This window comes from Triticum aestivum, chromosome 2A (genome assembly GCF_018294505.1).
Source record: "Triticum aestivum cultivar Chinese Spring chromosome 2A, IWGSC CS RefSeq v2.1, whole genome shotgun sequence".
In the NCBI taxonomy this organism is placed as follows: Eukaryota; Viridiplantae; Streptophyta; class Magnoliopsida; order Poales; family Poaceae; genus Triticum; species Triticum aestivum.
The window spans coordinates 5,874,136-6,017,990 of record NC_057797.1 but is presented as its reverse complement, the minus strand read 5'-3'; the positions used below and the strand labels follow the sequence as shown (position 1 = coordinate 6,017,990).

Here is a 143,855-nt window from a genome sequence, read left to right as displayed (position 1 = left end):
CGAGGAGCTCCGCTACCTGCCGGTCTATGAGGAGACATACAAGGTACCTGAAGAATTGTTGTATCACATTCTAGTTGCCTGATTCTGTCTCATAGCAGTGAGAGTCTATATTTTCATTTCTTGGTCGAGAGTCTATATTTTCATTTCTTGGTCAACGAAAAGTTGGCCCAAATAGCGTGATGTGCTTTGCAATGTAAGTACAGAAAACAATAATTTAGGACCAAAAGGTTGAAGTAACTGAAGATACCTGCATGAATGGGTAGCCAGCATGTGATTTTTGGTAGAATATCGACAGGTTATGGTTGAGACGTAGGGTGAAAAGTAGATCAATATATGTAAGAGTCTTAGCTCAAGATGATGAACAGAACAGATACAAATTACCCAGTTAGAAGAAATACTGTAGATTTGTAGAATGGGGATTACATAGTACATCTCTGAAATCTGGCTGCTAGTCAAATAAAAATGTTCAGTACTTTCCTTCAGAACTCAACATAATGCTAGAAATACACACAATTTGAGCAGTTTTATGGGTATATTGACCTACTAAATTAACCTTTATATTCACATATAGATGAAGCAGTAGTTGAGGGAATGCATGGTTAATTTGATGCATTATATTCACATATAGATGAAGCAGTAGTTGTCACCTGAAAAATAGATGTCGTGACTATTTCAGAAAAAAGACGCAAACCATATAGAGAATAACTAAATTATATTCTACCAAAACATCAACATGTTATGGAAGTAATTTAAGTCCATAACTACTGTTATAAAGGAAGGGGCCGTTTGACATTTGGAGTCAGTTTTGGCAAAGAAACATTACTGAATGTATAGGTGACTAGGTGTGTAACCTAGGGGGTACTGAAGTAGTCATTTCTGAAACTGGCATGCTGTAGTCAGCAGGAACAAATAGGAGGCACTAAATTCAGAAAAAACTGAACTTAATCTTAAATATTGATGGGAGTAATAATGTGGAAGCAACAGTTAAGTAGAAGCACATGCCATCAATTGGTTGGTGCTTTTCAAAGATCGAAGATAGAGGGAAGCACCCGGTTTTATCTCGAGTTATCATGAGATGAAACAACTTCAGAATGAAATTGTTGTTTGAATTACAGAAGATAGAACCGGGTGCATCACAGTGAATATTTAAAATTGCACATTTAGCTCCAGTAACATACTATTTGTTTAGCTTCCGTCATTCTCCACCATAAAAAAAGAAGCTTTCGTCAGTCTGAAGGAAGAGTGATGATCTTGGCACCATGAATCATTGTACTATTATCATTTGGTCATTCCCTATACTATACCACCCCCTTAATACCTGTAAGTAAGAAAATACAGTAGTATGCAATAAGCTTAGTGCTTTATTAGTTTACGCTTCTCACTTTCGTGCTTTAATATGTTTCATACTTTTGTGTTTAGAAGTGAAGAGTGATAATTTGTGGTGGTCATATTTTTTATGCCGTCAGCGCTTAAATTCATGGCTTCATGGTTGAAGAAATTGTAGTGAACAAATTTTGGCAGCAGCATTGACATCTACTCAAGAAATTTTTGAGTCAAATAATTTGTTGTTTCAGTGGCCAGTTTGATGTAAATCCATATGATTTATCTTGCAGTGAAAAATATATCATGCTTTAGTAACCAAGGCAGTGCCTATAAATGACAAACTAGCTAATATATTTTCTGTAGAGCCTGAAATCAAGAGGAGTGCGGTTTCCTGGACGCGACAATGAGAGCTTGGCCCCCATATTTACTCCACCACGCTCAGTTGCTGAAGCTGAAGCTGGTGCAAACTTTACCCAACAGACCTTTGAAGATGTGCATATGCATATATATACTGCCGAAGAAACAAAGGAAGCTTTTGATGTTGCGCGTAACAGCATAGAGCTTCTTTCAACTGTTCTTTCTTCTTCCCCTCAGCAGGATGCTTTGCAGGTAACTGGACTTTGTGTAGCAACCTCCAAGTTCGCATAAATACCTTTTGACTGATGTACACTAATTCACTTCACACAATAGCTGGACTAGTTCTCTGTGGATTTTTTCCGGTTAACATTTTTTTAAATACCTGTTATTATTATTATTATTATTATTATTATGCCAGTGCCCTGGTTATTTTATTCTATTGCATGAGCGTAGCACTCTGTTTATGAGATACTATGAAGTTCCCCTCTATTCCTGAACATGTGTTATTCTAGCATTCAAATTTTGTTTCTAAATCAATATCATTTACAATTCCATGACAACTTTACTCCAATTCTCTGAGCTATCACAAGTCCTAGTTTCACATACATTACATAAACTTGTTTTGCCAGTCATTTAGCTATAAGTCAGAAATGAGAAGGCACTAAATGCTTAATTGAGCATAATATGATAGTTCCCTGTTACCGATTGCATTCACTGCAAGGTATATATTTTTTTTGAAAGCAAGGTGTGCGTTTAAAAATATCAGTGCAACATAGACTACTTACTTCAGTAATCAGACTATCATTTACATGTTATTTTACTGGTTTGAGGTAGATTTTTGTTGGTCATACATTGACATTGGCTAAGAGCTAGTATTATGTTTTGACTAGTTCTGTTACTTGCACAGGATGACTTGACGAACACCCTTGTGCAACAATGCTACCAATCCCAACACACCATCCAGAGATTCGTCGAGACGGCCGGGGACAACGAGGCCATGCTCTTCGAGGCCCTGACCGTGAACGACGAGATCCAGAAGGTGCTATCCAGATACGAAGAGATGAAGAAACCCGTGGCACCAGCGCACGCGGAGCAAGAGCCGTTGGCCATACCGATCGCCGCAGAAGCGGAACACGAGGATGCCACCGCCGTCGGCAGCGAAGAGGCCCTGGTCAGAAAACCGGCCGGTGCTCGAGCAAAGCCGGATGGAGACGACGGTATGCTCGATGACCTCGACGAGATGATATTCGGCAAGAAGGGAGGGGACAGCAGCTCCTCCCAGGAGGATGCGGATGGGGCCCAAAAGCAGGACACGAAGAAAGATGACCTGATTAACCTCTGAACACCAGTTCCTGGGATGAGAAGTCACTGCGAGTTTTAAGACTGCCGCAGAATGGCGCCTGACTGTATTTCATCTGGTAGAGGATTGGACATTCATTAGGGTTCAGGTCGTTCGTCTACTTATATGCACCCGATCGATCATCGGTAGCTCAGTAGTTGTGCTCCGTGGTTTGTCGCGTTGATCAGTCACTTATCATCTTCTGGTTTCGTGGATGCATCTCAATCAATCTATGTACTATGTACCACGAATACATGCATCTTTTTAGACAGTTGTGAAGAACACTCATCCTTGTCAAATTCTGCATCAATATAGTCTTACACCAAATGTTTTTTCCACAGTTATCGGAAAACAGTTATTTCTGCCACTTCTCCAGTTACACTTGCACATATTATGTTTGGCTAGAATATATCACATGGATAAGTTTTATCTCAAGGCCTCACATCATAAGCCTGAGGTATAGATATGCCATAACTAAGCCAATTTCTCGCTCATGGCGAGTTTGAGTTAGCGCTCGCCTACAGCAGCCAGTTCGTGGGCCACGACTATCAAGCGGTTTTCCTTCCATTTTTAGCGTGTGCGCTTGGTTCGAGTTCAGTAGGTTGGGTTCCGTTTTGTCAGAGACTCGCGACCGGCCTGCTATGCTGCTTTTCAAAACCATTTTTTAATTTTCGATTTATTTACTTATGTTCGTTTCTTTTCCGTATTTCCTTTTTACTCTTTATGTTCTCATCCTTTTTCCTTTATTTTAGCTCCCATTTTGTGTTCTCGTGCAAAAATGTTCATGGCATTTTTCAAAATTGTCCGTCGTGTATTTAAAAAATGTTCAGCATGTGTTTCAAAAATACATTTTTATATAATTTTAAAATGTGTTCATATATCAAATAAAAATATACATGTATCTTTTATCTAAATGATTATGTAATTAAAAAATTCATGTATATTACTCTAAAAATGTTCACATGATTAAAAATGTTAACGTATTTAAAAAATGTCCTTTAATTTAAAAATGGTCATGTGGTACTTAGAAGATATTCATCCTATATTAAAAATTGTTCATCACTGTTTAGTTTTTTTGCTATGTATTACAAACTGGTTCATCATATATTTAGAAAATGTTAAGCATAAAACAAAAAAATTGTTTACTGGGCATTACAAAGATGATGATAGTGTATTTAAAATATTTATTTATTTAATTTCAAATTTATTTCCCCCTATTTATTTTCTTTTCTAGTTTTTGCCTTTTTCTTGTGTTTTTCACTCTTTCCTATGTTTTTTTGGAGTTCTCGCTTTTCCTGGCAGACACTCTTTTTGAAAACACGACAAACATTTTAAGAAAGGTGATTAACATTTTCGAAATGCACCATGAACATTTTTTAAGAAGTTGAAGTATTTCTCGATTCAGAATGATTTTTATTCAAATTTACTAAGAAAACTCTTCAATACATAATTACCATTTTCAGCACAATGTATATTTTTAAAATATGCGATGAATATTTTAAAATACATGATAAAACTATTTTTTAACATGTTGAATATCGTATAATACATGCTAAACATTCATAATATGCACAATGAAGATTTTTTAAAATTTCATGAATATTTTTTTATAAATATGTGGGAAGCTAGAAAAAAATGAAAAAAATCAAAAAATAAAATAAACTGACACATTTTTTGTATATAATTCTTTAAAAAAAGTACTCATCTATCTCTAATATGAATTCATGTATTTTAGACTCAAAGAATGGATAAAAAGAAATGAAAAAATTAAAAGAAAGTAAAACAGAAAAAAAATGAGAAGTGAATGCCTATCGGCCTGGCCCATGTGCCGCTGCTTTCTAGGCGAGCAACATGAGTTATAGATGCACCCATCATCACCTATGACCTTGTGTTTTCTCATAACCATAAGTAATTTTGTAGTAGGCACAAAAGCCCACTCGATCGCCATAACCGGCGCATTAATAATTCTACTAAAATCCCTCCACTTGCTCTTCTTTCCCTTTCTATTTCCACCCGCACCGAGCCGCTCGTCCTTCCATCTTGAGACATGCCGCCCCTCTCAACCCACTTGCAAGTTTCCATGCTCTCAACACACATTTTATCGCTTCCATCACTTTCCGCATCGACTCTCTGCTAGTTTCATGTGCTGTTGCTTGTCGACGCAGGCTCTCCTCGGTCCACTATCTCCATCCCGTGGAGGTGCTAATACCTAGTCATGGCTTCAACCCAGCAGATGATGTGGATTTATGCTAGGAATTTAGTGATCTGGTCACTATAGAAAAGTAGACAATGAGACCTGGTTTGATTATAGAATTCCACGAGTGCTGCATTTCCTGGAACCCTTACTTGCTTCTCCCCATGTACTAGTCAATACAATACATCCGGTGACAAAGACGGCTGAGGCTAGCTTTGAAAACATCCCTGGCCAACCACCACACCAGATCTAGACACCCCTCCCTTGACCCCGTGTATTTGACTACCAACTTCGTATAGTCTATTTCCGCTACCACACTATATTAAGCCTCTGTTACAGGTGTTCAACATCAATATCAAACCTTCCGATAATACTAAGCCCAACTTTGCTCTATACTCACATTATACACCAAGTAAAATTAATGCAGTTTTGTATGTTTTGGTCACAAAAAGGGGTCCTCATGTGGTCATATGTGCACAGACTAATTCTGATAGAGATTGTTTCACATATGTACTCCATCATTTTTGATTGGAATATATGGATCAATGCTAAATAGGAATACAAGAAAACAAGTACAACTTAAACAAGTCATACTAATGTGAAAAATTGAAAACAAACACATGCATATATGCATCGTGGATATGATATGGATGATTTTTTTACTAGATCTGAAATGGATGACAAGGAGCTGTACAACACTAGTGCACACATACCCCTGAGGTGCTAATAGTTTATGTGTTTGTATTGATCGATTAGTCCATAATAGTCCATCTACAATTGAAAGAAAACATCAACAAAGGAATGCAAAAAAACTCGCATGAGTAACCCGCATCTATCTAGCTATGGCATCATGCTTTATTACTCTTTTACGTTTTCACATGTCTAGGGTTAATGTACAAATCAAAATAATCTCTGCGAGTGCGCATAGGCATTGTTTAGCCATGCATGTGATGTTCATTGAAACATGTGTTGGTTGCCAAAGGTTTGGGAGACGTTGTTGATGCCTGAGTAGACCTGCATCTGGGTGAGTATGTGCTCAAAGTTGTCATTAGACTTCTCAATTGGGTGCGTGTGGGTGCCTTCATATGTCGTTACCACCACACCTTCGTCCCGCGATAGCCGCTGCACCTGCTTCTTCACGTTGCATCCTTGGTGCGTGCATCGGTAGTAGCTCCTGCATGTAACAAACAAGTTAGTACTTATTTAAAGGCTATTGTGCTACAGGGATCATAAGAACAACAACAAAGCCTTTTAGCAATAAGTGAGGGGGGGGGGGGGCTAGACTTGGAGTAGGGAGCACAAGAATGGCAGTAGAAAATTTCTATGGAAAGCTCTATGTACACCATTCATGCAGGAATCCAACCAATTTCTTATATGTATCTATGTAGGATCTTGTTCTCTTTTTCTTCCAATGTTACCCATTTTTAAAATCCAAGGAGGCTCACGGAAGTTATCCAAGCATTATCAATTGGTATATGTTCTTAGATATATGACTAGTAAATGATTTAAACTAGTAATAACAAAATGATTTCATCATTTGTTGCTTTAGTCTCTTGCAATTCAATTGACATTAATATACTTTCTATGTTAGGATGGTTCATAATTGTTCATGAGATTGGCGTGATGTGCCATCACTATTTTTTAAGATCTGATTGTTCTGGAAAAAGCCTATATCGCAATGGTAAATCATTGTTCTTAAGGATTGAAGTCTAATAAATATTTGGTATCTGTCATTTTATCTCATTTTTGGCCTGCCATAAATATTTGCTACTTTAAGTATTATATTATTTTTGCAAGTGTATAAAATTAATTAAGACATGCATCAACATACACATAAGTCGGCTATTTCTTGCGCCGATGTTAGAGGAGACTATCTATCTATCTATCTATCTATCTATCTATCTATCTATCTATCTATCTATCTATCTATCTATCTATCTATTATGTTATAATTAAAGCAATACACAAATAAGTCAGCATGTTCATCCAAATAGGCTAAATTAGTCCTTCCATCATATGTGGTAATGGCTTTGATTTAAAGTCAATTAATAATGGAACATACATATCCATATCTTATATAAAGGTTGTTATATCAAAACAATCACAAATCAGCACATTGTGTATGACAACGGTAGAACATGGATAGTGTCACCTCTAACATCTGCAAGAATTTGAATTGACAATGACTTAGGCATTAATTGGACAATGGCTTACATACGAATCCTATGACCTTTTCTACCATACTACAATTTATTTTAGCAAGTATACAGGTTAATCATTGATAGATATTTATTGTGCTATTCTCCCAGTTCATGCAAAGCAATAGGTAAAGATATAGGACTATTAGTATTAGGGTTACAAATATCTAAATTTAAGAATGAACTTCTTGATAGAAGAGTAGTATATATAAAACAGTAGGTAAAGATATAGAACTCTTTTCACATACATAGTTTGATCAGAAATAAAACATAGCCAAATTTGATATTCGTACTCCATTATTATGGTGACATATAGCTTAACACATTTAATTGTTTACACGGAGTGATTGGGTATATATGTACAATTAATCTAAAACTGAAAATGGAGAACCCATTTTTTAAAAACTATTTGATTTCTTTTTGGTATCATATAGTTTGCAATGATAGAGGACCAACACGAAATACAACATGTCTTAGATATCTCAATATGCATGGATTAGTTTGGTCAGAAATAAAATATAGCCAATTGATTTTCATACTCCATTATTATGGTCACAAATGGGTAAACCAATAATTTGTTACCATGAACAAATGGATTTATATGTACAATCAGACTAAATTAAAAATGTAGAACAAACCTAGAATAAACTATTTGATTTACATTTGGTATCATGTAGTTTGCAGTGACAGAGGACCAACAACAAACTCATCATGTTTTAGATGTGTCAATATGTATGGATTAGTTAGAAGGATCAACATGCATGGATTTAACTAAGGTATATATGCTTGAATTGCATGTGCAAAGTTCACGACAGTTGTAACCGACAATAAAATAGTACATTTTGAGAATTAAATAGGATATAAGCTTGTACTAGACCTGGAAGCTAAATATTTTTGTTCTGCAACAATAAAGTTTGGAAGTCAATTATGTAGTAAAGTTTTCTCGATTATGTTGAAAAACATTAGTCACATACTACGAAGCAAAGGGTAGCAATATGTTATGGAAAGTTTCCACAAAAATACAACTGCTAATTATACTCAAACCAATTGATTTCCATTCAATACCATGGAGTATGTAGTGACCGAGGATTAACATCAAGCAGTTACACACCAAGCAGCACATATCCGATGTATCAACATTCTTGGATTTGTTAAATGTATAAACCTTAGTGGATTCTATTATACGGAAACGCCATTTTACTCTAGTATAAAGGAGTCAAGCTTGGTAATCCTTGAATTGTCAGCCACTTTCAAAGTTCATGGCAATTGGAGCCGAGATTATTCAGTAGTTTATTCTTCACAATTTTTTTTCCATATCACCATCATTTACAGTTTCATGTATGAAATCTAGCTAGTATGTACGAAATCTAGCTAGCCGCGTAAATGCACGGGCCAGTCTGCTAGTTGCCTGGCTAGTAATAATATAAGCATAACCCAGGCCCCTAGAGGGGAAAAGGCCAGACAGCGTCTGTAGTCGGTAATCCCGAAGATAGTGTCTTTTGTGCTCCAGGTGGCATGCTAATATGGTGACTTAGTTAGGATAATCTATAGACACAAGGAGTAGATAATGTGGAGCGTTCAATCCACCTCTAACTGGTGGCTCAAATGATTCCTAGTCAAATTCGATCGCCATCAGCTCTCTATTTATTGGCGATGCCCATCAAAATCACGTGGAACTTAGCTAGCTTTTTCGCCTAGACTAGATGATGAGGATGAGAGACATGTCGTTATCCCATGTAGGCAACCACTACCAGAGCTTGGAAGATTCACTGGGACTCCATCTCACCTACTTTCTTTGAGCCCATCAAAAACATGAAATTGCACGCCAAACAAATGGAAAAAAAGAACACAAAAAGGAGAAACAATCAATGGTTAGAAGTCCCAAACAACATCTAGAAGTAAACCAAACATCAAAACAATTTGATCATCGATCAGTCAGGATCAGCAAGTCAAGGTGTCATATGAGAAATTAGGGCACGGATTTACAGACCTGGGGAAGTTGTTGTTCTTGACGGCCTTCTGCCCGTACTTCCTCCACCGGTAGCCGTCGTCGAGGATGTCGACCTGGCTGCGCGTCTGGAACGCGAACCGCGGCCGCCGCTCCCTCTTCTCGCCTTTCTTCTTCCCGACGACCACGTCCGCCTCGCCACCGCCCTGTGAGCTACTTCCTGCACGATCATCGCCACCATCCTTTGATTCGGAGGGATCCTCCTGCTTGGACCCCGAGAAGAGGCCTTGGCCCAAGCCGCCGCCGCCGCCGGTGTTATTGCCAGCTGCTTGACCATGGTGATGTAGATGGTCATGGCTGCTCGCTCCTGCCATGAAGTGGTATGAATTGGACGTGGAAGAAGAGGGCTGCGTCCCAAACAGAATGGGATAATTCTCCATGGCTGCGTTACGTTGAGCTCGAGCTAGAGGGAGAGAGAGGGGAAGTAGCTGAAAAGAGTTTTACAAGTTACACCCAGGGTTATATACTAGGCTAGGATAATCGTGCCTCACTTTGACCCGTAGTCTGCTGAAGGCGGCTTCCTCCGCCTCACATGTACTCCCTCCGTTCCTAAATATTTGTCTTTCTAGACATTTCAAATGACTACTACATACAGATGTATGTAGACATATTTCAAAGTGTAGATTCACTCATTTTGCTCCGTATTTAGTCGCTTGTTGAAATGCCTAGAAGGACAAGTATTTAGGAACGGAGGGAGTACCACGGATCACATGCATGCGTCATGAGAGAGAGAGGGAGGGAGAGAGAGAGAGAGAGAGAGAGAGAGAGAGAGAGGATTCCAAGGGGGGGTAGGGGTTGTCTTAGAGGACACGCAGATGGATGCCAAGGGGGGTTGGACAAGGCCGGAACGGTAAAAAGACTGTTTGCATGGTGGGATGGGATCGATAGCGAATGCGCACGAGTGGCATATCCTGGATTTGACCATTCCCGTGATATTGTTGAAGCGCCCGACGAGAGACGAACCTTCCTCCTTCTAATAGCGTTGCAGATTGGTCGTCAAGCTAAGGTCATTGTGTGTTGAAATGTACTCCATGCACCAACTCGTGAAAAGGAATAAAGACAGAAAATATAGGCGCCCTGCAGTGGGTGTGGGGGCAGCTGAAAAATTCAAAGGGCCTAGAAGCTCCAAAATAGTATTGAACCACGTGCGCTGCGTGATGCGCTCTAATTTCTAGGATTTTTCACTGTGGGGTCAGCTTGATTAGTTAGCTTAATCACGCATCTGATAAAAAAAGTCATGTTCTAACTTTTGGAAGCATTTTTTTTTTGTATACAGAACATAACAACCACTCTTAATATTTATGTAGCAACTAGTTGCCCTAGCTTGATAATTAAATTGGAGAATAAGCTTGTTTTTTTTTTTGAACTTTAATACTCCCCCAATCCATAGCAGTACTTGTCGATGGTTTAGTACAATTAAAGTTGATTGGAGGGAATAGCTAGGTTATAGCAACACCATGCTTGACTGACAAGGCAAGGCACTATCTACTATATTAAACTAGATGTTACCCTTCAGGATTTGTTGCAATATATTCTAATTATATTTGATTGGATGGATTATAGATATTTTGATCAATAATATGTGAACTAAAATTGAAAATACATATGCTTTACCATGTTTAGGCGGGCTTCTTGCCATACATGTTTGCATGTTGATGTGACATGTGTGCTGTTGAGATAAATAGCTTAGCGGGATCACCTACTTAGTTATGTAGGATTACTAAAACAAGAGCCAAACGAGGCACCACTTTCTTCGACGCAGACTGAATAATCTGCACAACTAATTATATGGCGGATCATAATTATAATTGACGAGATTTAAAAGTAAAAATAAAAACAGATTGTTTGCATCATAAAATTGAAATCTAGCCCCGCAAATGCGGGGGTCACCTTCTCAGCCAGCATCTTTTGTGTTCCTACAGACGTTGAATAGTTACTTCAAAACAACACAAAACTAGGAGCATTTAACTATTATCGAAATATGATTATAGGGGTAATTCTTTCTATCAGGAATACTGTAAATGCTAGGAAAAAAATTGCATGTTAACACATCAAGTGGGAAATATATATAAAATGGGAAATTTGTCTGCCAGCTAACATATTAATTATATTTTATGGTAAAAGAAATGTGGCGAGAACCACGGTTAGGCACTATGTCTCCTAAGCATTATGATATGGCTTCAAACCGCAAAATTGCCCCAATGAGCAACTTTTCTGACAGATTTTCTGCCCCTAACCAAGTGCCATGTTGTAGTGAGTATTTACCAATAATGAAAAATTTATCAGTTGCATTCATGACACATCACAATTTTCTAGAAGAAAAATACTTTGATGTTATTTCCATCTCAAATAGCCAGTTCAAGAAATAGGAGTGATGCATATATTTGTTGTGCAACTAACTAATTTTATGTATCTTAGAAAATGATACTAAAATGATATATCTTTCTTGTGCAACTAACTATTTTTTATCTCACAGAATGATACTAAAATAATAATATATATTCTACTTTATATGGTCATCGAATACTTTATCTTTTGAATTTGTAGAATACTTTGTAAGAAAACACACACTAATGCATGTCTAAATAAACAGAAAATAAACGGTGCACAATCTCCCTTTGTGGTGCCGCTATATTTCAACTTCTGTTATGGGCTCCAATTTACCGTCCCTCACCCCCCTCCCCCTAGAAGGAATCAAAAGAGTATTTGATTATCCATGAAGTATGGTGATTTCACTTTTTTTGCCAAGGAATCAAAACAATATTATTATAGTTAATGCAAGGCAAAAGGGGGCCAAAATCACCAATAAGTAGAGTAAACGAGTTGGAAAACAATGGCGGGAGCATGCCAGGATGAAATAAACACCTACGACTAATTTGTGGCCATGCTCGTGCCATCCACCCTGCTCCAATCCGAACTAATCGACCATAAACATCACACAAGCCGGGAACGCGACACACCATCACAAACGCACAGCCGTCGAACTCCCGGTATGCCATTGTGCGCCACCTGCCAAGCTGGATCTATGTGGTAGCGCTCCTGCCGCCACACCTCCCGCCAAGGAGTGCGCGAAAAGCCGCCATGAACATCGACGCATGTCGTCAACCTGCAGGGCATGCCTACCGTTCGAGGGAGTTCGCCGCAACAACACAAACTTTGCTCAACGGTGGTGAGGGGGAAGCACGGAAGAGGGAGCGCTTGACGCCGCGACCTAGATTGCCACCCGGGTCGCTCGACGCGGGGGCGTTTGATTTTCCCTCCCCACAGAGACTTCTCCGTTACCCTTTAAATTTCAACTTCAAATATGTTTTTATTTGCAGGGAAACTGACGACCAAGAGCGTCCATCATGCTACGTTGCATAGCATATGTTTCCATTTGAAAGAAAACCAACAACTGAAGCATTCACAATAGTTGGTCATGCAGACTAAAATTCCTTCTTCCTTGCAGTAACAAATTACCCATATATAGTTCTCAGGAAACACGGAAACAGCAAGAAGATTGTGTGCGCAGTCCAAGTCGTGCCGTGTGCCGCGTCACCCTCTTCTAAGTAGTAATACTGCTGCTAGCTAAGCTAAGCAGTACACAACTTAACCTAACATCATGTGTCAGCGATGCCTCAAGTCGTGCTTTGACCAACCTGGATCTGGATGCATGCATGCATGCTGGTAGTTGCAACAGGTCCTTTTATATCCTTTTAGATATAAACGAGAGTTGATCTACAAGTGACCATAAAGTACGTGTCGTCTGGCCACGGCATCATAACATTGCCCATAGCGGTGAGATTATTACAAAGTTAATTATGTGGATATAAAGCGGTCGACCAAGGCCAACACATAAGAACTGAAATGATAAAATTGGTCAATTATGACTTAGACATCACAAAGTCTGGTGCGCTGCCGTCAGGTGATTGGCAAGCTAGCAATGACAACCTGGAAACTGCCTGAAGGACATATTAATACCTACTCTCTCCACCCCATAATATAAAAGCGTTTTTGACACTATTATGGGACGGAGGGAGTAGAAGCTTGCGTTTTGTGTGTGCATAAATATTCTGACCCCACAGTACATTGCCCGGTTGGTGTACACATGAGGAGTTCAGAGTAGTTCGGTGTGGCAAAACAACCCAAATGTGGCCATAGACTATGACAACCTGGAAACTGCCTGAAACTAGCCTCAAGCTGGAAGAACCAAGGAAAGCCGAGCTAGGTCTCGCCTCGTACCAGACGAACCGGGCATTTCGAAAATTCATGTCAATCCCCATTTTCTACCCCAACATGTGCCCTTTTAAAGTGAAATTTAGGCATTTTCCCATGCATGCTTGACACCTGCCAGGTACTTCATCTTTTCTGTAGCAGCACAGATAAGTCTTGAACTTCAATAAAATAACGGAACATTTACATTTTTATCCCTAACTCGAATACACTACTGATATTTGCACCTAATTTTTTGTTCTGCTCAAATTTGCCCCTAAAAAGCATTTTAGGTCACCCGAATACCCTTTCGTCTGGTCAAAGACGTTTGATCATTACTCTGAAGATTCATAACAAATTCGTATGCACTCAGAAAAATGTAAATAAGATATTAAAATGTTCAGTAAAACATCTTGTATATGTGCGTGTCATTCGCATTCATGACAAAAGTCTTGTCTAAACTTTTTTTACAGTTAATAAGATTAATGATCTATTTAGGGTGACTGCAAATGAATGCACATATAGGTGGTGATTGTAAATGGCATGCACGTCCAGGTGATGTTTTCTGAACATTTTGATATCTTAATTGTATGTCTCCGAGTTCATATGAATTTGTTATAAATTTTCAAATTAACGGTCAGACGACTTTGACCAGACGAAAGGGCATCCAGGTGACCTAAAATGCTTTTAGGGGTCAATTTGAGCACAACAAAATATTAGGGGTAAATGTGAGTAGTGGTCGGGTTCAAGTTAGGGATACAAATGCAATTGGCCCTAAAATAAGTTCAGCCATGAACAACTCACTGACGATTGGGGGAGGGGGGGGGGGGGGTGTTAACGAGTTGCCCGGCTCGCTTAGCTCGTGATATCACTGGTAGAAAAAGGGCCTGTAGTCCCGGTTCGTAAGGGCCTTTTGTCCCGGTTCTGGAACCGGGACTAAAGGGTCGGTACTAATGCCCTGTCCTTTTAGTCCCGGTTCAATCCAGAACCGGGACAGATGGGCCTCCACGTGGGCAGTGCGCGGAGCCCAGGCAGGAGACCCTTTGGTCCCGGTTGGTGGCACCAACCGGGACCAATAGGCATCCACGCGTCAGCATTTCTGTGGCTGGGGTTTTTGTTTTTTTTAAGGGGGGGGGGGGGGTTGGGGTTTTGGGGGTTAATTTAGATGTTTCATATATTGTGTTAGCTAGCTATAATTAATAGAGAGAAGTGTCCTCTCTTATGTCCGTGCTTGGTCGACGCTACGTACTATACATACGTATAGAGAGGACTAGACACGCTAGCTAGCTAGTAAGCAAACGAAGGAAAGAGAAGATCGTCATGAACATATATGCATACAGAGAGAAGTGATATCGACCACCTCTCCTTCTCCGAGAGATTGGTCGAACAAGAAGTTCTCGTATATCTATCCGACACTACCGACTACATATATACAATAATTATCTCTTACAAATAGAATCATATGGACTCAGGGTCCACATAGAATTCTCCGTCTTCAGGGATCACGTGGTCAAGAAAGAATGCCGCCAATTCCTCTTGAATTGCTCGCATGCGAGCTGGTGCTAGGAGTTCATCCCACTTCCGAAACATCTAATTTAAAGAAGGGGGTCAATACATATATATATATATGAATGAATGAAACTCAACACAAATGATGGTAATTGTTGGAAATATGCCCTAGAGGCAATAATAAAAGCATTATTATTATATTTCCTTGTTCATGATAATTGTCTTTATTCATGCTATAATTGTGTTATTCGAAAATCGTAATACATGTGTGAATAATAGACACCAACATGTCCCTAGTAAGCCTCTAGTTGACTAGCTCGTTGATCAACAGATAGTCATGGTTTCCTGACTATGGACATTGGATGTCATTGATAACGAGATCACATCGTTAGGAGAATGATGTGATGGACAAGACCCAATCCTAAACATAGGACAAGATCGTATAGTTCGTTTGCTAGAGTTTTCCAATGTCAAGTATCTTTTCCTTAGACCATGAGATCGTGTAACTCCCGGATACCGTAGGAGTGCTTTGGGTGTACCAAACATCACAACGTAACTGAGTGACTACAAAAGGTATACTACGGGTATCTCCGAAAGTGTCTGTTGGGTTGACACGGATCAAGACTGGGATTTGTCACTCCGTATGACGGAGAGGTATCACTGGGCCCACTCGGTAATGCATCATCATAATGAGCTCAAAGTGGCCAAGTGTCTGGTCACGGGATCATGCATTACGGTACGAGTAAAGTGACTTGCTGGTAACGAGATTGAACGAGGTATTGGGATACCGACGATCGAATCTCGGGCAAGTAACATACCGATTGACGAAGGGAATTGTATACGGGGTTGCTTGAATCCTCGACATCGTGGTTCATCCGATGAGATCATCGAGGAGCATGTGGGAGCCAACATGGGTATCCAAATCCCGCTGTTGGTTATTGACCGGAGAGCGATCTCGGTCATGTCTACATGTCTCCCGAACCCGTAGGGTCTACACACTTAAGGTTCGGTGACGCTAGGGTTGTAGGGATATGTATATGCAGTAACCTGAATGTTGTTCGGAGTCCCGGATGAGATCCTGGACGTCACGAGGAGTTCCGGAATGGTCCGGAGGTAAAGAATTATATATAGGAAGTGCTATTTCGGGCATCGGGACAAGTTTCGGGGTCACCGGTATTGTACCGGGACCACCGGAAGGGTCCTGGGGGTCCACCGGGTGGGGCCACCTGCCCCGGGGGGCCACATGGGCTGTAGGGGGTGCGTCTTGGCCTATATGGGCCAAGGGCACCAGCCCCAAGAGGCCCATGCGCCTAGGGTTCAAGGAGGGGAAGAGTCCCAAAGGGGGAAGGCACCTCCTAGGTGCCTTGGGGAGGAGGGATTCCTCCCTTGGCCACACCCCCCCCTAGGAGATTGGATCTCCTAGGGCCGGCCCCCCCCTTGGACTCCCTATATATAGTGGGGAAGGAGGGCCTCTCACAACACGCCTTTGGTGCCTCCCTCTCCCTCTCCAACACATCCTCCTCCTCCATAGTGCTTAGCGAAGCCCTGCCGGAGTACTGCAGCTCCATCACCACCACGCCGTCGTGCTGCTGCTGGAGCCATCTCCCTCAACCTCTCCTTCCCCCTTGCTGGATCAATAAGAAGGAGACGTCACGCTGACCGTACGTGTGTTGAACGCGGAGGTGCCGTCCGTTCGGCGCTAGGATCTCCGGTGATTTGGATCACGTCGAGTACGACTTCCTCATCCCCGTTCTTTGAACGCTTCCGCGCGTGATCTACAAAGGTATGTAGATGCAATCCGATCACTCGTTGCTAGATGAACTCCTAGATGGATCTTGGTGAAACCGTAGGAAATTTTTTGTTTTCTGCAATGTTCCTCAACAGTAATAAAATAAAATTGTGAATGTTGTTATTTACGTACTTCATATTGTTCGTCAGTGTAGCCCCGCTCACAGGTCGTGTGGCGGATGGACTCGCAAACGTAGTATCCACAGAAATCATTCCCTTGTTCCTGCCACAACCACTTTACAAGAAATAGAGGTCAATCAAACTGATAAGCAAGAATGCCAAATGGTATTGATGAAACTAGCGCTTGAATGACTAGTAGATGCGCGGAACATGCTACTATAGTACTTACTTTCGGGTGTCTAAATTGCAGCTCCTTCGGCAGTCCCGGAGCTTTTCTGGTGAATTTTCTCCAAACCCTGCCGGACAAAGAAAACAATTACTTGATATATCAGGAAATGAACAAAGTTGCTGATATGGTGGATAATGATCGATTTAACTTACTTCTCGAGTATTTGAGTCATGTCTGCATAGTTCTGGGGATCTTTTCGTCTTGAGTCTAAGACGGTTACTAGTCCCTGCTCAAGCTTAATCTCTAGGAGAATATAGTGGAAACTGCATACACATGCATAACTCATCAATTACATTACTATAACCTTGACTAATATATAAGGGAAACCGAATACGCACAAGACAGTAACACTCACTTGAAGTTGTAAGGAAAGAGTATTATATCTTTGTTTTCATTTATTATGAACGATCGTAGCAAGTTGGCCTCGGTAGCTGCGGCATGAAATTTAACCTGAGTTGCATCTATGAGATATGTGTTAATGAACCCAATATCACTGACTTGTCTTTTCTTCAATTCGGCGATCTTCAATCTGCATAATATAGTGAGGATGATTATAAATACATGCAATGAAAGAGCTGAGCTATACAGAGAAACTTAATGACAGAAGTAGTACTACTTACAGACAGTAGCAGGCGACCGTTGTTTTATCAAGGGCCAATTGATTGAAAAACTGATAGAACTCCTCAAATGGAACAGGCAACAGTTCAATTCCAATGAGGTCATGCTCCTTTTTAACTTTCACATACAAAGTACTCCTCCCCTCAGAGTCTCTACAGATTTTCAAGTACCAATCATGCAATCTTCGCATCATCGTTGATAGAGATCTTTCATCTTTGACGAGAGGTGAGGGAGTCCTGGATTAGGGGGTGTTCGGGTAACCGGACTATACCTTCAGCCGGACTCCTGGACTATGAAGATACAAGATTGAAGACTTCGTCCCGTGTCCGGATGGGACTTTCCTTGGCATGGAAGGCAAGCTTGGCGATGCGGATATTCAAGATCTCCTACCATTGTAACCGACTCTATGTAACCCTAACCCTATCCGGTGTCTATATAAACCGGAGGATTGTAGTCCGTAGGCAATAAACTCCATATACAACAATCATACCATAGGCTAGCTTCTAGGGTTTAGCCTCCTTGATCTCGTGGTAGATCTACTCTTGTACTACCCATATCATCAATATTAATCAAGCAGGACGTAGGGTTTTACCTCCATCAAGAGGGCCCGAACCTGGGTAAAACATCGTGTTCCCTGCCTCCTGTTACCATCCGGCCTAGACGCACAGTTCGGGACCCACTACCCGAGATCCGCCGGTTTTGACACCGACAAGAGGCTTCCTGTACTCGTATCTTTGTATCTGCACGTCCATGGGTTCATAATGTACATCGTCAGGCAGGTAATCTGCAAGATTGCTATAACCGGGCACCATCCTCGGATCATTAGCGACGCTGTGGCTAGGCACCTTGAGCGGGGGGCACGATTGCTTCGCTTGTTCGCCGAGCTGGGCAATTTGTTTCCCAGCTCGTCGTTCTTTCAGCCTTTGATCACTGACAGTACTTCCCGACCGCTCCGCTTCGGCAAATTCCTTTCCAATAATGCGCTCATAGTTTCCTTTCGGCAGAGACTTCAGTGGTTTTGTCAGGGCAGCCAGAGTGCGCTTCGCTTTCACCGGATCTACCTTCTCCTCCGGAAGTGGATGTCTCTTTGCTTTCAACCCTTGAAACCAGTCATCCACTTCGGTTCGTGTGATCTCGGCGTTCTTCTCCGGGGTCCTCTCGTATGGTAACTTCTCTGGAGTCTTCAGAGAAGGACCGAATCTGTATGTCCTCCCGCCTCTGGTTGTACTGCTAGACGCCGACCGAGCAGACGGAGCGGTTGTCTTCTTTACTTGCTTACGAGGCGTAGGAGAAGGACTATGACGCGTCGGAGCAGCCGGAGCGGCAGCAGGTCTCTTCCACCCTTGCTGACGAGGCGGAGAAGGAGGAGGCTGGCTGCTCGGGCGCGTCGACGCAGGCGGAGAAGGAGGCGGAGTGCCGCCACGCGCTGGAGAAGGAGCCGGTCGAGTGCCCTGATCGTCACTCGCCGGAGGAGGAGGCGGTGGAGGAGGCGGAGTGCCCTGACTCGCCGGAGGAGGAGGCGATGGAGGAGGCGGAGTGCCCTGACTTGTCGGAGGAGGAGGAGGAGGCGGAGGCGTCCAATTCGGAAGGTTGATGAGCTCCTTCCGCCATAGGCATGGAGTCATCAGAGCAGACCCCAGCCGAGTCTCCCCTTCACCGGTAGGGTGGTCAAGCTGGAGGTCCTCAAATCCCTCCGTTATTTCATCCACCATCACCCTAGCATATCCTTCTGGAATCGGCCGGCAGTGAAAAGTTGCGCCGGTTTCAGTAGGATAAACAGAGCCAACAGCCGCCTTGACCTTCAAATTCATCCATTGCGTCATAAGGTGGCAATTTTGAGACTCCGTGATAGCATCCACGGGATAGCTGGCAGGAGCCGTCAAGGCATGCTCCGGCTGAAGCAGCTCGGTGGAAGCCACGCTGCTTCTGCGCTGAGATGGCGGGGTAGCTTCGGGGGAAGCTTCGGCAGTACGTTTGCTGCGATTTGCTTCCCGTTCCTCTATTTCGTCTACCCTTGCTTGCAGCGCCTGCATTTGGGTCTGCTGCACTTTTTTCCTCCTCTCGTGGGATTTGTAACCGTCTGCGTCTGGAAACCCAACCTTCCACGGAATGGAGCCTGGCGTGCCTCGTGTCCGTTCAGGGTGCTCAGGATTCCTGAGGGCCATTGTGAGCTCGTCGTTTCTCTCTGTCTGGAAAGAACGTCCCTTCCTGCGCTGCTTCGATATACTGCTTAAGCTTCCTGACTGATTTGTTTTTGCAAACGTGCGAGCAGGGTAAGATCGGCGCTCGCGGCGGAGCTCGGGTGCAGGGCGTCGCAGGCGTCGATGGGCGCCTCGGCCGCGCCGTTCCGAATCGGTGCACTGCTCCGCTGCCTTGGGCGTCCACGTGGTCACATAGACCGTGCCTCTCAGTGTCCGTCAAGTGCGTGCAGCCTGCACGCCAACCTCAGGGACACTGATGTGAAGGTCGCATATGGCTAGTGGCTATGCTAGTTTTGAATTGCAGTAACCTACTGTGATTGCCTCTGAAATCTGAAATTCTGAATTGTTTGTAACTTTTTGGCTTTGCTACAAGTTAGCTTCCTTTCATCATGCCAGCCTCAGGTAGATTCCTTTTGTTTGGTCGTGAGATGTTGATTCCTGTTTTTCTAACACCTTTAATTTTGATGTTAAAATTACAGAATTAGTGAGGTTTGTTTTCTTGTAGCCAGACAAGCGAGCTTAAAATTACACTTAGTGTGGTGGTACAAAAAATTGTTTCTTTTCTTGTTGTCTATTCTTTACTTTAACTGATTTTTTCTTCTCCGTGTCAGCTGCCGCACATGCTACCATCTGAAGCTCTACAATTAGGAGTCTGCCTTTCAAAAAAAAAAATAGGAGACTGTAAACATTTAGAGTTTTTGTCCCCCATGCTGAATCTTTATTGACTTCTTTATTGAACTTGTGTCTTCTTGTCATGGTTGGTTTCTCATTACTACTAGCTTGTTCTAATCTAGACTGTTGGCATGCACCCCCTTCATTACGACTGAATTCCCAGCTACAAATTACTACCTTTATATCAAACTAGCCTACAAAAACGTCTTATATTTTGGTTCGAAGGTAATAGCTTTATAAGAATATTTCCTATGTTCTTTCTAGAAAAGATGTTCTGTACAAATTTTATCACGGATGTAAACTATCAGGTTAAGCTTTTAAGCACATAATCTTAGAGGTTTATGTTTATTCTAGGAATAAGAAATCAGTATTATAAGGTTCATTTTCTTGTACAATTTTCTCATTTTGACAATTTACATACTTCTTTTACTTTTTCTACGTTTTGTTTACCGCTTCATTCAGTTTGAGAAAGTACGATGCTAATTTTACAGTGCAGAATGTTACTACACAAATCTATGATTGTTCTCATAGTGGTCTGGTAGTAATGGTTGTGCAAGGGCTATTAAGGCCTACTTAACAAATCACAGAAGGGAGAAGAGGAAGCTCAGCTCCGCTCTTTTTCTATCGAGGAGCGAGGTTTTTTGTTTTGTTTTTTGAAGCCTGCATCTTTTATGGGTTTGTACTGATGGAAAGGCAAATTACAGGTTAATTAGAGAATGCTACTGTAATCACACATCTCACAGGTCATTTAGATTCTAGCTTAAGACTGCGACAACATTACATGAAAACACTTTATGCATTCACACATCTCTTGGCATCTCACCTTGATTTCTTTTCGAAATTTGCTCAGGAACTATTTTTTTGTTCATTGGATGTAGAACAAGCATTTGTTCAACAATTGTATGTTGTCTAACTTGTTATGCTCACTCATTGAATTTGTAGCATTTTAATCCAACTCAGAAGAGAGGTCATTAGCCAGTGCTAAAAATGCTAGTGTGATTTGGCCTAGCTTCTATCAACTTGAATGCCCAGGAAATGTCCTCACAAGCTTCTTCCTCTCTACAAACATCAATCCTGGAGGTGCTAGGGAAGAGCATGTGTACTACAGCCCAGCAAAAGGATAAAGAATCCATTGCCAATGCTACTGCAAGAAGATTTAGCTAGAATAAGAAAAAAAAAATCTTGTTATGGCTGCTGCTTAATTACCACTGAATTTATTCAATTGTTCATGTCATAATTGTTATGGCTCTGATACATCAGCGGCACTGTATTCCCCGTTTTGAAATGATATTTGAATTTTCACATCTTTATTATATATGTCTTTGCGATTGTCTCTTGCCAATACATTTCTTGAATTAGCAATGTCTGTTATGGATGGATCTTTCAATACCATTCATGTTCCAATTCAAAACTTTCAGTTGGCACAAAAAATGACTCATGTAGCATGCGTATTGATTTCAAGTCCCAACTCATCACTCCCCTCTCAAAATGATTCCGCCGTCAAAATAAAGGAAAGAGACTAGTTACCGAAAAAGGCTTTCACACCGCTTTATATATAAAGCAAACCACACATTACAACCGGCCATACAACAAGAAACGGAAAGTACATCGACAAGATACACAACTCCACAGAACAGCTAACGAGCTCCGAAGGACCAGTAGGACATCAGAGCCCACGACGGCCTCAGGTCATGACATCAACGACTGTGACAAGGGAGCTATTCTCCACCGGAGGAAAGCAACACTATGTCCCTCCCAAGGTCAAACTTGTTGTCCCGTCGCTGCCTCCGAAGAGGGCACCCCTGCCCTCTCGTCCTGGATCGAAGGACGCTGTCCCGTCGGCAGGCAGAGCAGTTCACCCCCGAGCACGCATGGACAGGCCAACCAGTTGCCGAGGATAGGACAAGAGCCGTGGCGACCTCACCCCTAAAGGAAACACATACATCGCGACGGTCTCCGGCCAAGACCCAAACACCCACCGCAGTTGCCGAGCATGGACACGACTGAAGACCAACAGACCACCACCGCACCGAACCCTGACCACGAAGAGCTCCCAAGGTGTCGCCTTCAAGACGAAAGCGACGCCGATGCGCCGCCGCCGCCCAATCCGGAGATTTTGGGCTTTCGCCCAGGACCAAGAGGCGAAGGGCCGGGTGTAGGTCCCGATGTTGCACACAAGAAGGAGAACGGTGCCATGGGCGTCGCCAACATCGTGACCGTCCTCGGTAGTCAAGGGTTTCCCCCGACCTAGAGCCCGCACACAACGCCCCACCGACCTGCAGAACGGGAGAACCAAAGGGCACCCAAATCCCGGCCAGTCGTGGAGAACAAAGCACCAGGAGGCCACCACCTATATATCGAAACCATACTCGATGCCGCCTCGCCGCCCGACTCAGCCAAGGGCAGCACCCTGCAGCGCCAGTGCCACCCCCCATAGAAGAGGAGGAGACGCCCTCTCTAGCAGTGGCCGCCGCCACCCACGACACCCACAGATCGGCTAGATCGGACACGCCCGACCTAGCCCACGCTACCACCAGACCGGCCTCGCAGCCGAGCCCCCGCCGCCACCACTGCAGGGCCGCGCGCCTCCCAGCACAGCAGCTACCAGATCCGCGCGTCCCCGCCACCGGAGAGCTCGTCGGACCCGCCGCCCCCCCCCCCGGCGAGCGGCTGACCCCCGCCACCGGGATCCCGACAGGGGAGGGAGGGGAGAAGCCCCCCCGCCGCCAATGCCGCACGGGCTTTGCCCGGCGGACGCCCTCAGGCAGCGGCGAGGAGGAGGAGGGGACGGGGGGAGGGGCCTCTCGCCGGCGGCGGAGATGGGGTTCCCTTGACGCGCGTGCGCACGCGCGGGGGGGGGGGGGGGGGGGGTTCTCCCTTCTTCGAAAGAGACTAGTTCAATTGCTAAACTTCAAAATGGATCACATTGTCGAAGATTCCATTGAGATAATTTTGAACAAATCACATAGTAGCAGAGTACACATCCTCACCACGCCCTACATCTTGGTTACACAGTTGCTAATAAAAATTTCAGCAAACTAAAGAAAGATCAACAAACACAAAACATGCATTGTGTGCCTCCAGAGAACACTCTTGTGTCCCGTTATTTGCATTTAGCAGTACCGACTAAACAAGGGCTGCTCATTGCTGTGATGAGACGGACGGTGAGGAGTTGCACGCTGGTCTGTGGCTTGGTCATGCCCAGAGCGCCATGGACACACCGTCGTGGTCACGCTCAAGAAGGAGAATAAACATGCAAAATTTTCCATCCCCACATATAGTATATATCAATATTGCATTTTTTTCCTATCACATATAGTATGTGATAAGAAAAATAATGCAATATTGCAGAATTCTGTAACAAATATGCGGTGGTTTAACCATATATATACTACCAAACCTCCATGACAGACTGTATCAACACCTTAGCTTACATTGAAGCATAAGATTCCTGCTCCATATACAATGTATAACATAAATTTCAGAAACAGTAACTAGCCAAACTCTGACATTTAAGTTAGAGATGTACTTTATTAACTGCAAGGTTCCAAGTTACTTGTACTCATAATGTTTCATTGCTAGCTATCCAAGTTCAAGTCACATGAGTACTGGAGACATTTACTTCTAAATAAAAAAACATAGGACCAGTAAATACATACAAAATGTACAAAATTTCTCATGTCACCGATGCACTACAGATACAGGATACCATTCTTTCTACCAAGATTACAGCCATCTTCTGGCAATACTTTATCATAGATCGTGGAGCTCAACAATAGAGTCACAATTCAGAAACAAACTTAGTTTTACGCAAAGTATAATTTTCTCAACCAACTAAAAGGCATGCTCACAGAAGTTCACATACCACTTCTGACATAGAAAGCATGGGGGGCAGACATGATTAATTCAGCCAACAGAATTAGCAGCGGTGCACATGCATAGAATTCTGGCAAGGAACAACACAACACAAATGGACATAGTGAGAAGCCTCTACAACAGTATCTGGACATCCTATGTTCCCATCTTTGTCTCTCGCCTGTGTGGGCCCAACCCTGTCTCCGATGCATGCATGGCCATGCATGCTTGGCTACAGCGGCAGCAGTAGCAGTTACTTAGCCAAGATGTGGAAATGACATGCAGCTGCATGTCGGCAAGAAAAGCAGTAGCGGCTGCATGCCTTGGTAATTAAGGAAACTACTAGTAGTACTAATTTACTATAGTACTTCCTCCGTTTTTATTTAGTCTGCATATTAGGTTTGACTGAAGTCAAACTTCATAAAGTTTGACCAACTTTATAGAAAAAATTATAAGCATTTACCATAACAAATCTATATGATGTGTTAGTACATTCAATAATGAATCTAATAGTATTGATTTATTATTGTATATATTAATATTTTTGTTTATAAACTTAGTCAAAGTTTACAAAGCTTGATTTTGATCAAAGCTAATATGCGGACTAAATGAAAACGAAGGGAGCAAATGCTGAGTAAGTCGTCAGTGGTGATGTAATCTAGGAGCTTGACGTAAGCTCATACGTATAGTTAGTCGGTTCAGCTACCTATAAAAGGAGCTGCACCCCGGTTGTAAAATTCATTCCACTCCGATTAATTCAAGTAGTATCTTTTCTCAAGTGTAGCTCCATCGGTGCATGCTTCACTAGTGTGTGTCTGTGTACTAGCCTAGAGTGCCTGAGCGTACCATCACTTTGCTCTTTCACCAGTCATCTATCAGTATACTCGAGTGCTAGCGAGTAGTTTTGGGCTAACAGCCTGCAGCCTTTTTGGTATTCTTGCAGGACATCTTCCGCTGCATCCTGCAGGGCATTTGAAATCATAAGTCAATTCAGAATGGAGTTTTATTGTGACCAAACATGTAAAAGAGGATTCAATACCTTCTGAATTTTCCTCCTCGACAAAGTAAATGCCCCTGCTACCCAAATTCAAAATCAATATGGACATTCAGAACCATGGTTGCTTGCTCAGATGAGGCGCTTCCACCGTGGCCTTCTTACATGGGCCAGGGTGCCTCTACGACGGGATGCTAGATCCAGCTCGCTAGGACGATCTCTCCCGCCAGCCACCTCCATGGATACTCGTGCGGGCTGGGTTCGCCAATGGCGCTCGCTCATATCGGATCGCCCTGTCAAGCGATGGTGTCATATATATATATGACATTGAACCACAGACGCACTCGAAGCAACAATACATTGTCTATTAAAAATCTGCATGTGCAGACGCAAAAGAAACGACATAATGCTTAACTACTTTGTAAGATTAATAAGATTAGATGGCGACAACAAAGTTCGGTTTGAAAATCATGAGCTTTACATTAACTTGGGCTCAGTTCAATGCATATCAATGACTATCCAATAAGGAATGAACAACAATACCTTGTGCTTAATATGGCACCGAGATCTGAGAGGAGACAGGGTGAGCTTGGACGGATTTGATGGCGGTGTGTGTGGCGCTGTTGTCTTGGCAATAATGTATCTGGTTCTGTTCATGACAATCCAGGCCAAATTTATCAAAATGCTACTGGTGCAGCACAATGGAGCACGTACACATGACATTGCCATTAGGGTTACTGAAGAAAACACGAACTGAACTCTAGCCCGATTGTAATGTATTCAGTGGTATTAATTCAGAATCTGACCTGAAGTTGAACTAGCTAATTATTAGTGAACTCGAACTAGTTAATTAGTCCTATTGACCACTGGCCGATTAAAGTTACTCTCCTTAGTGGACTGAATACTGGTGATTTAATTGAACTAGTCAATTAACCCTATCACTTGCAAAATTTAACCAGTCCCCGTCCTGGAACTAGTCAACATCAGAGATCCTAGTAACGCTGGAAGGAACCACCAATTAGTGGGAAGCATCCACCAATTAGAATAATACTACCTCCGTTCCATAATATAAGAACGTTTTTTACACTATCACTAGTGTCAAAAATGTTCTTATATTATGAGACAGAGGGAGTAGAAGCAAGACGGGACATGGATGGTGCGGGTGTTGAAGCCGAGCTTGATGCCCACGCCGCTTGGAGTGTGGCCGACGGCAGGATCGAACGAGCGGACCCTGCTGGTGGTTAGAGAACGTGCATCTTAATCCCGTCGGCCAGTATCCAACTCGAACGTCAGTCTCATCCCCGAACAAGATCCAACAACAGAGTCTGAGTCCCCTTGGGGAGGTTAGAGACTGAGTTTAATACTTTAATCTCCCGCACCTGGATCCAATAGCAGAGATCCTGATGCCCGCACCTGGAATCATCAAACTCGATCGTCGCAGCCAACTACTGTACGTTCCAATCGGGGATGGTTATGGCTCCTCGCGCTTGAGATAAGTCAAGGCCGTAATATTACCTCGCAGGCACTATAAATTCCGGCACAAACCTCAGGGTGCTGGTGCTGTGCGGGTTGCTTGAGTGCTCGGGTGCGTGTGATTAGGCTGTGGTGAGGAATAAGTATTCCTCCCCCAGAGTGACGAATAGCGATATATATGAAGTACGGTCCCGCCCTCTACGTGATTAAATCTCGTTTGCTGCACGTCTGCACTTACGCACATGTCATGACATGGTCTCTAATCTCGATTTACTTACTCTAAATATAATATATTTTAGACATCTCAATACGAATTAAAAAAGGACTGCAACGAATGAATAATAAACACACTAAAATGCGTCCATATACATAATCAGAAAAAAAACTTAGAACATCTTACATTTATGGAGCGAGAACTAATTATGTGTTATCTAAGAAAATATGTGGCTCATTTTTAAAATGAACCGGATATGTTATTAAAATTCACAGGAAGCACAAAGTATCTCAAACATAAGTCTTTGTAGAGATTTCACTATGGATCACATACGAAGCAAAATGAATGAATTTACACTCTAAAATGCATCTATCTACATCCGTATGTGGTTTATAGCGGAATTTTTACAAAGACTTATATTTAGGAACGGAGGGAGTATGTTTTAAATCCTTCAAAAATTCCCGCAGCTACATGCGGGCTTTTATCTATTTAGGCATATGTCTCTATATGTAATGATAGGCGGCGTGCAAATCATGTGCAATTTACTAGTATGTATGTATTAGTACTAAAATTATATCGTCGTGTGTGCGTTGTCGTTTTGGCCGGTCTTATAGAAATGCATGCAACAAATTTGGCATATATGGAGTCTAATGGATCATGGCCTCACAATCATATCACCCGACCATTGGCCATCGGCTTGGCCTAAATATAAACATAATGCAACGCTGGCATATATCTCGATCAACACCAGCATTCGTCGTCTGTCACAACTCACAAAGAGAAATCGACAAGAAGATGGCCGCCAAGCGTGAGGCCAGCGTTGCCGGGCAGCTGCTCGTCGTCGCCCTCGTGGTGGTGCCGGTGGCCAGGGGGGAGGCCAAGGCCGCTTGCCTCAGCGAGTACTCCAAGCTCTGCGGCAAAGACGAGAAGAAGGACGCGGCGTGCGCCACCGAGGCCAACAGCGTGGCCTTCATCGAGCGCTTGTTTGCCGAGCTCGCCACGGTCGGCCAAAAGAAGCGTGAATCAAACACCCAGCCCACGTCTGGGGGGCAGGACGCCCTGAACGGATCCGTCGACAAGCATGGCGGCTGCCCCGGCAACAAGACGGTCTATGCATTCTCCTCCCATTGCGCCGTGGACTGCGACATGGCATGCAAGGATCCTACTTGCTCCGACCGCTGCTACATCGACTGCCCCTATACGGCCGCAAGATTCGGCTACATCATGGCCACCCCGGCCAATAAGGGCCAGTTCTTTTGGGCAATTCTCCCAGAATTGACCCCCTCCCCAGCTTCTCCCAGAATTGCCACTTAATATTTTTTTACAATTCCTAGCTAGTTAAGGCATGATTTGAAAGGAACTATTATCTTGCTGGCATTTATCACTTAGCTAAGAGCCCAAAAGTAACAGCATACCAGGGTAGCAACATACACTGCCCATCCACAAAAGACCCACCAGTGGTGCGGCCAACTCCAGGATAGCCGCGCTATGAACTATCTACACGACATCGATCTAGCTGGGTGTTCCCCGCAACTCACCATTAGCAACTACCTATTCACATGTGTGCTGACATTCTCCAACCAAAGTCACCACGCCACGGCAATATGATCTCTCAACACACACAAAAGACTCACCAGTACCACGGCCAACTCCACAACACAAAATACTATCTACACCGCACCTAGAAGGGCGTTCTCCACCACTCACTATTGGTAACTACTAACCACTTATTCACAAGCCTAATGATGACGTGCTCCCACCCACCAAACTCACCGTGGCATTGCGGTGGATAGATTGTTCGCTTCTGCCTTGAGCCTCGAGATCTCCATGGCATTGTTCATCCTCCGTGCGACGGTAGACCTTATCACATTGCGCACAAGATAGGCATGCAGTTCAAGGTGATGGACAGCCATAGCCAGGGCGCGAAGTTGCGTGCCCAGTTCTCGGTCGTCGGCTTCTTCGCGAGCAATCTCCTCCTCCAGCTTTTTCATGCGAATTAAAGCTTCCACGCGCGATCTCAGGTCCCCGACATCGAAACCACTTGCCTCGAGATAAGCCAGGCACTCCATCTTCCGCTCGAGGAGCTCATTGTCGTCCTGAACACCTAGCCTGTTTATGCTTTCTGCCAGATCAGCAAAAGAGATCATCAGACCTAGTGCCAGTCCTTCATGGAGCTCTGGAACGTGCTGCTGAAACTGATGGAGATTTGGCCGCTGTGGCGTTGTCCTGAATATCTCCAGTGCCTCAAGCTGTGCCCACAATGGGGAGGTCTTCACAATTGGAAGATGCTGGATTGCCGAGGATTCTGAAAGCTGGCCACTTGTGCGCATGATACTCTCATGCACAGCCACATATTCCGCAGACAAAGGACAGCAAGAATCATGTGTTGCATTACCTTGGTGTGATTGTGAACCTGTAAATGGAAGGTATCATGATACAACTGTGCTAGTAACACAGCAAAAGTGTTACTGACTTTTCTGTAATCAGTACACGTGGATGACTGTACAATAGAACTCAAAAACTTACGGTCTTCAGAGACAGAGACAACATTGCTGCCTTCTTCAATGGCTTTAGCATCTATCCTTTCCATTGGCTGCATTTAGTATTTACAAATGTAAAGAAAGTAAGAGCAAATGATTTTTTTAATGATCTTACAACTATAGTTTAAATAGCTAAGGGGATGCGATAAAAGCAACAACTCACAGTTTCAGGCTTCTCCCCTACAGGCACTGCTGTTTGTAAAGAAACACATCCCTCCATTTGTCTGAACGGTTCAGTCCCAGTTCCAGCAGTGGACTGCTTATCCGGATCGCTTAATACTCTTTTTGACCCTTCAATACCAGTAAAAAATGAGCTAATAAGCGACCGCGTTCCTAATGGCAGGCCCTGTGGAATAGGCCTTGATTGTCCAAACGCTCCAAACAACGAAGCCTGAATGTGAGAAGATGATTGTGCAAGATGACAACTTGTAGCAGGTGAAGATGAAGAACTCAGACGGCCAAATGATGACATTGGTGGCAGTGAAGGAGGTGACAACTCAGACCTTGGTGCCAATACTGCATTTCCTTGCTTACGAGTAATTTCAATGTTTTCTTTACCAACAGACAAAAGGGGAGAAATTTGTTCTGGTATCACATCCGCATTCTTCAACTTCTTTTTGTCCACATGAGAACCAGGTTCGTCACTGATTTTATCCGAGTCATTATCCAAGGCAGCGGAAATTGGCCTTTTTGCAGATTCCTGAAATGGAAAGGGTATTCAAGACATGTTTTGAGGTAATGCTGAATAACATCATTTTGCATATTCTGAATTCATTTGCAGCAGCTTCTGGTATGAACAAACATGCAGATACATATGGCTATCATGACGGGATCATGTCTATCGGTTAACCGGGCCAAAGATCAAAGAACAAACAGATGGAAAGTGTCGTTAACCCGTGCCCAATCAAGGTGAGACAAATGAGTAACATGGTGCAAACAGTATAGTGATAAGAGCAGGCAAAGCATGGTAATGTTGATAATTTTCATCAAAATCTGAAGTACTAAAACTACGAATGCTCCTTGATCAAATACACCTCAATACACTATGTAATACATGAAACGACCGCACTAAATGGCATTCTATGCTCCATCAAGGAAAAGAATGACAGAAGACAAAACACAGAAAATACAGATGTACCTTCTTCAAGCAGGGTACCCATTTTTCACCGTCCCAGTCACACAGTGGCCTGAGCTGCGTAATTTCAACCCTCAGCGCATCCATATCGATCTCATCAAGATCTGTCTTGTGACAGTCCAACATTACTACATACTTCTTGTCGATTCCAGTACCTAAGACCTTCAGAATAACACCAGGCCACCAGCTATCTTCATGAAGGACCTCAACATGAGAAGAAGGAGAAAATCTGTACTTTGAGTCAATACGGGTGATGGACCGTGCTGGCCGGATATACTGAGAATCCAGAATCTCGGTAGCTGATTTCCCGTCTTTCCCATTGTGCATGTACTTTACTAAGAAATTTGTAGCACCAATCACTTTAAGAACACTAGCTGGATTCCAGGATTCGCCAAAGTTCGTTCCAGACTGACTCACTTCAACTTGGTCTCCCTCGCTGAAAGAAGGAGATGCATTGTCCTGGCCACAACAGGAGTAAGTAAACTGTTACTCCCTCCGTAAACAAATATAAGAGCATTTAGATCACTATTTTAGTGATCTAAATGCTCTTATATTTCTTTACAGAGGGAGTACTTCTTTATCACTATCAGAAAAGAACAGTGCCTTTTTTAACAGATTTCCTAAATAAAATCAGCTCTTGGGCACGTATAATCCTTGCTTAAATTCAGTTAACATGGAAATTTAGCTATAATTCATCCAAGAAAGTTTAGATATTTATTACAAAAACGGAAATTCATGTTTTAAAGTTAATGAAGAAAATGCTACATGCAACAATCAATTTGTGCTACCCACAAAGGAGAAGAAAAACAATATATCTAATCTGGGGACGGTACACTCAAGAACCTACAAAATACTAAAGCAAAATTAATGAATTTAGCCATAAGCCGGTCTCTCGGCAATGTTCCTCCTCCTGGCCATTCCACCGAGCAGGCTGCGAGCGGATACATTTGAGATGGTTTTCAAGAAACATATGAGAGCAGTGTCCATTTCGGTATTTGTTATTGCTTGACCGACAAATGGCCGGTGGAACAAACTAGGTAGATAGCTGAGCCCAAATTATGAACACAATATTGGCATTAATCAATAACTCCAACAAGTACTTGAATTGAAATGATAAAACACCAGATGGATAAGTCCACACGACACCTCCTTGATGGCAGCTCAAGATTCGCCGCATTCGGCATTCCATCAAGCAGGCTGCGCACGGAGACGAGCTCAATGCGGAGGAGGTAGGTGCCCATTAGAGTAAGGCATTATGCCGAGCAGGTGGCGCGCAAGGCGGGGCGTAACAACGAAGTTGCAATGGGCCTTGGCGATTTCATCCATCCATAGTCCATAATTAAACAAATCATCTGGATGAAGGTTAATTAATAAGACGAAAAGGAGCCGACGAACTCACCGCCTTGGCAGCTGGGACCCAGCGGCCGGCGACGAACTCGCGGTGCGGCCGGAGGTCCGCCTCCTGGAACTCGATCGTCTCCCGCGACGTGGGGAACGCGACCTGGTACACCCGCCTCGGCCGGCGCCGCAGATCCCCTCCGGCCACCGCAGGCGCCGGGGCGACGGCGGAGACGACGCCGGCCCACCACCCCTCGCTGTGCAGCGCCTCCACCATGTCGTGCACCGCGAACCGCCTCGGCGCGGCGCGTGGGGGGCGGGGGCGCACGGAGGCGGCCGCCGCGGCCTCCTGGAGGGGCTCGCCGTCGTCGCTCTCCAGCGTGGAGTAGACCACCGTGTAGCATTTGTTGCCGCCGCGGTCGGAGGAGGAGGGGGAGGAGGGGAGGTGGGCCGCGACGGTGGCCTCGTAGAAGGAGCCGGCGAAGCCCGGGTCCTCGTTGCGCACCTCCACCTCCGCGCCCACCGGCAGCATGTCGTCGAGCTCCGACGAGGAGGAAGAGGAGGAGGAGGAGGAGGAGGGGGTCGGAGGGCGCCTCCTGAAACGGTGACGCCCCATGGCAGGTGATCGCCGGTCGCCGGGTGGTTCTTGGGGGAGGGAGGGAGAAGGTGGCGGAGGCGACGATGCCGATGTGGTGAGTGAGTTGGACTCCACTTCGCAGGCTAGTTTCTGGTTGTGACGAGTGGGCAGACGGTGCAGTGGCTCCTGGTCGGCGTGCTATGCTGACGTGGCGCATGTTGTACACGTGGGTCATGCTTTCTGGCAGCCCATGAAGCCCGACTTCTTCTAACTAGGAAACATGTCCGTGCGTTGCTACGGAAAAAAAAGTCACATGCCGCTACTCTCCTTGCACAATGCATATCATTTATCTTACATATATTTCATACAAGGAAAATCAACATTTGAAGAAAATGGGGTGAAAGATTGAACTCCTGGAATGAACGTGCAAGCCAATTGCATTTTGGGGCAACATTATTAAAATAGCCTTACAACTTAACATGTTATCATGAGAGAACAAAGTTGAAGAATGATTTTTTAATCAAGTAAAGAACGTGAGAACGGTGCTCAAAACTCAAATGTGAGATTATAGATACACAGAGATTTTCCATCACTTGCTTTAGTTTGGTAGCTAGCCTTATTCCAACTAAAGAATATATGTGCTAAGGGGATCAATGTACATGCTACACCAAATTTTCAGTTCATCAACTGATTGTACATTGCATATCAATTTAGGAAGAAATTCTTTCATTAACGAAGGTCATGCCTATTCAAGCATCTACAGAATAAATTTGTAAGTACTATATACGTATTAGTAATTCAGATTCCACATCTATTGCAAAATGAACCGCAAAAAAGGAGTAACCCAATAATAAACGTACAGATGATCTAAGAGGTGCTATGATTGCGGTATATGACAAGTATATAACTTCACTGTCTATCATGAGATTAATCTTTGTAAGAAAATTAGCAGATGATTCACAAGTTATGTTCGCCTTTTTAACAAGTGCATAAATATAAGAAAAGGTCTACATAAAAGAAATGAAAGATGACATCAATGTATTTGAACAAAACATTAGATCAAAAAATGACATGCTATGTCTGCCTTCTCCGAATGTCTATATTCTAAAAACACAAGGGTTAGTTGATTTGGAAAATAGATAATAGGGTGGGATACCTGAAATTTAAAAAACCTAACTGGTGATGAACTAAATGATTCACACAAAGAGCTTCAATTAGATGAAGTGGGTAACAATGTCAATTAATATAAATGGTGAACAACATTCTAGCAAAATAGTACAATACTTATAGAAACGGGTAACGAATTTGGAATTTATTATTTGCTTGAACGGAACGAATTTGGAATTTATTATTTGCTTGAATGGAAAAACCCCTCCGCGTTATCGGTGATGCCAATCCTGAGATAAGACGACAACTTGAAGGAAAGAGAAAAGCAATTTATTTGCAGCTCGTAGCTCAGAACACAAATTGCAGTTTCCAGCTTGACAGATAGTCATATATCAGTTTCCTTTATATGTGTGACCCTTCAGAATATTGCATTGCTCTCATTACATCAAATACTTAACCTGCAAACAAAAACATGTTACAATATCTATGAAGAGCTGCATCTACTTAATTTCAATGCCATATTAATTAGGAGGTAGTAGCATGCAACATTTACAAATAAAAGTTTTACAGTGCGATGAGAGCCTCTCCAAAATTCTGGAAAGCTCATTCTTATCATACCTGCGGCCACCTCCTCTTGGTTCTTCCCCTGAGACTCCATCTGACACGGCTACACGGCCACCCGGGCGGTCATCACAGTGAACGACGCAGACTCGAAGCCGCCTCTGCCGCCATACTGACATCACGGTACTTCTTGGATTCACTTGACACCTTCCTACTCCATGCTCAACTGAGCGAGACTCGGCCGACTAAAGTTGTTATCAGCAAACCTTTGTATCCTCTCCTTTGAACATGTTGCACATTTAATTTTGCAAAATTATATTTCCAAAACATATCCTGAATATTTGATGATCTTGTACTAACTATATAGTATGATAGAATTACAAAAAGAGAAGTATGACACTGACCTGCACATTCTTGGCTTGTTCACTCTGTTTGCTCTACATTTCAGATTGCGTTTACAGCTACATAGTATCACATCAAATGTCTCATGAGTTCAGATCACAAAACTTCTCTAAAAACCATCACAAAACTCTCATGAACAATATGAGGTCATGCAGGATGCAACCAACCTTGGGTCATTGGGGAAATCGAGCAAGATGTGTTATCCGCGGCCATGTCCTTGGCCAGTCTCCTCTGTTGCTCCACTTTCGCCCAATCGCCCGATAACCACAACCACACCATCCCTCTTGAATTACAACTCTGATCCACCACCATCGGTCACTGAGTGTGACTCGGCAAGTGATGACGCGTGTCCAGCAGTTCCCTGCAGCCCGCCGACACAAAACCCGCCGCCACTGCCTCAATCTTCTAGCTGAATTCCCTGAATATATAGTCCAAAAAATTAGAATCTCCCACCATGGGGACAGGAGTCGGAGAAGAAATCAAGATCAGGGATACAGAAGAATTCAAATACTTAGGACTGATGGACGATGGCAATCCTGATCGGAGACTTGGGCTTAGCGGCTTGCCTGGAAATATGTATACAAGAGCACCAGACAATGAGCATTTTCCAATACACAAATGACTAAACTTGATGGACATTGTCTTGAGATCCAGTTCAGTTATGGTTTCACTCTCACCTTCAAAGTCCACACGTAGCACCAAGCAAACCATGGCCATCAAATGCAGCACTGACATCACCTTGTACCATCCATGGACTATGGGTATTTCATGCAGTTTAGCTAAGCACTAACATGTAATTGTATAACAGAAAAGCTAGCGCATGTCACTTAACTTGGGCAAGCAACATACCTCATCCTCTTGCTTAGTCCAAACTAACTATACGCTGAGCCTCAACTCACACATGCACATTTTACAACATTCATGAAACGAAATAATAAACAGAATTGCCAACCAACAAAACCAAAACACTAACAGAAAATCAAATTCCAGAAATTACCCACCTTGTCACCAATCCTAGAAGAACTGGCAAGTAGTATTCTAGTGCCTACAGAGCAGCGAAAGAGACAATCCTGTTAGCGATACAACAGCTGTAGCGTTTCCTATGCAATCTCTATGTAATCATAGTGTTGACACACGAACACGTCACGTGTACCCTCGATGCCGGAGGTGATGCACCGTAGCTCACGTCGAAGGAGACCCGACCGACAGCGCGATACACAAGACAGTCGGCGGGCGCTTTTGCAGACCCGAAACCCCGCGCACCCGGGAGGGACCCCGTCAGGGATTGCGGCGGCTATGGGCTGCCCTAGGTCAATTCGCTCGCCCCTAGAGCCTCGGGATTCGAAGCTCTCAAACACGAAGAACATCGAAGAACGAGAGAGAAAAACGGTGGAGAGATAAAACGTAGATGAAACGTAGTATATTGATTTGTTCGATTGTGTGTTGTTCAACCGGCCGTCACCCCCAACATATATAAGAGGCGGCTGGATTCCCATACAAGCAAAGGATTCATCTAGGCTTTCCTTACAAGAAAATTACATCAATTCACGACCTAGAGTCCTAGTTCTGGTCCCACTTAGATTCAGCCCGAATCTGATCCAATCTTCTGTCTTGCTCCTTGCGCGGGCCGTGGAATCTGCATATGACTTCCGATGGAGACGGTTCAAATATCAATTTTGTATGCTTCGATGAGGCCAACAATCTGTATGTTGATCACTTTTCCAAATAAAGCCATCTTGAATACTCCACGGGGTCATCTTTAATTTCGAGTCGGACTCGGTCATATAGCTGACTGGACCGTCCGACTCTTGTAGCGTCTCTGCAGGTCGTATGCTACGTCGGATGATGATGACTCCAAAAGAAAAGTTGACTGTTTCGATGTTACGAATAACTCTCATGTTGAACACTTCTTCATCTGAGTCCATCTAGATAATCATTTGAGCCCATCTTCAGCTTTTTGTCGGATTGGCCTTGACAGTTTTCACCCCAGCAAGCTTTTTCCTGGCAAGCTTTTCAGCCCCGGCAAGGTCTTCGCCCGGCAAGCTTTCCCCCCCGGCAAGCTTTCCTCCCCGGCAAGGTCTTTGCCCGGCAAGCTTTTTGCCCGGCAATCTTTCCAAAACGGTTAAAACTGGCTGCATCTTGTGGGTTTTTTGTGTGGTAGTAAATGACCTCGGATGAAAATGCGCCCCAAAGCACTTTTACTTGTTTCGACGAGACGAACAACTTTCATGTTGAACGTTTTTCGATTTGAGGCGATCTTGAAGAGCCAATCATTCACACATTGCATCAGACACCCATCAGACATGTGTTTGATGGGGCGCGTCATATTTTGTCTCTTGACAGGGCTGCACTCAGATAGCTCTAATTTTTGCATATGAACTCGGATTGAGATAATTTCTATATGAAAATCGATCGATTCGATGAGACGAAGACGATTCGTGTTGGATAGTTTTCCATCTGAGATTGTCTTGGAAGCATAATCGACCAAAAAGCACTCAGGACACCTAAACATGACAATCCCAGTGTAGTTTTGGTCTTTGATAAGATGCCGAATGATTATGGCCCAATCATCAAAGTTGTCCCCCTCGGCAATGTGAAGTTTCTCATGTAAAATACCTTAGCACTTGAGGCCATCTCTATTGCATTTTGCATTGTGCCAAAATCAGGTGTCAACACATGCCCCCCTGTTTTCTGGCAGAGCTTGCGTGCCAGAAAATACTTTGCCTAGTGTAATGTTGAAGCACGATGTCAACACTCCATCGGCTGTGTATTTTTCCCAGGGCGATAATTATGTATCGGCCATGTGTGTGCTAAGGGCGATAATCGTATATCGGCCATTGCCTACTTAGGCTTCTTGCCACACACTCGAGTGGTACTTCTTCAAATATTTGCCATTGAGAGCTCGAGGTAACAATGCCCCTTGTATGGATTCCACCAAATAAGAGTTTCCGGGAACTATTCTTGTAATTCTAAAAGGACCTTCCCAACTTGGAGACCACTTCCCGAATTTTCTGTCTCTTGAACCAATCGGGAGAATTACTTTCCAGACGAGATCGCCAACTTGAATATTTTTCAACTTAACCTTCTTATTGTAAGCCCTTGCTACCCTCAACTTGTCCCTCTCTATGGCCTTCAACACAGCCAAACGTTTATCGGCAACCTCATCAATATTGTTCATCATCAAGTTATAAAAGTCTACTGCCGATAAATCATTTTGTTTGGCTATTCTCAAGCATTCAAATTCACTTCCATCAGTAAAACAGCCTCTTGACCGTATACTAGCTCATATGGAGTCACCTTCGTAGCACCATGTCTTGAGATCCTATGTGCCCACAAAGCTTCAGACAACAACTCATGCCATCTCCTTAGATTATCCTCAATCTTCTTCTTGATAAGCTTGATTAAAATTTTATTGCTAGACTCAGCTTGTCCATTGGCTTGGGCATAATATGGAGAGGAATTGAGCAATTTTATGTTATAAGATTCGGCAAATTCTCTAACTTGGTGTGACATGAAAGAGGAGCCTTGATCTGTAGTCAATGTTTGAGGAATGCCGAATCTATGAATAATGTGCTCGGTTATGAATTTAATCACCTCCGTATGTGTCATGTTCTTGAGAGGTACTGCTTCAGACCATTTAGTGAAATAATCGGTTGCCACCAATACGAACCGATGCCCCTTTGAGGAAGAAGGATGAATTTGTCCAATAAAGTCTAAACCCCATCCTCTGAAAGGCCACGGCTTGATAATGGGATGTAACATAGCAGCAGAAGCCAACTGAATATCACCAAATTTTTGACAAGCTTCATACCCTTTGTAATATCTGAAGCAATCATTAATCATAGTCGGCCAATAAAATCCAGCACGTCGTAGCAACCATTTCATCTTGGGAGCCGATTGATGAGTGCCACAAATACCTTCATGGACCTCCTCCATAGCAACTCTCGCTTGGTCCTCGTCCAAGCACTTTAGAAGAACATCATCAACCGTTCGGCAATAGAGATCATCATCTCTCATTGTATACTTGAAAGCCATCCACCGAACAGCCCTGTCCACCCTTCTACTAGGATCACACAAATAATCAACAATGGGTTTCCTCCAGTCTTGACTTTCTCCTGCATTGAATATTTCATTAGTGGCAGAAACGGTGGGCTCCGGTTCAGCCTCCCCTACGTCGGCAAGACTAGACATCGGCTTTTCAGAAATATGAAACACGCCATGATCAACATGGTAGCCGGATGCCTGTTGTGCCAACTCATCTGCTTTCCAATTGTCATGTCTAGATATATGAGCAATGCTAAAACAATCCAAAGTAGAAATTATATCTAGACATTTATTAAGATAAACATTAAGTGATTCATCCAAACACCGAAAGACTTTGGATATTTGCTGCACCACTAGTAACGAATCATCATAAGCCTCAATATGTGTAACACCTATAGCAAGCAACATCTCTAAACCGAATAATAATGCTTCATATTCGGCTTGATTATTTGTGCAAAGATATTCTAAGCGGCATGAGGCTTCAAAAATAGCACCATGAGGAGATATGTAAACAATACCAACACCTTGGCCATTGCTACAAACTGAACCATTAAAATATAATCTCCACTGTACTAATGAGACAAGGTTTATATCAATGTCATACTTGTCATCAATCCGATGTTCAACAATAAATTTAGCAACGATATGGCCTTTCATGGATTTTAGAGATTCATAAGCCAAATCATATTCAATCAAAGCATAAGCCCACTTGCCAATTCTACCACTAAGAATTGGCCTATGCAACATGTATTTAATGACATCGGTTTGATAAGCTACTATACAAGCACTCGGCACTAAATAATATCTCAATTTTGTGCAAGCATAATATAAGCATAGACATAGTTTCTCAATAAATGTATACCTTGTCTCGGCGTCCAACAAGCGCCTGCTCAAATATGTAATAGCATGCTCTTTTCCCTCGGTTTCTTGAGTCAAAACAGCACCAATAACTCCTTCTTCTGCTGCAATGTAAAGCCTGAAGGGTTCCCTATGCTTGGGTGCTTTCATCACCGGAGGAGTGCACAAATAATTCTTGATCATATCAAATGCTTCTTGCTGTTTTGCCCCCCAAGTGAAATCAGCATCATTCTTTAACCGAAGGATAGGAGTAAACGCATCAACCTTCCCTGACAAATTAGCTATGAACCTCCTCAAGTAATTGACCTTGCCAAGGAACTTTTGCATATCTCTCTTGCATCTTGGAGCTTCCACTTTCTGTATGGCCTCTATCTTTTTGGGATCAATCTCTATGCCATCTTCATGGATAATGAAACCCAAAAACTTACCAGCCGACACACCGAATGCACACTTCAAAGGATTCATCTTCAGTCCATACTTTTTCATTCTTTCAAAAGCTAAACGCAAATCGGCCAAGTGGGATTCAAAAACATCCGATTTGACAACAATATCATCAATATAAACTTCAAGTATGACACCGAGTAAATCATGAAAAATCAAATTCATAGCCCTTTGATATGTGGCGCCAGCATTTTTTAATCCGAATGTCATCACTGTCCATTCGAATAAACCAAGGAAACCAGGGCATCGGAAAGCTGTTTTGGACATGTCCTGTTCGGCCATAAAAATTTGATTATACCCGGCATTACCATCAAGAAAGCTAATAACTTTATGTCCAGAAGCATCATTAATAAGCATATCGGCTATTGGCATGGGATACTCATCTTTGGGTGTAGCCCTATTCAAATCTCTGAAGTCAATGCATACGCTCAACTTGCCGGATCCTTTCTTCTCCACTGGGACAATGTTAGAAATCCACTCGGCATACCTGCAAGGTCTAATAAAATTAGCTTTAAGCAAACAACCGATCTCTTCCTTGATCCGGTCATATGTTTTTGGATTAAACTTTCCGGCCAATTGTTTATATGGTCTAAAACCAGCCTTTATAGGTAACTGATGCTCCACTAGCTCTCGGCTTAAACCTGGCATCTCATGATATTCCCATGCAAAGCAACAAACATATTCTTTCAATAGCTCGATCAACTTAGCTTTATGACCGGCTCTTAAATTTGCATTTACAAATGTCGGCCTAGGAGTTGAACCATCTCCTATATCTATCTCTTCTAATGGATCGGCCGATGTAAAACCTTGTCCTAATTTATCCATATCATCTAACTCTTCTATGGACCCATACATATCGTTCTCATTGGACCGATATTCTACAAGTCGCTTTTGTAACCACTCTGAGTTAGGATCCATTTAAGCATATCATACCTTGGAGCCGATTGCATTCAGTCGGCTTTAAAGAGACGGGCACGAAACCATTCTTGGTTGCGCTGAGAAAATCAAACTCTGACAAGTCACGTCCCGTCAAGCAAGTAGCATTTGGGTGTTGCCAATCCACTGATGCCTCGGCCAAAGCAACACATGCCGAGTTATCCGCATGAATGACTTCCACTTCATCATCAACCCACTGGATCAAAAAATGGTGCATAGTGGACGGTACGCACTGGTTTGCATGAACCCAATCACGACCTAGTATGACATTGTAGTTACCTTGCACCTCAGCGACAAAGAATGCGGTAGCCAAAGTTTTACTTCCCACCGTGAGCTCCACATACATCACACCTTTGGCTTCAGTTTTCTCTTTGCCTTCAAATCCATTGAGCACCATGTTGGTCTTTATCAACTCTTCATCATGCAGCCCCAATTTTTTGAAGACCGAATACGGCATAAGATTCACCACAGCACCACCATCAACAAGCATCCGAGTGAGCGGTGATCCATTGATATGACCTCTGAGATACAACGGTTTCAGATGCGTTACTGGGTCTTTTGGCTTCTCGAATATTGCATTTTTAGGGCCAAAATCCAGCTGAGCCACCTCCCCTTCCTCATCTACAGCTCGAAACTCAGCAGGTAAGTAATACACCATATTGATATCCATACCTTCATGAACCGGCGTAGACTCATAGTCCAACATATCATCCTCTTCTTCAAGTGCATCCACCGATTCTGAAATTTGTCCAAGTGAAGGAGAAGTAAGAAGTGTCGCAGACGATGTAATAGCTGTCGCATCGTCCTCCTTTGGTGGCGCAGGTGCTGCTGTGATAGGTGTAGAAGCGACTGCATCTTGTATTTGTTTAGGCCTCCACACTTGTTTTGTAGGCACCATGGGCTGAGTATCATCGAACAACTTATCCCTTTGCTTCTCGGCTTCTTGTTTTGTCATCTCTTGACTCCTTAACCTCTGTAGTTTCCTCTTTTGTGTTTTCGTCAGCCCTGGAGGACACCACTTTGGCTGAGTGTATTTAGGATCTCTCATCTTTACTTGGCTGGTGTTTCCTTCAAGGTCATTAGCCGAGTACTTTGGCGCGATAGCAAGTATCGGCTTAGTCGGATCGTTATGCATAATCGGCTGTTGTATGGCGAGTGTTTCGGAGCCCAAGATGAGTGAGTCGGTATCGGTTTTTTCCTTGCCTTTGCTTGACTCGACCATTGCAGCACTTGGCGATTTAACACGCCATTCTTGCTTGCCGACCCTTTTTTGATTATCTTGCACTGGCCGATTGACACCATTGTTCAAACGGCCTCATGTGGGATAAGAAAGTCTCTCACAAACGGGCCTCCTTGGTTCTGCCCAACCCAGATGAAAAGCATAAGGGGCCATTGGGGGCTGCCTCCATCCTCCATTGAAGTCCCCACGTAGTATGGCACATAGGGGGGTGGCGGCATCCATGTTCCTGGCGCCCACGACCCATATGGCCTTGCATGATGCTGAAATTCTTCCCGAGGAGGTGACCTTGAGCGCTTTCTATTTGATGACCGGTTAGAGCTAGAACCGGCCGCATGATTGGCATACTTGGACAACAACATATAAAAAGTTGGCTTGATTTTCTTGCGCTGCACTTTTGCCTCATTCCTCTTCCACTTGCCAACTTCTGGACTCTTGGGTTTGACAAATTTAACTCGAGTATTTTCTTGCACTTGCGGTTGCCCTCCGAGTGTAGGATTCTTGATGGTGACTTTGATCACTTCCTTGCCATCAGGCTGCTTATCAAGCACAACATGTCTCCCCAAGACCTTGTTGTCCTCCTTGTCTTTCCTGGGCTCACCAATAATTACATTAGTTTTATTAGTAGATTCGGCTACCTCCGGCCGAAGGAGTAGCTTCTTCCCCTCCAAATCCATGGTATTCATTGGAAAAGGTTGTTTATCAACTTGCATCTCAGAAAAGTTCAATCATCCGTCATTAATGGCCGATTGTATCTGTCGTCGAAAAACATTGCAATCATTAGTAGCATGAGAAAAAGAATTATGATACTTGCAATAAGCGCGCCGTTTCAGCTCTTCAAACGGCGGTAATATATGAGATATTCTAATAATCTTAGCCTGCAGCAAAGCATCAAATATTCTATCACACTTAGCAATGTTAAAAGTAAACTTCATCTCTTCATCACGATTCTTATGAATCGGTTTCAGATCATTGCAAGTAAAGGGTTTGGCCTTAGATGGCCAAACAAATTCAGTAGAAAAAACATCACCCTCATCGTCCGAGTGATCACTATCATATTCCACCATATTCATCTTTGGACGATCGGCTTTGTATCTATGCACTTCTTTGAGGTCTTTGCTTCGGCTTTCCTGAGCCAAAGCCCTTTGTAAGACTTGGTTGATATTTAAGAACTCATAGCCTTCTAGCTTTTCTCTAATGGGAGTTCTCAAACCACTCAGCACTAGGTCCGCCAAGTCCCTCTCGATTATCACCAAACTAAAACACCGGTTTTTTGTTTCTCTGAATCTCTTGACGTAATCGGAGACCGATTCATCATGCTTCTGTTTAACCGATGTTAGATGTGACAACTTGAGTTCATTGTCGCCGCTATAAAAGTGATCATGAAACTTCTGCTCTAGCTGCGACCAAACCCGAATGGAACCATGTGGTAAAGAAGAAAACCATGAAAATGCGGTACCAGTTAATGATAAAGGAAATAAACGCACTTTCAATTCATTCAATGAGCCTGCCTCACCTAATTGTGCTAAATATTGACTAACATGCTCCCATGTGGTTTTTGTGCCTTCTCCATTAAACTTAACAAAATCTGGAATTTTATATCCTGGAGGGCACTAGATGGCATCAAAGTACTCGGGGTACGGCTTTTGGTAAATCCGATTCCGAGGTAACTCAACTCCAAAATTCTCTCGAAGCATCTTAGCCATCTCTTCTCTAAGATTAGCTAGACCATCATCCATAGTGGACGATGAAGCTTGTGGCAGTGGCATAAGAGGAGTAGGGTTACTAGCTGCAGGTAGGAATTGTGGCATGTATGTCGACCCATAATTTGGTAGTGGTCGAGTGGTTGTAGCTGTAGGTAGGGTTTGGTTCAGCGTTGCCACCGAACCTGGCATGCTCATAATAGGGTTGATGGGTGAAGTCACAATCTGATTTGTTTGGGTAGGATAATAAGCCATCGGCACGGGAGGCGCCGATGCAATAGGTAAAGCCAGATTAGTGTTTTGCACACTAGCAGCTACACCATCATTACCACTAGACGATTGAGATGTATTCTTCTGAGCATTAATATTTTCTATGAAAGTTTGGTAGACTAGATTGTTACCATCAGCAATACGATTTTCAATCTCAGCCCACTGCTCAGGAGAAAAGGCAGTACTTACAGAGGGTTTAACCTGCTCGGCTTGAAGAGGAGCGAACTTGATTTCTTCAATCGGAGTGATGTTGCCTTGGCGATCCTTCTTGAACTTTGCAAGGAACTTCTGCAAGTCCTTCTCCTCGCGCGCCTTCTTGTACTCCTCATAAACTTGGCGATGATCGGCCGATATCTCATCAAGACTGGGCTTAATGATGTTATCGACGTCTACCTCAGATGGCTTGGGAATATCAGACATGGTGGATGATGACGATTGATCTTCGGTCCCCAGCGGAGTCGCCAAAAAGTGTGTTGACACACGAACACGTCACGTGTACCCTCGACGCCGGGGGTGATGCACCGCAGCTCACGTCGAAGGAGACCCGACCGACAGCGCGATACGCAAGACAGTCGGCGGGCGCTTTTGCAGACCCGAAACCCTGCGCACCTGGGAGGGACCCCGTCAGGGATTGCAGCGGCTATGGGCTGCCCTAGGTCGATTCGCTCGCCCCTAGAGCCTCGGGATTTGCAACTCTCAAACACGAAGAACAACGAAGAACGAGAGAGAAAAACGGGGGAGAGATAAAACGTAGATGAAAAAGTAGTATATTGATTTGTTCGATTGTGTGTTGTTCAATCGGCCGTCACCCCCAACATATATAAGAGGCGGCTGGACTTCCCGTACAAGCAAAGGATTCATCTAGGCTTTCCTTACAAGAAAATTATATCAATTCACGACCTAGAGTCCTAGTTCTGGTCCCACTTAGATTCAGCCCGAATCTGATCCAATCTTCTGTCTTGCTCCTTGCGCGGGCCGTGGAATCTGCATATGACTTCCGATGGAGACGGTTCAAATATCAATTTTGTATGCTTCAATGAGGCCAACAATCCGTATGTTGATCACTTTTCCAAATAAGGCCATCTTGAATACTCCACGGGGTCATCTTTAATTTCGAGTCGGACTCGGTCATATAGCTGACTGGACCGTCCGACTCTTGTAGCGTCTCTGCAGATTGTCTTGTTGGATAGTTTTCATCTGAGATTGTCTTGAAAGCATAATTGACCAAAAAGCACTCAGGACACCTAAACATGACAATCCCAGTGTAGTTTTGGTCTTTGATAAGATGCCGAATGATTATGGCCCAATCATCAAAGTTGTCTCCCTCGGCAATGTGAAGTTTCTCATGTAAAATACCTTATCACTTGAGGCCATCTCTATTGCATTTTGCATTGTGCCAAAATCAGATGTCAACACATAGCAGGCTGTAATTCTCTTTCCTCTTCCGATTCCTCTGTAACTCTTAGGTATCCTGGAGATCGTACGCAAACTCTTGTACGCCACAGCAGGGCCTCTGTCTCAGATAAATAAATGCCTTGCGGCTCCCATTAGAGAGTAGGAACGCTTCCATCTAATCTTACAAAACCGAGAGTCAGTTTATAGTACAGAGAATTCTAACACGCAAGAAAAGAGTGAGCAACAATGGACGAACCAATTGCCATCCAAACAGCCGCAATTCTCGCACAGGCGGACATGACAGAAAATCCTGTGTCCTAGCAAGAGCAAACGGATGCAATAGCTAGTGCAATACCCATTCCAATCCCCACGAATAACAACAGATGTAAGATCATCGGCGGTGACGAGTGCCGAGAAGCGGCTTCATCGACGGCGAGCCCCATGTAAGCCCGCTCCAATCAAACCCCAGTGCACCAAGGACACAGACGCCGCGAAACAAAAAAACAGGCTCTGCACACTCCATCTCCAAGGATGAATCCTCACCGCCGCTTGTCACGAGGCCTCACCTTCGGGTACGGGTAATCATCGTTGTCGTCCGGGACAGGGGAGTAGCGTGCGGCGCACCGCGACGACCACCTCCCGCATCGGCTTCACATCGCCAAGGCTACGTCCGTGCCCGCGCACCGCCTTGGCCGCCCACAAAGCTCCCGTGGCCGCGCGTGGCGCTGTCCGCACAGCACCAACCGTGGCCTACCTCCGGGTCGTGAGGCTCGGCAGCGATGACCCCCCGTCATGCTCGCCGCGCCTGCGCTTCCTGGACACCAGCGGCAGGGTCCTCCGTGGGGGTGAGATGCCACCGCCTCCAAAGGAGCCTGTGGATGGGTGGTCGGATCCGTCCATCGGGGGGTGGTCTGCCGGACAACCCGCGTTCTGAAGGCTGAGCCCCGAAAGGAACACATGACGTCGTCGACGACCCCTGTTTGACTCCTTGAACACGGCGCTGCCGCCCATACAGACATGATTAGCTGCGATGGCACCGGTGACGAACTCTCCGGCAGCGGCGTATCCTTTCTTGGGGCGGGCCAACCTTGGTAGATTAGATAGGGGCAGAGGGCATTATCTGAGAAAGAAGGAGACGGCCTGCCTGGGGACAGGGATGCATACGTTATGAACGAGACGTGAGCGATTGGGGAGATGAGAGTCCATCGTGTCCTTGGTCCGAACCGTGTTACACAGATTACTTTTAAATTAAATCTCAGACGTCGATTTCAATAATTACATAAAATTAACGGATATAAAAAAATGGCTTATGAAGAACTATGAAAGCCCCCATCCTTTAATATTAGGTAAAGATAAAGATCAATTACGCCTTGAATAATTCATCTACGAAATCTCAAATCCATACTATTATATGCAATGTAAATCAATCTCTAAGCGGACCTCGTCCGGCAGCCGGTTGTGCTCCCCAGAGTGTTTGTCCGGTCGCCAATGAGGTAGAGCAGGACATGGTACAAAAGCCAGCTGATGGGAGTCAAGGCGCCACCGTCTCCCATGCCATACTCTTCCTCGTCGGAGGCCGAAACCCTCACGGTGCCGGTGGACGTCAGATCGATGATGGATCTGTCCTGGGACGAGCTGGCAACATCCAGCACCACGCGGTTGCGGTGCCGAAGAATGTCACTCCGCCTCGCCAACGTCCACCGCCGCGAGGGCTGCCGCCGCCTCCCGCTCTCGCTGCCTTGCACGGCGGGCACGCCGCACCGTGTTTTGCATCGGATGACGCCCATGTCGCGTCCTCGCCTTGGCGCGTCAATAGAGGGGTTGTGCGTCCGCCACTGCGTCCGTACGTCAGACGGACCGCACCGCCTCCGATGAGTCCGAGCGTTGCCATCGGGCGGCCTCCTCTCGGCAGCAGCGGAGCGCAAGCCGGACGATCATCTCCTCCTCGGAGCCGCGTTGATGAGTTTGGGGTCGACTGATCTGGAGGTGTAGGGATTGGATCCACTGTCCATCATGCCGAAGAAGGCCAGAGATCACTGGATGGGAGCTTGGGGATGAATTGGAGTGGCCAGGGTTTGGTCCGGAGAGCAGCTGCGGATGATTATATGTGGGTTTGGACCAGCGTGGGCATGAACCGATGTGAAGGCGGCGCCGATCGCACCCCGGCCGTCCCACATCTATCCCATATTTTGGCTGGATACGGGGGTGCCGGTCAGCCCAGGTGCATGAGGCCGGTTTGAGGCGTCATTCTGGGTTGGTGTTTTTTGACTGTCACTGACCGGGCCGTCACCCAAACGTATGAGTGGGGTTTGGGACGTCCGACTATAGATGCTTTTAAACCCCTCTTTCACGCGCATGGGGAATCAGCGGTATGAAACTGGACCATACGTAGTAAAACCCTATCCGTACCCCCGAGAACCCCTAATCTATGAATTCCCCAACCTCATGTTCTAGTAGCCGATGGGAGCAGATGATTTGCTAGATTTTTTCGTTTAACCACCTGATTTAACCTTTCTCTGTGCATGGAGATCTGGCCGCAAATAACCTGCCTGCCCGCGACAAAGCCGCACATGTACCCTCGGTAATCCCTAACCCATGAATTCACCAACCGCTTGTTATTGCTAGAGCCTGAGCCATAAATTCTACTGGCCTAGCTGTCCATGCCCGTTAGAGCATCTCCAGCTGCGCCCCCAACAGGTCTCCCAGGCCATTTTTTAGCGTCGGCGCTGAAAAATCGGCCCAGTTGCGCACTCAGGAGCCCATTTTTCGCCGGTTAAGCTGAAACTGGCGCCGGTGGACCCATGCCGTACCAGGCGCGCTAGGGGGGGGGGGACGGGGGCGCCGGAGGAATCATTTTTGGCGCGAAAGAATGGTGGGCCCGCCGAGTCAGCGACCCCCATGCATCGTCGTCCTCATCATCTCGGTTTCCTGACGGGAATCAATGCCAAGGCTGCTGCCGATTAGCCTTCCATTGATTCCTCACGGGCGACGCAGTGCGGCGACGCGCCCTCTCCTGCCACGCGTACACATGTCTGCCTCCCCTCTCCCTCGCTAGTGGACGAACTCGCCCCACAACCCCTCTCTCTCGCCGCCGACGATCTCTCTTCCCCTCTAGCCACCACGCGCAAGCCCCGCCGATGGGAGAGCGGTTCCCCGGCGATGGAGCGGCGGCCAACGGCTTCGACCGCCGCCACCTGTACGAGTGGGAAGCTAACCTCCTCCACGAGGCGAACTAACTGGCGCCGCCCGACATGCGCGTGCCGGGGCGGTGGAGGCTCAGCCCCGGGGGCGTCCCAGTCCCCCTGCAGCCCGACGTCGACCACTCCGGCTACTTCCACGCCGAGATCGATCGGGTTCGGGCCTCGCCGATGGAGGAGGAGCGGGACCTCCCAGAGTACGCCACCAACGACCACGCGCACTGGGTGGCGTACTTCCAACGCCGATAGGAGGAGCGGCTCGCCTCCATCAACAACGCTAATTGGAAAAAAGAAAGCATGCACACTAATTAACTTAAAATAGCTCAGTGAGGGATTTATCGTGTAGCTTAGTATCCCAAATAACGAGCACAAGTTGCTCTGCGAGTGTCATCTTTTGGCCCTTCGTGGCTTGCACCAACTTTACATTATCTTTGCTGCCTTTTACAAGAGAAAGAGAGAATATCAAGGTAAAGGAGGAGTAGGAGGAGTAGGGCGCGTGGAGATGGAGGAAGGACGTTTTTTTATTTGAGAAAGGAATTGGATAGGTGGTACATAGAAAACGAATTCTCTATAAACCAGGAACAGAGGCTAACAGAATAAAATCTCGTTTGGATGCTCTAACTAATTTGCGTTTTTGGAATACTTGGTTTTCGGAAACCTCAAAATCTGCGTTTATAGAAAAATGACTATTAGTCATTTTTGTAAAAGCTTGATTTGCATATACTCCATCGCAACTAATCGGCGTCCTCCAACCTGCCACGGCATGGCCGACGCCGCGTCACATCTCCGCTACCTGATATGATACTCCTCGCGATTCGTCCTCCAGCCTCGGCTATGGCCATGAACGCATCGACGTGCCGCTGTCTGGTAGGGATGCTCCTCGAGTAGTCGTGCTCGTCCTCCGGCCACGACACGGCCGTCGCTGCGTTTGCGCCCAGGATTCCGCTGGCTCGCGGCCGGAGCTAGGATGATGTATCGACGCCATCGGTGATGTGCGTCACCTGTGGCATGTCACCGGCTGGTCGGTGTATATAGAGATCACATACGGGATGTCGGCCAGGAGCGCCCTGATGGCGACGGCACCCTCGGCGAGCTCCTGAAACCGCATGGTCAGCAAGGGCGTGCGCGAGCTCATGCTGGACAAGGACGACTGCACCTCCCTCGAGTCTCTCGACATGTATGGGGTACATGGCACGTAGAACACCGAGACCTGGAGTACTTCAGGCGAGTACCCAACGCCCGCGATGGTCGTATACGTACTTGACTAGTATGAGCAGAAGTGAAGCCCTCTGATCCAGCTTTCTCCCATTGCTGTGTTCTGCAGATCAAACCCTCTCAACTGGTTCACGATCCGTAAGTCTAGTATCGGGACGAGGCCCCCCGCGTCGCCCCCGCTCGGGCGACTCGGGCGGGATCTAAAACCCTAGCCGCCGGGGGTCCCCATCCGTCCTCTCCTCCCTCCGCCGCCGCCGAAGGACGCCGCCGGCTATAGCCCGAGGCTGATGGCGGTGGCAGGGGTCTTCCCTCTTGCATGCGCCGTGCGGGCGGTGCGGAGCCCCGCGGCGTGGGTGGCACGGCCGATCTGGCCTGGCGGCGCGGCGGGCCTACCGTCCGGCGGCGGCGATGGTGGGGTGCGGCAGCCGGCCCTGCCTCGGGCTGCGTGGCGGCGTTCGGCGGCGGCGGCCGGGTCTGCGGCGACACAACATCTGACCTTGGATCGGCGGTGGCGGCATGGAGGGCCTGGTGGTTGGGTCGGCACCATGCGGGTTGTGCCCTCCGAACAGATCTAATCTGGCCGGTGCGGCCTGATACATGTGCGGCGGCTCAGATCGGCGGCGACCCGTGCACACAGTACGTGATGAAGGTTCTTCGAGCGGATCTGGGTGAAAACCTTGTGCTCGGCTTGATGCCAAGACCGGCGTTGGTGGCACCCTGTGGTGTCATTACCTTCTTGAAGGCATCGCCGTGGAGAAGCTCTAGACCTCTATCCGCTACCTCCGGGGAAAACCCTAAATCAGTTGATCGGATGACGGCGGCGCGTTGGTGTCGTTTCCTCCTTGTGGGCGTCATTCTTGGAGGCGTACACGGGTTCGAGGGACCAGCGGGCGCCTTTTTGGTGGAGCGGTACTTCATCCTTCACACTGATGACGGCGGATCTCGGCGGTGTGGTGCAGTGGAGACTCGGCGCCCGATGCGCGGTGATGGACTCGCGCAGGTGGAGGTAGTTGTCTGGCGTCAAGGTGGCGTCGATGGCGGCGTGGCCTAACAAGGTAGAAGCCTCAATATCTGCTCTGAAGACGGACTTGTGGAAGATGGCGGCGACGACACATGTGAGTGCGTCAGACCAGTTTATGTCCCAGACCCGGTATGTGGCTCGGCTGGGGCTTCTGGCTTTTGATGATAGGCTTAGGTGATTAGACCGGGTATTGGCCCAGGTAGCACCCCTTCATCATATGGATAGGAGTAGTGGCATATGTTGCCAAGATGGCGGATTCAGGCTTTTTGTTCTAATATTTTGTAAGGTCCTCGTGAATAATCAATAAAGTGGCCGTATGCATCTTCCAGATGCAGAGGCCGGGGGTCATCCTCCTTTTCTAAAAAAACTAGGACAATGCCCGTGCGTTGCAACGGGATATAAATATTCTAGTACGTTAGCTCGTGATTTAACTGTCCATATAAATGCGAGTGTGTAAATAAATATTTATCAAATCATGCTGGTATTTCCTTTTAATTAGTTTGATAAGAAGTTGGGAGTAAAATTTTGATAAGTAAATTAAGGAGGAATTGCTTTAGAAGGTAAGTAAGTTAACATGATTGATTATCATGCGGGGAAGATACAGGCAAAACGCATGGTGGGACAAAAAACATGAGGACAGAAAAGAATTGGGTGAAGGGACATGGTGGGACGGGGGAGAACCGGTTGCCAAATCATTCTGCCGACAAGAAACGAGCACTACTCTTTTTTTTTAAGTAGTAGAGATATATAGGTACCCCCCTCCCTCGCGTCGCCCCTCTCGGGCGGCTCGAGGGCGACAACCCTAGATCTCGCCGCCTCCCCCCTTCCTCCCCTCCCTCCTCGCCGCCACCAGAGGCATCCGCCGGGCAAGCCCGGGGCGTCGCCAAGGAAGGTGGCGGCGGGGCCTCTGCTGCTCCGTTTCTCCAGCGGGGGGCTTCGGAATCCGGGGCGGCGGCCTCGTTCGATGAGGCGCCACCGTCTCCTCGGCTGGTGGTGGCGCGGGTGTGGTCCGGTGGGCTTGGCTGCGCGGGCAGCAAGCTCCCCGGCGGACGAGATCCGCTGCGGCGGCGGTGGGGCTTCTGGCCTCTTCGGCTCCGGATCTGGCCGCCCCTTCCCCCTTCTGCTGCCCTGCGTGCTCCACTCCTTCAGATCTGGTCCGGGTCGACTTGGTTCTCCGGTGCCTGGAGCTGGATGTGGTGTTGGTGGTGTGGAGCCTTGACCGGGAGAAATCCATGGTGGCGACGTCCATGGACGCCGATCCCCTTCTTGGAGGCGCCATTTAGGTCTTTTGCTCCACCCCCCCTTCCCCTAGCCTCCCGGGTGAAAGCTCGAACTTTGTTGGGCGGCGACGGTGCTCTTGGCTCCGTTTGCTTCTTGAAGTCGTCGCCTTGGATGCTTTTTGGATTGTGGGCACTACGGTGTGGTGGTTTTCGGGCGGCGGCGACTGTGTGCCCCAAGTGGCGGTGGCGGCAGCTTGGCAGGTCCGGCAGTGTTCGGGTTTCTTCTGGTGCTCTCTGTGCAACTGGTGACAGCTTGGTCCGGCGGCCTCTGGCCAGGAGGGGATCGGGTTCCCCTCCTCCGGCGGCTACAGTAGTGCAAGTTGTGAGTGCCGGAGCGTCATTCCTCGGCCTTGGCCCTGCCTCCTCGTTGCTCCGTCCTCCCTGGACACCCTGTTGCTGTCTGACCGGCATCTTTCTCCTCTCCAAAGGATCGTCAGTGGGCAGCGGTGATGCGGTGTTTCTGGTGAAGTTTCTTAGTCATGTAGGGTGTGCTCTGTTCCTACTCCTTCTGGTTGCATCCTTCCATCCAGGTTCTAGGGTGAGCAACCCATATGTCGACGGCTCGGCGCCTTTCGAGCCAGGCGAGGAGGCAGGGGCCTCTTTCGACAGTGGGAGTGGATGGTGATGTTGTTCCAGGGCTTTGGTGTTCGGTGCCGTCATAGCCTATCCTCGACAGCGGGCACTTCCCGGAACCCCATTTCCCCTTCCCTGGTGAGCCTTGGGTGGACGAGGGCCTCTGCGTGCTTCAGCTCATGCTTATCATGTGCTATCTCCTAGCTGTAGTGTGTGAGGTTTTGAGAGTTGCCTTCCAGCACCCTTGTATCTTGCCGTGTTTTTTTTCTTGTTCGAGTTTGTAGCGCAGTGGTTGTAATCCTGGCCGGTTGATGGCTTTGTTAATTCAAAGCCGGGCTCTTCTTGAGCCTTCGTTCTAAAAAAATAAAAATAAAAAAAAGATATATAGGTAACTGCCTCACATTGCAACAGGTGAACCTTATGTATGGGTGGATGATACATTCACGCTATGCTATCAAGAATGAACACAACCAAAACTTCAGTGGGATTCACTTTACTTTTGTTAAGTATCAGGCAATGCATGCATTTTTTCAAATATAAAGATATATACTTGGTATATGGTTGAATGCCTCATGCTATATGTCAGGAGAACCTATCTTCAATTTCCTTTCCGCCAATAAAAACAATATAATATGTTGAATATGTATCACAAAATCACAACAAGTCCACGCATTAGGAGCAACCTCTTGCAATATTTACCTGGCTATTTGCAAGGCCGGCCTATAATCTGGCATGTCACCTTGGTTTTGCATCTATTTCCAGAAAGTCTTCTCCACTACCAAATAAAACATGTCAGAAAATAATAAAACTATGCAGTAGAGAATGGTGATTTCAGGAATTCCTTGCTCGAAATTCAATCATTTATCCTGCAAGATGTGAGGAAGGAGGAGAGGCAGAACTACGACGAAGAGGTGCAGAAGGAGGCCGAATGGACGCGCCGACAGAGGACGACTATGAGGCGAAATAAACTTCAATCCATTGGAGCCTTGTACTGTTAGAATTAACTTGCTTGATGGTCACACAATACAAGTGCATAGTTATATAGGTAATGCCAAGGGGGCTTCTCTTGGATCCCAGAATCTTCACATAGTGTATTGTGTCACTGTGTGCATATATCTCTCCAAGCACCACTAAATGGAATAAAATAGCATCTCCATCAGCTTAACTTTGTCACGCATGGCCCGGGCATCCACCACCTCTCCTCGCCGCAGTGGCTTGCCGGACGTCAGAGCGCCAAGTCGTCAGACCTGTTCTTATGGCTCTTGTCTTGAAGTACCGGAAGGCGGTGTTCTAAAGGCCGTCCAGGATCTCCTGCACGCACAACACCAAATTAAGCCACGTGAAGGCCGATCCTTTCATAGACTCCATCTCTTAGAAGGCACGCCTAGCTAATCTCATGCATGCACGCCTAGCTAATTTCACGACATATGTAATCGCATCGCGGGATGGAGCTGCTCCTAGCACGCATCTCTCCTTTCCTTTCTTTTCTCCAGGTTGTTGGCATGAGCTGTGAGATGCAGTCACCGGGAGGTCGGCGAGCTTCTCAATCGAGGGCGGGGAGGTTGACGTAGATGTCGGATCTCGTCCTGGTCGGCTGGTCGCCATCACCTGACAGCATCAGAATGCACATAATACGTTGTCGTTGCTTTGCCGGTGACATGAACACTGCATATTTTTAGGCCATGGTACTAATGTTTCGATTTCCCACCTTTCGTGTTGTGAGCGGCTGGGCATGCAGGATGTCCTTGTATTCAAAGAACTCGGTGATGTAGTCATAGACCTAGAGCAGGCAGTCCATCTCGGCTCTCGCCTCCTTCTCCACCGGCAGATGCTCCAGCCTGTGGCAGCTCAAGAAAACGGTGCAGTTGCCTGCAAGCAGACAGAGCAATGGATATTAACCTTTTCCATACAAGCACAGACCGGCGTGATTAATTACTTAGCTATGGCAGCAGCGGTGGAGACGCCCTTGCCACCACCAGACATGTCCTTCCCGAGCACGAGCTTCTAGAACCTCTGTGGCGTCCCTGCGTCATGCCCGTATCGAACTGCTCACTCGGCGAGCCGGCCACCACACCACACGGCTGCAGGGTCCCTTCGCCGGTCGCCTGCACACAGACCGCGGCTGCTCTTCTCTCTGCTCTCGCTCATTTCTCTCCTAGCATCTTCCACGACGGCACAAGAAAAGACGGGGATCGAGCGGGCCGGTATATCGGATAGGGCAGGTTTGGAAGGAAGAAAAACAGGAAACTACGTGAGTCACGGGAGCAATTAATTACGGGATTTTTAGGGGAAAATTAGTTACGGGATTAATTGAGGGAATCAGATGGAACCAGCCCAATAGGAAAGAAAATCGGTGGAGGAAGGAAAGAAAATCGGCGCAGGGGTATGAGGTCGTACGAGAGGATGGACGAAGGGTGGGGGGCGTAAGAGGGGAGACGGAACCTTGCGTTTCTTTTAGATAGTAGAGATAAGCAGAAGTAAAGCACGTACTGGCGGCTGCGCGTGGAGTCGTCCAAGGTCGGTCCAAGGGAAGGCGAGTAATGGCGTTGAGGGGCTGAGGACCGAAAACAGAGGAGGAATGGATGTTGGAGCTTGCGTACCGTCTCCAATGGCCAAGTCGAGGAAGGAAGAGAGAAAGAGAAAGTCACGACAAGAGTATTTTATCGAGGGAAGGTCACGGGAGGAGTCAGGACTCAAGAGTAAGCCAAACATATTTTTCTATAAACTGGTTTTACATAAAATAATTTGTAAAACCGGTTTTGCTAAACATCAGCTAAAAACACGTTCTGTATAATCCCATGGCTAATCAGGACCACTTTTTCATCGCCGGCACTAAAAAAAGTCCCCACTCACGCCCTCAGGATCACTTTTTTCGCCGGATTTGTACCAACCCCACCCCAAGCCCAGCCCCCTGGGGCGCATCTGGGGGCACCGGCGATTCGTTCTTGCATGCAAAGGCCCACATGCAGTCTCTCCTTTCTCTTTTCGCCTGACACACACGAGCGCACTCTCTCTCTCTTCTCGTCTTTTTTATCATGCACCCGCGCCGCTCGCCCTCTGCTTTCCACCGGGGCCGCCCTACCTGCCTGCTCGCGCGCGCGCGTCCGAAGCCGCGACAGCTCGTCGCTGACGCCGCGGGAGCTCGTCCGGACGGGAGACGGCGAGGCCAGGGAGCGGACGGGACGGCGTCCGCATGGCCAGGGCGGAGGAGGAGCGCGTGTGGCCGTGCCGGGCGGAGTAGGAGCGCGCGGCGGCCGGGTGGAGTAGGAGCTGCTCGGCGGAGAGGCTGCCGCCTTCGAGGAAGGCCGGGAGCTGGGACTCGAGCTGCACGCCGGACTTGGAATAGAGCAGCTGGATCGCTGCAGTGGGGCGCCAGCCGCCGCACCAGAGGTAGAGGCTCTCGGTGACGGAGATCCACGAGGGCGCGAACATGAGGAGCACGTCGGCGGAGGCGGCCGCGGACTTGGCGCGGTAGTAGTGCTCGTTGTGGCTGAGGACACGGTCGACGAGGCGCCGGGGGTCAGCGTCGTCGGGCTGCGCCGTCGCCGTGGCGCGAAGCGCGGCCAAGTCACGGGACTGCTCCAAGATCCACCACTCGAAGAACTTGGCGAAGGACTCGCCGCCGTCGGGGTTTGGGGCTAGGCTGCCATCGGCCCACAAGATCACCTGCGCCATCGGCTACATCAAGGTGGGGCTTGGGGTGGACACGGCTGGGAAAAATTTCGTCCCAGGGCCAAAATCTTCACCGGCAGCCCCCCAGGCGGCGAAAAAATGCCCCCTAGAGGGCTCAACGGCTGGAGATGCTCTAAGATCAGGGGGATTGGAAGCCAAAGACAGCGTGCAAAATTCAGACCAAAAACGTGTTCTGCAAGGCTATGTGCCTCAGAGTTGGTCTCTCTTACTTCAAAGATAAAGGAGCAATGATAAATCTAGCCATCATATGTTGCTGTTATTTCCTTGATGATGCTTGCATATGTGCCTCCATTATCTCTGTGTATCTCATTTAGAACAATTCCAACGTGCCAACTCATTTGGTCAATGCGTGTTCGCTTGGGTTGAAACGGACAGAAAAGTCGGCCCAACACGCCGACCCAAATTACAGTTGTGCATCTGCTTTTTTGTCCGCCTGCCGACCCATTCTGGCATAAATTTGGGCCACATCTGCGTAGGCATTGACACGAAATGGACGCGTGCGACGCCCGCCTACTCCTCCCCTTGGCCCGCTTGTCGGCAGCACAGCCACCCCCATTTTCCTCTCTTTCCCAAAAAACTCCCGCCCACTCCCGCTCACCATGGACAACCAGCCGACCCTTGACGCCGCCGCCTGCCTTGCCTCCCTCGCCTACTCCGGCATCGCCCCCCTCGCCTCCGCCAAAGGAAATCCCCGCGCCACCCACAAGATGGTAGCGCCGCCCAAGCAGAAGCTGTTGACAGCAGGTGTTTTTCTCTGAAATTTGCAAGAAGCTCAAATATTAGAGGAGCACTCGCCCAAAAAATCAATATTCAAACTTTTGTGCAATGTTTGAGAAGTAATTTTTTTAGAGTTCCTTGGATGTTAATTTTCTCTGAAATTTTGCAAGAAGCTCAAACATTTGATCTAGTTTGTTGTGTCCAAATTTCAGAATTTTTGGATTTTGTTTTATCACATCTTTTCAAAGTTTTGCAAATTCGGGTGAACTACTCTCGAGAGTAGAGACATCTTTCCGTACTAGTTTCCTTTTTAGGGCATCTCCAACACCGACCCTAAAACCGCCCGCAAGCATCCAGACGCATCTGTCCGGACCCCGAAAGCCATCCAACACTGACCTTCATCCGTCCGCCGAGTAGTCCGAACCATGATTTCCCCGCAAATGGTAACCAAACTTTGGGGGGGGGGGGGGCTTTGCTAGAGTCTGGACACGAGACACGTCAGACTCTGATGCCCATGCCCCACCCAAGAGGAACACGGAGCCCGCACTTTTGTAGTTGCACGCACTGTTTCCTCGCCAAATCCTACACTCTCTGCCTCCATCCCGCTGCTCTCCACCCAATTCTCGCCTTTTTCTCTCACTCTCATCTTCCCTTCCACGGCTGACGCATGGAACCAGAGGAGAACCTACCGGATATGGAGGTGGTGGAGGTGCATGAGGATCCGATCAGCATCACGCTCCCCTGAAAGATAAGTTTTTCTTACTTGAGTTGTCGTCCTAGCAGAGGTGGTGTTTGGTAGATCAAGTTAATATCGCTCGAGTTGTTCCTATAGCAAACATGGGCCGGAAACAAGTGAGCTTGTGATGTGATCTTGCTGGTGTGTCACTCCTCATAGGAACCTGTTAGGCCCTTTGTGCACCCCTCTAGTGTGGCGTCTTCGTCCAGGATTCCGCTTCAGAGAAGTCGATGAGGGTACACACACAAAAAGAAAGAGAGCTGGAAACAACATGTCATGCCACGACTAAGAAAGTATTCATGTTATTGAAATAACATTCATGTCATGTATTGTGCTTCTTTATAGGAACTATCTATATTGTTTTACTAGCTGAACAAAGCAAATCAGTGTTCTACATGAGACATGTCATATAAAATATGAGGAACTTAGCATATTGGGACCTGAATGAAGCAAACGTTTGGGTATCTGGAAACATATGGAAGCAACAAGGAAGCAAATTGTCGAATCGATGGAATCATAGTCTTGGTACATAGCTCAAACAAATGTTTTCTCAGATCAGAATAGTTCTTGTTTGAAACCGGAGCAAATTTCAGTTCATAAGCAGAGGAAGCAAAATGCATGTCACGGGAGATAATTTCGGTTCATACACAGGATGTGGTGTATGGTAAAAATAAGTTCATCTTGCTTGAGTTGCCCCTATGGCAGAGATGGGACAGCGACGAGTGATGTCATATTGCCGGTGCGGCACTCGTTGTGTATAGATGCAAGTCTCTGGTCTTTACTTCAGCCATCCAAGAGAAGCAGCTTTCAGTTCACAAGTAGGGGAAGGAAACTGCATGCATGTCCTTAGAGCTTATTTGCTACACTAGTTATTTCCATTAAATCTAGGCTAAGTTTTTTTTTTTCATTTCAAAATTTAGCCGTGAGGTGCCGTGGCAAGACACGTGGCCTGGGTGCAATTGAATCGCCCTAAGTGGTCATACATTGCTGCCTCGCAACGGACTGTTATTTCATGTGAAGGAACAGAAAACTAAGCTACATAAAGGCATCTGTAGCCGATCCCCTAAAAATCAAAAGAGGAGTACAATTTCAGCTTTACTCTTTTAAACCGCACCTAGCCGAAGTCCTAAATTGGTTAGAGGATTAAAATTTTACATCTCCGACGAAAATTTGGTCCGTGGCTCCTAAAATTTCTCAACTCTTCCCAGACGAGTAGAATTCCCAACACATCGTTCTCCCACCCGCACAACGCCATAGTTCCTGCCGTTGCCTCCCCATGCACCAACATCGCCTCTGAAGACAGCAACTCTAGAGGGAATGTGTTGCCAAGACCCTTCCGCCACCATCGCCGCCGATGACCACAACTCCGGACAGAATGGGTTGCCAAAACCCTTCCACCACCACCGCCGGCGCATCGTTGCCGTAAACCAGCCCCGCACCGCCGCCCGCACCGAAGAAGTGGTTGGGGATAAAAAAAACTCCCGTCCGGTCCACCACACCGACTACCCAAAAATTAAATAAATTACCTATACTAAATGTGTGAGGTGGCATTATAAATATTATCCAAAACTGAATTTAAGGTTCTAAATAATTCCAAAGATATCTTTGTGCCCCAAAGCAACCAAATAAATTTAATGCTAATGAAATCTAGCTAGGCTCAAGCATGAAAGGCAAATTCTTAATTTACCCTATTTAAATAATTCACATTCCAGACTAAGATTTTTTTATGTGACGGTTATCCTCTCATATCGAATTTATTGTTGGATCTTCTGCCTAACTTACGTATGCTCCAAAATATAAATCAATGGTAGTAATGAGATGTTAAAATAAGGCATTACAGGATTGGCCTAATTTTATTACCCCCTTAATTAGTTTTTGCTTTTCAAGTGTACTACTAATTGTCTACTTGCAATGGACATTAACATTAGGCGGTATATTACTTGCACGCCCATATTAGGTAGGATATTATTTGTGTGCTAATTTTTTGATTAGTGATATTTTGGTATGATATTAATTGCACGCTAAACATGTCGAGCGCTCGTTGGTCGTTGGATTGACCTACTTTGATGGCCAAGATTACTAGAATCTGTCTCATTGGGTCTTTTTATTCTTGTATATATAGATATAGATGTACGAGTAGATGTATAGGGTGACATATCAGTAGCTTCATCAACAATTGAAGTCATATAGGTCATACGTAATTGGTCTCTTGAGCTGCATCCATGGCGTTCTCCAAGCATGCCATCGTACTCGCCACTCTCCTCCTCACCGCCCTCCTCATGGTTGCGGATGCTCAGCCGACACCCAAGATAGGTACGCACATCGGTACATGGATGCATGCACGTGTCCTTGATCAACAAATAAAACCTAGTTTGTCTCGTTTGATTTGATGTGGTACCTTGACAAATGGTTGCGATGATATATGATCTGCAGATTGCCTGTTATCGTGTAACGCTCGTTGCGCGAAGAACTGGAGGAACAAGATATGTAACAAGGACTGCAATATCTGTTGCGACAAGTGTAACTGCGTCCCTTCCGGCACAGGCCAGGAGACCCGTAACGAATGCCCCTGCTACGCCAACTTGGTTGACTCAAAGACCGGCAAGCTCAAGTGCCCATAGTCGATGGATCCTCCATCCAAAGGCATGCATTCATCTACATGCAAGCCTGATACCTGGCTTGAATAAGCTATCTCTTTTTTTACTAGTCCCAATGTTCAACAATCTCTCTGGCCATGTAAACCTAGAAAAGTACGTACATATATATTATCGATATATTCGTACGCTCTATCAAAGTCATACAGTAAAAATGGTTTTTATCTTGATGAAACAACCTTTGAAGTATACAAACTCTACAAAAGGAGTTGATTCTGGTTATTATTATCGGCCCATCGATCCAGGCTGGTAATTATGCTCTTGTCTAGAAAGCTGGTGCTATATATCTGGATTCTGTTTTTCGAAAAGGCTATGGTTGCGTATAAAGTTGTGTCTTGTTCAAGTGCTGATGGGGTCGTGTATTTTGGAATTTATAAAATCATGCATCCTTTGAAGTGCAATGTGTTTGCAACTATGTATGATGTAATTTTTTAACATATGTATGATGATTGGAGCATTCTCTGATTTTGCTTTTTAAATTAATCCAGAATAGCAAACTGTCATTGTGTGAGTTGTCCCCATAGCAGAATTAGTGTTTGGCAAAATATGAATTAGTGTTTGGCAAAATATCCAGAAGAGCAAACTGTCATTATGTAAAAAATTATTAATTTTTTTGGATGTTCATGATAGTGTCGCAAGCATGCTTGAAAATTTTCATACAAATGGAGCAGTAGTGTTTTCTCGGCGAAAAATACAAATTTAGGGTAAGATTCGGTGTTCAAATTTTTTTTTTGCACAGGTCAAAATGTTTAACCTTTTGCCTAAAACTTTGCATGTAGCATTTGGATATGACTATAAATACGTAAAAAAGTTGTTGGGATTTTTTTGACATTTCAAAAATTACTTTTCACGTGTAGGAGCATGTGCTGTAAGGAGCCAAATTGAGTTTCCGGTAATTTTTTATAATTTAGCTTGACATGTGTCGGCTGGTCTGGTTGTGCTTTCTGAATTCAACCGGAAGAGCCAAATGTCATGGAGTTTGGTCAAATAATTTAGTCTTGATTGAGTCGCCTCTCTTATAGTAGAGGTTGTGTTTGGATAAAATAAGTTCATATCGATTGGGTTCCCCCAATAGCATAGTGTGTGTGTGGGGGGGGGGGGGGGGGGGGGGGGGGTTTGATGAGTGAGTTTGGGCAAGCCCAGGCGGATGCAATCTTGTCAGCGCGGTTCCCCTCTCCGGTGAGCCCGTTCGGCCCTCCAGGACGAACGCACAAAAAAGAGAGTTCCTAACCATGCACGATGCTGCGAGTGAGAAAATATTCATGTTTGAAATAACTTCCGTGTACCATTAAGTTTTTCTATAGAAAACAGATGTATTTCTTCAGGAGCATAACACAGCGAATCAGTGTGTCGGTACCGTGACAGCTAGGTTCATGGACCCAACTACCCACGAGTCACGGTCGCTCCCTGGTTAAAACTCAAGAAGACAGAAGAATTACTCATAACAGGTTTTTTCCCTGTAAACCAGTGATGGTATGCAGATATTCATCAAGTGTTACATCAACAACCGCTTCAAGGAGCCCAGGCTCATAGTTTCCATCCAAGACACGAAAGGTGGAAAAAGGAAGACAGAACCATCAAGCAACAAGCCCGGACGGCCAAGACCCGGGAACGACTACGCCCGGCAACAACTGACGCCAGCTGGCCCGCCCTCAGTAAGCGTCGACAACAAGCTATCGTCCCCATGCATGGCGCGACTGTTCTGTGCACATAGAGCCTTTACGCCACACAGTGGGAGGGCAGGCGCGCCGGTAGAGGGACAAGATGTGAGGGATGAATCAAGCCCACGCTCCATCGCATGGTGCACACCTATATGGTGGCGTTTACAAACACCAAAATGTTCTTAACAGATTTTCTATTTTCACATCTTGATGTGAAATTATTACCTCACATCTAACTTTCTAGTCACACAATTTAGACATCAAGATTCTTATTCTTTGGTCTTTTTTTGTCTTTTGGTGTTGTTCCTGTAACTGTAGCTCGCGCGAGGGGCTACCATGGTGGCGTTTAGGCCGGGTTTTTTTCACAACCCTCGTGCTTTGCTTTCCGTCTCTTCTTTTTTCATTTACCTGTTTCAAATTCATACACTTTTTTAATTCATGAGATCCTTTCCTTGTTTCTTTTTCTTTTCTTTTTTCCATTTTTCTAAATTCATGATTTTTTTCCATCATTGTTAGCTGTCTGTCCACCAGCAAACAAGGGGGCCGTATTTTTTCTTGTCCCAGTTGCAAGTCTACCTCAACTTGCAACTGAGTCCCGACCTTCTTTTCTCACACTTGTATTCCCATCCTTGACCCGCAACTGGGCTTTGACATTTTCGTTACTCAGTTGCAAGTCCATCCTTGACTCGCAACTAGTGTCCAAACTTTTATTGTCATAGTTCTAAGTCCACCCTCGACTCACAACTGAGACCCAACTTTTTTAGTCCTAGTTGCAAGTTCACCCCTGACTCGCAATTGGAGCCCCATCTTTTTAGACCCAATTGCATGTCCATCTTCTATCTGCAACTGGGGCCGACTGTTTTTGTCTTGGTTGCAAGTCCACCAACGACTCACAACTGGGTTCCCGACCTTTTTTTCCTAGTTGATAGTCCAACATCGACTCACAACTGAGATCAACCTTTTTTGTCTTAGCTGCAAGCCTACCGTCGACTCACAACTGGTTCCAACCTTTTTTGTCCCTGTTGCTATTCCACCTTTGACTCGCAAATAGGGCATGACCATTTTGTCATAAATTGCACATCCATCCTCGACTCGCAACTGGGGCCCAACATTTTATTGCCTTAGTTGCAAGTCCATCCTCGACTCGCAGCTGGGGCGTGACCTTTTTTTGCCCCAATTGCATGTTCACTTTTGACTTGCAACCAGGCCCCAACCTTTTTTGTCCCAGTTCACTACTAGGGAAAACCTTATACACAGAATCTTAGCAGCAGCGCGGCATAAAAACAGGCGCTGCTGCTAAGTAGTAGCAGCGCGGCTACGGAAAGCTCGCTACTGGTGCAAACTTAGCAGTAGCGCGTGACGCTTAAACCGCGCTGCTACAAAAATCCACCGACAGTACACAACGACATAAGTTTATCAGTAGCGCGGCGCCAGGGAGCGCGCTGCTGCTAATGCCATAGTAGCAGCGCGCTTTTTTGTCACCTCGCTGCTGCTAATTTTGAAATTGTGCACAGGGTTGGCCCGTTTAGCAGTAGCGCGTGACAGGAAAGCGCGCTGTTGCTACGCTCTTAGCAGCAGCGCGCTTTCTCTCCCGCGCTACTGCTAAGACGCAGCACCCACCACCTTTTCCACCTCCCCTCCCCATCTCCTCTCCTCCCTTTCCCCTACCTCCCACATCCTCCCTCTCTCACTCTTCTTCTTCCTCAATACTTCTCCCCCCATTACTCTCCCTCTTCTACCTACCTTTCTCTCTCTTCATTACTCCTAGCTATAACTACACCACCTCCATTAATTCATCTCCTTTCTCTTTTTCCTCCCCCTCCACTAGTTGAAGTTGTCTCCTCCCAAATTAGCTAGCTAGGTAGATGTAGCATTTAGTTAAGTGACCTATTTGCCCCCTAACTAGATCTTTCTTTGTCAAGAAGAGCTTTGTGCACTTTTGACCTCCCTACATCATCATCTCCACCGTGTGCTCGATCTCGAGATAGAGGTGTGATTAATATTTCATGCTTTTGCAAAATGGAAATATGTTTATGCATGTGTGTGTGATATTTTTATGGAAATTGTGTGTGTGGCATGAGTTGACGCCAAATTGTGCATTTGAGTTGCCTATGTTTTGCCGAAATGTCGATTTATTTCCGTTTCGGCGAATTCCGGGCAAACTCTAGATCTATATATGTCCTACTTTTAAGGAAGGTCATGCCGAATTTTTGTATGACTTTGATGAATGCACGCATTTTTATAATCAATTTGTTTATTATTACCGTGCAGAGTTCACGATGGTCAGTGGAACGATGGTGGACAGGTGGTTGCGGTCGGCGGTGCAGGACATGAAGGAAAATAACCTGACAGAGGTTTTATGTCCGTGTCGAAAATGCAAAGGAATAGTTTGGCTTGACCCCCATGTCGATGGTCGTGTCGAAGCGCACCTGCTCATGACTGGTTTCATGGATGGCTATACTCGGTGGATAACTGAAGATGAGGATGACGATGTTGAGGATGCCGACGGGGCAGGCAATGATGACACGGGGCAAGACGAAGAGATGATCGATAATGGCGGCGGGGAAGAGGCCGGACATGGCGGCGGAGAAGGGGCCGGACATGGCGGCGGAGAGAACGACATGGACTCCACGCAACAGAGTTCGTCGGTACTAAGTTCAATCGTGCGGGACCCTCATGTTCAAGCATTGCTTCGCAAGGAGACGAGTACTGAGAGAGCTGCTTCTAGAGAGGAGGCTAAGCTGGAGCAACTGGTGGTAGACTTGAACACTCCATTGTATGATGGTTGCAATCCTGAGGTGACCCGCTTGAGTTTCACGCTCCAAGTGCTGAAGACGAAGGCTAAAAACAAATGGACCGACACTAGCCTCGATGAGCATCTCAAGTACCTAAAGGATGTTCTTCCCGAGGGTAATCTATGTCCTAGTAGTGTTGATGAGGCCAAAAAGATCGTGTGCCCTCTTGATCTGCCACACGTTAGATACCATGCATGCATCAACGATTGCATAATTTATCGGAAGGAGCACGCGAAAAAAACAAGTTGTCCGGTGTGCAATGCTTCTCGATACAAGAAGGCCGGGAAGAAATGTCCCCAGAAAGTGGTATGGTACTTACCGATCACTCCCCGTCTCCAGAGGTATTTTGTAGATCCCAAGGAAGCAAAGCTAATGCGCTGGCACGCGGAGAGGAAGAAGCCCGACGATGGAGATGATCCGAAGCTGAGACACGTCAAGGATGGAAGCCAGTGGAGAGCGTTGAACAGCTTCTATCGGTATTTTGAATGTGATGCAAGGAACATCGTGCTCGGCGCGTGTACCGATGGCATGAATCCGTTTGGCAACCAGAGCACCAACCATAGCACATGGCCCGTGTTTGTATGGATGTACAACCTCCCCCCTGGTTGTGCATGAAATCGAAGTACATTCACATGAGCATGCTTATTCAAGGGCCGAAACAACCAGGAAATAATATTAATTTGTATCTGGGGCTACTTCAGGAGGAGTTAGACACGTTATGGAAAACACCGGCCAAGACATGGGACGCCAGCAAAGGCGAGTATTTCAACATGAGAGCCGCGCTGATCACGACAGTGCACGACTATCTTGGTTACGGATATGTGGCAGGCCAGGTGTGCCATGGATATTGCGGATGCACGCGGTGCATGGATGATACGACGTCTCAGCAGCTAACGTCAAGGAAAGATGGCGGGTCTGGGAAAATCGTGTACATGGGGCATCGAAGATGGCTCGAACAGGACGACCCGTGGAGAAACCGTGGAGATCTATTCAATGGTCACGCTGAGCATCGAGGACCTCCACGTAAGCGGAGCGGTGCCGAAATCGATGAGCTGTTGAAAAACTGGAAGGAGTGCCCCGCGCCGGGAAAGACGATGAGAAAGGCGCCGGAGCCGCTGCTGAAGGTATGGAAGACGAGGTCTGTGTTCTGGGACTTGGAGTACTGGCACAAACTCGATACACCTCATTGCCTTGATCAAATGCATATCTGTAAGAATGTCCTTGAGAGCTTGCTCGCAACACTGATGAACATGCCGGATAAGACCAAGGATGGGCCGAAGGCAAGAAAAGACTTGCAAGATTTGGAAATCAGGGAAGATCTGCACATGCCGCCACGTAAAATGTCAGACGAGACAGAGACGGAGACAGAGGCACGGGAGAAGAAGGGCAAGAAAATAAAGAATGAGGATTATTGCCCCCCTTCTTGCTTCACCTTAAGTCAGGCTGAGATCAATCAATTCTTTAAGTGCCTTACCGGAGTCAAAGTTAGTTCCGGTTACTGTGGCAAGATAAGTAGATATCTAGACACGGACAAGAAAAGGTTCAGCGGGATGAAGTCTCATGACTGTCATGTGATGATGACGCAGATATTACCTGTTGCCCTTAGAGGGATAATGGACAAGCACGTCCGTGACACGCTTATTGGTCTCTGCAACTTTTTCGACGTCATCTCTCGAAAGTCGATCAGTGTGAAGCAGCTCCGAAGGCTACAGGAAGAGATCGTTGTGATACTGAATGAGCTTGAGATGTACTTCCCGCCCGCGTTCTTTGACGTGATGGTGCATCTGTGTGTCCATATTGTGGATGACATAATAGACCTGGGGCCGTCATTCCTGCACAACATGATGCCGTTTGAGAGGATGAATGGGATCATCAAAGGATTCGTTCGTAACATGTCCCGTCCGGATGGAAGCATCGTCCAGGGCTATTTGACACAAGAGTGCATCTCTTTCTGTGAGAATTTTCTATATGGCGCAGACCAGCCGCCTGGTGTTAGTGTTGGTTTGCCCGTTAACAAGCACGATGGGAGGCTCGAAGGAGAAGGTCACTGCAACGGTCGCAGGGAACTGCACGTGGCATACTCAGATCGACGCAGCGACTTTGACAGAGCAAACTTGGTAGTGCTACAACACCTAGACGAGGTAGATCCTTTCGTGGCACTGCACAAAGAAATTATCGCAAAGAAGTATCGTGACCGGGGGGTATGCAGGACGGACGCCGAAGTTACTAGAGAGCACAACTCCACTTTCCTGCATTGGTTCAAAGAGCATATTATTGCTAATCCCCCGGAGGAGGGCTCTAAGGACGGATTGCTCATATACGCCTTAGCACATGGCCCCTCGCCCAACCTCGTAACCTATCAGGCATATGATATCAACGGATACACGTTCTACACGGAGGCCAAAGATATGGACAGTGATGAATATCAGAACTCAGGGGTGACGATGGAATGCATGACCGGCAACGACAACGGCGCAACTGAACGATTTTATGGAAGGGTCGAGGAGATCTGGGAGCTTGACTACTCTGGACTGCACAACATGACGATGTTCCGTGTCAGATGGGCTAAGAATGTCGAAAGAGAAAGCCGGATTTTCACTACCATGACTATACCCGACGCCAAGAGCGCTGCCGTGAACGCTATCGCAAAAAACGAGCCATGGGTACACGCTAAGCACGTGACACAATGCTTCTTCATAACCGACCCATGCAATCCCAGTCGTGTTGTCATGAGGAAAGGCAAAAGAAACATCATTAGAATGGATGGAGTCGTCAACGAGGAAGACTATGATCAGTACGGCAACCCAATAAGGGAAGATGACGATGATGATGAAGTATACGTCAAAAGAAGAATCAATACTACATTACCAAAGAAAAATCGTACTCCATGGAAAAGGCAAAGTCACAATGAGGGGCTTAATTATTCTTCGATGAACAAGAAGGGAAAGAAGCTGACTCAAAAACGAAAACATCAGCGCTGAGGAATCGGTCAAATGATGTAATATATATATGTTCCTATTTTGTATACACGCTTAGCCATTATTATGCAAGGGTCCAATGATGTAATATATATGTTCCTATTATGCTGAGGAAAAGAAAAAAGGGAAACTGGTTATAGCAGTAGCGCTTTAGGGAAAAAGAGCTACAGCTAGTCAAGGTAGCAGTAGCGGTTTCTATAGAAAATCGCTATAGCTGCTCGTAATAGTAGTAGCGCGTTTTGTGTAAACGCACTACTGCTACGTCCACTTAACCCAAAATTCTCCCTCTCCCTGCTTCATCCCGCCTCTTTTTCCCCAAATCCCCACTCTCTCTTCCCCGGCCCCGTCACACCGCCGCGCCCGCCCCCGACCTCGGCGCGCTCGCCCCCGACCCCGGCGCGCTTGCCCCCGACCACGCCGCCCCCGACCCACGCGCGCTCGCCCCCGGCGCCGGCGCTCGCCCCCGACCCGTCGGCCCTCGCCTCCCTCCTCTGCTTCCTCCCCTCCCAACCTCGGCCGTCGTCGGGCCTGCCTCCTCGCCCTACACCCTCTGTAAACCCCCCCCCCTCTCTCTCTGCTAGCTAGGGTTAATTTACTTAGGTTTTAGTTATGTTAATTAGGTTATCTATTTAGTTATGAATTTAGATAGGTTTCAAAATTTGCTGAATTTATATGCAAATTTGAACTGGACATGTGATATGTGGATATGTCATGTTTGGACATGTCATGTTTTGGTAAATGATCCGAGTTGCCTATGTTACACCGGAATGTTGATTCATTTTCGTTCCGGTGAATTTTAGGCGCTCGATATGTCCATTTTTTAGCAAAGGTCATGCCGAAATTTCCCGTGAATAAAGGCATGATTTGTGCTACATAGTTGGCATATCGAGTGCTGGCACATAGATTTTTTTTTATCTCATTTCTCATTTATTCATACTTTTAGAAATAAATGAGGACACTTAATCATAGGAAACATGTCGAACAACGAAGAAACTGGGCCTTCTGACCAAGATGCAGACGAGATGGATTATGAGGGTGAACAAGACTACCTCGACTTTTTGACTGCTAAGCAAGGTTTGCAGGTCCGCCACAACCAGCCGATCCCTGCTGGGCACTTCAGGGTTAGCTTGTCCAGTGTGAAATCGGGGCACGAGGATTTGTCTCCTCAAGTACAGCATGTGGGAGCGAACGACGAGACCCCGCCACGGATTGGAAGCTGCAAGGGTTGGGTGCTACTATGGCCGAAGAATCTTATTTGTGTGCAATAGTGTTGGCTGATGTAATTTGTCCTGTAGAACAGAGAATGGATGATGAGACGGAGGTCGACCCTATGGATTTCCTCAATACAAACGCGTATGACTGTGACATAGAACTGATGAGTCAACCATATGACGAATCGGGCTATCAGCTTGCTAATGAGGATATGGATGATATGCCCGGGCAGGAAGGTCATAGCAGGAATTGCAAAAAGTCTCTCTTCATGAAATCCTCACAGGACACGCCTAAAGATGCCGCCTCAATACATGCTCAACTATCCCAGCGCGAGGGTCGTACAGTACTTAGCCCGGGAACACTGGGGCAGGAGTTAAGGAAGGGTCTAGAAGGTGTGCCCAAGAAAAAGGAGAGAAAGAGATCGGGGAAGATAGCTGCCTCCAAACAAGCCAGAGCACATAGCAGCCAAACGATGCATTCTGAAGAGCGTGTACCCGTGAAAGGTGCGGCCATGTTCCATCTCATGGGCGAGCCGATGCTACCGCCGAAACCGCTGGAGGCACTATCAGGGGATCTTAGGAGACTGCACGACCATGTGCTGTCGACTGAGAAAAGCCTACTAGCCTCAAAGGATCCAGGATATCCGACATACGCGGCTCGTGTGCCTGAGGGGAAGTGCTACGTCGAGACACGGCCCGCGGAGGAGTTCTTCCTGCGGTTTGACCATATCTTTGAGATGTTTCTAACAAGGCGGCTCGATTTTACAATCGTCCGCCTTTTTGCGCTACATATGAGCTCTGTCATGAACAGTGAAGAAGTCTCGCAAATCTGTGTGGCGGATCCGTACTACATGCACGAGTCTTTCTTGAGTCTCGGCGACTTTGAGCGTGAAACTGCTAGGGACTACCTCCAAAACTTCATGGTACAGAATAAGGACCGAAAAATTGACCTCGTGCCTTATCATCCAAAGTAAGTCAGTTTCGAACAACCCTTTCATACATTTCAATCATTCCTTCTCTCTCTATGGGGAATAATTTGAGGTTGTCTTTTCCCCGCAGCAACGGGCGTGCCGTCCTTATCGTTCTTTATCCGCAAGTCTCCCACGCCGTGTATTTTGACCCTTCCAGAGACTACGAGAAAAAAGACTACACCCACATAATGAATATTCTAGATCATGCTCTCCAAGGCTTCAGCTTTAGAGGTGGCCACATGCAGATCAGGAAACAAAGGAATAAGAAGATGGGTTTCGCGCATAAAACTAACTTCTCCTGCATCCAAGTCCCAAAACCAAGCAAGAAGGATGGACTGTACATCCTCCATCTCATGATTCAGTTCAACACGGATCACCAAAAGCTTCGCATGAGAAGCAGAAATGATGATCATATCCACAAGTGGCTAGAATCTCATGGAGAAGCGGATTATAAACTTAGAGATGACTTCTTTCGCATCCAAAGCGACATTGCGACGATCATCATGAAAGAAGTCGTCGATGAGAAGGGGATGTTCCACCACGGCCCTATATCGCGAGCTGACGTCCGAACTCGCATAGGCATGCAACGTCTAGACCTCACGCCGTTCAAGAAGCTAGGGTCCATCCTCGATGATATGGAAGGATGGAACTTCTAGTGATTTTTGATGTCGATGATGATGATATGTGTCGGTTGAACTTGTATACTATTTGTAGCGATGCAACTTTCTGATGTCCACGATCCCTGCCGAACTTGCGTAACGCTACTTTGTTAGTTTGCGCACGATGACCTGCGTACCTCTAGTTAATTAATTTGCGTACTGTATGTTGCATCTAGTTGCTAACCCTTTTTTTCGGTGTTCTCTAGTATATTTTGTTGCATATATATGATTGTACATCCTCTTCATGAACATGCATCTCTAACAGGTACCTAGTTTCTTGATGGCGAGATGGAACTGCTATGTCGTGTACAAAGGGAAGGTTTCGGGGGTGTACAACGAGTCGCATGAGTGTCAGGCGCAAGTGAATGGGTTCTCGGACGCCAGCCATAAAGGCTTCAAAAGCAGACAAGAAGGAGAAGCTAGTTACTTGAGGTTCACGCTAGCGCGAGAGAGGATTCGTAACCGCCATCTCATGTACTGCATAATTCCGCTCTCACTCATAGTGATAGCTCTTCTCGCGTATACCTTTGTTTAGATGGAAGACGTTGTAGTTGCAAGTATTCGAGACTTGCATGTATCGCTATTTTCGAGATGATGACAAGATACCACTTTGTGTTGGATGATGATTATGACGAGACTATTTGTATGTATATGCTATGATTACAGTTGTGGTCTCGCAGGCATTTGTATGTGTATCATGATGACATTTGTATGTGCTAAAGATTCTTCTATAAAGCCTGTTCAAATACAAAACAAATATGCCGAAAAAAACAAAAAAACTACTAAAATTAGCAGTAGCGAGTGGAGAAAAGTTAGCAGCAGCGCGGTTGTAGCAGTAGCGCGGACAGGGGAAGCGCGCTATAGCTATTAGCAGCAGCGAGGTTCCTTTAAGCGCGCTGCTGCAACACTTGTGTAGCAGTAGCACGGGTGGACCAGCGCTACTGCTATACGTTAGCTGTAGCGCCTTATTAGTAGCGCCGGCCCCCGCGCTACTAAAAGGCCCAAAACCCGCGCTGCTGCTAGGCTTTTCCCTAATAGTGGTTGCAAGCCCATTCTCGACTCGCAACCGGGGGCCTACCTTTTTTTGCAGTTGCAAGTCCAAACTCGACTCGTAAATGGGCTCTACCTTCTACTCGCAATCCCACCCTCTACTCGTAACTAGGGCTCTACCTTCTTGTCCCAGTTGCAAGTCCATCCTCAAATCACAACAGAGGTCTGAATTTTTTTTGTCCCAATTACAAGTCCACCCTCAACTCGTAACTGGGGGCCGACTTTTTTTGTCCCGGTTACGACATAGTGGGCGTGTGATGTTTTCGTGGGCGGCAAACATAAAAAAGGGCAAAAACAAACAAAACAAACAAATAATACAATGGCAGGGCTTTATTTATCCCCTGATGTAATATGATGTCATACTTAGATGTGAGGTATTATTCACATCTAGATGTGACATAGCTGGACCCTTATTTGACAACTTGGCATGCAAGTACATAAATGCCAAGATTTACATAGATTGGGTGTGCTTCTTGACACGCGCCGAAAGCAGTTTCTTCATCACCTTGAATAACCCGTCGAGCTCAACCAGGTCTACGCTGCAATTCTCTGCCAGCGGCGCACACTCGAACTCGCGCACGAGCGCGGCCAAGAACTTGATGTGCACCATCGCCTGGCTCGAGCCGGGGCAGTGCCTGTACGCCGCCCCGAACGGCATCATCCGGATCTCCTTGGGGCCCGGTGTCGGCCCGATGCCCTCCCCCTTGCCTCCGGCATGGAACCGCTCTGACCGGAACTCGTCCGGGTTCGTCCATGTCTTGCTATCCCTCCCGATGTCACCAACGATGAACTGTACCCTCATGCCGCCAGCCGGCATGGCCGCCATCGTAATGCTGCCGATCACCACGGTGCCCTTGCCGTGGAAACCGCGCATGATGAACAGCCCCGGTGGGTGCATCCGTGCATGCGGAGGCTTTCCATCACCACGACGTGCAGGTACGGCATGCCGCAGAGGCTCTTGGTGGAGACAACCCCGCCATTACTTGTCTGACCGTCGATGATCTCCCTATGTGGGTTGTCCTGGACATCTAGCTGGTCCACAAGGTGGCCGAGGGTCCACTCCAAACTAGTCACGACTGAACCCGAGCCAGCACCCAGGAACTCTAACACGAGGCATACAAGCTCATCGTCCCAGACCTCGCACCGGACATCCTTGCCCTGCTTGCCGCTAGCATCGTTGTCAGCAACGCGTAGATCAAGGAGTGAGTCGACATATGGTTGGACACCGCCGCCAGCGGTGCAGGCTCGAGACTCGAGCCGCCTTCGTTCATTGATGAGGGGGAGGAACAACTTTGTCTGCCTGCCGACGAAGGAAAAGAGTCGTCCAAGCAGCCTCCAGTTCACGAGCTTGCACAACATCGTGCCATGGGATTGAGGTCCTGTTTGGTTCATAAGTCCTAGGACTTTTTTTAATCTCAACTTATAAGTCTTAAGTCCCTAAAAAGTCCCTACCTGTTTGGTTTCTGGAACTTAACATTGACTAAAAGACCATATTACAACTATAAGTCCCTCCTTGAGAATCTTATTTCATAAGTCTCAAATGCCCACTTTAAGTCCCTATAAGTCCCTCCTGTTTGGTTTAGATGGGACTTATAGGAAAATTTTTAAGTCCCTAAACCAATAAGTCCCTGGAAACAAACAACCTCTGAGCTCCCCCATAGAGATGATAAAGTAATGTATCACCAGCTCCATGGCACACACGTGGCGCCTGTCAACGCCATCACCGAAGCAGAGGCGCGCGAGCAACGCAAACCAGCGGCATTGATGTGGCCACGGGCGACGAGCACCTCGCCTGCCTCGTCCTGACCAGTTGTGGCCCCTTGTTGCATCAGGCAAGGGAACTGAGGCGCGAAGGGTGGAAGCTCTTGGCGATGAGGTTGCATCGGAGCACACGCCAATAGGGGGGGGGGCGTACTTCACCATGGTTATGTTCTCGTTCCGTTTACCGCGAAGCCCGGTGGCCAGGACCACCGGGAAGATGGCGACAAGGCAGTTCGGGAACACGCTGGCTTTCTCGTTCAATGTGTGCTGGGTGGCGACAGTGTCGTCAACCTTGTGAATGGTCGTCTGAGCACGAGACCTCGTAGTTCTTTGCCAGAGAACAATGGTCGTATACAAGAGGACGATGAGGAGCACCAGGACCTCCATTGTCTCCTTGGTGATTTAAGCTTCAACCAAAGCTGCCAGATGCATTTCTGTGTGTGACTGTGTGGTACTTCCTCCGTCCTGAATTACTTTTCACAGAAGGGGATGTATCTAAAACTAAAAATACGTTTTGATACATTCATTTCTGTGACAAGTAATTTTGGACGGAAGAAGTATATATAAAAGTCAATTACATGCACTAGCTAGGCGCACTTGATCGTTACGCATTATCTCCTCCATTATATCTAAGGAAAAAAGCTATCGTCATTATTCGTTATGTCCTGTAATATGTGTACATGAATGACCCATCCACCTAACATTTGTTGTAAGTGTGATATTATATACAGAACGTGACACCACTATTGGTACTTTCCCTTTTTACTAAGTGGAAGGCTGCCTATTGATGAGTGGTTAAGCCCTACTGCAACAGGTGAAAACCGGACCTTTGGTCACCATGCTACTAAAGACATTAAATGATACCGGCATGTTGTTGCGAAAATATTTTACAACATATTTCAATGATATCTGATTATTGGAAACATTAATACTTTTTTGAAGAACCAATATGAGAACTAAACCGAAAACTGGATCAGCTGGGTGCAGGGTGATGGTGTTCTGGGTCAAGAGCGCTGCCATATGCTCGAGTTCGTGCATGTGCCCGCCCACACCATGTGTCAACCCTCTTTCACTCTCTCTTTCTTTTGGGGAAGAAAAGATGACGTGAAGTACACATCAGGCAATCGGCCCGAGACTGAGCAGGCACACAGGCGCCTAGCATCGTCCAAAAAGGAGGGACTTTTTTTCTAACACAATACAAACCAAGACGATTATGTGTATGCACAGACACTCATTTCTATAAACGCGCACTTTATTCTTACTGGCACCTTCGAGAGACTAAGGCGGCATATCATCTTGAAATTAACCAAGTTGTCACAGATGTCTTCATAGTCGATAGAAACATCTCCTTCCACCGAACACATATCACCAAAAGGCCTGAAATAAATTTAGGAATATACGAGCATTGATGTCAAATCTACGACTTAAAACCTGGTGAGCTGGCCATCCAATCACAGGTTTGTTTGAAAAAAAAAATGACTTTGACATGTACAGATCAAAGTTTTAAATAGCCCACCGCTATACCTGTTTGAGCAGGTTTCACTAAGTGTCCCGCTAAACCTATAGCTGATTTGGAGGACCGTCACTATTTTGCAGAGCCCGCTATTTAAAACACTGGTACACATGCACGCACATGCATATACAAGAAAACACACACTACCTGACAACTTGGCATGCCCGTACATAAATGCCAAGTTTTACACGACTTGAGTGCGCCGTGTGACACGCGCCGAAAGTGGTTTCTTCATGACCTTGAAGAACCCGTCGAGCTCTGTGAGGTCGACGCTGCAGTCATCCGCCGGCGCCGCCCACTCGAACTCGCGTACAAGCGCGGCCAGGAAGAACTTGATGTTCACCATCGCCTGGCTCGAGCCAGGGCAGTGCCTGTGCGCCGCCCCGAACGGCATCATCCGGATCTCCTTGGGGCCTGGTGTTGGCCCGATGCCCTCTGCCTCACCTCCGGCGAGGAACCGCTCTGGCCGGAACTCGTCCGGGTCCGTCCACGTCTTGCTATCCCTCCCAATGTCGCCAACAATGAACTGTACCCTCAGGCCATCAGCTGGCACGGCCGCCAACGTAGCGCCTACCGTCGCGGCACCCTCGCCGTGGACGCCGCGCAGGATGAACGGCACGGGTGGGTGCATGCGGAGGCTCTCCATCACCACGGCGTGCAGGTACGGCATGCCGCGGAGGCTCTTGGTGGAGATTACCCCGCCATTACTGGTCTCACCGTCGATGATCTCCCGACGCAGCATGTCCTGGACGTCCGGCTGGTCCACGAGGTGGGCGAGGGTCCACTCCAAGCTGGCCACGACCGAACCCGAGCCGGCGCCGAGGAACTCCGACACGAGGCTCACCAGTTCGTCGTCCCGGAGCTCGCGCCGGGCGTCCTTTCCCTGCTTGCCGCCAGCATCGTCGTCGGGGACACGTAGATCAAGGAATGAATGGACGTACGGTTCGACGCCGCCATCGGCGGTGCAGGACCGAGACTCGGGCCGCCTTCGCTCGTTGATGAGGGGGAGGAACAGCTTGGTCTGCCGGCCGAGGAAGGCGAAGAGCCGTCCAAGCCGCCTCCAGTTCATGAGCTTGCACAACATCGTGCCGTCGAACACAGGGTTGAGCTCCCCCATGGAGACGATAAAGTCCTGTATCACGAGCTCCATGGCGCGCACATGGCCCACGTCAACGCCGTCGCCGAAGCACAGGCGCGCGACCAGCCCGAACACGGCGGTGTTGATGTGGCCACGGACAACGAGCACGTTGCCGGTTGCGTCCCGGACAAGTCCGGACAGGTCGGCGACGAGGGCCTGGCTGGCCTCCCGTTGCATCGGGGCGAGGGAACCGAGACGCGAGGGGTGGAGGCTCTTGGCCATGAGGTTGCACCGGAGCGCGCGCCAGTGGGGGCCATACTTGACCGTGGTTATGTTCTCGTTCCGTTCGCCGCTAAGCCCGGTGGCCAGGACCACCGGGAAGATGGCGGCGGGGCGGTTCGAGAAGGCGCTCGCTTTCTCGTTCAGCGCGTGGTGGGCGGCGGCGGTGTCGACAACCTTGTGAAGGGTCGTCTGAGCACGGGACCTCCTAGTTCTTTGCCGGAGAAGAATGGCCAGATAGAAGAGGACGGCCAGGAGCAGCAGGACCTCCATTGTCTCCTTGGTGCATGTTTGTGTTTGACCGTGTGGTATAAATAGAAGTCCAAATGCATGCTCTAGCTAGGCGCACTTGATCGTTATGCATTATCTCCTCCATTATCTAAGAAAAAGGCAATGGTCATTATTGGTTATGTCCTGTAATACTCCTATGTGTACATGAATGACCATCGACCTAACGATTGTTGTAAATTTGGTAGGAGTATATTATATGCAGAACGTGACACCACTATCGGTTCTTCCCCTTTTTACCTACTGGGTGGGTGCCTGGTGATGGCTTGTTCATTACAGCACTGAAGACATAAGATGATACCTACTGGATGGGTGCTCAGTGATGGGTTGTTAATCCCTACTGGCTACTGCACCGGCCCTTTGGTCACCAAGTCACTAAAGACATTAGATGATACCGCCACATTGTTGCGAGAATGTTTTGTAATATATTTCTTCTTTTTGCGGGGGTTTTGCAATATATTTCAATGATATTTGCTTATGTGAAACATGAATATTTATTTGGAGGATTAATACGAGAACTAAAACCGAAAATACACATGGTTTATTGCATGTCTATATGTTGAGGTGCAATTTTTAAATGCATGCATGCATGGTTGCATTACTGAGGTGTGCGTTTTTCTCATGCATGCATGTTTTATGATGACACAACATGTTTGTATGTTGAGAGAAATAATTTAGTGAGGACTCGAAACAGATATAGAAATACCCTCGCATGATTGCAATTTGAGGTGGAGGTGCACGTAAAACACACACACGGTACATGCACCTGAGATATGGAATTTGACGGAATAAGAAAATAGTGAAGCCAATTTTTTTTATCAAACTAACGCACTACATGTGGAAATTAGATAAAAAGGAGATCGGTTTTATGGACATTCTAAACAGTAAATTGGGCGTCAGATGCAAAACCTTTGTAAAGTCAACAAGACGTGATAGTACGAGAGTACGAGCTCAACCAAATATTGAATTCAGATCAAAGCTCATTCATCTTTCAGAATCTATTTGAATCAAGCTTTGTGTCGATATGCCTATGCCTAAAGGAGCGATTTTGTTTCATTTGCTGTGCAACACAAAGAGTGAGCCACTATTTGTTTACATGTCAATCAGTTGATCCGTTTAACTAGGTGTTTTGCCGAAAGTATTCTTCTGCTCCCGAGCTCAAATGAGCTCCGGATAAACAGTAAAATCAGAAGAAAAAAAATCTGATCCTTTTTTTTGAAAAAAAAATTGTATGCTTGACAAATTTCATCACGAAATGACATTCGTGGAAGTCGTGGCAAGAAAAAAAAATCAGTACTCCAAAATGCTTTAAAAATAGCATTTTTGGATCATCGATTTTTTTTCACGACTTCCAGTAATGTATTTTGTGATAACTTTTTGCAAGCACCCAAACATTTGTCGAAGTTAGCACAAAAAAATCAGAATTATTTGATTTTTAACTATTTTTTTGATTTTATTGTTCATCAATGAGCATTTGAGCTCGGGAGTATATACTCCATAGTTTTGCTTGCTTCATAGTGAGTAGTTGGCATTTCAACATCAGGCCCTTCTCTTTTTCTATATTTGTGGATCATTTGCTAACATTTGCACTAGCTGGTCATGAACTTATGATACATGGATATCCTGCTCTAATGCTTTATGAGCAAGAAAGAAAAACACTCGCATCATTGCAATTCAAGATAGATGTGCACATAAAAGGTGGAATTTCTCACGGACTGCTTGCCCACTTGGATTAATAAAAAAAGGGCGAGGATTGGAAGTCTCTGGCCAATGCCCTCTCTGTGCAATGGAGCTGGAGGACACGTTTGATGTTTTTGCAGATGTCCTAGGGCGGTGGCGCTTTGGCAAGCGATTTGTGGATCCCTGCTGCTACAACATTCCATCGGACGGGCACGGAGTGGCTCGCCCTAACTCTTCGTGACCTTCCTGACATGTAGAGGATGGAGCTCATGATGACCCTTCGGCACTGCTTGTCTGCTTGCACGTATGCAATAAAATGACGAATCATAAGCAGCCACCTCCAGGAAGTGTCAAAGAGGTTCCTTCTCAGTTACGTTGATTCACTCGTGGGCATCCAAAACAATCCGAGTACAGACCCGGCGAAAGGCAAACAAGTGGTTGACGCGGTGGCGCCGAGCAAGCCTGTACCACATGCTCAAGTTGTGGATGGGTGGACCAAACTCAACGTTGACGGATGTTCTGCGCTTCCACCGGAACGTCCGGCGCCGGAATGATTCTGCAAGACAGTTCAAGTAAGATCTTCTAATCATGCAGAGAACTGAGGGCATGTGCAGAACCTTTAGAAGCCGAACTTCTATCCTGCATGGAGGGTATGAGCCTTGCCTTGCAGTGGACGCAACTACATATTGAAGTGAAGACAGACTGCCCTGTTGCTCTTAAGATGATCACAGCAGCAGATAGAGATCGATCCCGTTACTCCATGTTAGCTGGAATAACTGAAATGTTGCACGGTTGTATGGCTCGGGTCAGGGCCAGGCGATGTCCCTGATCTATGTAAGACTGAACATGCTCTTGACTGATGAATAAAACTCCCTTTCATCCGCTAAAAAGGTGGAATTTCATCAGAATGCCATAAATTGACAGTGCAATAAGGTGCCAATACAGCATCACATCTACAGATGGAAAATCGGAGCAAATCTGGTTCACCCTTTTCACCGGAATTTCATCAAAGCAAATCTGGTTCACCCTTCCAGCACAGTGACAGTAAACATGGGAGATGTAATTTGTCCGAATGCAGATAAATTCAACAAATTAAGATGCCGACACAACTGATACTTTCTCATTGAGCACAACACACATACTTCATTCAAGTCCCATTCACCATGCATATACGAACTGTTTCTTACTACCACAAGTAAATTGCAGGATTCTTTGTCCCATCAGAACAAGATTGAAAATACAACAGCAGTTTCGGCATGCCTGTAGCCAGTTCGAATTCCAAACAGAATTTCTCCTCTACTTATCCTAAGCTGCTATTCTACATCTATCTCGCACAGTACAAACACAACAGTTTACATCATCTACAATAGGGATCACCATCAACAGACATGCCTTACAGTTTGGGTACAGACTCACCTTACAGTTTCTTCAATACTACAACAAACAAGCGACAGATGTGTGGCATCCTAAATCTGATCCATTTCTCATGCGGCTGCACATCTCTTCCACCCACCAAACATCGAGCTGATCGTCCCTCCACCTTGCTGACGCGCAAACCGCATCACGGCCTTCCGCACGGAGGCGTCCCACGCCCTGGCCATCGCCTCCGCCGAGGCAGAGATGGCGCTGGAATTCTTCCTGCGCATGGGCGAAGAAGCTATTGTCAAGCAGCTGGGGCCGATTTGGACATATCTGATGATCAGCAGTACGAAGTAGAAAAGCATGGTCGGGCTCAACTCACCTTGGCACCTCATCTCTTTCGTCATTTCTGAGCACCGGAGAGCTGCTGGGATAATCTGCCGGGACGAATAGCTTAACCGGCAAGACAAGACACTGCATCAATCAGTCAGAGAAACAGTCAGTGCATTGGAGCGTAACGTGTAGCAAGTGTCTGAACTCTGAAATCCAAAGTACCGCTTCAGATGTGGCAAAGACAGATTTAAAGGTCAGCGAAAGCGACACGGCACTGTAGGACAGTTTGATTGTTGTCCCGCCATCACAGCGGGAGATCCCATCCATACCACAGTAATCAGATATGCTGAGCACTGTATCAATTAGTGTGTTGTTGATAGATTTGATTTCTTCCAACAGAGCCTCATTACTAGCATTCTGTTAAGTGACAAGAATTGTTGAAAGTACATATGTTAGACTGTTGCAAAGTGACGACAAAGAGAAAATCAAGTGCGTGCTCCAATAGATATGAGAACAGATAGCACTGGATTTTTTGGAAACTTAAGAAACTAATGATCAATTGTCTTACCTGTGTTTTCTGCCTCTTAAAGTTTACCTCGCTGCTTGATCCAGAGTCCGAGGCTCCACACTCAAATGACATGCAACTGCCATCCATGCTTCGCAGCGGTAGTGATTCAGATCGCGACACTGTATGATTGAAAACTCGCTTCATTTTGTTCACAGTATTAGATCCACCCTGCTGCTGCAGGGAGGATTTGCAATCCAACATTGTGCCGATTCTCCCATGTGGTACAATGTCGCTCATGCTAAGGAAAGACCTAATTGAATTAACAGAGCTGCGTAGCGCTCCAGGCGATGACGATCTTATCTGAGGTTACAATTACATACAAAATAAGGACAGAACTGTCAGTATAAATGATTGCAACAATTCATGAGCTCAGCCATATGGTACACTTACCGCATCCATTAGCCGGTCGATGGGCCTCTTAGTCATCGGTGTTCCATCTCCACCTCGTGCCTGAACCTCTCCATGACCAGCTGCTATGTCTGCCTGAAGTGGTGAGGCTGGTACTATCGGTTCAGTAGGAGTGACTTGGTTAGAACCATTTGCTTTTGGTGGTAGTGCTGCTGCTGCATTGTCATCCATCAAGAAGGCAGTTATGCTGTCAACGTCCATTGAGATTATGGGCACTGGAGCACAGGGTGACACTGGTGCTACCACTGGATTTGCATGTGGTGAGGGCCTCATGGACTTGGGCATACTGGAAGACCAAGACTGCAATGATCCTGGTGAAGAGAAAGAAGCACTTTCTGTTCCTAGCAAGTAGTTATCATTGCTCTGTTGATGAGGTGTTGTTGTTCTAGCCATAGTTGTTTGCCTCGGCTGCAAAATGCTTGCATCTGCAGGTTGCTTTTGCTCCCTACTGCAAATGAAAAAGGATAAACACATTAAATAAAGGGAGTAAGAGTAAGCAGAATTGCTAATGACGTTGGTTACCATACAATGTTAAGCAAAAAGTGAGTACTATTTGAGCTATTAAGGATGACATGCTTTGTTGACAGTTCCAACTAGCTATGCAATATATCTTAGCATTCTATTTTGATATTTCAAAACAAATATCTCCAGATTTGTCCAAGCTATTGCTTTTACCTACCTTGCACCACCACTGATTGGGGATGCATTGCCAGTAAGATTGATGGCTTTGCGCTGCTCATCACAATTCTGCAACTGATATCCTGTATTCATCTCAGCATGGCAAGTTTTATTCCTCTCGAGAAGAGCCAGAAAATGATGTATGAGTTTTTCGTACTTGGGGAGGTCCACCTTCAAACCCTTGTGCACATCACTCCTCTGCAACGACATCAAATTCAGTATCCTTCTGATTGATTTCTTGAAATCTGCTTTGCGTTTGTATTGATTAGCTTTCTCTTCAGGTAGTGATGAGAATTGTTCCTGTATGGAGATGGAACCAAGGGTTTAAGTGACAGAGATGCGCAAAATCAACAATGAATGAAGATTCATCTCTAGGAAAAGGAGAAATGACCTCTGTTAGTGTTGGAAGAATGACTCTACGGTCCAGTTCCAAAAACTGAGGAAAATAAGCATCTTTCCAAGACTTGATCTGCAATGAAATATTGCAGCAATACAATTAGGCCGAGCTGTACAAATTTAACAAAACAACCATCGACAACTCATCAACTTGATTTAGTCATTCAACTAGGATGGCTTCTGCATTAAACTACAAGGTCAGGTAAACACAACATCCCATTACATGTACAAGAACCTTAATTAAATTGGGTTTACTCAAGCAATTGTGCATAACTACCCATATTAGGAATATATTTATAGAAATAATATAACGCACATATATAAAATAGAGGATTCTCTCACCTTACAAAATATTTCCTCGAGATCATATACTGTAGTACTCCTCATCATAGCTGAAATATCAGACACAGTAACTTGTGAAAAACAAACAAAATCAAAGGAAAACAATGATTGGAGTTTTATGGCATTCACAATTTTTTGTTAAATAAAGCCGCTTAAGTACCTGGAATTTGAGAGTTCTGACAAAACAAAGTGCTTTGCTGAGCACCTGGAATCTGTTGTACAGGTGGAGTCATGGGCTCAGATGCCTTGAATGGTGGATGTAAGAAACCTGTTTGCCTAGCATCCTCCTGATTATTCCGTATTCTAAGCTGACCAGGCTGCATGTTGGAGGCATCAGCTTGTTGTGCTCCAAGAGTTTGGTACCTTTGTGTGCCCATCTCTTGTTGGTTGGCTCTCAAAATTTCATTCAACCTTGTAATCTGAGGCTGTCGCACTCCAATAGCACTATCATTTTGGCCAAGTATGTGATTGTGCTGAGAATTTGGCTGAATAACTGGCTTTGACCCATTTGCTAGGCTGTAGCCAACAAAATTTGTAGCCTGCGGTTGCCTGGCCATGTATTGGCTCTCACTCTGACTGGCTCCTGACTGCATCGTCCATGGACCGGACTGGACACCCGGCTCTGCGCTAGTAATTCCCATGGGCTGAAAGTTTGGATAATGATCCTGACCATGATGCTTTTTCTCAACCTCAATCTGCATGTTTGACGTGCAAGGGTGAAGAATGTTCTGGTTTGGCACTAGGCCTGAAGTTTGAGGTGTCATAGACAGAGAAGTTGGCCTTCGACTAGCCACCATCACTGCCTCTGGCATTACAGAAGAACTGCCTCCATGTAAAGCCTGTGCTTCAATAGCCTGTTGCAATTGGCTTTGTAACTGCGCTCGTCGTTGTAGCTCGTCAGTTTTATTTCTCAACATAGTGACCACCTTGTCAGATATTTTTTTCACGTACTCTACCTGGACAAATGGAAAATTAAATTAAATCGTGACAGCATCACACAGAATCAAATTCAAAATCTGAGCGAAGTAAAGAAAACATCTAATGCATAATTGCAACTTTGTAACAATGCTTCCTCGCATTGTCTAATTAACTAGCAGAAACATATAATTAGATAGCATGCCACATAATGGGTCAAATTTAAAACGTGTGCAAGTAAAGAAAACATCTAATGCTTCCTTGCGGTTTCCAATTAAAAAGAAAGGAGAGATCCTTGGGCAATAGCACCCAGGACATATTTTTATAGAAGGAGCCCACCCGGGTGAGGCGCCAGAAATGCGCTCCCGAAGGGAGTCGAACCCTGGGCACGCCACTGCAACCCTTGCCACAAGGCTACTGCCTAGTAGTCTCTGTTGCCCAATTAACTAGCAGAAACACATGAAAAGGCTGTCCGACTGGTGCAAGGAAGCACGAGCGGATAAACGCACCTTACTGTTTGTCCCCCTGAAGGCATCCTCCTCCAATCTGGCAATAAGTGTTTGGGCCTCCATGGAATTGGGGGAATACTTGTGCTGGAAATATGTGGCCAATTTGGTAGGTCTAAAAAAATTTAGAAGGAAATGGGGTTAGTAAACATCAAAACCTGATGTGGTATTATAATATAACAATCTGATAACATGAGCTCAACTCGTATGCAACTTAGCAGAACAATTTAAAATTCCCGAATTACTCAAATTGTTCTCACAATTAACCATATGAATACTAACAAACCCGCCAAATGGCAGCGTAGAACAGTTTCCATGTTCTGCATAACCAAACTAGTCTTATTACTCCTTGCAAAAAAAAGAAAGAAAAAAACTAGTCTCATAACGGAAACCTAAACCAACTAAATAGCATTACCAAAAACATCATGCAACGGAAACCCTCCTGCCTCCAGATGAAACCCAAACTGAGGTCCAGAACTACTGACGAATCCCGTGGCCACCCTACGCACCCGGCAGATTCGCCAAACACCCTAAGCCCTCGACCAATCAGTTGGATAACTGGCCAAGAAAGGCCTACAGATAATCGGCCAAGCGAGTGAAACCCTAAGCCCTCGACCAATGTGTCCGACCCCATTCAATCAAACCACCCAGATCTGGACGGAGACCGATAATCCCGCGGGAATTCGAGCTACCAAGTCATCATAAGCATGCCATGCATAATATTTGTCAAACAGTTGAGGCACATCGTGAAATGTAACAATAACAACAGTGTATTCAGCTGGAGGCCTAACCAACACATCAAGTAACGGAAACCCTACAGAACAAAACCAGTACTCTACGCACGAACCAATCTACCTAGCCTCGTACAGAACCCATCTAGTCGATTCACCGAGCAACGAAAGCAGACGCGAGCAGGAATTGTCGAGAAACGGCTGCGAGTAATCGACCAAGTGGGCGAAACCCTAAGCCCTCGATGCAACCAATCCGTTCGATCCCAGTCGATCCGACCACCCAGATCCGAATAAAGACCAGGCACACGACCACCTATATCCGACCCCCAGAAAATTCGAGCTACTAGTCGCGCGATCACGGCGGGATCAGATCGAGGGCAGACGCAGCACGGGCTGGGGAGAAGGGGGAGGAGAGAGGAGTGGTGGCGCTGCTCACAGGTAGATACGGCGCATCCTGGCCCGGAAGTCGGGCGTCTCCGCCTCGATCCATTGGCGGCCACCGCCACCGCCTCCGCTGCCGCCGCCCGTGGCCGCCATCAGAATCGCTCGCCGCGACGGCGGCTGTGGCGTGCCAGGTAAGAGAAGATGGGAAGCGTGTGAGATCTGTCTGCCGACGCAGTCGCTTTCTCACCTCATCGAACCGAGAGAGTATTTATACTGGATTGGTTTTGGGGTTTCGCTATTGGATCAGGTCACCGCTTTAGGGGTGAGCCACCAGAGAAGGAAAAAATCTCACCGTAGAAGCCATTGGCCCACCATCTATTGAAAGAATTGCCTTATTATTTGTCTTATATAGGTGTGGGGGATGCAGGGATCGCCAGAATTCTTCTCCGCCGCGTCGGGGCTTAGAGGGATGGCCGGGCCGGTGGCCAGCAACGGTGCTAGGTGGAGGTTGAGGGGAGGACATGGCGGAGAGGCGGCCAGGGCGTCGACCGAGGGGGGGGCGAGGTAGGCCAGCAGCTGCAGAGGTGGGAGGATCAGATCATGGGAAGAAGAAAGCAGCTGGGAGGTGGAAGACGACGCGTAAGCCGTTCGATGAAGATCCGGCGACAAAAAAAGAAGGGGTTGACGCGGGAAATAATTTCAAGTACCTGACTTTTAGTCGGTCCCTTGGTTTTTAACGAGTTCCATAATTTGGACTTCCAAAGTTCCAATCATCAGAGCCAATCGCACACATTTTCTCTATTTTTGGGCCCGATTCGATTCTTGACACTTTACTTGAAAACTTGAATTCTGAGTTGGGGCGATTTCTTTTGTAAATCGACCATAAATCCACAACGCGGGAAAACCGAGTTTAGAAATTGGGCGGGGCGATGGATCACATCTTTCGGCCTCTTTGCGCCCTCTTTGCTCCCGTTCGATGTGAGCCACGTGGGGTCAACCCTCTTGCCTCGTATGACCACTTCATCTCTCACGTGTGTTATGTTACATTTTGGAGAAAACCCCCGATATTATGGGGAAAACAAATTTGGGATAACCTATGGAAAACTTTAGGATTAGTTTCATAGGGTTATTCGTATATCTTTTTCTGGTCAATTTAACACTATGTGTGTTATGTTGATTTTTTTCATGTGGCACACCCTATAATTTGCGAGTGGCTCTGCCACAACACCATTTGAAGGAAGGAATTATGAAGACCCCCATTTGTTGAATCCATGGAAAATCGAGCAACCTAGCACATGCAAGGATCCAACATGCTGAATAAAAAAGTGACTATCCAATTGCAAAAGCAGGTCGAATGAGGAAGACCTATTCTGTCAAAAAGATTAGGATTCAGCAAGTTCGTCTCTTGGATATGAGTTCTTTCCGAATGGAAAGAAAATATCATGGTCACTGTGCATTGCACTAGTTCACTGATTAAATGTTTACCCACTTACAAAGGCATGTCTGAAGAAACCTCGGCCTACATACCGGTAAGTGAGGGGAGATTTTGAGAAAGTTGAACATGGCAACATCGCACTATACCCCCCCCCCCCCTCCCCAATACAATGATCTGTTATATATGTGAATCCAACTTTTTTGAAGATTTCTCGAAAACTCGGGAGGTGTCGTGGATATGGGACACGGGTATCCTCATGGAGGTAGGCCGCGACCCTGTTGGGGAACGTTGCAGAAAACAAAAATTTTCCTACGGTTTCACCAAGATCCATCTATGAGTTCATCTAACAACGAGTGATCGGATGCATCTACATACCTTTGTAGATCGCGAGCGGAAGCGTTCAAAGAACGGGGATGAGGGAGTCGTACTCGACGTGATCCAAATCACCGGAGATCCTAGCGCCGAACGGACGGCACCTCCGCGTTCAACACACGTACGGTCAGCGTGACGTCTCCTTCTTCTTGATCCAGCAAGGGGGAAGGAGAGATTGAGGAAGATGGCTCCAGCAGCAGCACGACGGCGTGGTGGTGATGGAGCTGCAGTACTCCGGCAGGGCTTCGCCAAGCTCTATGGAGGAGGAGGATGTGTTGGAGAGGGAGAGGGAGGCACCAAAGGCAAAGGTGAGAGGTCCTCCATCCCCCCTACTATATATAGGGGGGCCTAGGGGGGGCGCCGGCCCTAGGAGATGCAATCTCCTAGGGGGGCGGCGGCCAAGGGGTGGGGGGCTTGCCCCCCAAGCAAGGGGGCGCCCCCCTTTAGGGTTTCCCCCACCCTAGGCGCATGGGACCTAGGGGAAGTGGCGCCCCAGCCCACTTTGGGCTGGATCCCTTCCCACTTCAGCCCATGGGGCCCTCCGGGATAGGTGGCCCCACCCGGTGGACCCCCGGGACCCTTCCGGTGGTCCCGGTACAATACCAGTGACCCCGAAACTTGTCCCAACGGCCGAAATAGCACTTCCTATATATAATTCTTTACCTCCGGACCATTCCGGAACTCCTCGTGACGTCCGGGATCTCATCCGGGACTCAGAACAACATTTGGGTTACTGCATATACATATCCCTACAACCCTAGCGTCACCGAACCTTAAGTGTGTAGACCCTACGGGTTCGGGAGACATGTAGACATGACCGAGAACGCTCTCCGGTCAATAACCAACAGAGGGATCTGGATACCCATGTTGGCTCCCACATGCTCCTCGATGATTTCATCAGATGAACCACGATGTCGAGGATTCAAGCAACCCCGTATACAATCCCCTTTGTCAATGGGTATGCTACTTGCCTGAGATTCGATCGTCAGTATCCCAATACCTTGTTCAATCTCGTTACCGGCAAGTCACTTTACTCGTACCGTAATGCATGATCCCGTGACCAGACACTTGGTCACTTTGAGCTCATAATGATGATGCATTACCGAGTGGGCCCAGTGATACCTCTCCGTCACACGGAGTGACAAATCCCAGTCTTGATCCGTGTCAACACAACAGACACTTTCGGAGATACCCGTAGTATACCTTTATAGTCACCCAATTACGTTGTGACGTTTGGTACACCCAAAGCACTCCTACGGTATCCGGGAGTTACACGATCTCATGGTCTAAGGAAAGGATACTTGACATTGGAAAAACTCTAGCAAACAAACTATACGATCTTATGCTATGTTTAGGATTGGGTCTTGTCCATCACATCATTCTCCTAATGATGTGATCTCGTTATCAATGACATCCAATGTCCATAGTCAGGAAATCATGACTATCTGTTGATCAACGAGCTAGTCAACTAGAGGCTTACTAGGGACATGTTGGTGTCTATTATTCACACATGTATTACGATTTCCGGATAACACAATTATAGCATGAATAAAGACAATTATCATGAACAAGGAAATATAATAATAATGCTTTTATTATTGCCTCTAGGGCATATTTCCAACAGGCCCATCACGGGAGGTGGCCCAGTAGGCCGACTTAAACAGTTCTTGTAATAGAAAAGAGACTAGTCCTAATCCAACTAGGACTAGTCATGTAACCCGCCCCTCCAACATATATAAGGAGGGGCAGGGCTCCCCAAAAGGGGAAAAGATTCACAAGTTCCACAACCTTGGACAAGTTAGGTTTAGACAATAGCTCTCGAGATAAGAGCACTTTTATAACCGTGGTCATCATCATCAATATCAATGAAGCAGGATGTAGTCTTTTACCTCCACCGTGAGGGGACGAACCTGGGTAAAACATCGCGTCTCTCGTCCCGCTCAACCCCTCTCAAACTACCACATAGATGCGTTGGCCTCACGACTAAGTCCTGACACTAAGGACATCTGCCGTGACAATTCCACGACAGTTGGCGCCCACCGTGGGGCACGCGCACGGTGGTGTTGAGTTCTTGGAGGGATCTATGAGGGATCGAGAAGCACGGTGGTGTTGAGTTTTTGAAGCGATCTATTAGGGATCGAGAAGTTTGCAATTCATGAGACGAAAAAGATTCAAAAAGTTAGGTTGCATTAGGTGGGCCGTCATACGGTTGCCGAGTTGACTAGACCGAAGGCGGTGCGATCAAAAGTCAGATCAAATCTTTTGGAGCGCTTGCGTGTTGGCGAAACCAACAGGACTTTCGTCAAGCGTCACCACGATTCGGGAACATACAGGGTCACTTCAAATCTGCATGCAAAAGAAAAGCAGAAAGACAAGAAGAGACAGCCCACGGATAGTCAACGAGACGGAATCAGCTTTGGCCACGACTCGGAAGTGGTGATGGATGCGGGCTCCACCGCTGTAGCCTAGCCTCACGTGTTTTTCTCCGCTGCCGGTACCCGGCCCATCATCACGTGCGCCTCGGCCTCGCTCCCCCGCAGACGAGCCACCGCTCTTTCCAACAGGCCGCTTCTGCCCCGTCTACCGCGGTGACCCGCCGCGGATAAATCTGCCTCCCCTCGGTCTCGGACGCGAACTCCTCCGCCACCGGTGCCGTCCGCGTCTGAGCTGCTCGCGGCCTTTTCTGCCGGTTCAACCCTGTTCTAAGCCGCCTCCAACGTGGCCATGGAGAGCCGCCGCTGCCTTTGCAAAATGCTGGCACCCACACATCAAGCTGCCGGCAACTAGACCAACGCCGGCCTCGATCCGCTCACACCGGTGTACCTCCGAGCCGCCTGTCTCCGCCTGCAAGCTGCGCCGGTGCGGCAACCCGCATCACCGCCCCGTCGAGGCGATTCGCCTCTGCTTCCGACCTGTATCCGCCTCGAGTTAGACTGCCTTTGCTGCCATGGCATCGTCACGCTGCGGCCAACAACGTTGGCTTCCTTTCTTCGTTGGTGTGAAGAACCATGCCCTGTCTGTTCTGGAAAAAAGGTTGACTTTCCAAGCTGGGCAATCGAGATGGAAAAGTTTTGCAGATCTGCTGCTGAATTGCTATTGTTTTCCTCCATAGAAAAAAGAGAAGCGGGGATGCGGCAACGTCTGGGAAGGCCAGACCGCCAGGACAGATCGAAGCACAAAGCTACAGCAATAGCAGTACATGGATGTGGCAGCGCCGCGTACGGTATTGGTGCTAGTATCAAGTACTATAAGAAGACTTCAATTAGTATAAAGTATGGATGTGACAGAGCCGCCGTTATGGCCGTTTCGTTCTGCTTCCCCGGGGCTTCCTCAAGCTGTTCCCCGGGAGAGGCTTGCTACATTCACCACGCGGCACCGTTGTGACCCGCTATCGCCGGGCCAGCCTCACATCACCAACTGCAGGCCGCCGCCGCCTCTGTGTTCTACAAGCTGCCCCAGCATTTGAGCAAATTGAAAAAGGGAATCATACGGAGTCAGGCCTCGAAGAAAACCTCAAAAGGACTTGACCCTTAAACAAAGGATAAGTTGCGTTCAACATGATGAGTACTAGAGATCTGAAGTTGATATTATTGAGAAGGTCCATTACCTTGACTGAAGGTGCAATTAAGAGCAGAAAGCATGAGCCCGAGAAAACTCCACTGATGCTCACGGCTTGTCGTGAATCGCCACGCCATCTAGGCCCATCTCCGTCGAGTTGCCTTCGCCAGCCTGCCATTTCCACTGCCTCGTCGAGCCCAACGGTCCGCTGGCTTATGCCACATCATAAAAACAAGCTAAGTCACTTTGATAATTAAATTTCATTTCTTCTAGTCAATTATATATATCCGGCACCTTTGAGTTAATCTCGGGGGCTATAATTTCTTCTCATAAAGTTGAGTCGTAAGGTTACCAAAGAGGACTATTTGCCACGATGCACAGTTCAAACATGGGTGCCCTACATATCAGCGAAATTATTTTACGTTCGTTCTTTACTAAGTCAGATGCAACTCGTAACCGACCAAGTAGTGGGTACGGTATTATCAATCAACTCTGATGCCTATCATGGACTTTGTCGACCCTGAACATATCATATTCCATGAAAAAATTCTATGCGAAAGCCTACTTAGTCGAGTCGAACGATTAACAACTTGAACACAAGTTGACAAAGTCATCAAAATTATTATTTAATTTTGTTTTATATATCACGAACAATGTAATGCATTCATGTGTTTTAATTCAGGAACAAAGAGCTTGAAGACGACTCCTTGAGCCGCCTCAAGCCTCGAGGGCTATCAAGCCAGAAATTGTTAAAAAATGGACTTTTTTCGTTACCAAAACACAAGTTCACAGACCTCCGGGTTGTTAAAGGCCTAAACAAACCCGGCGCTCGGGGGCTACAGATGATATACATGCTATTGGGGTTGGAAAAATTCAGAAAGACCCGGCTTGGAGACAGAATCCAGCCTGGGAGGACAACCCGACAACATCAACGTCGACGCTTCATGACCCGGCAATCTCTTCATCAACATTTCGGCATCCATTACGCCAACGACCCAGAAAAAAGCTCCACGTTCAAGACAAAAGCATCAACAAAATCAAGACCTTCCGCCCGACTCTTCGAGTCCCCGAAAGCTCAGGGGCTACTGTCGTGGATATGGGACACGGGTATCCTCATGGAGGTAGGCCGCGGCCCATCACGGGAGGTGGCCCAGCAGGCCGACTTAAACAGTTTGAATAAGACCTGGATTGCTATCCGTCTTGTAATAGAAAAGAGACTAGTCCTAATCCAACTAGGACTAGTCATGTAACCCGCCCCTCCAACATATATAAGGAGGGGCAGGGCTCCCCAAAAGGGGACAAGATTCACAAGTTCCACAACCTTGGACCAAGTTAGGTTTAAACAATAGCTCTCGAGATAAGAGCACTTTTATAACCGTGGTCATCATCATCAATATCAATGAAGCAGGATGTAGGCTTTTACCTCCACCGTGAGGGGCCGAACCTGGGTAAAACATCGCGTCTCTCATCCCGCTCAACCCCTCTCAAACTACCACATAGATGCGTTGGCCTCGCGACTAAGTCCTGACACTAAGGACATCTGCCGTGACAATTCCACGACAGTTGGCGCCCACCGTGGGGCACGCGCACGGTGGTGTTGAGTTCTTGGAGGGATCTATGAGGGATCGAGAAGCACGGTGGTGTTGAGTTTTTGAAGCGATCTATTAGGGATCGAGAAGTTTGCAATTCATGAGACGAAAAAGATTCAAAAAGTTAGGGTTGCATTAGGTGGGCCGTCATACGGTTGCCGAGTTGACTAGACCGAAGGCGGTGCGATCAAAAGTCATATCAAATCTTTTGGAGCGCTTTCGTGTCGGCGAAACCAACAGGACTTCCGTCAAGCGTCACCACGATTCGGGAACATACAGGGTCACTTCAAATCCGCATGCAAAAGAAAAGCAGAAAGAGAAGAAGAGACAGCCCACGGATAGTTAACGAGACGGAATCAGATTTGGCCACGACTCGGAAGTGGTGATGGATGCGGGCTCCACCGCTGCAGCCTGGCCTCACGTGTTTGTCTCCGCTGCCGGTACCCGGCCCATCATCACGTGCGCCTCGGCCTCGCTCCCCCACAGACGAGCCGCCGCTCTTTCCAACGGGCCGCTTCTGCCCCGTCTACCACAGTGACCCGCCGCGGATAAATCTGCCTCGCCTCGGTCTCGGACGCGAATCTCCTCCGCCACCGGTGCCGTCCGCGTCTGAGCTGCTCCGTCGAGCGGCCTTTTCCGCCGGTTCAACCCTGTTCTAAGCCGCCTCCAACGTGGCCATGGAGAGCCGCCGCTGCCTTTGCAAAATGCTGGCACCCACACATCAAGCTGCTGGCAACTAGACCAACGCCGGCCTCGATCCGCTCACACCGGTGTACCTCCGAGCCGCCTGTCTCCGCCTGCAAGCTGCGTCGGTGCGGCAACCCGCATCACCGCCCCGTCGAGGCGATTCGCCTCTACTTCCGACATGTATCCGCCTCGAGTCAGACTGCCTTTGCTGCCATGGCCTCGTCACGCTGCGGCCAACAGCGTTGGCTTCCTTTCTTTGTTGGTGTGAAGAAACATGCCCTGTCTGTTCTGGAAAAAAAGATTGACTTTCCAAGCTGGGCAATCGAGATGGAAAAGTTCTGCAGATCTGCTGCTGAATTGCTATTGTTTTCCTCCATAGAAAAAAGAGAAGCGGAGATGCGGCAACGTCTGGGAAGGCCAGACTGCCAGGACAGATCGAAGCACAAAGCTACAGCAATAGCAGTACATGGATGTGGCAGCGCCGCGTACGGTATTGGTGCTAGTATCATGTACTATAAGAAGGCTTCAATTAGTATAAAGTATGGATGTGACAGAGCCGCTGTTATGGCCGTTTCGTTCTGCTTTCCCGGGGCTTCCTCAAGCTGTTCCCCAGGAGAGGCTTGCTACATTCACCACGCGGCACCGTTGTGACCCGCTATCGCCGGGCCAGCCTCACATCACCAACTGCAGGCCGCCGCCGCCTCTGTGTCCTGCAAGCTGCCCCAACATTTGAGCAAATTGAAAAAGGGAATCATACGGAGTCAGGCCTCGAAGAAAACCTCAAAAGGACTTGACCCTTAAACAAAGGATAAGTTGCGTTCAACATGATGAGTACTGGAGATCTGAAGTTGATATTATTGAGAAGGTCCATTACCTTGGCTGAAGGTGCAATTAAGAGCAGAAAGCATGAGCCCGAGAAAACTCCACTGATGCTCACGACTTGTCGTGAATCGCCATGCCATCTAGGCCCGTCTCCGTCGAGTTGCCTTCGCCAGCCTGCCATTTCCACTGCCTCGTCGACCCCAATGGTCCGCTGGCTTATGCCACATCATAAAAACAAGCTAAGTCACTTTGATATTTAAATTTCATTTTTTTTCTAATCAATTATATATATCCGGCACCTTTGAGTTAATCTCGGGGGCTATAATTTCTTCTCATAAAGTTGAGTCGTAAGGTTACCAAAGAGGACTATTTGCCACGATGCACAGTTCAAACATGGGTGCCCTACATATCAGCGAAATTATTTTATGTTCGTTCTTTACTAAGTCAGATGCAACTCGTAACCGACCAAGTAGTGGGTACGGTATTGTCAATCGACTCTGATGCCTATCATGGACTTTGTCGACCCTGAACATATCATATTCCATGAAAAAAGTCCACGCGAAAGCCTACTTAGTCGAGTCGAACGATTAACAACTTGAACACAAGTTGACAAAGTCATCAAAATTATTATTTAATTTTGTTTTATATATCATGAACGGTGTAATGCATTCATGTGTTTTATTTCGGAAACAAAGAGCTTGAAGACGACTCCTCAAGTCGCCTCAAGCCTCGGGGGCTATCAAGCCAGAATTTGTGAAAAAACGGACTTTGTTCGTTACCAAAACACAAGTTCACAGACCCCGGGTTGTTAAAGGCCTAAACAAACCCGGCGCTGGGGGGCTACAGATGATATACATGCTATTGGGGTTGGAAAAAATTCGGAAAGACCCGGCTTGGAGACAGAATCCAGCCTGGGAGGACAACCCGACAACATCAACGTCGACGCTTCATGACCCGGCAATCTCTTCATCAACATTTCGGCATCCATTACGTCAACGACCCGGAAAAAAGCTCCACGTTCAAGGAAGACAAAAGCATCAACAAAATCAAGACCTTCCGCCCGACTCTTCGAGTCACCTGAAAGCTCGAGGGCTACTGTCGTGGATATGGGACACGGGTATCCTCATGGAGGTAGGCCGCGGCCCATCACGGGAGGTGGCTCAGCAGGCCGACTTAAACAGTTTGAATAAGACCTGGATTGCTATCCGTCTTGTAATAGAAAAGAGACTAGTCCTAATCCAACTAGGACTAGTCATGTAACCCGCCCCTCCAACATATATAAGGAGGGGCAGGGCTCCCCAAAAGGGGACAAGATTCACAAGTTCCACAACCTTGGACAAGTTAGGTTTAGACAATAGCTCTCGAGATAAGAGCACTTTTATAACCGTGGTCATCATCATCAATATCAATGAAGCAGGATGTAGGCTTTTACCTCCACCGTGAGGGACCGAACCTGGGTAAAACATCGCGTCTCTCGTCCCGCTCAACCCCTCTCAAACTACCACATAGATGCGTTGGCCTCGCGACTAAGTCCTGACACTAAGGACATCTGCCGTGACAATTCCACGACAGGAGGTGAAAAGGAAAACAGAGTGACACAAAATTGCTTTACATAGCAGAACATGAGAACATGTGGATAATGAATACACGCAACGAGGGCCCTAGTTGTTTAGTCTCATCATAAGTCATGTTCTCGTCAAAAGAAAAACCATCTCCAGTTTAGTAACACAATCCGACGAGCCCCACTTTGGACTCATTTCCCATAGTCCATGTGTTTCTGCCAACCTCGATGCGCTTGGAGGGCTTCGGTGTTGGAGGCTGAGTTTTTGAAAACCTTTTCTCTCATATAAATCCATAATGCGGGAAAACCGAGTTTTGAAATGGGGCGCAGTGATATGCGTCGGGCATGGTGATGGATAACATCTATTGGCCTCTTTGCCCCCGATTGATGCGAGACACGCAGAGTCAACCCTCTTGCCTCGAATGACTACTTCATCTCTCACGTGTGACGTATGTGATGTTACAATTTTGAGAAACCCCCCGATATCATGGGGACAATGATTTTGGGAGAACCCACAAAAAACTTTAGGTTTCTATTTTAATAGGGTTATTCGTATTCCTTTTATGGTCAATTCGTGTGTTATGCCGATTGTTTTTCTAGGTGGCACACCCTATAATTTGTGATTAGCTCTGCCACTTTCAATACCATTTGAAAGAATTATGAAGACCCTCATTTGTTGAATTCCGCGGAAAGTTGAGCAAATTAACAGATGCAAGGATCCAACATGTTGAATAAGAAAATGACTAGACAATTGCAAAAATAGATAGAATGAGTCGTAAATTCAATGTTGAATAAACAACAATTAAGACCTATCGGTGAAAAACAACATCATTCAGCTCCTTCTTGACAAGAAGGCGTTAGTCAAGTCAGTTTCTCAAAAATGAGTTGTTTTCGATTTGAAAATGCATATCATGGTCATGGTGTTGGCATTGGTTGGCTAATAATTTTTTAGCCACTTACAAAGGCATGTTTGAAGAAGGCCCGTCTTCGAACCAGTAGGGGGGGGGGGGGGGGTGAACTTCACAAGATCGCACCCCCCCCCCCCCCACACACACACACATACACAATGATCTGTTAAGCGAATCCAGCTCTTTGAAGTTTTATCGGGACCCAGGAGGTCAAAGGGAAAACAGAGCGACACAAATTGCTCATGTAGCGGAATGTGTGTCTTATGCCATGTGGGTCATGGAGACATGCAACAAGGCACCTTAGTTGTGTTAGTCTGGTGTGACATAAATCATGCTTCTCGTCAAAACAAAGACAGAATAACTACAATATCCAATTTAGTAGCACCATGTGACGAGCTCCTTTTTACTCATTCCCCATAGTATAGGTGTTTCCGTCAGGCTTGATGCGCTTGGAGGACTTCATTATTGAGCTGTGCTCAAGGTCCATGGTGGAAGAAAAATTCCAAAAAAATCATGCGATAGAAGTAGTCTAGGAGCTCCCTGAGAAGGGAGAGGGGGGGGGGGGGGGGGGGGGGGGGGGCTAGATGTAGGTGCCGAGGTGGGGTGAAAAAGCATGGCTATGTTGGACATGGTGAGGAGGCGACTTTTCCTCTTGCGCGCGATGGAGCGGGTGATTTCTGTGTACGACCAATTGACCTATATATATTGTTTTCCATAAAAAAATCACATAAATGCTAATCTTCAATATCTAAATAGGTTGCCTCCATTAACTATTTCTCTCAACATGCAAGTATGCCACATCTCGCACAACATGCATGAGCAAAGGCCCACCCCCACTATCATATGTGTGTCAACATACAAGCATGCCACTTCATCATGACATTCATGGAAAAACACTCATCTCAACATGCAAGCATACATGAGAATTTTCAATCAAACATCATAACTTATATGTTTTTTAGTTTTAGCTTTTTATATTACTCCCTCCGTTCCTAAATATTTGTCTTTCTAGTCATTTCAAATGGACTATCACATACGGATGTATGTAGACATATTTTAGAGTGTAGATTCACTTATTTTGCTCTGTATATAGTCACTTGTTAAAATATCTAGAAAGACAAATATTTAGAAACAGAGGGAGTATTATTTTAAATATTCATGTTTCATACAATAAATCCCATTGAAATATGTTGCAAACTATTCCCGCAATAACGTGCGGGGTATCATCTACTGTCACATCCCGCCTTGTGCCGCTGCAAATGTCAACATGTTCCTGCATTTTATAGCAAGCAAGTCGTTGTAGTATAGTGGTAAGTATTCCCGCCTGTCACGCGGGTGACCCGGGTTCGATCCCCGGCAACGGCGCATTTTTCATTTTTTGGCCCACTTAGATCGGGCCCATTTGCGTGCGATGGGGTGGTTATCCTGGGCCGAAATACAGAAAACCGGTGGCTGCTGTTTCTTGCATCCGATGGGGTGGATATCCTGGGCCGAAATCATAGGTGCTTCGTATAAAAAACATGTGATTTCGGTGGAGAGCGATGAGGTTATAAATATATTTCACATGAAAATTGTTTTATTCTGTAGACGCAACACACAGTGGTTACATATATTTTGCTGACACTGTAAATGCACTTTTGAGAAATTGTATCAGCAGGCATGATCGATACCACCATACACAACATGCATGCGCCCATAGACCATGCTTTCTATTGCTTATTCAACAGTACTTTTTCTAGAGTAAGCTTATATTCAACTATTAGTGACACGGCGGGACGAGGAATATGCTGCTACGTTCACTTCCGGTGTCTTCGCCTCGCGGAAGAACGGCCGCGGGACTGCATGTACAAAACAGATCGAAGCACAAACCAATTAATCGAACAGCGTCATATGAACAGAAAAAGATACAAAACAAAACTAATATGTGGTATTCCAGGAAATAATAATAAATACATGAAAACAATTTAGAACTGGTACCTCGGCCAGCGCCATGGATGGTGTAGCTGCTGCTCATGATCACCACGCAGATGAGAAGCATGGCTTGCACAAACACGACAAAACTGCGAGCTCTGAAACTAACTTCGATCGATGACGCCATAGCTAGTTTGTAACCTCACTAGTAGAAAACAGGGCTATGGTCCAAGCCGGCTCAGCCCATTAGTCCCGGTTCAGTCTAGAACCGGGACTAATGTGAGCATTGGTCCCGGTTCGTGCGGCTAAGGCATTAGTCCCGGTTCACTCGGGCCCTTTAGTCCCGGTTTAAGACATGAACCGGGACTAAAGGGTGCGATGACCTTTAGTCCCGGTTCGTGCCTCAAACCGGGACTAAAGATTAGACCTTTAGTCCCGGTTTGAGGCACGAACCGGGACTAATGGGGTTGAGACCTTTAGTCCCGGTTCGTGCCACGAACCGGTACTAAAGGTCCCATTTTCAAACTCTACCCCCTCGGTGGATCGCCTTTTCAGTTTTAAAAAAATAAAAGAAAATAATGGAAATGTCAAAAAAATAAAAGAAAATAAGTTTCTCATGTGATATGTGGTCTAGTTGTTGGGAAAATTTGCAAATGTGAATTTTGACTTTATTTGCAAAATCTCTCTGAAATTTGTAAAAATGGGCATAACTTTTGCATACTAACTCGGATGAAAAAGTTTTTTATATGAAAAATCATCTACTCGAAAAGTTACATCCAAATTTAACCGGGGGAACCCCGTTAAACATTTTCAAAATCCTCAAAAACCTAATAGAAAAAAGTTACGGGGCTTTTAAGATCTAGAGTGGAAAAAATTGAAAAATATTCAAACAGTGGGCAAACTGTGGTCAAACAATGGTCAAACTAATTATTCTAGAATATTGGCGTTACTAAGTAATTCTTTTAGTTATTTCAATTTTGGTCAAATCTGGTCAAACTGTGGTCAAACAATGGTCAAACTAATTATTCAAGAAATATTAGTGTTACTAAATAATTATTGTTTTTTAAAACAATAGTTTCAAACTCAAACAGTGAAATGTGTCACTTCATGCTCAAGCAAAATTCCTGAAGGTTAATAGGATTGACATCTTACTATTGTCAGGAAAACAACAAGTGCAGACTTGGAGCGAGGGAGAATAGAACCCGGAAGTTTAGCGTGCTCAGGCTGGGGGAGTGGGAGGATGGGTGACCGTTCGGGAAGTTAGATGATTTAGAATGATGAGGGGTGATTAGAGGATAAATTGAGAAGTGATGAGGGGTGATGATTACAGACTAGAGGTTAAAATAATTCAGAAGTTTGAAAATAAAAAAATTCAAAAAAAAATTTCAAAAAAAATCATAAAATTTCCTTTAGTCCCGGTTGGTGTTACCAACCGGGACTAAAGGTGGAGCTCCACGTGGCCGCGCCCTTTAGTCCCAGTTCTGGATTGAACCAGGACTAAAGGGTCAGGGCATTAGTACCGACACTTTAGTCCCGGTTCAGGAATCAGGACTAAAGGCCCTTACGAACCGGGACTATAGGCCCTTTTTCTACCAGTGCCTGTGAAACTATTCAAGTTCCTTGTGAGAGTTCCTTGTCTGAAATAAGTTGCATCAGCGAGAGTTTATATAGGGTTGTAAGGGTAGTCTCTTCTTACTTATTTTTCTTTTCTGCCGGGCTAGTGTTTATCATGTTAATCTGGAAACTGGCGTGAGTAGGTCAAAACTTGGAGACGGGACAGTCCACATTTTTTATCACGTATTTAATATATTTTTTCTATATACATTTAACATTTCCTTAAAGCTTGATTAACATTTTGTAAATACTTGTTCAACATTTATTTTTAAAAATGCTTGATTAGCATTTTTATATAAATGATCAAAAGATTTCATCATATTTTTATTACATGATCAACAATTTTTCTGTACACATTCAACATTTCTCCGAATGCTTGATTAACATTTTATAAATAGTTATTCACAAAAAACATTTTATAAATAGTTGTTCAATATTTTTCAAATACCTTTGAACATTTTTCAAATACTTGACCATCATTTTGGAAATGTGTTTACTAGAGTTTTTTCAATATATATAATAATTTAAAGCATAAAAAGGTACAAAAGTAAAAATGAAATATGAAAAAAAAAGAAGCTGTGGCCTGCAGCGTGCGTGGGCTGGCCCATCTTGCTCGCTCCTTCGGCCGATCGGAAGTTGGGCTAGCTCTCCGGCTTTGCTACATCGACGGAGAGTTACGGGGGGTTTACGGGCCTGGGCACCCAGCCCACCAGTTAAAATCAGGGAGGGGGGGGGTTAATTAGGAGAAGGAGATTAATTAGACAAATTAAAACATGACAACTCAGCAGGTCCGTAAAGTCTGTGAGGTGGGAGTCTATGTGTGTAGCATTTTTGGCTAGCTCTCTGTAGGGGAGATATAGGGACGCCCAAAAAAATTGGGGCTGATGTGCCTTTTTCCTTTTTCGGCTCACTTAAATCGGGCCTATGTGCATGCGATGGTCTAGTTATCCTGGGCCGAAATACAGAGAGATGGAGGCTGCTGTTTCTCTTTTGGGCAAAAAATAAAAAAGATGTGACTTGGTAGTATATAAATGCAAGCACACGGCGGGATCTACTCTATTCTAGCAGGTGGAGCAGTAGTTCAGGGCATGTACAATGGTTGATAAAATAGTCTTATCTTAAGTCTTGCATGTGATTTAGAGATGACAAAACTTCTTGTCTACAATGGGTCATCTCTTAGCCTTATTTTTAATAACTAGCAATTCTTAAAAATGTGGTGAGACATATTATGCTAAGAGATCACCTCTTGTCTTCTCTTAAATAAGAGAAGACAAGCCTTTTCTTATGAGTTATCTCTCCTCCATGTCATCATTTATCATACGTGACACTCCTAAGATAGCACCATTGTACATGCCCTCATAAGGATAGTTGCAGAAGATTACACGTAATCCATGCAAAATAAGGATAGCTGGTGGAGCATTAGTTCATAAGGATGGTGCGACACACCATCGTGGCAGCCCTCTGAAGTTGATGGAAAACGCTCCTCTCCTTTCCTTCGAGACACTGCTCATCATACTATTCATCCTCTGCCGTCAAATTAAGCCTTCAGTTTGGAGCCTAGAGGGGATGAGGACTTTGCCTTAGCTGCCGCAACAAGAAGGAAAGAGTAACAATTTTTCAGTGCACGGGAACTTCAAAATCAACTTTAGAATAGTTTGTTTTGAGTAATCTAGCATGCATGGCAGTTAGTAGCCCGAACTATGTTTGGGTAGCTCTTGATAATCTCGGGCCGCCTCGTTGTTCAGAGAAAATCATAGGTCCTTCATGTAAAGCATTTCATTTCGGTGGAGAACGACGAGGAAGTAAATATATTTCACATGAAAATTGTTTTATTCGGTAGACACAACACACAGGGGTTACATATATTTGCTGACTCTGTAATGCACTTTTGAGAACCACAAGCTAACATGATCGATATCACATTTGATGTCGGTGGAGAACGATGCGGAAATAAATAGATTTCACATGAATGTTTTTCACACAACACATGGTGGTTACATATATTTGCTGACTACGTGTAAACTTCCTTTTGAGATATTGTATCAGCTAGATGCTTGATATCACCATACACGACATGCATGCGCCCATAGAGGATGCTTCCCTATTGCTTATTCAACAACTCGCTTATTGTTCTGTTTTCTAGACGAAGCTGATTCACCCGCTAGTGGCAAGGCGGGACGAGACATTTTGCTGGTAGGTGCACTTCCGGTGTCTTCGGCTCGCGGAAGAACGGTCGCGGGATTGCATAGGCAAAAAAGATCAAAGCACAAACTAATTAAATATAGATGGGAGCAAATCCTATATACTTAAGAAGTTCACCCCCACTACTTTATTTATCTCAACATGCAAGCTGTCCACATCAGCAACCATGCCATCTAAGCAACAACTGATTTTATATGCAGCCACATCATCACTAACCCAACAGCTGGCGCCCACACAATTCCATCAACAAATCATGGGACTCGGTTTTTCATTAGTACGTAAAGATCCAGGTCAGCGAAGCGACACATCATTTTCACAAGATTTTTTTAGTACGCAGCAAACTCTGGTCACTAAAACGATTCGTCATTTACTTGGAATTCAGTTTTTACTTGATGCGTTTGGAGTCCTGTCCTCGAAGCTATCCATCCTTTCCTATTCGTAACATATGATGCATTCCTTTTATAACTGGAAGAAGATCACAGATGCATCATCTCTCACTTCCTCACGCATCTCATCTTCCCACATACATATTTCTTATAGAGTTGCGGCTGTCAAAACTGAGCTCCGGTGCGAGCGACCTTCATGCCAAGATTGGGTTGGATGCAGCGCCACCGCATCGTGCCTGGATGGAACCGCTGCATGCCAATAGTTCTTCGTTGGCTCCCACATGGGTTCGTTTGGATGACCACCATCAATCTTCTGCCTCGGCTTCACATGCCCGCCACCCCGCATAGTCGTGGCGTCACAAAGAATCTTGCCGCCGCCGCCCATGGTACAGCCCTCAGTACCTCCTCCGTTTCCTCCGGCCTGGAGCACGGCCAGCCGGTCGGCATGGTTTGAGGTGAGAGAGGAAGAAGAAGCCCTATTTGCAGTTGAGATCTGTTCGCATGTACTACCAAACCAATTTCCTTACCCATGTCTCTCCTGTCTTCTCAATACCGCTAGCGCCACCTTAAGCACGTGGAATTTTATTGCAGTGTGCAAACTGAACTCCTTCCTATTGTTGGTGTCAATGTTACCGTGTGCAAGCTAAATGGGTAATGCATGACCCTTTCCCTAATTCTTTTTTCATTTTGGAATCTAAAGGACAATAATTTCATTATTGACATATTGCACTTGATCTTGAATTAGTAACCAATTAACCATCACATATTATGATTTAACGATCTGCTCTGCTGCATTTGCACATACATGTGCATTGGGTTTTGTTCAGAGAAGTTTGGATCTATACTTTTATGAGCAGTCCACTGGTCGATCTCTTCGTATCTATTATTTGTCGATCTCCCAACAGTTTCTTAATTAAAGAGGGGAGTATGGATGAAGCAGAAGATTAATTAGGTTCAGTAAAGGCATTCAGTATTGCCCTCTTGACGGTCAGAATCATGGCCACATGAAAATACTTTTATCAGTTTGCATGAATTTAGTCTGTTCTTTTCACGAATATTCTGCAGAGAGTCCATTTTGATCTCCTATCTGCCCTTGCTTCAAATAAAATCGGCCGCTTAACTGAAAGTATTGTCAAAGTAATACCTTCTATGATTATTGATTAGTTGCTTGCATGTGATTGTCATTTTTAACTACATGGGAATATGGATCTCAATGCTTACCTATGTATATGTTCTCATGCTCTTCATATATTATACAATGCTATTTTCATTTTCTTTCAGTTGTCTTGGACATGTTGCCGGGAGTCCTGGACATGTGTTTGATTGCTAATAGTATATGTCTAATTTTCTCATGCTTTTTTCAGGAATAGTATTGATGTGTTCTGTTCTCATGCTGCCTACCAAGGGGTTGCCAAAGATCAGCAGTCGGCTACGGGTACGCTCTCCTCAATTATCAGCGATTCTCACTCCTTCAGAATAATGATGTGTTTATTAATTCCCAATCGATGGACACCTGCTTCATACCCATTCAATTTGTTCATGTACTGGATAAAAGAGTTTGGATTTAATGGGAGGAAGCGATTAATGTTTTGTTGTGAGTACTAGACTCATGGCGAACGATGTCCGATGCAGTCCTCTCACTCATCTTGGCCTGCAATCTCCATTTTGTCAGTTAGATTTTGTGTGTACTCAGATAACTATATTTATGTGGAATTGTACCCTTTGTCATATTTTGTAAGCTAACAAGCCTAATTATTAAGTTTGGTGCATATACAAGGGCCTTACGCTAATTCCTTACTTTTCCAGTGGAGTATTTCTATGCTAAAGTATAGATTATGAGAACACCCTCCTCAGTTACATCTATACAACTTCGTTTTTTTTAGTCTGCGGGAAAGAATTTGCAGTACAACCACAAGAGGAAGCCATGACATAATAGAGTTCTTTGCAGCAGGAAAGTTGTAATCAGTCACATCACCATTTAATTTCGATTATCTCTGACAATCATGGGAACTACAGGGATAAATAAAAAATGCATGATTTTGTTAACATACATAATTGATGTGCTGACTTCACCTTATTATGATTGATGTTGCCTGGTAGGCCCTCTGTGCAAGAAAAGTTGATATATACTCTGTCCATGTCACATTGTTGTTGTTGGAATTGTCAGTGCCAATTTAGCCTTATATTTCTTTTTCTTAAACAAGACCCTTAATGCAAGCGAAGAGTACCACATCAATGCTTGGTGCACCATCATATTCTATATAACTAAATAGATTATTCCAGTAATATATTTTTCTCAACATGTACACATGTAATCTTAACAGTTAAATAGTAAAATAAATTGTATGTATTTTTTAGTTTTACTTCTCTGCCAATCAAATATTCATGTATACAAAAATTAAATCTCATCAAAATATATTGTAACCAATTCCCGCAGCAACGCGCGGGGTATTATCTAGTTAGAACAAAAAAGGATTCAAAATAAACACATGTATAGTATTCCAGAAAATAATTAAATATACAGGAAAACAAATTGGAACTCATACCTCGGCCAGCGCCATGGATTGTGTAGCTGCTGCTCATGATCACCACGCACATGAGAAGCATGGCTTGCACAAACACGACCAAACCACGAGCTTTGAAACAAACTCCGATCGACGACGATGCCATCTCTAGCCAAGTTATTTGTAACTTGTGAAACTACTCAAGTTCCTTGTCTAAAATAAGATGGATCGGCACGAGTTTATATAGGTTTGTAGTCCAGTGTCCCCCCCCCCCCCCCCCCACTCTCTCTCTCTCTCTCTCTCTCTCTCTCTTCTCTGCGGGGCTAGTGTTGTTTATCATGTTGGTCTTGAAGCTCGCGTGAGCAGGTCAAAAGTTGGATACGGGGTGGTCCACATTTTGCATCCCTTATTGTCAACACCCATGATGTCGACCTGTTTGACTATAGAAACGTACGACAAGGATAAGGAAACAGACCTCTACCACTGAAAATTTCACTTCTGCGTCCCTACAACCCCTTTAAACACATCAATGGTCTAGATTTCTTCGTACCCTTTCACAAGAAAGGATAGGATGGCCTTTTTTCCAAAATTACGTCGCCCGCCTGCCGAAATGATGTATAGGGCGTACGCCAATTGGTCACGGCTGTAGCCTGTAGGAAGTGCGTTGTTTGCGGGGTGTAAAAATTCATAAAACAAATCTATATTATCCGGCGCTAGGAATTGAACAGTAGACCTCTAGCAATTGATGCTAAGAGGCTGACCCCTTGAGCTGACACGTCTTTGTGAAAATAAGAGAGGCTGGAAACTTAAGAATTACTGCGTCCGAATTTATTGGACCAACCGACAGGATTGCCAAGATGGCAAGACCAAGGCACATCGGCGCGAGATTTTGGTTTTGAATCTGCCCAATTAGTGAGCACGATTGAAGGATATTAACTAGCCTAAATTAATTGCCAAATTGCCTCGCATCCCTCAACGCTCTCGCATGCATCGCTTTTCTTTTACCACGCTTGATTATCTGGGACACCTAGGTGCCCAGGCACCTTGATTGTTTTAGGTATGTAGCGCTACATAATGACTGTTTGATTTGTTTCCTAACTATTCTTCATGCAAGACTTTTCATAGTTCCTTTTTGTTTTCATTTTTCAGTATTAGACATGCAACACTTGCTATACAATAAATCGTATTAATGTTTAATTATTTTTTTGAACTACTACGGCTATCTAATATGTTTATTTTTGTTTTCTAACTATCTAATACGGGTATCTAATACTTACTAACAAAAATATATACATACACGGGTATATATACTCGGTAAATTATGTTTTGAAATATTACATTATATTTTTGTTTTCTAACTATTTAATAGGAGTATCTAATACCTATTAATGATTTTTTAAGTGTTTTTGTTTCTTAACTATATAATACGGGTATCTAATATCTACTAACGAAATTATGTACATACGCTGGTATATATACTCTGTAAATTATTTTCTGAAATATTACATTCTATTTTTGTTTTCTAACTATTTAATATGAGTATCTAATACCTATTAATGAAATTTTGTACATGTTTTTGTTTCCTAACTATCTAATACGTGTATCTAATACCTACTACCGAAATTATGTACATACGCGGGTATATATACTCAATAAATTATTTTGTGAAATATTACATTCTTTTTTTGTTTTCTAACTATTTAATACGAGTATATAATACATGTTAACAAAATCTTGTACATGTTTTTCTTTCCTAACTATCTACTATGGGTATCTAATACCTACTAACGTAATTATGTACATATGTAGGTACGTATATACCTAATAGTTTATTTTTTTAATCTATTACATTTTATTTTGTTTCCTAACTATCTAATACGGGTGTGTAATACCTACTAACAAAATTACGTACATTCGCAGGGTTCGTATATATCCAATAAAATCATGTGTCATACGTACCACTCCTAATTTGATTTGTTATACAAAAAAGGAATAAATGCTATATAGGGAATAATAAATGTCAACTTTTATTCCCTATGACATCTTAATACTCTGCCTTTATATCACGTGACACGGATGCATGAGATGGTCCCCAAATTAAAACCTGCCAAATTAACTAGCAATTGATACATTTATATTGGTTTCCAAATCAGCCGCTAAACACGATCCGACGGCGGAGAGGCAAGGTGTCCAGGCACCTAGGTGTCCCATATGTCCAGGCACCTATATATATATTGGCGGCATGGCCCATGGCCCCAATCGAGCTTTCGGTTAACAACTTGCAATTAATTTGCATTGACTAACAAATTGGTTATTAAATTCAGGTGTAGGGAAAACCAACCTGCTTACAAAAGCGGACCTCCATCGGTAGCTTTCTAGCCTAAAAATCCCGGGCAGAGGTAACACCAAACGTAGAATTCGGACACCTTTTCAACTTTTTCCAACATTTGTTGGAAATTCTATATAAAATTTTAAATAGAATAGTGTTTGAAAATTCAACAACTTTTCGACCAACTTGAACAATTTCTGATAATTCTTTAAAAAAAATTATGAACATTTTTTTAAAGTATGAATAACATTTTTTAAAACCATGAACATTTCAAAAATATATATAAAGAGATATGTTAGTTCAAAGTGGAGGATTTCTTTCTGGCTACTTATGTGGCAAATCTAGCTTTGTGAATATTCATGTCAGTGTTTTTGTGTTTTTTAAAACCGGTTTTTGTTCTGTTATATTCTGGTCTTTGTTTCTTTTTTTCCTTTTCCTAATTTTCCAAATGCGTGAAATTTTCATAAATTGAAAAATTGGTTGCGTTTCAAAAAAAAATCATGTTGATTGATAATGCCAAGAAATCATAAACTACAGAAGCATCCAATTTTTTGACAATTTTCAATAAATGTTTAGGACATAAAAAAATTTATTTTGATTGATAATGACAAAAATTACAAATAACATAAGCCTTAAAATTAGAAAAATTATATGCTCATGAATGCATTCGTCTGCCCTAGCATGTCACACTCCTCTCAACCGGTGCTCTTTTTGGAGTATGAATAAATGACCCTAAAACACTGCTCGGACGTGACGCAATGTGCGTTCGGTGTCGGATTTCGTTTATTTTTGGCGTGGAGTACTGGGGTGGGGCCCCACACACTGGCAAAAGTTGGGTACATTCCGTGATTGCGCCTAGGTAATTCATGTGGAAGGCAGGGGATTTTGGTATGGGTGGAAGGGATTCTCGGGTGCATGTCTCTTCTTCACATCCGTCAAACGGGCTCAGATTTCTTTCATGGGCTAGAATGACCATGGCAAACATGCATGCCAAAATTTGTCACGTTTCGACACTATATGCATTTTCCATGATTTTTCGGGCCGAAAACCCATAAAACACTACACGGACCTGACACAACATGCGTTGGTGTTAGATTTCATTCATTTTTGGCGTGGGGTACTGGGATGGGGCCCCACACGCGCTAGCAGAAGTTGGGTACATTCCTTGATTGCGCACAGGTACTTCATGTGGAAGGCAGGGGTTTCGGTGTGGGCAAAAGGGATCCTCGGGTGCATGTCTCTTCTTTACATCTTTCAAACGGGCTCAGATTTTTTTCGTGGGCTAGAATGACCATCACAAGTATGCATGCCAAAATTTGCCGCGTTTCCACACTGTATGCATTTTCTATGATTTTCCGGGCCGAAAACCCCTAAAACACTACCCGGATGTGACACAATGTGCGTTCGGTGTCAGATTTCGTTCTTTTTTGCATGGAGTACCGGTACCCCATGCCAGAAATGGACGAAATCTTACATCGAACACATGTGTCACGTCCGGACAGTGTTTTACGGTTTTTCGGCCCAGAAAATCGTAGAAAATGCATAAAGTGTCGAAATGCATTAAAAATTGGCGTGCATGCTTCTCATGTGGATACAATGTCATATAAAAATATTTCATGTGAAGGATGTCGAAAAAAACGTCCTTCCAGACAGGCCATTTGTTCCTACCTGAACGGCCTCCACTGGCGTAGGTCAAATTTTGCTCATCTTCAGATGAACACAAAAATTTGCCAGCTGGTGGGCACGCCCATCCGGGTGGCCCACACAAAGTTTCAAAGAGTTCGGACACCGAACGCATGTTGCTTCATGTGCGGGCAGTGTTTTAGGGTTTTTTGGCCGGGAAAACAGTAGGAAATGCATAAAGTGTCGATATTCACTGAACATTGGCGTGCATGCTACGAATGGTCAGTCGAACGAGCGAAAAAAATTGGACCTGTTCCGTGGAGTCGGAAATAAAACGTGTGCAGACTCTCCCCTCTGGCAGAGCCAAACTTGATATATTGTGTGACAAAACTATGTGCGAGTTAAAAACATAAATAAAAAGACATCGGACATCAAAGATTTTTTTTTGTAGAATCTGAAAAATCAGTAGGAAACTTCGCTAGTTCGGAACCGGTGAAGACTCCTAGTGCCACTCCAGATCCTGCACATGGGTTCAATGAAGACCAATGCTTGTCGTACTTGAGTAATAAAGGTATTTACGGTGGCCAACGACCTGTTGGCGTCGCGAGGTGGGACGAGCAATGCTACATCTACGTGCAGATTGTTACTTATCTTACGTAAAAGATGATTTGGCAGCAGCTAATTGGATATTAGTGAAGGCACCGGGCCCACCCCCTGAAAATCAGGAGGGAGGGGGGGGGGGGCATTTAGTTTTCGTGGAAGGATGTTACGTAGGAATACGTAAAAGCTTAAGTAGGTCTAGGATTTTCGAGGTGGGACTAACTGACGTCGCCCTTCAATCGCGCGACGAGCCTGCGCGTTACTGGGTCAGTTGACTGCGTCGGCTCAGTGGGCCGACCCACGCGGCACGCCACTACGGGCAACGTTCGTCTGTTTTTTAATCGGCCGGTATCGCCCGCACAGCGTTGTACGAACCCTACGCCGTCACTAGCCTGCATGCAAGTTGCATCTATGCATCAAATGAATTTTTTTAAATGTTTCTTCTTTCAAAATTCTTCACTGATCCAAAAACAATGTTTGCCTTTTCCAAATTTTGGTCGGAGTTTCTAGAAATGTGTGTGTTTTTCAGGAAAAATCATGTTTTTGATTATTTTTTCATGTTTTCCTAAAACTGTATGGAATATTGAAATTTTGTTTGCATTTTTATAAATTGTTGAGGATTACAAAAGTTGTTCACATTTATAAAAAATGCTAGGATTGCAAAAAATTCTTCACTTTTTCCAAAAAAAATCAGAATTTCAAAATTATTGCATTTTTCAGAAAAGTTTGGAGTTGCATAAATAATTTTATTTTTTCAAAAATATCCGACTTTTACAAATTGTTCACAATTTTGTTCAAGAATATTTTCGATTTTTTCAGAAATATTTTTATGTATGTACGTCATTGTTTGTTCTTATATAATCTGCACTATAAGAAATCACAAGTAGTACACGGTCGACGGGAGAGCAGGTCTCCGAAACCACGCCCTTCTGGTTCCTGTACGGGGTGAGGGGCGAATAGGTTTTTGGGCAGCGATTATGCGACTGCTCGCTTCCAATCGTCTACTTCCTCTACGTCCGCGTCGCCTTCATCATTACCATGTCCATCGACGCCGAACCTGCCGCCGCCGAGAAAGCTGAAGCCGACAAGAAGGCCGCCGAGGATGCCGCTGCTGCTACCAAAGCCGCGGCCTCTGCATGGCCTACTGGAGGGTATAACTCGTTTATCCCGCTCCTACTGTTCTCTGTTTTAGCCATGCTAGCGTTATACGTAGATCTTTCTGCAATTAGTGTAGTATGTGCTTGCTTGACTGAATATCAGTATGCATTTATTTGTGTCAATGTCATGCTAGTGATTTACTCATGGATTAATTTAATCGAGAAATTGCCTATTTCTCAGCAGCTCGTGGCCAACTCGCTTATACTGGACAACCCATCATAAAATGGATACGACTTGTGAAAAGTCCATACTACCCTTTATACGTTTATGAGGGAGTTGTACCGAAGCGGGACCCAATTTATGGGGGAAATGTACTAGAGCAATACTAGTAACATCATTTGAAAGAGCAATATTATTCCCATTTTCTAATAATATGTGAATACCTAAGGTTGATGTAAGTACATGAAATCGACACCTGCAGAAGTTTTGATGACTGCTTAAATGTAAGGTTCCGTTTGGGTTGTGCCTGTGGCCACCCTGCCAATCGATGAACTTAAGAAGCTAAAAATTTCATTCACCCAAACAATGAACTTTTTAAGGCACCCTTTGTTTTAATCGTATAGTCACAACATTTGTTGTTAGATAACCTTCCCAGTGCACTTTCGAGAGTTTGTACATATTAATTACAATAGCACGCTGAGCACGAATTTCATACGATGGTGCAACTATCAAATACCCACTGGAAAATCTGTATGATTTTTTAGCTCTATCTACGCTTTTAGCAGTTACAGTAGGAATTTCGTAAAGAAATCCTTCGGTTTAAGCAGTTAAACACGTGAATTTTATAAGGAAATTGCTCAGCGAAAGCAGCTTATTGCTTGAGGAAAGACCTTCATAGTACAATACTTATCTGGGTGAGAAAGTACATCAAAACGTAATTTGACAGGACAAATAAGGAACAACAGGACACAAACAATCCCTACCCTGAAGACTAATTTTGAGGTCCCTCCTTATGGCTTGAGGAAAGGCCATAAAATTGTAGGCTTTGAATAAAAATATCAACCACATAAGGGTTATCTAGTTTTCGAAGAAAAAAAATTCAGCTGTATAAAAGCTGGGTAGGCAACCAAAGCTCTTGGGGATATATGAAGAACTGAAGGTTTCGGTCTACCAAGAATAGCAGTGAGAACTGCTTCATGGATTGGTCGAAGAAGGACTTGTCAAGTGGCAGTAAAGATGTCCCGATCAAATCATCTATGTTCCATATGTATGGAATGTGTGTGTTTCAAATCTCAGACGACACTAGTAAGATACACGTGCATTGCACGCACGAGATTTGACAACCAAATAATGAATAAATACCACATTATAGCATTTAGCTTTGAGTCATATATGCATAATGTAAATGTTCGTTTAATTCTTATAATTCATCTCATTCAAAACCAATTAGTTTTTATAAAAAAATAATCTATTTTAAGATTCATGGAATTGTGCGTTGTAAAGCATTAAGTAAAAACAAATAATGGCTATTCATGTAGAAATTTTTTTGGGCAATTATGATACGGACGATTATAGAACAAAGGAGAAGTGTTTGTGTTTTGAGGTTTGTGCATTATGCTTAAGTTCTACCATGGAGTCTTCTAAATTGTACATGTGGCAAAATCTGGTGGAATGTAAATGATATCTAACGGCCAGTAGTGCTCGGATTTGCCATCTTTGCACCGTCGGATTGGCTTCATCCAACGACCATCTTTTAAAATTATTCGCACACTATATAGGGGTATAGATATGTGCTGGTCTTTTGCAAATGTCAAGGATAGTCTGGTGGCATGAGGAGAATGATGGGTGATGTTCTCCTTGGATGGGATGAGATAAGTTGTTCCAACAGAAGAATGAAGGAGGAATCAGCTTAAGAAATCTGAAGTTTGTGAGCTATAATTCAACCTGGACGGCACGAGCGGGCTTTGCGGCCCGCTCGTGGCCCGTTTAGGACCGGCCCGCACGGTCCAGGCCTGATAGGAAAATATGCCGGTCCGAGCCCAGCAAAACAGACTGAAAAAAGTTCGGTCCGGTCCGGTCTTTAACCGGGCCGACCGAGCGGACCGATGGCGCAAGGCCCATAAACTGTGTAACAGATCGAGGCCCCGAGCCCCCGAGCCGAGCAACCCCCTCCCCCCTCGTTCCATTCCCCCTCCTCGCTCGATTCCTTCTGCAAACAGAGGCAGTGCCTCCTCCTCTGTTCTATCCCTAACCCTAACCCTAAGGCGACGACGCCGTTGCCCGTGGCTCAGCCTGACCCGCGGCCTCTCCCTTCACCGATGGCGCCATCTCATCCGAGTCCGAGCTGGAGGAGCACGTGTACATCGGGGAGGCAGCAAGGCCAGCATGCCGTCGGTCCGTCCTTCCCTGGTTCCTCACTGAGCGCCACGAAGAGGAAGACGTAATCTTTCTCTAACCTGTACCATTGGATGTGGACTTACGATTGAGGGAGGCTGCTGCAGATGGTACATGCGTAACATGCCTGGGAATTGTGCATGAGAGGATTGAGTTGTAGCACTGGAAGATGCATTCCCAGGATTTGGCATATAGGCACCAGGTGTTGCTTGACCTGATAAGTTGTCAGGAGATAATTAGTCAAGAGTTTCAGGAGATGTAGTGAAGGAGAATGGGAATGAAGTACTAGTAATCAATAGGCACCTTTTCCCCACTGTGCTTGTGAACCATCAATAGACTATGATAGCTTGTTTGGTTTACTATACTTTGGTAAGTGCTTGCAACCTTTAATTGCTTTTGGAACTTAACCTATGCTGAGCGGTATCAATAGCCCCTTACAACCTGATGCTGCTACTATGTTTCAGATTTCGTAAGAAATCTATTAATCTTTACTGGTCAATTGACTACTAATTTAAGGGCGATAGGTAGTTTATCCAGGTTTATGTGGTAATAGTTAGTTACAACTCTAGTCCTTGCAATACATTTATGTCTTATTGAGTGATGTTAATGGATGAAGGGGATTATGTGCTGTTTTTTTGTAGATAATGGTCAGGAGATAATTATGTTTATTTGCACTAGTACTAGATGATTTTCTATGCTACAAAAAGAAGAAGATGATTTTTTTGCACTTGATTGATGTACTGACTGCAGATATTATGTGCTGTTTTTTGTAGATAATGGTGAAGGAGAAGGGGAATGAGAAGGGAAAGGGTGCTGGTAAGGAGAATGCGAAGGCGAAGGAAAAGGAGAAGAGCGTGAATTACCTAATTAGGCAAGATTCGGCGCTGCCTCCGCCGGTTCCGAGGAAGAAGAAGAAGCCTAAGGTGCAGATTAGGAAGGCGAAAGACTTTCCCAATGCCCCAGCGGGAGAGTTGATTTGTAGGTTAAAAAAACACCCTCCACCTCCTCCGCGTCTCCCCGACTGCACCGGTGCCGGCGTGCGTGCCGCGGAAGCCGCTGCCTCTGGCTCTGCAACCTGCTCCAAGTTGCCTCATGCACCTACTATTGTAAGTTTGCTTTACTTGATGCTTGATGTAGCCATATTTCCATATAACATTATAGGTGTTGTTTGCTTATTTGTGTGCTCATGTGTGTTAGGTGGTAGAAGACGACGAGGAGGAGGAGGACGAGGACGAGGAGAAGGACGATGAGGAATATGAGGAGCAGAATCTGTTTATAGTCCCACCACAAGCGAGTGCTGATATGTCGGATGATGATACATTAGAAGGGTATAAGGAATCAGTTGATGAACTAGAAGGTGACACTATGTCCGAGGAATCACTTGTGCATGTTGTTTCTAGTGAGGAGGAGGCAAGAGAAAGGAAAAAGAAAAAGAACAAGAGGCCAAGAGCCAATGCTCCTGTTAGGATGTCATCGGATGTTTGGGCCCATTTTCACAAGGTCAAAGAGGCATCAACGGAGCATCCCGGAGAGACGGTGTTGAAGGCTGTTTGTAATTATTGTCCCAAAAAGAGGTATGCGTATACGCAAGGTGGCAGCACCTCAACTATTGGAAGGCATATGTTAAAATGTGAAGGTTTAAGGGACAAGATGGCTAGGAATGCCATCCAAACAACTCCTGAACTGCGCAGAATCAATGGTCCAACAAGTGGTCCAACAATGCACCCCTCTATTGAGTACAACCAAGGAATCGTTAAGGAGCTTATTGCTAAGATGATATGTGTGCATGAGTATTCATTTAGAATGGTTGAACATGAGTGGTTCAACATTCTAATGAAGTGCATGAATCCAAATTATAAACCCATTGGAAGGAAGGCAATACGAGCCGAGTGCATGAGGGTTTACAAGAACGAAAAAGAGGTGCTTAAATCTCTCCTAAAGGGTGTGAGCTCCATATGTCTAACTACAGATTTGTGGACAAGCAACCAAACCTTATCTTACATGTGTGTGGTTGCACACTATATAGATGGGAATTGGAACTTACAAACCCGTGTGCTTGCTTTCATAGAGTTGGATCCTCCTCACTCTAGAAATGTCATTGCGGATGCTCTCTATGCGTGTGTGACAGAATGGAATATTGAGACCAAAATTATGTCCGTCACATGACAACGCTTCAAACAATGATGGTGCGACGATGCTTTGAAGGCCAAGTTCCTGTTTCGAAGAGGTATGATTGTATCCTGTTTTTTGCTCATATGCTTGCTGTATATGTTAATATAGAAGCTATATATGCTCATATGTTTGCTGTTTTTGTTAATATAGAAGCTATATATGCTCATATGCTTGCTGTATATGTTAATATAGAAGCTATATATGCTCATATGCTTGCTGTTTTTGCTAATATAGAAGCTATTTATGCTCATATGCTTGCTGTATATGCTAATATAGAAGCTATTTATGCTCATATGCTTGCTGTTTTTGCTAATATAGAAGCTATTTATGCTCATAGGCTTGCTGTATATGCTAATATAGAAGCTATTTATGCTCATATGCTTGCTGTATATGTTAATATAGAAGCTATATATGCTCATATGCTTGCTATTTTGCTAATATAGAAGCTATTTATGCTCATATGCTTGCCGTATATGCTAATATAGAAGCTATTTATGCTCATATGCTTGTCTTTTGTAGGTAAGGACTTCGAAGGCCAATATTTTCATATCCGTTGTTGTGCACATATCCTCAACTTGGTCGTGCAAGATGGGACAGCGATCTTAGATAATTTGATAAACAGCTTGAGAGAGACGGTGAAGTACTTCAAGAGGTCACCTTCTCGTCTCCATGCTTTTGTTGCCACTTGCAAAAGCTTGGGTGTCAAAGTTGGTAATCATTTACACCTGGATTGTAAAACAAGGTGGAGTTCAACCTTTAAGATGATTAGCACTGCCCGTGGATATAAGGAAGCCTTGACCTCTCATGCTGGTTCGACTGCCAACTATGCTTGGGCGCCGACAAACGCAGAGTGGGACATGTATGACCTTATCTCTCCATTACTTGGGAGTTTGGCTGAGGTGACAAAAGCATTTTTAGGAAGTTTATATCCCACTTCGAACATCTTCTACCCATACATTGTTGGCGTCAAGCTTGCAATCAAACATGCAATGACTAGTGATAGTGACCACTACAAGGAAATGGGTGAAGCAATGTTGGAGAAGTTTGACAAATATTGGGAAGAAAAGAACAATGCCATGGTGATCGCAACCATCTTTGATCCACGGTACACATGCTTGCTGTTTTTACTCCAATGGTTGCTGTTTTTACTCATATGCTTGTTGTTTTTACTCATATGCTTTCTAATTCACTCCAATGCTATCATCTTTGATCCTAGGTACAAGATGGGTTACATAGAGTGGGCCTTTGGAGAACTATATGGAGAAGGAAGTACGAGGTTTAGATCTGAGATCAAAATCATGGAGAAAGAGTTGGCGGCCTTGTATGACAAATGTGTTGCTCAAGATAAGCGAGCTGGAAATGGAGAAAGCTCATCTTCCTCTACAAACATTCCTAGTATCCCGGTTCAAGCTGGGTACGAGTCCTTCTTATCATCCCGTTCAACAAGAATATCAAAGAGTGAGTTGAGGAACTACTTAGAGGATGAGGTTGCCCCTCGCAACAAGGCTCTTGATCTTCTTGGTTGGTGGAAAGACAATGCTCCTAGGTACCCAATTATGGCCAGGATAGCCAGGAGGTTCCTTACTATCCCGGCTACCTCCGTGTCTTCGGAATCTACCTTCAGCACGACCGGAAGGATTTTAGGTATGTCAACTCGTACTATTGAACTTTGGTTATAAACTTGTCAACTTCTCATCCTCAAACTATTTTGTCAACTTGTGTCGTATTAGATGACTATAGGAGTTCGTTAAAACCGGTTATGGTGGAGGCATTAGTTTGTGGTGCAAGTTATATCAAGGGTGCTCATGTTGACTTGAATCTGGTGGTATGTTTGCCATCTTTTCCTTACCTTTTTTTCTTTCTTTTTTGGTCTTGTTGTTTGTGATGTGAGCATTTGTCTAACATCCACACTTGTAGCCAAGGGATGAGAATGAAGAGGATGATGTTGAGAACATCAAGTCACCCATTGTGGTGGAGGAGATCAATGATTGGTAACTATTCTTCCTACATGTTTCACTTGTCATACGTTACCAAGTATTATTTATGTGAATGTTGATTATCTTACTTGTAGACGTTCATCATGTGGATGTTGATCTTGCTATTTTGGAGATGAATGTCAAAGTGATCTTTCTCATGTGAAGGCTACTTTTGCATTTCTGTTATGTTGGAACCTTTCAAGTCATGAACTATGAATTGTCACTGCTAGCTTGGAGATGAACCTCTCATTTGTGTTATGTTCAACTTGTCAATTGACATGGACTTGGAATTATCATTGCAAGTTTGTAATCGTGTCGTTCAATGATGATAAGACCTTATGTTTGTGGATGTGATATTTGTGCTTAACCTGATTTGTACCATCTTTTCTGTCAAAATCAGTTTGTGGATGTCCAGAAAACAAAGGAAATGATGTCCAAATTTAGTTATTCTTGCTGTCCAAATTTAGTCCAGTGCTTGCTGTCCAAATTAGTTGTTTGTGGCTGTGATATTTCCGCTGTTTCGGTCCAAACTTATCTGAAAACTGTAGTGATCACTGATGACTTGTCATATTACATCCATCTCAGTATGTGATGCCTAAACAGTAGAGCACAGCCTAGGTAGTAGCTAACAGTAGTGTTGTTGTTGTACTTTTGATTAATCTACTCTCCAAAACCAGCAGATGCCTAAACATACACTGCCTGGCAACAAATACGACCTAAAAGGAGCAAATATACACTTCCTGGCAACAAACAGGAGCTAAAAGCTGGCCGGTCCTCTCGGGCCTGACCGAGCTGGCACCCCAACGGTCCGGTCCTAGAATACTAGCTCGTTTGACAGTTTGGTCCGGTCCGGACCGGACCACCGGCGGCCGGTCCAAACGCCGGCTCGGACCGGGACCGGACCGGCCCGGACCGTGTCCAGGCTGAGCTATAATGGTTGAGCACTAGGATCGTGTCCAAACTATCAAAAATAATGTTGGACAAGCTATGCCAACTCTATCACATATATCATTCTAAACCGATCATTTCTTGTGTAGCTATCCATCTCAACATGCGCTTCTATGCTACACCTAACTGTTAGACAGTTTGCCTTTTAGTTGGCTAACATTCTAGCCCGTACATCTTCACAGGTCGAATCGTCATCTTGTAAAACATACCTTTTAGATTTTGGTGTTGTTGGCACTGTATGTTGCGCTCCAAAGGCTCATGCCCATAGCAGCAACCATCACCAAAATGACACAGTGCCTAAGCCTCGCTGCAGAGACCGACGAGACCATGTGCCTAAGCCTCGCCGAAGAGATCGGCGAGATCACGACCTCCAGCTCCCACTCCCGTGGACTCCATGGGCACCCAGGATACACCTCCAAGGAGGAGACGATGCCCTCTCATGTGGCCTAGTAAACCTGGCCTAGGGCTCCCCCAGGTGCCTGAGAAGGGAACAAACAAGGAAATGATAACGCCTCCAAGGAGGAGATGACATCCACACGAGACACCATCGTTTGCATCAGTTGCCCCGGGCAAGGATTCTCCCCGACCTTGTTGAGTAAATAACACTGGCGGTCTAAGAACTTGCACCGCCGGTGCACTTAAGTCACACTACTTGCAAACCAGAAAAACCCGTCGCAGAACTTGCGTTACGGGTGCAATCAAGTCACACACACCAGCTGAACCGCGCCGTCGCCCGGTTTTTTCTGTTTCGCTGTCACGCGCGGCGCACGTGAGGCCTCTGGACTGCATTGTTTTTTGCACAAAGACCCCTGGATCCAGGGCAAAAGGCGCATAGCCCCCTTTCCTCTGTTCTCTGCCTGTTCGTGTTCTTCGCCGATGGGAGAGGAGACAGGCGGCGCTGCTGGCGCGGCAAGCTGGTCGGCGGCAAGTCAGTCATCGGCGACGACGGTGGATCCGGCGATGGAGTTGCCACTCCTGAGGACCGAAGCGCATGGGAGGCCGATATACGGTAAGTTTTCCCCCAATTTAGTTAGGGTTTTCTCCCTTCGGCAATAGATGATGATCGCTGGAGCATTGTAGTAGTTTTATGACTTCAATGAGCAGTAGTAGTTAGGGTGTGTTGGTATTGGGGATAGCAGCTAGGGTTAGTAGTGTGTTTTTTGAATGTATTTATTGAATGCACTGTCCATTGTTGAATGTAGGTTATGAATCAGTGAAATTCAGTGTGGAGGTGCATCATGGTGGGTTTTTTGTGGGGAAGGGAGTGAATCTGACATATTTGGATGAGAAGATATGTTGGTTTGACAATTTGGACAGAAGAACTTTTTGCAGTGACTACATCTACTACATGCTAGCACAATTGAATGATCCTGATCATGAGAAAATTATGTATTGGTGCCCACCTGGAAAAACACTTGCAGATATGGTGGAAATCATCCTGGAAGTTCACTGTCAGAAGATGGCCAAAGCCTCTGTTCACTCAAAGGTACTGGTTTTGTTTGTCAGGCATATCAGAAAACCTGAGATGCAGGAGGAAGATGACATTGTGTTCAAAGGTTGCCCTGTTCTACCCAAAGTTATATTTAATCCACTTAGAAAGGACAAGAAGATGAAAACAGAGAAACTGTCAGAGGAGGCAGAAAATTCAGAGCAACAAGAAGATGCAGATATATCAGAAAATTCAGAAGTTTCAGAAGAAGAGTATGAATGTGATTCAGACATAGATCCTACTTGGTATGACAGTGATTATGGAATGGAGGAGGATGATGAGGAGTATGACAAGAATGTAGATGCTGTTGTGCACGATGCTTTGATTGAGAAAGGCAAAAGTATTGGTGCTGAGTACAGGCATGTTCCTGGGACAGATGATGTGTATGAAGATGATTTGCAGCTGCCAGAAGAGGATGACTGGGATAGAAAACATAAAAGTGACTCTGACGATGAGGAGTATAAGCAGAAAAAAAGAAGGAGAAACCCATTTATAGGTTTAAACCATTTAACCCAGCTGTTGACATGGAAAACCCTTAATTCAAGCTGGGCATGGTTTTTGATTCTGTGGAGCTCCTTAGGAAAGTAGTAGCACAGTATGCAGTGAAGAACAGGGTGCAAATTAGGAAGAAAAAAAATAATAAACAAAGATTTGAGGCAGTGTGTGAAGAGGGTTGCCATTGGAAACTAGTGGCTGTCAATGACAATAGGACACAATCTTTTCTTGTGAAGACTTTAATTGCAGAGCACACTTGTGAGAAGGTCTGGGATGTCAAAGAACTAACAGCCCCCTTTCTTGCTAGCAAATATGTGGAGAAGTTCAGAGATAATGAGAAGATTTCTCTAGCTACATTTTCAAGGAAAGTTTGGAAGAAATTTAACATGGAAGTTAGCAGACACAAGCTAGGTAGAGCTAGGAAAGCAGCATTGGAAGTGGTGCATGGGGATGAGGTGAAGCAGTACCTTGTTCGTAACAGTAGAAGATTGTCGAAGCAGTGCAAATTGGAGGGCATGTGCGAAGCATGTCACTGGCTTGGGCACCGTTTTAAATTTTTAAATAGGAGAGTGGCTCCCATTCCCGTTCAGGAGGGAGATGGCGAGCATTGCTGCCGCCACAACGGTCAACAACCTCCGCGCCGGTTCCGCCACAAGCAGCAGCGAAGCCGCCGCACCGACACCAGCACTGCCGCTCCCCCCACGTATGTTCCTGTGCCCACAACTGTGAAATCCTAGCCCACGGTCGATGCCGACCACATGGAAGAGAACCCCGGCGCTGTCCGCAACAACGCCGAGGAGGAGGGGCAAGGGGGAGGGACTGTTGGCTAGGTTACTGTTCGTCTCAAGTAAGCAAATTTTATGTAGTAAATGGTCATCAACCAGCATTTTTTTAATCTAAAAAGTGAGATCTACCTCCTTGGCATGCTAAATCTTTTCTCCTAGTTAAGCTACCTCTGAAAACTCGTGCATTTGCTTCTTACATAATGTCTCCATTTGCCACTTCTTCACCAGCCGGCCTGGATGCATGGCCGGCAACTAAATAATTGCACATGGTTGGCAATCACTCTCTGCAAGACTAAAATAACCTAGTATGTTAATTTGTTTCTATTTTCTTATCTTTCGTCACAAAGACATATAACCATACGTTTGTGTGCGTACGTGCGTACGTATGTGTGTTGGCATCTTGTTCAGTAGAGGGAGGGAAATTTCCTTCTGCACAAGTGCATATAAAAAGCCTGCCATCGCTCCACCAGTACCACCAACCCAAAATAAGACATCTCAGGCTCCAAGCGCAATGGTGACTCACTTTGCAGTAGCTCTCCTGACAAGCCTCCTTGCTCTTGCAATTCTTGCAAGCTGCAACGTAGAAGGTACGTAGGTACATGCACATGGTCATATATTTGCAACTCTAGTTTCCAGGAATACTTACGCTAGTTTGTAATGGTTGAGATCTGAAGGCGACATCCTCTACGCGCAAAGGCAGGCGTGGGAGGACCCCAACAACGTGCTGCAGAGCTGGGATCCAACCCTTCCCGATCCCTGCACCTGGTTTCATGTCTTTTGCTCCAGCGACGGTTCCGTTGTCCGTGTGTATGTTCATTTTTCTTTCTCATTTCTCCGGCCTTGTTTAAAGGATATACATAAATATGCCTCTGATTGTTTGTTTCCACTGTGCATGCGGTGCAGGGATTTGGGCAAGGCGGGCATCTCAGGCCCCCTGATTCCGGAGCTGGGAGGTCTTCAGCATCTTCAGTATCTGTAAGAAGATCTGCAACCTTGCTGCCAAGCAGAGACATTGCTGTTGCACGTACACTACACCAGGGATTGACCTCCTCGTCTTTGCATGTAGTGAGCTGTATGCAAATAACATCACCGGATCGATACCAGCGACCTTGGGCAACCTGACAAGCCTGATCACTCTTCATCTCTATGACAACCTTCTCACTGGAGCCATACCGGCCTCGCTCGGGGCCATCCGGACGCTGCGTTATCTGTATGACTTCTGGTCACATTACAAGTATTACACAAAGATGAAGAAATGATAATTAACGTGCATTGCAACATTGTATGTTAAACCACCAATACAGAGAAGGTGCAATCTTCTAAGTACAAAATGACAAGTTTTGTTTCTTCCTTGCAGGCGGCTGAACGGGAATATGCTGACTGGCACAGTTCTGCCGGAGATTCTCTCTCTTGTTCTTGTGGGGAACTTGGCTGAACTGTGAGTAGTGCAGCTCATTTCAAACACCACATTACTTTTACTAATGTTCCTATTTATTCCCGGTCAGTTGAACCGAGACACCATATTAATTTCTTATTCATTATCTTGCAGTAATGTTGCCAAAAACAATCTGGAAGGCACTGTCAGATCATCTCGACGGCGCAGAGGTATATAAGCATATATGCGCTCGTGTATTTCTTTGTGGCGGGGAGAAGTTCTCGTGCGACAAGGCTGATGTTACATCGCTACCAATAATGCATGATAGCACTACTAAAAAATCATAAGAAAATATGAAAAAATTGCGTCTAGGCACTACTGTACAATGATCTTTGCATTGCAATAAATTTGATTTTAAAAGATAACATGTATTAGGTGATACATAAAGCATAAACTCTTCTCCCCGCAAAAGAAGGATAAACTGTTCCATAAATATTAGTGGTACGCCCAATATCTCTTCATAGCAAAAAATATGATCTTCTCATACTATGAATGTGTAAACTAAATTCGTATTTGAAATTTTCTTAGATGGCATATAAATTTTAGGCTAAAATTTTGAAAATAGATCGGAAATAACATTTGGTAGTGCTCTTGTGTGATGTTGCACTCCTTTTGCGATCTACACCTTTGATGGTTTAGGCTTTCCATGTGGTTATTCCTTTTGTATATGCATTTATTTATGTGTTCACGCAAATAATTGCTCACTTGGCATCCTTGCAGTGGCCTTCATCATCCAGGATACACTCAAGACTGCAAGCTAAGCAGGATCTAGAAATAATGGAACTGGAAGCAAAAACTGAAAAGATTCGTCTTTTAGAGCTGTTAGCCGTAGGGACAGCTGAAGTTAATGGACCTAATTACATCCCATTATTTAAAGAGGAACCCATGAGGTTACCTCTGTCCCCGCAAAATGAAATGAGTATGAACGTATGAACCGGTACAACTTTGTTTATGCATGAACATATGAAATGAATATGAACATATGAAGTTCTTTTTCTTCCGAAAAGGAGGTTATCCCCCGGCATCTGCATCGGAGTGATGCATGAGGCCATCTTATTAATAAGCAAAATATTCAACAAAGTCTCAAAGTCTCAAATAACAAAAAAGGCTCACAAAGAGCAAAAGCATGAAAACGAGATAGCCACAACCGGCGGAAAAAAGATAGATAGGAAACTAAACACCTATCCTATTACATGACCGCCATCCAAAACGGTTGAAGATAGCTTGTGCTACCGTCTCCCAATAGATAGACCCAGTAACCATACGCTCCCTGGCATCCGTCGGAGTGAGTAGCGACCACATACGGATTAGTGTAGTGGCCCGAAAAATAACCTGGAAGAAATGAATATGTGTTGTTCTGTTAAAAACCAAATCGTTCCTGCAGTTCCATATAGCCCATAATAAAGCACATACTCCTATACGAATATGTTTCGCGGTTTCTAACTCAACTCCATCCAGCCATGTCCCGAATAACGTGTGGATGGTATTGGGAGGAGTAATGTTAAACGCTATGTGAACAGACCGCCATAAAATTTTCACCATTGGCCAATCAAGAAAGAGGTGTTTGACAGATTCATCATGTTCGCAAAAACTACATCTTCACGATCCTGTCCAGTTACGGTTCGTCAAATTGTCCTTAGTTAGAATAACTTGCTTGTGGACAAACCACATAAACACTTTAATTTTTAAGGGCACTTTGACTTTCCAAATATGCATAGAACGGTGAATAGTGCCAGAATTGATAATATCCAAATACATGGATTTCACTGAAAACACTCCGTTCTGAGTTAGTTTCCAGTGCAACTGGTCTGGCTGTTGAGAGAGGTGAACATCCATTAATATTCTCACAAGATGGAGCCAGGCTTCCCAACGGTTTCCCGCTAACGTCCTCCTGAATTGAATATTTAGATGGTTGGACTGTAATACTATTGCAACGTAAGCATCTCTACGCTGAACAATATTATAGAGAGAAGAATTTGGAGAGCTAGAGGCGTCTCCCCTAACCACGTATCCTCTCAGAATCTCGTAGAAGTGCCATTACCAACAATGAATTTTGTCCTTTGGAAGAAGACTGATTTCACTCTCGTAGAAGTACCATTACCAACAATGAATATTTCCTTCAAGCTTGTCTGATGAAAGGTCAAGAAGCCCTATCTGAGATAGTCTCCCCATACTTGCGGGTATCCTCCCTGTAAGGTTGTTGTTTGAGATGCGTAGCATCAAAAGATTACGACATTGCCCCCAGGTATACGATAATTGGCCAAACAGTTTATTTGAGATCATATCCATATACACAAGATTTGGGTGAACTCCTAAAGCAGAGATATATCCCTCTATTTGATTCCTTTCCAGACAAACTCTGACTAGGCTTCTGCAGTGTATCAAACTTGATGGTAGTTGTCCATTCAGGTTGTTATCAGATGCAGTTAAATTCTTCAGCCAGCCTCCAGCGCACAACTCAGGTGGCAAGTGACCAGATATATTGTTACCATCCAACTGCAGTAGCTCAAGATCCATTAAGGTGCCAATTTCTCGAGGAGCTTGTCCAAATAATTGATTGTAACTGAGTTGCAGGGTGGTGAGCTTTGTCAAATTTCCAAAGATATCGGGGATAGAACCTATCAATTTGTCTGTGCTAACATCCAACCGTTGTAAATTCACCAGGAAACCTATTTCTTGTGGAAGGTATCCAGAGAACTGATTATCAGCAAGGAACATGGTAGTGAGCTTACTCGAATTTCCAAAGAAGTTGGGGATGGAACCTACGAGGTTGTTTTTGCCAAGATTCAATGCTTTTAAATTGGCAAGTTTACCTAGTTCTCGAGGAATACACCCAGAAAGTTGGTTCTTGTTAAGTTCCAAATCTTCCAGATTCACCAGGTAACCTAGTTCTGGAGGAACTTTCCAGGAAAGTTGGTTATCCCATAGATACATGCCAATGAGGCTAATCAAACCACCAAAGGAATCGTGAATGGAACCCATGAGTTTGTTCGTGCTAAGATCCAACATTTGTAGATTCACCAAGTAACCTAGTTCTCGAGGAAGATACCCTGAGAATTGATTACGGTAAAGGTACAATGTCGTGAGCTTAGTCAAATTCCCAAATGTAGGGGGGATGGATCCCATGAGTTGGTTCTTGTTAAGATCCAAATCTTCAAGATTCAGTAGGTAACCTAGTTCTCGAGGGACTTGACCGGAAAGTTGATTATCCCATAGATACAGAACAGTGAGGTTAATGAGACACCCGAAGGTATCGGGGATGGAACCCTTGAGTTTGTTGAAGTTAAGATCTAATATTTTCAGACTTACGAGGTGCCCTAATTCTGGAGGAATATGCCCGGAAAGTTGGTTACCCCATAGGTACAAGGCGGTGAGGTTAATCAAACCCCCAAAAGTATCAGGGATGGAACTGGTGAGGTTGTTTTGCCTAAGAGACAACTCTTGCAAATTCAAGAGATGACCTAGTTCTTGAGGAATATATCCAGAGAGTTTGTTATCACCAAGGTACAAGAGAGTGAGTTTAGTGAGCTTCCCTAAACTTCTTGGAATATGGCCTGTGAGGTTGTTGCTCGTTAAATCTACACTAATTAGTTTCTGTAGGTAGCCTAGTTCAGTGGGGATGGGACCAGATAAGTGATTGGCTGACAAGTCAAGCCCCACTAGACTCTCTAGGTGTTTTATTTGCCATGGTATTTCACCGGAAAGTTCATTCTCCTGGAGCATTAGGTGCCGCAGGTTAGGCAAGGGTGATGCTAAAGCGGGTGGGAGGGAGCCCCTTATCTGATTGTTGAAGAGGTGGATACTCGTAAGAGTACGCAGCGCCGTGAAGTTGAGGGTGCCGAGGTCCCCCCTCAGCCGCAGCCCCGGCAGAGAGATCTCGGTGATCACCTTCACCGGATGCTTGCTGCACTCGATTCCGTGCCAGCTGCATGGCCATGTACCATTGTTTCCCCTTCCCCGGATGCTTGCTGCACATGATGTCATGCCAGCTGCATGGCCATGTACCGTTGTTTCCCCTTCCCCAGTTTTGCAGCTGGGCTGGGTGGCTTTGGAGTGTGGATATCCAGGCGAGGAGGGCTCCTGCCTGTTCTTCCAGGGTCGGCACGAGAGACATGGCTGGTGGAAACGTGGCTAGTAGGAGAGCGAGTGAGATGAGTGTGAGGAGAGGGGAGGTCGCCATGACTTGCATGGTAGGAACTGGTTCTTTGTTTATGCCTGTGAAACGTCACGGAGTCATCTTATATCAGTTTCACGATCCTTGGCATTTTTCATGGGTGTAGCTCCCACACCCGACTCTTTAGTCTTGAGACAGCTCCATGTACGGTTTGAGTCAGTCCTCGTTTGCTGTGTTGTCCGTTTCTTTTAGGCGTGACTGTGCTGCTTCCGCCTCAGCACCTATCATTGGCTGTATCGTGGTGGTTGCTTTGTAATACAAAACCGGGGGAAACCCTTTCTCGGAGTGTACTGCTAAAGACTCACCATCAGCAGATTGGCGTACGCCAGTTATATTATAGCACGATCAGGACAGGTCGTCCGCCCAGGTCCAAGGGAAGGCAAAAAAGTCTGATTCCAGCTGAAAAGTTGGACTCGATGGACGCCAATGATCAGTTTGATTCCAGCTGCAAAGTTGGACTCCACGGAAGGTTAGACATGGACACTTGATATTGAGCTTCAGATACTGTTCAAAGGAAATACGGCATGCCGACATGTTTCGCAAATGTATATGTTTAGTGGATACGATCATGTTGTAGCACGCTCACTGTGCTTGCAGATTGCTGTTACAAAAACGATCATTTGTGAAAAAACCAGCATAGTCATGCATGTACAGATATTGCTTCCATCGTATATTCATGCCAAAAAAAGGACTGTAGAAGACATAGATATTGCTTCTACACTTCCGCAGAGACGGACGCCCGTCGTCATTGCCGCAAAATGCCAGGTGCTCCGCATGGCGCTCCAAGAGTCGGAGTGGTTGGCGATGCAGCCAGCGACGACGGTGAAGAGAGGAGCATGGCTCCGAGGAGAGCAGACCCGCGCCGCCCGGCACATGGCGGGCATCTTCATATTGCCGTCCTCCTCCGCTTTGAACAGCGATGATGATGATGACGCGCCCGGGGACACCGACGCCTACGCCGAGTCCAGCCACCGAGATCCCAAGGGGAAGCGTCCGGCAAGGAAGTGGTGAAATCAGCCTCTAATTTTAATTCGTATCAAGTCGTTAAGTGATGAACTCGGGTGGCGGGCACTTTTCGATCGGATTGTGTTAAGTTTCTATGTCCAATCAGATTATGTTTATATGTTATCTATGCCAGATTTCTACGTTCTATGTTGATCTATGTAGGAACAACGTTTGTATATGGATTAGAGTAGCGTCGGTGCTAAAACTGGCAGATCTCAGGTAGGGGGTTCCAAGCTTGGTGATCTGAGCTAGATGGTAACAGGAGAAGTAGGGACACAATGTTTTACCCAGGTTCGGGCCCTCGTCATGAGGTAAAACCCTACATCCTGCATTGTATAATATTAACAAGAATTATACCTAGTTTAATTATGGTACTAAGATGCTTACATTAGTTCAAGTTCACTATGCTTTCCAAGGAAGTACCTAGGTGGTATATAAGAAATTACATGGCACAATCACGTCATCCATAGACATAGGCACTACTGTGTAGGAATGATGAGCCTAGCATGTATAAAATCAATATGATTTGCACATGCTTTAATCGTTGATAACTCGTCACTGGCATGCCGTGCCGTTGGTCTGCGTGATGGACTCGGCTCAAGGCATTGAACTGCAACCCTGAGCATGGAGTATATTTCTCTAGTGGTTGCGGCATCTGGTAGCACGAGCCTCAAGTCCAGCAGATCCTTTAAGTAAACATCATTATTTTTGGTTCTCAATGAGAGGGATGAGAGCAAATCACCTGGATGGCATCCTGCAAATAACTCCAAAACAAGCACTCCAAAGCTATATAGATCACATTTCTCTGTCACATTGTCTGTATATGCTAGCTCTGCAATTATTATAATCTAATTAGCGTATGTATGTGCTGCAAGTAAATTGATCAAAGATCATCATAATGATCAAAATACATCACATCCACAAAACTAGTTGTTAAGGTTTGATTTTTGTTTACCTGGGGCAAGATAGCCTTTTGTCCCTGCAAGCCTTGTAATATTCTGGCCATCAATATCGAGAATTTTAGCAGTACCGAAGTCCGAAATGCAAGCTCGATATTCCAGATCAAGCAAAATGTTGTTGCTCGTTATATCTCTGTGGACTATTGGTGACGAACAATCATGATGCATGTATGCCAAAGCATGAACCACGTCCAGTACAATATGTATCCGCCTTCTCCAGTCTAACTCGATTGCTCTTGCATTGGATCTCAATATTTCCGCTAAGTCACCTCTATCCATATATTCATAGATAAGGAACCTTCCTTGTCTAGAGGAACAATACCCAAATAGTTTGACGATGTTTCGATGTCGAATCCGCACCAATGCCTCTATTTCAGAATTGAACATTGCCTCGTTCACACAACAGTCATCTTGTATCGTGTGTATCTTCTTCACCGCAAATATTTCACATGCTGAAACTCTAGCTTTGTAGACAGATCCATATCCCCCTGTTCCAATGCAATGGGTCTCACTAAAATTGTTGGTTGCTTCCACAATTTGCTTGAACACATTTGCCCCATCAAAACTCCAAATAGAGAATACTTTTTCTTGTGTAACTCTAGAATTGACAATTGACTTTGATTTGTTCCTCTCATGTCGGAACACCAATATATATACAACAAGAACAAGACATATCGTAGTAGTAACCATGGCTAGTGCAAGTGTTTTGTATCCTTTCATCTTCCCTCCATTCTGGGTTGGACTACTACAAGGGGGCAATCCTTTCACAACACCACATATCATCTTATTATGCATGAACCATTGGATTGGAGCTCCTCGGAAGAGTTTACTCTCTGGTACTGGCCCTTCTAATTCATTATAAGATAAATCAATCAATGTCAGGCTTTCCATTCTCTTAAATGACGATGGGATCAAGCCACTAAGTTCATTGTTTGAAAGATTCAAAGTTTCTAGCATGGTTAGACTACTAAGTTGGCTTGGTATTGCCCCACTAAATGAATTTTCACTTAAATCCAACTTGTCCATTAAGTTGTGCAACACCCCTAACATGGAAGGGATGCTTCCTCTGAAGTTATTTTGTCTCAAATTAAATGAGCGAAGCATTAAACAATTCTCAATTGATCCTTGTACCAAACCGCTTAGGTAATTTGATGACAAATCTAAAAACTCCAGACTGGACAATGCCCAAAATTCTTGTGGTATGCTTCCATGGAGCGAATTGTCTGCGAGGTTCAGGTGGAATAACTTTTTAAGATTGCCAAGTTCTCTTGGAAGCTCCCCTTCAAGCTTGTTTGATGAAAGATCAAGTATCCTTAGTCCAAACAGCTGCCCCATACTTGTGGGTATTTTACCCGTGATGTTGTTGTTTGAGATACTTAGTTTGTTAAGTTTACGACACTCCCCCCATTTATAAGATAATTGACCAAATAATTTGTTTGATCTCATATCTATGTACACTAGATTTGGATGAGCTCCCATCGCAGAAATATCTCCTTCTAGTTGATTCATTTCAAGACGAACTCTGACCAGGCTTGTACAGTTTAACAAGCTTGATGGCAAAGATCCATTCAGGTAATTATCTTCTGCAGTTAAATTCTTTAGCTGGCCACTGATGCACAAATTGGGTGGCAGAGGACCGGAGAGGTAGTTATTGGAGAGCTCGAGTTTCTCAAGATTTGTTAAGTTGCCGATTTCTCGAGGGATATGTCCAAACAATTGATTATCACTGAGTTGCAAGGTAGTGAGCTTAGTCAAATTTCCAAAGGTATCCGGGATGGAACCCATGATTGTGTTATTGCTAATAACCAGATCTTCTAGTTTCACCAAGTAGCCTAGTTCTGGAGGAATAAATCCAGAAAGATGGTTATCCCTTAGGTGCAAGCTAGTGAGTTTAACCAAATTCCCAAAGGTATTAGGGATAGAACCAAAGAGTTTGTTGATGCTAAGATCCAACCCTTCTAAATTCACCAGGTAACCTAGTTCTGGAGGAATAGGCCCAAAAAGTTTGTTCTCCCAGAGATACAAGTGAGTGAGGTTATTTAGACTCCCAAAGGTATTAGGGATGGAACCCATGAGTTCATTTACATTAAGGGACATCTCTCGTAAATTTAGCAGGTAACCTAGTTCTGGAGGAAGATATCCACATAAATAATTTCCTCCAAGGTACAAGATGGTGAGTTTAGTGAGATTCCCTAAAGTTCTTGGAATAGGGCCTATGAGGTTGTTGTTGACAAGACCTAACCAGACAAGCTTCTTTAGGTACCCTATTTCACTGGGGATGGGACCAGACAAGTGATTGGCAGATAAGTTAAGCGAAACAAGATTCTCTAGTTCTCCTATTTGCCTTGGTATTTCACCAGAGAGTTTATTCTCCTGGAGCATTAAGCACCGTAGGTTTTTCAAGGATGCTAAAGCAGGTGATAAAGGGCCCCTTATCTGATTGCGTTGAAGAAGCAGGAACCGGAGCTCTCTGAGTGACACAATGCCGGGAGGGATCCTCCCGGTGAGCCTGTTGTGCGAGAGTTGGATGCTCGTCAGGGTCGCCAACGCCGTGAAGTTGAGGGCGTCGAGCTCCCCTCTCAGCCGCAGCCCACGTAGAGAGATCTTGGTGATCACCTCTTGGTGCGTTGCCTGGTACTTGCTGCACTCGATGCCGTACCAGCTGCAGGGCCAGTTAGTGTTGTTTCCCATTCCCCAGAATTGAAGCTGGGCAGGGTGGCTTTCTAGTGTGTCTTTCCAGGCAAGGAGGGCTCCTGCTTGTTCTTGGAGAGACGGCACTGCCATGGCCTGGAGAAACATGGCTAGTGGGACAGTGAGTGAGATGAAGCGTAGGAGAGGGGAGTTCTCCATGACTAGTCGCATGGCTGTGGTTGGAGCTTGGGTCTTGGTGTATGCCTCCGAAACTGTGCGCAACTTCACCTTATAAGCAGCATCATGGTAGGTAGACCGCCCATTAGGCTCCGCGTACGACTGGACGCAAGGGTCCTAATTTTACGGAAATAATGTCGCCTCGTCTTAGCGTGGAAACCGTGTCCAAGTAAATTCTGGTTCTGGGCGTTCTTTGTAAATTAACCCTAGAATTTTGGACTGGAGGCTTTAAGCTTTTGTACTGGTCGAGGCAAAGGTCTGCAAAGTAGTGAGCTTTGAGGAGTTTAAAAACAAAAGGCAACGTACGTGTTTCGCGTGTATATCTTTCCCTTTGTTGTCCCTGCATAAGAAACCACCAAAGAAAGAAAAGGTGAGCATTGGATTCAACGAAAAGATCTCTCTGTGCTCATGATTTTCAAGGGGGTAGAATGACAGGTACAAGTGCACTAAGCTTGAACCATCTGTAAATAAACCTGAGTGCGCTCGTCCCAAACTGTGACCTCATGTTGACCGTTCCTGATGCTAAAGCTACTCCGGTGGCCGAAAATTAAGGATAGAAATAATCTAATTCTAGCAAAGCTCGAGCAATATTGACCACTGATAACTGAGTTAGCAGTAGCGCAGGTCAAACCACCGCTACTGCTAAAGGTTAGCTGTAGCGCCCTAGCAATAGCTCGGGACCCCGCACTACTGCTAGGGTGTTACATAAAACATGGGCACATGCAAATGACATCAGTCGACCGGGAGGTTCTGCTACTCCGGCGGTGTGGTGTACATTATGGAGGCTACAAATTCCACGTAAAGTTTCAATATTTTGCCGGTGTTTACTACATGGAATTCTGCCCCTAAAAGGTATGCTCGCTAATAGACACGTCGGGGCAATTAGAGGGTGCCCAATTTGCCATCAGAGCTCTGAAGATATACACCATCTATTCTTCACGTGTATTCACTCGAGAGATATGTGGAGCCGCCTTGGATTGACATATTTCATCAACACTGCAGCAAATGTTGATCGATCTGGGTCGGTCATTATGGAGCATATCTTGTCAATTCACTACTAGGAAAAAGCCTAGCAGCGGCGCGGGTTTTGGGTGTATCAGTAGCACGGGTGCCCGCGCTACTGATACGGCGCCACAGCTAACTTGTAGCAGTAGCGCGCGTTGACACACGCTACTGCTATACATGGTTAGTTGTAGCGTGCGTTGCAAACAGCGCTACTGCTAATTAGCTGTAGCGGGTCTTATACCCCGCGCTACTGCTATTACTTTTAAAAACAAAAAAATCCCGATCTCGTGTGTGCTGTCAATGGCAGCAATGGTAAGATCTAGCGATGATTGGCGTCGCCAGAGGCATGAACGGACAGCGGAAGACCAGATCCAGCAGTGGCTGTTGGAGAGGGCCCGTTTCTATGGCAGAGCCAGGCCGCGGCGTGGGGCTCCTCTTCCCGACCATGCCAGATAGCTCCGGATCATCCATGGCGATGACCTGCACGGGCATGGACATGGGAGGGTGAGTCAAACCAGAGGGAGAGAGAGAAAAGGAAAACAGAGGGAGAGAGGAAGGTGATGTAGGGAGCAGCGGAGCTAGTCACCGGCGGCAAGGTGCTCCGATGTGGTGGCGCGGGGCGGCGGCCTCCTAGACGCCGGTGGAAGACCGGCGAGCTCCTAGACGCCGGTGGCGCGAGGCAGCGGCCTCTTTCGGCGCCATGGAGGAGGATGGGTGCATGGGCAAGAGGTCCATGTGAGAGCGTATGAAAAGTGAGAGGAGATAGTGGTGGAAGAGAGGATGCATTTGGGGGAGGAGATGGGGATTCGGCCGAGGATATGGCGACTTCACCTACCTCGTACTTAGTAGTAACGAGGGGTATAAAACCGCGCTACTACTATCAACTTAGTAGTAGCGCGGGTTTATACCCCTCGCTACTACTATGGCATGTGTCGGGGGGCACGGTAGAGACCGCTTAGTAGTAGCGAGGGTTAAAAACCCGCGCTACTACTATCAACTTAGTAGTAGCGAGGGTTAAAAACCCGCGCTACTGCTAATTAGCAGTAGCGCTTCTTTTTGTGCCGCGCTGCTGCTAAGATTCTGTGTATAAGGTTTTCCCTAGTAGTGATTGATCAAACGCCACTACCTCTAATGCTAACATTGGAGATTGAACAGGTGGTAGTGGTGGGATGTTGGTATCTCCGGTGGACACACCACCTTATAACATATAATGAGAGTTGCCCGCGTTGGTAAGATGGCCTTTATCGGTCTTAGCAATTACATACAACTATCAGCGAGCCATGTTGAAGATAGTTGTGACAGAGGAGGCAAGATGGTTGAAACCAGACACAATGTTCATCAAACTCAATGGACCCAGCCTTTTTTGTGGATGAAGGAGTTGGAGCTACGGAAGCAATTATTAGAGACGAATGAGGTATTTTTCCTTGCAGCTCACTGTAAGCTTATCCCCTATGCAGCGGACGCAATGACATCAGAGGCAATGGCGATGAGGGACAGACTGAACTTGGCAAACAACATACGGTTCCAGCGGGTTGAAGCGGAATCCGACTCTCTAACGGTGATCAACTGTTGCTCCTGTCAAAGTACTTGGTGGGACGTGGCGGCAACGATATTCACGGAATGTGTGGACATCTCTACCTTAATTGGAAAGCTCAACTTTAAGCATTGTCTTTGATTAGCAAATCAAGCGGGGCATGTGCTAGCTAGTTTTAGTATTGTAAAAAAATTTCTTCTAGTTGGACTAACGAGCCTCTAGATTGTTTGGTCAGCAAGCTCGTAGACGATGCATCTCTATTAATTAATCAATAAAGCTAGCCATGATGGTCTTTCTTAAAAAAAGCGGTAGAACGCTCAGCACTCAGCATCTATGTGTAACTCAAAAAAAAAACGGCTATGTGTGAGGGGATGAGCGGAGAGTAGAGAAAGAGACACAGCGTCAGATGAAGCCTTTACAGATAAGGAAGCAGAGGCCGGGGAGACAGGAGCGACGTGGGTCTATGAATACCTAGTACGTCGCTCGCAGCCTTGTTGACTAACCGGAGAAAAATATATAGTACCCACAAAAAAGGAGAGCGACTATTATCATCGGACATTGGTGGACACTCGAGTGAAGCTTTTCTTCGTGCGCACGCGGACTATAAATACCGGCCTTGGAAGTAGGATAGGCAAGCAGCACAGCAGGACACACAGTTCTGAAAGCCTCATTTCCCAAGAAAATAAAAGCTCTCAAACCCTCAAATATCAGCACAACCAGATATACCCATGGCATTCTTGGGTAGTAGTAGAGCTGCCGGCCGTCTCATGGTGCTCCTCCAGATGGCTCTCTTCGTCATCGTCTCGGCGCTCATCATGAACAGCTCCTTGTGCCTTGCAGCGGCCGGCCAGGATGACATTGCAGGTCAGACCGTGCTTAATTCCAAACTGGCTGCTATTGTTGGAACTCCGCCCACAGGATTGATCATATCACAGTACGACAAACACACGCACAAAAAACTTTTATAGCCAAGGGCTTTTGTCGTGCCCTTTGTTTCTCCTCTTTTTATTTTCTGTTTTCTCCACGTTGATACTACAAATCTCACGTACCAGTACGCATATATATATATATATATATATATATATATATATATATATATATATATATATATATATATATTCTCAGCAAGGACTGGACATAGTTCAAACCGACTCCAAGTATACGGCAACCGATTCGAAGTAGTTCCCGTACGGACACAAGTTACTTTCCTAATCTAATGACCCGGCAACGCTGATTACAATTACTAATTCTATGACACGCAATTGACCAAATACAATTCCTAGACGGACTATGACACCTAGACCAGACTTGTAACCGGACTCAACTCTAACTGCTTAAACCAACTACTCCTGCATATACACGTATACTATCAGGAGAACAACTAAACTAAGACAAGATTATTCTAACAATCTCTTCCTAATCTTGACTTGTCATCTCCTCGTGCTCTTCTTCATCTTCACTCGCTGGAGATCCACGACTTGATGATCCAAACTCCGACGTATGATCCGGACTACCAGCCCACACGGTCACATCTACGCGTGCAACGTGCAAGACTGGACACATCATCAGTCTTCACGTCGTACAACTTAACTGGTCACTGTCCCACTACACGTCAAGCTTGATCTTCAACTGTCATATCCGTACACTAAGTATGACCCGCCCGGAAACATGCAGTGCCTCCTTGCTCTGCCATGTTGTGCCACCGCCATTGCTTGGCCGCTGCCTTGCACTCGTCCGCACCATACTCCTTGTACTTACACGCAATAGATCCACTCTCCACTGCTCGCACACCTCCTCGCTTTACGATGGTTTTACCTACCACCGTCCGCCTTCGGCATCACACCGAACCCACGCTGGCCGCAACCAGGACGCTCCACGAGGACATGGACATGACCCATGGAACACCGTGCACACCGCTTCCACTTAAACGAATCCACACAGAGATGAGCACTTGGACATGACGACGACTCACACACGCAACGACGATGACTGACTGTGCAAACTCGCACGACTCCTTGCTCATCCGACTCCCCCGGACTATGACCTTGATGAGTCCAGCGCCACACCTCGGCACCACCTCTCCCATCAACGATCTTCCTCCACCGCCTTGCCGACAACAGCCCGCCATCTCCCTCCATGTCGCTCTGTTGAACGACGATCATAGAACCTCCTGATCGCCGCATCACCCCGCCCCGAGGCGCTAGTAGGTCGCCACCCCGGGGCAAACGCAGCTTTAAATCGACCTTGCTCTGATACCAATTATTGGAACTCCGCCCACAGGATCGAACACATCACAGTACGACAAACACACGCACAAAAAACTTTTATAGCCAAGGGCTCTTGTCGTGCCCTTTGTTTCTCCTCTTTTTATTTTCTGTTTTCTCCACATTGATACTACAAATCTCACGTACGAGCACGCATATATATATATATATATGTATATATATATATATATATATATATGTATATATATATATATATATATATGTATATATATATATATATATATATATATATATGCATCGTCTCAGCAAGGACCGGACATAGTCCAAACCGACTCCAACACATATATATACAGCAACCGATTTGAAGTAGTACTCGTACGGACACAAGTTACTTTCCTAATCTAATGACCCGGCAACGCTGATTACAATTACTAATTCCATGACACGCAATTGACCAAATACAATTCCTAGACGGACTATGACACCTAGACCAGACTTGTAACCGGACTCAACTCTAACTGCTTAAACCAACTATTCCTGCATATACACGTATACTACCAGGAGAACAACTAAACTAAGACAAGATTATTCTAACAATCTCTCCCTAATCTTGACTTGTCATCTCCTCGTGCTCTTCTTCATCTTCACTCGCTGGAGATCCACGACTTGATGATCCAAACTCCGACGTATGATCCGGACTACCAGCCCACACGGTCACATCTACGCGTGCTACGTGCAAGACTGGACACATCATCAGTCTTCACGTCGTACAACTTAACTGATCACTGTCCCACTACACGTCAAGCTTGATCTTCAACTGTCATATCCGTACACTAAGTATGACCCGCCCGGAAACATGCAGTGCCTCCTTGCTCTGCCATGTTGTGCCACCGCCATTGCTTGGCCGCTGCCTTGCACTCGTCCGCACCATACTCCTTGTACTTACTCGCAATAGATCCACTCTCCACTGCTCGCACACCTCCTCGCTTTACGATGGTTTCACCTACCACCGTCCGCCTTCGGCATCACACCGAACCCACGCTGGCCGCAACCAGGACGCTCCACGAGGACATGGACATGACCCATGGAACACCGTGCACACCGTTTCCACTTAAACGAATCCACACAGAGATGAGCACTTGGACATGACGACGACTCACACACGCAACGACGACGACTGACTGTGCAAACTCGCACGACTCCTTGCTCATCCGACTCCCCCGGACTATGACCTTGATGAGTCCAGCGCCACACCTCGGCACCACCTCTCCCATCAACGATCTTCCTCCACCGCCTTGCCGACGACAGCCCGCCGTCTCCCTCCATGTCGCTCTGTTGAACAACGATCATAGAATCTCCTGATCGCCGCATCACCCAGCGACTTCATCGCCCGCCCCGAGGCGCTAGTAGGTCGCCACCCCGGGGCAAGCGCAGCTTTAAATCGACCTTGCTCTGATACCAATTGTTGGAACTTCGCCCACAGGATCGATCACATCACAGTACGACAAACACACACACAAAAAACTTTTATAGCCAAGGGCTCTTGTCTTGCCCTTTGTTTCTCCTCTTTTTATTTTCTGTTTTCTCCACGTTGATACTACAAATCTCACGTACCAGCACGCATATATATATGCATCGTCTCAGCAAGGACCGGACATAGTCCAAACTGACTCCAACACATATATATATACGGCAACCGACTCGAAGTAGTACTGGTACGGACACAAGTTACTTTCCTAATCTAATGACCCGGCAACGCTGATTACAATTACTAATTCTATGACACGCAATTGACCAAATACAATTCCTAGACGGACTATGACACCTAGACCAGACTTGTAACCGGACTCAACTCTAACTGCTTAAACCAACTACTCCTGCATATACACGTATACTACCAGGACAACAACTAAACTAAGACAAGATTATTCTAACAGCTATTGCATTTTTTGTTCATCATTATTAATGAAATTGAATGATTAACTAGATTTGCGTTTCTTGTCCAGGCTCTGGGTCTCGGTGTATCGGACAGAAATGCTCTGGGGGAACTCATTGCTGCCGTGGTGTACCACTGGTTGGTGACCGACCCTAATTAGCAATAGATTAGAGGTGGGCGTGCGGCAAGCCATGTGACACATGTCTTTCTTTCCGTATGAATAAATGGTTGAATAAAGTGTTTTGTCTATACAGCCAGGGGTCGGGGTATTCTTTATTGAAATATGATCTTATTTCAAAAAGAGATTGCTTCATTTTATATGGAAAATCAAATACAGCAAAAAAAACTTCTACAACCCGATGGGCAAATACACCTTGCCGAAGCAAGAAAACCAAAACACAAAAAACACCCTCAACATAGTGACTATACAACGCAAAGATCAACCTCCTAAGCAAGGTAGTTGGGAGATGCAGCACCGGTTATCTGGTGCACCGGGGCAATTGGTGCTACCGGCGCACTGGACCCTGATACACATTCAAAAATGTTCAAAAAAAATCCCAAAATAATTTAGTGCATTGACACAATATCAAAGTATGTTGTCACAAAATTTCAAATCAAAATTCAAAACATTGCTCGAGATACAAAAATGACAAATTTGACATCAATGTGCTAATGGGCAAAAACTAAAGCCCAACTGGTGTTATGTACTATTCGGTGTCATTTTTGTCATTTTTGTATGTCGAGCAATGTTTCAAATTTTTATTTGATTTTTTTGACAACATACATTGATGTTGTGTCAATGCACTAAAATTTTCCTGGATTTTTTCGAGCATTTTTTTATGTGCCACAGGGGACCGGTGCACCGGTTGCACCAATTGCCCTGGTGCACACCATAAGTGAAAGAGACAGGATACTGAGGCAACAATACTTAACGCCCAAGCACAACACAGAGATGAACTCAGAAAGCCATACGATGCGTACTCCTACATCAACAACTCCGAAACCACCAACATAGGATAACACGTGTTGACATCGGATTTTGGTGTGGAGGGTGTGGCATGCCCGGTTGCGGAGGGGCCTGGCCTACACGAACGCAAAGGGTCTTGGTCTTCCCAGACTCTTTCCGTCGCTGATTCTTACATGTGAGTGTGGGGTGGGACGTGTAACAGCGGTTTCCCTCCCCGGTGCATCCATAAAAGCTATTTGTGTGCTCGACAATTTGACATGGCCTCCCACATGCTTCCTCTCGCTTCGCTCCTTTCGTGAGCTTCTTTGTTGGTCCTCATGTGTGTCGGTGTGAGCTTGGCATCCATTGACGAGGTGGCCATCACTACGCTCTCAAAGTAGGCAACGGTGGCGGGAAGCCACGGCGGCGAGTGGTTGTTTTTTGTTTTATCAGGGAAAGGTTTGGGAGGAGGCTGTGGTGGCATGTTTTTGCAAGCTTCTTCCCGTGATCCCTTTGTCCGGGAGGAGGACATAGTCGCGGCGAGCACAGAACCCTGCATGTGTTGAGGCCTTCTTCCCATTGTTTGGTTCCAGTGGTTCTAGGACCGCTTTGGATCTTCGGGCTTACCCATTTGTTGTTGATCTATAAAGGGATTGTCCAAACAATAGAACTTGAAATATTATGATGTTTGAGTGTTGCCTGTTGTTATGCATTATGTTTCATTTTCCATTCATATCACAATAAGAGAGTAATCAAATGAAACAACTAAACCGGCAGATAAAACAAGCATCACATAAAGCATGCCCTTCAAGAGATTGAGAGATATAGAGTTGGCTGGATATGTGTTGGGATGGTTTGTGTGTGATCCTTTCTCTGGTAGTGGGATTTGATGGCGACGCTGTGGGGCTCGTTCTTCAGCTGCTCTTGGACGGATGCGGAGGGGGCATCTGCTACTCCCGTAGGAGTTGTTGGATTTCACTTAAGAGGAAGGGTGATGTAGCACAGTGGCAAAAAAGTATTTTTCTTAGTTAAGAATCAAGGTTTATCGAATAGTAGGAGGCATCACACTAACAATGTTAGCAGTACCTGCACACAAACACAACAGATGTTTGCACCCAACAAAGGCAAGGGGGTCATCACTCCCCTTGTTATTGCTAGATACAAGATAAAAAGCTGGTAGTGATAGGCAAAACGGCAAAAAGTACAAAGGCAAATAAGTAGCAATTGTAGAAGCTTTTGTATTGATGGAAAATAGACCCATGGGCCATAGGTTCACTGGTGGCATCTCCCGAAAGCATAGCAATGGTGTGTTAGACAGATTACTATTGGGCAATTGACATAATTGTGCATAGTTATAATTGTGATCATTCATGGCATAATCTCATATAGGCATTATGTCTGTAACAAGTAGACCGTTAATCCAATTGCATCTACTATTATTACTCCACCCCAAGACTGCTATCTAGCATGCATCTCAAAGTAGAAAGTTCGTGATAGCGCTATAAATGTATGAAAGCTCTATATATGAAGCTAAGTGGATGTGCATCCAAATTACTTGCTCATGAAGACCTCGAGCATATGAGAAAACTGGTCATTGGAATAGTGAAGTTCTATAATGTAAATTTCTCACTAGTATATGAAAATGAAGATCGTGAGGACTCTCTATATGAAATGCATGGTGCTACTTTGAAGCACAAGTGTGGTAAGAGGATAGTGATGTGCCCCCCTCTATATTTTTCTCTCATTTTTTTTTATTTTTTTTTGGTGTGCACATTTTGCCCTCTCTTTTTTCTTTTCTTTATCCTCACATGTAGGGGTGCACGCTAATGATGCATCACACTTTATTTACTTACAACTCAAAGATATGAACAATATAATGACTGAAAATGAATTCCTCTGGCAGTGTACCAGGATGTGCAATGATCTAGCTTAACATGTATTATAATGATGAATGGTGGCTTTGCCACAAAAATTATGTCAGCTCTATACGATCATGCAAAAAAATATGACGATGAATGCTCAAGTCATGTAAATATTAACAATGAAAGTTGCATGGCAATATATCTTAAAATGGCTATGGAAATGCCATGATAGATAGGTATGTTGGTTGTTTTGAGAAAAGATGTCAGGAGGCTTATGTGTCACAGTATGTATCATCTCACGGGATCATGCACCGGCGAAGTTTGCACCATGTCTCGAGGTGAGAGTGGGCAATGCACGGTGCCGAAGAGGCTAGCAAAATATGGATATCTAGAAGTGCTTGTAGACCAAAAGCTCACATTGAACAAGTCGAAAAGAAAACGTATTTATTGCAAAACTTTTATTAGCCCTCGAAGCAAAGCATAACTCGCATGCTCCTGAGGAGGAGCTTGGGAGGAGTTAAGCATCGTGCGCCCCCGGTCAGAACACACAAAGGTTTATTCAATCAAAATAAATTATACTCTAGCTTCATCGCTAATGCCAGCGGCCACCACTTTCATGCATAAGGACTCACAAACTTTATCAAAAATATTAATGCTTAGCTTTAATTATTTATTAACACACTCACATATTACTACACTCGTCAAACATGATATAACTAAACTCTTCGAACGATGAATCTAATAACCTTCAATTTGTTTAGCACCGACCTCGTCGAACGATGCACACGAGTGGCAAATTCGCTCGCTAGAGCCCGTTTGCCACTGGATCAAGCGAAACTGAATCCATTCCCCTTATTCATATTGTCTTCATGTGCTCGGCATGATGGAAATGTTTGAGATTTGTGTTCCCGTGTGGTCGCATCTTTGTGGTACAACAAGCTTCTCGTGCTCCGCCCAGCCACAACGATTGAAGTGAACTAGGTGTTGGGGCGCGCCCGTGGCGCGCCTCTTGAGAGGGAGCTTGGCGGTGCCAGCTAGTGGTCGACCCTTTAACACACTTTTATGTTTTGATTAGCATGTGTGAGATTGTGTTATTTAAGAATTTGAGATTTCAAGCAGAGAATAACAGCAGAAATAAATACATATATGCATAGAAGCCCCATTATGGACCTTAACATGAATAATCTGACTGAGAACAGTGCAGTTTACATAAACAAAGGCATATGTTTGACATCTTCATAAGCATTGGATAGCAGGGTCGAAAAGTAAATTATAGGTTCATCACGGGATAGGGCATAATTAGGAGTACTTAGTGCTAGATTATAGTGACACAAGATTTGCGGTGTATTCAATGGTGCATTAGAGGAGGTGGACGGTGAGAACCAGGCGGTACTTTGAAGTGACCCTGAAACGAAAAGCGCAGATGTCTCCTTCGCGAATGTTGGCACGGCGACGAAACTCAGACCAGTTGGTGGTTATAGTGGCCCTCTTGTCAGTTCCTACCATAACGCGACATTCGGTGCACAGACGGCCATTTGCAAGTCTGACCATGAGTGTATCATTGTTTGGATCAATGTAGTCCAGCAGGTTCTCTTTAGTAGTGTACCTGAAAATACTGATACAAGAAAAAGTGATTTACATGGACACAGATTGTTGTGTGATATGGAAGATAAGAGTGTTTTTGAGGTTACCATGCGCTGGCCTGGCTTGGTAAATGTTTTGTTGATTGTGCACACATAGTACTTGATGTCAAATGTTTTGTTGATTGTGCACACATAGTACTTGATGTCAAATGTTTTGTTGATTGTGCACACGTAGTACTTGATGTCTGGCTCTTTGTGCCAGAACATAGCAAAGAGAGCGTCTACGTGGCGTTCAGAGAGCTTCACGTCATTACCCAGTAACAGTGGTCTTCAAGCTCACCAAAGTACTGGATGCCACCAGGTGCTCCCGCATTCAATTCAATGTAGGTGAGAAGCAAGTATCGCTTGCAACAGCCGTAAATGTCATAGTTTGTTTGGGAAAAGAAATTTCAGTTATATAACAATATAGGCGGGGTTTAGGGGCTGTTTGGATTGAACCCAGGCCAGCCCTACAAAAACGATGGCGTGCAAGAATTTTGGTGAAGAAAACTGTCGCCTGTCGTGTGCTAGTACAGAATCACAAAGGTTGGCTAAAAAATTGGCAGCCATTGGAAAATTCGGCTGCAATCAAAACGGTTGCCCACACTGTGGTCAACAACAACAAAATTATTGGTGAAATTTAGACCTTACATTGAATTTTTGAAACAAACAACAAGCCTAACTCGGGCAGGAAACCCCTAAGCAAGAGAATCTGCCTCAAAACCAATACTACATTTTTCTGTAGTCGAGAACATACCTGAACAACCTAAATAAACTGAAGTGCCACTCTCTTGCATTATCTGCATCTTCCCCGATTGCTCCTAAATCTTACAAACCCATGACCCTGGTGTAGATATGTAACCCATCATTTAGTAACCATCAAACTTAATAGTAATATTTATGATATATGTAAAAAGGGATCAATGACATCGTTGAAGCTCTAGCAAGTTTAAGTTTCAACTAAACCTATTCAGAATTAATTAACTGTAGAAAAAAACAGATTAGCGAGGAAGCATGAATCATGTCTAAGAGATCGGAAAATGGCATCGATAATCTGCCCACATAAATCATGCTTCCTGTACCATGGGAAGGAACAGAAACAAACTGAGAAGCTGAGTGCACCTCTAAGAGATAGAAAAATGGCATCGATAATTCAGCTTTACAGCACTCGGCATACCAAAAAACAGCACCATTGAATTGTCAAGGTAATCAATGGTAGAGTTAAATTACCCTGTTGAAACTCCATTTTGTTGGCCTAGTTCCCTGAATTTCATTTGCTGACACATATAGCCAAACAATTAGGATAAGATACCTTATTTGAGTTTTATGCCAATGGTTCCTGCCACGGAAAGCATTTGTCAATCTGTTG

The 143,855-nt window shown here is 45.3% G+C and overlaps 9 protein-coding genes, 1 long non-coding RNA gene, 1 other non-coding gene and 2 pseudogenes across 12 annotated transcripts in view; 5 read left to right on the top strand and 8 right to left on the bottom strand.

The window, feature by feature from the left end:
- LOC123186944 (TOM1-like protein 1) overlaps positions 1 to 3,363 on the top strand; it is a 5,103-nt gene extending 1,740 nt beyond the window's left edge. The window contains exons 2-4 of the mRNA XM_044598674.1: positions 1 to 43; positions 1,687 to 1,932; positions 2,588 to 3,363. The exon at positions 1 to 43 is cut by the window's left edge and continues 511 nt beyond it. Of these exons, the coding sequence (XP_044454609.1) occupies positions 1 to 43; positions 1,687 to 1,932; positions 2,588 to 3,022 (724 nt within the window). The 3' untranslated portion in view covers positions 3,023 to 3,363. The remainder of the gene's footprint in view (positions 44 to 1,686; positions 1,933 to 2,587) is intronic.
- Positions 3,364 to 6,050: 2,687 nt separating this feature from the next.
- On the bottom strand, positions 6,051 to 9,853 carry LOC123184179 (probable WRKY transcription factor 75). The gene is made up of 2 exons (XM_044596344.1): positions 9,402 to 9,853; positions 6,051 to 6,387 (listed from the first exon to the last, which is right to left on the bottom strand). The coding sequence occupies exons 1-2, from the start codon at positions 9,797 to 9,799 to the stop codon at positions 6,168 to 6,170; spliced, it is 618 nt and encodes a 205-aa protein (XP_044452279.1). The 5' UTR covers positions 9,800 to 9,853; the 3' UTR covers positions 6,051 to 6,167.
- Positions 9,854 to 26,094: 16,241 nt separating this feature from the next.
- On the bottom strand, positions 26,095 to 33,157 carry LOC123191276 (DUF724 domain-containing protein 3). The gene is made up of 6 exons (XM_044604089.1): positions 32,358 to 33,157; positions 30,962 to 31,417; positions 29,987 to 30,523; positions 29,810 to 29,876; positions 29,057 to 29,696; positions 26,095 to 26,245 (listed from the first exon to the last, which is right to left on the bottom strand). Exons 1-6 carry the CDS (start codon positions 32,910 to 32,912, stop codon positions 26,095 to 26,097), a joined length of 2,406 nt encoding a protein of 801 aa, XP_044460024.1. The 5' UTR covers positions 32,913 to 33,157.
- On the top strand, positions 28,030 to 28,975 carry LOC123184178 (uncharacterized). Its single transcript, XM_044596343.1, has one exon. It carries the CDS (start codon positions 28,079 to 28,081, stop codon positions 28,595 to 28,597), a length of 519 nt encoding a protein of 172 aa, XP_044452278.1. The 5' UTR covers positions 28,030 to 28,078; the 3' UTR covers positions 28,598 to 28,975.
- Positions 33,158 to 56,191: 23,034 nt separating the features above from the next.
- Positions 56,192 to 57,086, bottom strand: LOC123191275 (transcription factor TGA2.3-like; annotated as a pseudogene).
- A 15,603-nt stretch (positions 57,087 to 72,689) lies between these two features.
- On the bottom strand, positions 72,690 to 74,386 carry LOC123191273 (cytochrome P450 89A2-like; annotated as a pseudogene).
- Positions 74,387 to 75,359: 973 nt separating this feature from the next.
- LOC123184177 (cytochrome P450 89A2-like) lies at positions 75,360 to 77,142 on the bottom strand. The gene has a single exon (XM_044596342.1). The coding sequence runs from the start codon at positions 77,140 to 77,142 to the stop codon at positions 75,697 to 75,699; it is 1,446 nt and encodes a 481-aa protein (XP_044452277.1). The 3' UTR covers positions 75,360 to 75,696.
- Positions 77,143 to 80,003: 2,861 nt separating this feature from the next.
- LOC123184176 (uncharacterized) lies at positions 80,004 to 85,809 on the bottom strand. 2 transcript variants are annotated; one of them, XM_044596341.1, is made up of 11 exons: positions 85,510 to 85,809; positions 84,346 to 84,457; positions 83,082 to 83,877; positions 82,922 to 82,971; positions 82,575 to 82,652; positions 82,185 to 82,483; positions 81,488 to 81,950; positions 81,098 to 81,397; positions 80,752 to 80,946; positions 80,579 to 80,670; positions 80,004 to 80,475 (listed from the first exon to the last, which is right to left on the bottom strand). In XM_044596341.1, exons 1-11 carry the CDS (start codon positions 85,608 to 85,610, stop codon positions 80,322 to 80,324), a joined length of 2,640 nt encoding a protein of 879 aa, XP_044452276.1. In that variant the 5' UTR covers positions 85,611 to 85,809; the 3' UTR covers positions 80,004 to 80,321. The 2 variants fall into 2 exon arrangements, with proteins under 2 accessions (XP_044452276.1, XP_044452275.1); XM_044596340.1 differs by having other exon boundaries at positions 80,006 to 80,475; positions 81,488 to 81,953; positions 85,510 to 85,806.
- An 11,873-nt stretch (positions 85,810 to 97,682) lies between these two features.
- Positions 97,683 to 97,754, top strand: TRNAD-GUC (transfer RNA aspartic acid (anticodon GUC)). Its single transcript has one exon. It is a non-coding gene; the product is annotated as a tRNA-Asp (tRNA).
- A 23,672-nt stretch (positions 97,755 to 121,426) lies between these two features.
- On the top strand, positions 121,427 to 123,111 carry LOC123184175 (leucine-rich repeat protein 1-like). The gene is made up of 7 exons (XM_044596339.1): positions 121,427 to 121,502; positions 121,590 to 121,722; positions 121,819 to 121,890; positions 121,982 to 122,149; positions 122,273 to 122,353; positions 122,465 to 122,520; positions 123,071 to 123,111. The coding sequence occupies exons 1-7, from the start codon at positions 121,427 to 121,429 to the stop codon at positions 123,109 to 123,111; spliced, it is 627 nt and encodes a 208-aa protein (XP_044452274.1).
- A 1,135-nt stretch (positions 123,112 to 124,246) lies between these two features.
- LOC123184174 (leucine-rich repeat receptor-like serine/threonine-protein kinase At1g17230) lies at positions 124,247 to 126,530 on the bottom strand. The gene is made up of 2 exons (XM_044596337.1): positions 126,292 to 126,530; positions 124,247 to 126,254 (listed from the first exon to the last, which is right to left on the bottom strand). Exons 1-2 carry the CDS (start codon positions 126,528 to 126,530, stop codon positions 124,448 to 124,450), a joined length of 2,046 nt encoding a protein of 681 aa, XP_044452272.1. The 3' UTR covers positions 124,247 to 124,447.
- A 1,262-nt stretch (positions 126,531 to 127,792) lies between these two features.
- On the bottom strand, positions 127,793 to 131,356 carry LOC123184173 (MDIS1-interacting receptor like kinase 2). Its single transcript, XM_044596336.1, has 2 exons — positions 128,485 to 131,356; positions 127,793 to 128,361 (listed from the first exon to the last, which is right to left on the bottom strand). Exons 1-2 carry the CDS (start codon positions 131,348 to 131,350, stop codon positions 128,009 to 128,011), a joined length of 3,219 nt encoding a protein of 1,072 aa, XP_044452271.1. The 5' UTR covers positions 131,351 to 131,356; the 3' UTR covers positions 127,793 to 128,008.
- Positions 131,357 to 134,462: 3,106 nt separating this feature from the next.
- LOC123186943 (uncharacterized) lies at positions 134,463 to 138,305 on the top strand. The gene is made up of 2 exons (XR_006493756.1): positions 134,463 to 134,759; positions 138,127 to 138,305. It is a non-coding gene; the product is annotated as an uncharacterized lncRNA (long non-coding RNA).
- The last annotated feature ends 5,550 nt before the right edge of the window (positions 138,306 to 143,855 follow it).

Coding starts and splice junctions, on each gene's coding strand:
- LOC123184179 (XM_044596344.1), bottom strand. CDS start 9,799: ATGGAGAATTATCCCATTCTGTTTGGGACGCAGCCCTCTTCTTCCACG. Junction 6,388..9,401: donor AAGAACAACAACTTCCCCAG/GTCTGTAAATCC, acceptor TGTTACATGCAG/GAGCTACTACCGATGCACGC.
- LOC123184178 (XM_044596343.1), top strand. CDS start 28,079: ATGGCCGCCAAGCGTGAGGCCAGCGTTGCCGGGCAGCTGCTCGTCGTC.
- LOC123191276 (XM_044604089.1), bottom strand. CDS start 32,912: ATGGGGCGTCACCGTTTCAGGAGGCGCCCTCCGACCCCCTCCTCCTCC. Junction 30,524..30,961: donor GGGTACCCTGCTTGAAGAAG/GTACATCTGTAT, acceptor TTTCCATTTCAG/GAATCTGCAAAAAGGCCAAT. Junction 26,246..29,056: donor CTATCCACCGCAATGCCACG/GTGAGTTTGGTG, acceptor TGTCATGAACAG/AACCAGATACATTATTGCCA.
- LOC123184177 (XM_044596342.1), bottom strand. CDS start 77,142: ATGGAGGTCCTGCTGCTCCTGGCCGTCCTCTTCTATCTGGCCATTCTT.
- LOC123184176 (XM_044596340.1), bottom strand. CDS start 85,610: ATGGCGGCCACGGGCGGCGGCAGCGGAGGCGGTGGCGGTGGCCGCCAA. Junction 81,954..82,184: donor CCAATCAGTGGTGGTGCAAG/GTAGGTAAAAGC, acceptor TTTCATTTGCAG/TAGGGAGCAAAAGCAACCTG. Junction 81,398..81,487: donor TCGACCGGCTAATGGATGCG/GTAAGTGTACCA, acceptor TTGTAACCTCAG/ATAAGATCGTCATCGCCTGG.
- LOC123184175 (XM_044596339.1), top strand. CDS start 121,427: ATGGTGACTCACTTTGCAGTAGCTCTCCTGACAAGCCTCCTTGCTCTT. Junction 121,503..121,589: donor TGCAAGCTGCAACGTAGAAG/GTACGTAGGTAC, acceptor TGAGATCTGAAG/GCGACATCCTCTACGCGCAA. Junction 122,521..123,070: donor ATCATCTCGACGGCGCAGAG/GTATATAAGCAT, acceptor GCATCCTTGCAG/TGGCCTTCATCATCCAGGAT.
- LOC123184174 (XM_044596337.1), bottom strand. CDS start 126,530: ATGGCGACCTCCCCTCTCCTCACACTCATCTCACTCGCTCTCCTACTA. Junction 126,255..126,291: donor CCGGGGAAGGGGAAACAATG/GTACATGGCCAT, acceptor AATCGAGTGCAG/CAAGCATCCGGTGAAGGTGA.
- LOC123184173 (XM_044596336.1), bottom strand. CDS start 131,350: ATGCGACTAGTCATGGAGAACTCCCCTCTCCTACGCTTCATCTCACTC. Junction 128,362..128,484: donor AAAAGGCTATCTTGCCCCAG/GTAAACAAAAAT, acceptor TAATAATTGCAG/AGCTAGCATATACAGACAAT.